This window comes from Uloborus diversus, chromosome 2, assembly GCF_026930045.1.
Source record: "Uloborus diversus isolate 005 chromosome 2, Udiv.v.3.1, whole genome shotgun sequence".
Classification (NCBI taxonomy): domain Eukaryota; kingdom Metazoa; phylum Arthropoda; class Arachnida; order Araneae; family Uloboridae; genus Uloborus; species Uloborus diversus.
The window spans coordinates 135,576,137-135,720,315 of NC_072732.1; the positions used below are offsets into that span (position 1 = coordinate 135,576,137).

A 144,179-nucleotide genomic window follows, 5' to 3' on the forward strand; every position below is an offset into this window, starting at 1 on the left:
AAAAAATAACTAATTTTGAATGAAACTTTAAAGTAAGAAATAAAATTACTAAAAACTTTTTGAATGTTTCCATAAATATACTTATCAACTAACAAAAATATCCGGCGTTGCATGGGTTAGTAATAATTATGGGAAACAATCGCTACTTACATTTGTTTTCTGTTTTAACTGATAAATATATTTATCAGTTGTGCTTGATGAAGCATATATAATTAATTTTTGCATAATAAAACTAAAAAAATATTTTATCTTGATACAAATTATTGAGCATAGTTCATATGTTTAATAGACAGTATGGTTTCGTCCATAAGATGTAATGTTTAATTTTATAATATTACACATAATTTCATTCAGAACCAAATTTCCAATATTTGTTTTTTAATAATTGGAAGCAGAAATTAACACCCCTCCCCCCCAAAAAAAAACCGAAAAAGACGTTAAATCCCGGATATGGGCCGTGGTAGCCCGATCGGTAGAGTGTCGGATTTGGGGCCGGAGGGTCCTGAGTTCGAACCTCGATGGTCGAAGATTCACCGTCGTCATTAAAGGGGACTGGGCGACGTTAAATATGCTCGTGGTCTCAATGTCCTCCAAGTGAAACGATACCTCTGGGGGTGCTAGCACCAGGTAGCTATTAGCTCCTGGTCTAGTTCTAAATTCTCATTAACTGTTCGATCCGGTGATGGTGCTGCCATCTATCGGTATAAAAATAATGGAGGCAAGGCACTTAGCATGCAGTCCTCGACATAAATACAGTTGTAGTTAGTTGTGACTCGGAATCGAATCGAAATCCCGGTCATCACAAATTTGCCATTTCAACTGCGCTTGCGCGCGGACTTAGCTTTTTGGGCTTTCTGTTTTAAGATTTTGTGTTGCTTGTTTATATTTAGATTGAGCTAGACTCCCAACAAATTGATGAACGCGATTAGAAGATTTTCACAGCGATTTCCTGATATATTATATGAAACTACGGATATGAATACCTGATAATCTTTATAATGTAAAGGGAAAAATGACACTTCAATACTTATTGGTTTGAAAATATTTACATAACGTAAACGTAAAACACGTTGTGTACTTCAAAAATGATTGGAATATGAGTAGAGATGTCCGTCTTTTGCAGATATTTTACGTTAGGCGTAAACAGCAGTATTACACATTTTTATTTAGGTTGATGGTTCGGCTTTGTATTAGAAGTGATGCTGAAATTCTAGTACGCTCTTCTGAGGTTGAAAATTTGACTCTGGAAACGGCCTTTGATAGAAAAATCAGAATCCGAATCCATTAATAATTAAGACTCAAAACGCAATTATTACCGAGACCTAAAAACTAAATCAGAGAAAGCTTTGTGATTTCTAGTTTTTAGCCTACTTTCCCAGTAAAAATCAGAGAAAGAAGAAAAAAGCATGAAAGAAGGCTTAATACATCTTAAAAATATCCCGAAAAACAAAAAAAAGTCAAAAATAAATAAAATAGTTAGATAAATATTGAAAAATTAAAAATTGGAAAGTAGGGTATTGAGATGGGGAAAAATGTCTGTCTGTCTGTCGGTCTGTCGGTCCCCCCCCCCTAATAACTTTTGAATGAATAGTCCGATTCGAACACATTTTTTTTTGTTAGAAAGATCTCGGCGAGGACATCTCATTCCCATAATTCATTTTTTGATTTGAACAATTTTTCGTTCAATTTTAAACAGTTCAAAAAAACTTAACATTAGCGCCTATGGGGAAATTCTAATCAAAAATAAATCTTGAACTTAGAAGCGAAGTGGCTTCAAACAAACTTTGTAGGGAAAAACTTTTGATAAAAAACATGTATCGAAAATATCTTTTTGATTTGAACAAGTTTTCGTTCAATTTTGAACAGTTCAAATCTCTTAAATTAGCGCCTAAGGGGAAACTGAAAGTCAATATAGATTCCGAACTTAAAGGCGGATTTACTTCAAACTAACTTTGTTGGAAATAGCTCTTGACGACCTACTCCTGACTCCGACTCCGAAAATTTATTGGCACCTGACACCGACTCTGACTCCTGTTCCCGACAATTAATCGGACTCCGACTCCCCGACTTCGACTCTGACTTCGTAGCTTTGGCAAACATTTATACACGGAGGACAAATGACTGACTCCGATTCTTGGATATTCGACTCCGACTCTTTTATCCCAAAATGAGATTGACTCCGACTCCGACTCCGCTGCTGTGGTTTTAACTGTGAAATAATTATTGTTGATATGATTTGTTTTTATTTTCACGCTAAAGTTTTAATTTAGGTATTTAGTTTTCGGTGAATAAACTCGAAAAATATGCGCAGACGATTTATTTTTTTTTTTTTGACAATGAAAATTATTTCTTTAAGTTGACATTTTATTGTTTTTTTTTAAATTTTGGTAAGTGCATTAATTCGTTTAAAAAATTATTTTTGGCAACAGGGGAAAAAGAAACGATTTTTTTTATATGATGTATTTATTTTAATGAACTTATTATTATTATTTTTTCGTTTTGAAAGCTGTTAAAAAATTTTTTTAATGGAAAGAAGTGTATTAGCTGCTTTGTTTAAAAAGTGCTGCTGTTTTTTTTGTTCGTTTTTTTGCAGAAAAGTAAGGAATATTTTATTCCTAGAAATCAGCTTAAAATATTAAGAAAAATATGATTGAAAAAATTTGCGATTTTAGCTATTTTGGAGAATATTGATCAGGTACTAGAAAGTAGTATGGGTATACGGGAAAGTAGGCTCGTCTAGTTCTAGAGGGAACTTCTTGTTATCTGTTGCCATCACATATTTATTACCAAATTTAAAATGTTTAATTAATTTTTGCAAGATTTTTCAAATCGGCTAAATCCGCGCGCAAGCGCAGTTGAAATGGCAAATTTGTGATAGCCGGGATTTAACGTCGAGTGTGAAAGAAACCCGATTTCTTCCAATACTTTACTTCAAAATATATCACGGAACCTTTGCAAGAAATTAAAAAAAAAAAAAAAAAAAAAGAGCTTCACTCTCTCTCTACGTTTTATCTGTTCTCGATTGACATAGCACAGTAGGAAATTTCATTAAAAAAGCAGCGCTGTCTTTCTTATTGTCCTTTGGCAACGGGTTAAATATTTATTTCATTCCTCGCTCAACAATAGGTTAAAATAAATATTAATCATTTGGGAGATAGAACCATCCAATGTTTAAATTAATTAATTCATTAACAAAAACGTTTCCGATTCTTTCCATCGCGCTTCGAAACCATGCTTGCCACAATTTAATTACACAGAAAAAATTTGATCAAAATCGATCCAGCCGTTTAAAAGCCTTATGGTGACAAACGTCCGCACAGAAGATTTTTATATATTAAGACTAGCTTTTACCCGCGGCTTCGCTCACATTGATGTAGGTTTTTTCAAATGATTCAAGTTAATGGTCATTACAGGCAGTGGTCAAATAGTTACCAAAAAATTGTTTGTCTCTAGTTTCGCCGACATTTCAAATTGCCTGCCCCCTTACATGTATCAAAAGGTATGATTAAAACTGAAAATTAGTGGGAAGGGGAGTAAATGAAATGTCGGCAAAACTGAGAAGACACGCAAAAATCACAAAAAATAAATCACGAAAACGTTCAGGAGTTGTAAAGAAATCAGTTTGGGTAATTCTCAAAAAATCCGATTCGAGTGAGGTCAACTATTCTTAAATAAAGTGAAACAGTTCCTTTATAATCCCGATTACCGTCAAATACATAATATCCAGCGCTACACCGGCAGTCTAAATTATTGTATAATGTATAACTTCTTACCGTAGAAATCGTCCTAAAATAGGGTCAACAATCACTACAAAAACTGATTCTAATAATGTCCCTTTAGAGTCAGAACATCAAACCTTTAAAATCCCCGCCAGAAGGAAATCAACTGTTTCTAAATAACGTAAACAGTCCTGATTACAATACGAAAAAGTTCAGAGTAAAAATACCATTAATATCAGAGAAAGCACAACAGTTTTTTTTTTTAAAGTTCCCATTTAAATAAGGATAATAGCACAAAAAAAATTTTATTTCGCAAAAAGAAAAATTTCCCAAAAGTCTCTATTAGAATGGTCTCTATCAGCGTTTTCAAATAACATTTCCCTCTCATGATATCCGTTATGATTATTTCCAAAAATCTTCATCAGTCCAGGTCTCATAGGATAAAAAACAAATAAAAAACAAAAACAAAATAAAAGAAAAAAAGAAAGTAAGAACAATCTTCTTCTTTGTCGCTATTATAATAGGGACATTAATCCCCAAAATCCTAATTAGCATCATTAACCCTTAAAAATACACACCCAAAAAAGAAAAAAAATTAAAAATTTCATAAAAGTTTTAAATAATTCGCCAATGCACTAAAGTAGTCACCTGGTAAGACTGCAGATAAAAAATGGATTTGGTGGATTAATTTACGTTTTAATAGTAGTTTTAATGTTATTTAAGAGTGTTGTTTCATTAATTTGGCGGATTAATTTTAACTTCAATACCTCATAGTACTTAATGATCTTTTAATGAAAAAAATTAATTTGGCGGAATTTTTACATTTTAATGCAACTTTGTCATGGCTGTAGCGCCAAAATTTTTGAACTCTCGTCCCGAACACGTTATCATAACTCTGCCGATCAAATAAGTTTTAAAATTTTCATTTTGTTTAGTTTCATTTTATATTTCTTGCAATTAAAAGCAACGTTAAAATGTAAAATAATAAATCCTAATCCATTATTTATCGCCAATGGACCACAGTACCATACATTCGGCAGAGACTTGCCAAGTTTATGAAACTGCGTAAAATGTATGGTTAATCTATATTCATAAGATATGATTTTTAATTCCGAATAGAAGATGCTATAAAGAAAATGTTTTGCATGTATTTGGCCGTTTCTGGCGAAAAATAGATCTTTCTTCGACGGTAACTGGGGGTAGGGGCAGACTATTTCATAACGTTATTTAGTTACCAGATAATTGTAAGTAGCAAAAATAACCGGCGTTGCCTCGGTCTATAATAATTATGAAAAACAATCGCTACTTTTATTCATTCTCTGATGTAACTGAAATAACTCAAAACACACCGCTTTGACGTGATTAAAAATAGAGTTTCTTCCTTACCCATAAAAGTAAAATCGTAATAAGTATGAAGAACAAAATAGTGCTCTTTTAGAAACGACAAAAAGATATTTAATCATATACAAATTTGAGGAATTTCCAAAATATAAAATTAAACTTCACTTGTTTAAAAAGATTTATCTTTTTTTTTTCCAACATAGTCTAAAACCTTTTCTATATTGCTATTGAAGTACAAACTTTTAAGAAGTGTAGCTGTCCGTAATCCCTTACTGCGATATAAAATGTTATTAAATTTGCATTAATCGTTTTGGGATACCTTAAATGAGGCTCCTCTTCACTACCTTGTAAAACTGTGTGTTACAAATTTTCATCGAAGAGATAGAGTCGCCAAATACAGATACACTTCTGGTGATTATAAAATGATGCTACCCGAAATGTTTCCGATAAACAGTAAAAATTTGGCAATTGTTTGAAATTGTGTGCAAAGACAAAGTAATGGAAGTTTTTGCGCTGTTTATGGATTTGCTTAATTTAGTTGGCGAATTATTTTACGTGTTAACAAATTTAAAGAAACAAATATTTAAAAAATGGCGATATTTGGTTACATGGTGAAAACCGAGAAACAGTATTGCGTAGTCTTTAGCTTCAAAAACAGCGGCAGTTGAAAACAAATGCCAAATGTCTTAGCTATTGAAATGATTCCACAAAGAAAGTTTGGCTAGATTCCAGCTGATCGATTAAATTTGCAGTCAATACAAATAAATTAAAAAAAAAACCCATTAATTGCCTCAAAGTTGCATTAAAATGGAAAATAAGCAGCCAAATCCATGGATTATTTGCCAATCTTGTGCAAAAATCCTACTTCAAGATTTGACTTGAGAAAAGCCTTGAACAGTCACGAAAAGCAAAGATAGTCAACAATACAACAATAGTCGCTATCGACAGAGAGTTGAGATGATACACTAAATATTGTAATGAGTTAAGGAAAGCCTTCGAACATGGAACTAAAAAGCTCATAACTCGTTTTTTATTCTACTTAGAAATTTCGAATAAGTGACATCTTCAGCAGAAAAATCAGAGCTTTCGATGGACATATAATGTTAATATGTGCAAGTATCTTTTCATCCCCATGTTAGAGAATTTATACGAAAATTGTGTTTTATTGCCCCCTAAGGGGGTTTTGTCCCCCCCATAACGGGACGAAAACTACCCTATGTGTTATTCTGATGCATAAGCTATATTATTGTAAAGTTTCATCAAAATCCATTCAGTAGTTTTTGCGTGAACGAGTAACAAACATCCATACATCCATACAGACAAACTTTCGCATATATAATAGTAGTAAGAAGATATATGGATGCCTCAGTTGCCAAATCGATTAACTCCACTTTTTAACCGACTTCAAAAAGGAGGCGGTTATCAGTTCATACCGTATGTATGTTTTTTTTTTTTTTGTTTGTCCACTCATAGCGTCTCACCTAGTGAACCGATTTTGATGATTCTTTTTTTCATGGATAGGGGATGGCTCAACTTAGGTCCCATTACTTTGTTTGACCATACTTGTTCTTTAGAAAAAAAGTTATGGGCAAAAAACAGTAAATTTTATGCAATTTCCAAATGATATTGTAGCAAAGTTCGCACTTTTCATCCGTGGATAACGGTGGCTCAGTGGTAGAATTCTCGCCTCCCACACGAGCGACCCGGGTTCAAATCCCGACTAGGACAAAGTGAATTTTACTAAAATTTCCTTTCTACTGTTTCCCCTATTTTCTCGAATGTTCTATTAATTTCTGCATCTTTCCGAGTCTGGAAAGTTACAGCACTTTCTCAAGTTGTATATAAGCAGATGTAACGTTCATTCGTGGTTCTGAATAAAGATCTCGAGTTGAGACTAACGAGTATTCGCTTCATTTGGCTTTCACATTGTCTTCGCTATCTTCATCTACGCGACACTATGAAACTCATTGTTATAAAAGTTTGGTGCCATATAACAGTAACATTAATAGTAATTGTAATGATAATTTTGAATAAAGGCTTTTCTAAAGCAATACAGTGATATAGAGCCGAACTTCTTACTAGGTAACTTCTTACTTTTACTGAAATATCTACATTTACACTAAAAAGAATGAAATAAAAAAATTTTGAAAAAAAAAAAATAGAACCGACTTCAAAATTGCTCTAAAAAGTGAAAAATAATTTTATTCTTTAAACACCATCGATAATACTTTTAAACATAATTTTTGAAGTTGGCGCAAAAACAAAAAGTAAAATCCATTGTAACCATGCTTCGTTCATATTTTTATCAAAAAATCAGAAGTTAGGAACGAAACATTTATATCGTTACTCAAATATGCTGTCATCAATGCGTAATGCATGTGGTAGTAAAGAAACTGGACCTGGTTAAATTTATACTTGTAGTTGAGTTATGGCTGTGAATGATTTTATCGATCGTTTTTGCGCCAACTTCAAAAATTATGTTTAAAAGTATTATCGATGGTGTTTAAAGAATAAAATTATTTTTCACTTTTTAGAGCAATTTGGAAGTCGGTTCTATTTTTTTTTTCAAATTTTTTTTTAAAATGAATACTCATTTCTGCTTTAATAGTGCTTAATCAATGCTTAGCATGTGAATTTATATTAAAGTTTTGGTTCAGTACATTTCTGATCCTGTGATGGCAGAAAATGAAACACGAGGGCCCATTCACTCCTATTAGATAACACTATCTTCTTCATCACTTTTCTCGACTTTTTGTGTTTTGGAGTTAATCGACTTGGCAAGTGAAGCATCCATATATCACGATATATATCCGATATTTATTTTGAAAGTGTCATGTATATCAATATTTTTGATATTTATTTTTTCGAAGTACATTCTAAAATTAAATATATTAATATTATTCTTTTATTTTTAAAATATCAAAAGTAATATGCTATATTTATATAACACATTAATGTATCATTAATACAATGTAAATGATATATTCCGTTTTTATTTTCTATTCATAAAAGTATTAGTAATGTAACACTTTTAATTGGCCCGAAGAAAAAAAAATGTCTTATGGATATCTACTGACTAATACATATTTTTTATTTCTGAAATATATAAAATTCGGAAAATTAGTTAACCAAAGAAAAATGAGTAGAGCAGTTAATGCTTAAGTTTTTCAATTAAAACTAATAGAAATGTATCAGTTATGCTATATTTTATTTCTAATAGTTTAAATTATTACATTTTACAAGTGATTGTAAATATCACTTATACTTAAATGCCCCCCGTTCAAAGTATATAAATTTTTATATAAAATGAAAATTTACGAAAGAAACATTAATTTTAAAATTGATGCATTATAATAGTAACATAACAAAAACAACAATAGTAATTTAAGGAAGCAGTTACTATTTAATGACTTAAGTTTGCACTGGTTGAAAATATCGGATATACAGTTGGCTCTCTGTTTGACGATTTTCAAGGGACCACAAAAATCGTCCTTAAATAGAAAGCGTCCTTAAGTAGAATGCTTTCAACACTGTAGTCGACCATCTGTGACCGTGAAAAGCCGTCGTTAAATAGAGAAAGTTATTAAATAAAGCGTCCTTAAATAGAATGCTTTTAACACTGTAGTGGACCATCTGGGATCGTGAAAAGCCGTCGTTAAATAGAGAAAGTCGTTAAATAGAGCGTCGTTAAACAGAGAGCCAACTGTATATATCAAAATATCCGATATATATATATATATATCAAAATATCGATATCATGATATTTTCGAACCCTGGTTTAGGGTCAATCCATTGGAGTTAGGGTTAAAATTTCAAACTCTCAAAATATCACAAACAGGCAATTGCTTCGTTCAAAGTAGAAGCAATTTTTTCCCGTCATACCTTGACAGGTGATTTTCTAGTATTATATAATTTCATAGAGGAGAGAAAAATGGATAAAATCTTTGAAAACAGTTTCCCCATATATTCTTTCATTTTGTCCCTCCAGATCCTCCAGCCTACGTAAACATTGAACCTTCAAGAGCTTTTACTGTGTACGAAGTAATGCAGCTTGCTGAAAGAACCTGGAATGATGCTGAGGATGACTGTTTGCAGAGATCTGGTCACTTGACCACCTTCCTGGGGCACGAGGAGGGGAAAATTCTCCTTGGTCTTCTGCCAAACAAAAGTGCTCAAGTATGGACTGGGGCAAAACTCGGAAGACAAGGCAAGTAGTCCTTAACAGACGTTTAGAGTAACTTTGATCGTCTGCGTTAAAGTGTCTCATTTCATAAGTTTTTGCTTATTTGACTTCAAAAGAAACTGCAGTACTGTCCAACTACGGAATTGGCAAACGTACAGTTAAAACAAGTCTATCTGAATGAGAGGGAAAAGTAAATATTTGATGCGCATGTTCCGTTCATTTTAATGAGACTCTGCTTAATTTAGGGGCAAACATACATCTGAAAAAGCAAACATCCCTAAAAACTAATAGATGCGTCCATTTCTGCCGATAAACCGGATGTTTGCCTTTTTATACAATCCGTGGTCAGACCGTAAGTCCAATTCTGCTCTCCGCAGGTAATGTTACACCCATCAATACAATCGTACCCATCGTACAATATTACAGCGTTCAACCTCCTATTTTACAAAGTAAACTGTACTGTATACAGCTCAGAAGGCTTCCATGCACAGAAAGCCTTATACAATTTCGCCCTGTACATAGCTTTGTACATAGCTCCCTGTACAATGTACATAGCTCCTGGAAGAGTCCATTAATTTTGTAATTACTGCTAGGAAGCTATTCTTGAATGTTGATTTGATGCTACTTAAATCTCTCGTCCCCTACATTGTAAAATTCTAGCAATATACTAAAATAGTAGGCTCCGTACCCTGCTCGTTGACACTCGCCAACCCCCGGAGCTGCTAACGCAGTCATTTCAAGATCGCTGCGCGATCTTAGCTCGTTGCTCTCGGTCACTTACCATTTTAAAACTTTCTCTCGGACTGTCTCAGGTTGTTGGCCTAAGCATTGCAATGAAAGAACTGAGAAGAAAACGCATTTGGCAAAAAAAATTGGAGTTGGAGCTATAGTCAACGGTCTATAGAACGACCTCATATAACTACGACCCTTCCGTTATAGTGACCCGTTCATAAAGTCCCATTCCCTATTCCGTAAATGCAATGCTATTTTAACGTCTATTAGAGCGTCCAAACTGAACCGTTCATTCCAATATAACGTCCAAAATTAAGTTTCAATTTTTTAAAAATATTCTCAGGACTAACTATTTGAAAATTAATATTAAAACGTTTTATGTTTTTAAAGGTAAAATATTCCTTTTGAAAGGATTTCTTCTTTGGTATATGGTTAAATAAGTGATGAAAACTACACACAAACGGTAAACATTTAGAATTAATTTTATTTTTGAAAAAGTTTCAAAAAGCGGAAAATTTCTACGATGTCTGCAAGAGGCGAAAATACACTTGGAAAAAAATTTCAAAAGAAAAGAAACATCTAAAAAGAGTAATATCTAATATTAAAAATAACCAGTTTCTCTCGGTTATTTTCAATGCATTTTTTCCACTAAGCGTATTATTTTAAAAGAAATGTGTAATTTATTGATAGCATTGAATTATAAAATTAAAAAACAAGAAGTTCTGTCTAGAACTAGACGAGCCTACTTTCCCATATACCCATACTACTTTCTAGTACCTGATCAATAATCTCAAAAATAGCTAAAATCGAAAATTTTTTCAAACATATTTTTAAAATACTCTAAGCTGATTTCTAGGAATAAAATATTCCTCATTCATCTAAAAAAAATTAGATGCATTAAAAAAAAAAAAAAAGAAAAAAAAAACGAACAAATAAAATCGCAGCAACTTTTAAACAAAGCAGCTAATACACTTTTTTCCATTTAAAAAAATCTTTAACAGCTTTCTAAACGAAAGAATAATAATTAAAATTAATAAGCTCATTAAAATGAATACATGATATCAAAAAAAAAAAAAAGTCGTTTCTTTTTCCCCTGTTGCCAGAAACATTATTTTAAATGAATTAATGCACTTACCAAAAAAAAAAAAAAAAAAAACATAAAATGCCAATTTAAAGAAATAATTTTCTTTGTCAAAAAAAAAAAAAAATTGTCTGCGCATATTTTCATGTAGAAACATAAATGACTTCGAGTTATTCGCCAAAAACTGAGTACCTAAATTGTAACTTTAGCGTAAAAATAAAAACAAGTCATATCAACAATAATTATTTCACAGTTAAAACCGTAGCAAACAAAAGTTATTAGGGGGGGGGGGGGGGGGCAGACAGACAGACAGATCGACAGACAGACCGACAGACATTTTTCCCCATCTCAATACCCTACTTTCCAATTTTTAATTTTTCAATATTTATCTAATTATTTTATTTATTTTTGACTTTTTTTTTGTTTTTCGGGATATTTTTAAGATGCATTAAGCTTTCTTTCATGCTTTTTTCTTCTTTCTCTGACTTTTAGTGGGAAAGTAGGCTAAAAAAGGAACAAAAAAATTTTGAAATTATTTTATTATTTCTCAAGTTTTTTAATTATTTTTTTAAAACGAAGCATAATTTGAGAAATCATTCTTGAATTTTAAAAAATGACTAAATATTCCACAATACGTTATAATAACCTCTCGTTATAGCGACCGATTTCGTTTGGACGACAGGGGGGTCTTGATAACTAGCGTCGACTGTATCTACTTTTGCAGCTAAATGCTCCAATTTATGTAGGAACTGAACTATTTTTTAACCTACTTTCCCAGTAAAAGTCAGAAAAAGAAGAAAAAAGCATGAAAGAAGGCTTAATGCATCTTAAAAATGTCGCGAAAAACAAAAACAAAAACAAAAAAAAAAAAAAAAAAAAAAAAAAAAAAAAAATCAAAAATAAATAAAATAATTAAATAAATATCGAAAAATTGGAAAGTAGGGTATTGAGACGGGGAAAATGTCTGTCGGTCTGTCTGTCCCCCCCCCCCCCAATAACTTTTTTGAATGAATAGTCCGATTCGAACAAACTTTTTTTTGTTCGAAAGATCTCGGCAAGGACACCTCATTCCCATATTTCACTTTTTGATTTAAACTATTTTTTGTTCAATTTTGAACAGTTCAAAAAAACTAACATTAGCGCCTACGGGAAATTCAAGGCAATTCCGAACTGTGAGGCGAATTTGCTTCAAACAAATTTTGTAGGAAAAAGCTTTTGATGAAAAACTTGTATATAAAATATCTTTTTGATTTGAACAATTTTCGTTCAATTTTGAACAGTTCAAATCCCTTAACATTATCGCCTACGGAGAAACTGAAAGTCATTGTAGATTCCGTACTTGAAGACGGATTTTTTCAAACAAATTTTGTTGGAAATAGCTCTTGACACCAAACTACAGACTTCGACTCCGAGAATTTAGGGGCACTTGACTCCGACTCCGACTCCTATGTCCGACAACTAATCGGACTCCGACTCCCCGACTTCGACTCAGACTTCAGAGCTTTGGCAAAAATTTATACACGGAGGACAAATGACTGACTCCGATTCTTAGATATTCGACTCCGACTCCTTTACTCCAAAATGAGATGAACTCCGACTCCGCAGCTATGGTTTTGACTGTGAAATAATTATTGTTGATTTGACTTGTTTTTATTTTTACGCTCAAGTTTTAATTTAGGTATTCAGTTTTCGGCATAGACTAATAATAAGAGTAGACCGAGCTATGGCAACCCTTTTGCTGCTCATAAACCAAACCATGTGACTGGTGGATATCCTAGCAACAGCGGGCGTTAATCGTAGCAGACGATCAATGCCAGCGCGAAATAAAATAAATAGAATTGATGGAACACGGTAGAATGATCTTTTATGGAGTCCGATTTGTAAATTTGTTATTCTAAGTTGTAAATATTTTGTTAATATAGTGAGTTTTTCGTTTAGATAGTATTGTGCATTTTCTTTAATCAATTTCAATAACTCTCTAAGCAATAAAAGATGCAAGCGACCAAGAAGAATCAGCAAACGGTAAGATTTTTACCTACAGTTTCAATTTACGATACCGATTAGTACATTTTTGCGTTAACGCAAAACGTTTACGCCATTTCGTTCACGCCAACGCTGACAGCTCCAAATGAAATAAAAGTTACCGAAAACTGATCAAAAACTGTTACTAATGTCAAAATAATGCATAACTAAAAGAAAAACAGTTCAATCTCTGCACCTGGAAGTTTTTTTTAATGAAAACACATTGTCTTAAAATACATGTCGAGTTCCAAACTATAGATAATGCTGCTATCTAGCAACCATGCTGCCAAAGTCTTCGCCAAGCCCTTCCACTAGTCACATGATACATCTATGAACCAATTTTCTTTATCAGCAAGAATGAGAAAGCTCGGTCTACTCTTATTATTAGTCTATGGTTTTCGGCGAATAAACTGGAAGTCATTTATGTTTCTACATAAAGATATGGGCAGACGATTTTTTTTTTTTTTTTTGACAATGAAAATTATTTTTTTAATTTGACATTTTATTGTTTTTATTTATTTTAGTACGTGCATTAATTCATTTAAAAAATTGTTTTTGGCAACAGGGGAAAATGAAACGATTTTTTTTTTTTTTTGATATGATGTATTTATTTTAATGAGCTTATTCGGAACTCCAGCGCTCGAATACGCTACCTTGCGGTGATTTACAAAACTGCAAATGAAACTAAAACATTGCCACGTTGCGTTCCACGTGTGTCTGTTGACGTAAACACAGGCAGTTTGTTCTGAGTATTTATTAACGCAATCGATGTGGCTTAGTTTGCTTTCAGCTACAGAAATTAATTCGTCCCTTAGTAGTATTCTCGAGCTTCTCAAAATAATGTTAGTTTTCATTATTTCCTTAATAATTGGTGAAAGCGAAAATTCTGGATTAACAAACTTGGATAACGTTATACAAGGTAAAAAATTTTATTGTTTTGTATGAATTTGTAAGAATATGGGGTTTTTTTTTAATCTTAAATTAATTAAACTTTCCATATTTTACAGCAGCATTTAGTTGGAATGGACAGTATGCAAAATATTTTCTTGAATATATTATCGTAGAACAAAATGAATAACCGAGAAAGAATTTACTTTATTCCTTTTATTCTCAGCTGAAAGGCTTCGCCAAATTTGTTTAGGGTTATAGTTTTAGTATAGTGCGAGCAAAGTAGCCTTGGCGAGATTTCGCGTTTTTAGTTAAACCATTTTTAATTTTTATTATGAGTGGAATAAAATGGTAGTAAGATTACAGAATTCGATAAGTGAAAAAAAATAATGGTCAATCAACTGAAAAGAAAACTACCACCATATATCCGTGAGAATTTTGTTGATGATCTGCATAACATGACACAATTAAATCGTAACTCAGAAATTAGAAAAATCGAAACAAAAAAATTTTTAAATTAACCGATTCGGGAATTCGAGAAAAATAACTCAGCTGCAAATGGAAAACAATAAGCGCTAGCCAAGCAAGGCAAAAAAGTATCTGCTTTCGATAACAATTTGTAATGTCATATTGAATTTTCTAGCATTAATTGTTATTCTTGTCAGGCCACAATTATTATTTAGTTTTATCAAGAATTGATAAATATCGAATTCAACATCGTGGAAATAGCTGCTTAGAACTACGAACTACGTAGTTTGCATTAATCTTTGACGTTTAGTAATGCTTCTTGAATTCTCATTTCTTTCTACGTGGGCCAGAATATCCACAAGACTTTGAAAATTAATTTAAAAAGAATAAAGCGAAAAAATCATACGTACGAACAAAAATCACAACAATTTTAGCATTTTCTTCATTACCATCTGCGTTTGTTTTAGTTTTTAAGTCCGCCATTAGACAGTGCCCAGTGAACTTCAGTGCCCCCTATAGTTCGTTGGAGTTGCGAATTAATTTTAATTAATATTTTTTCGTTTTGAAAGCTCTTAAAGATTTTTTTTAAGGAAAAAAAGTGTATTAGCTGCTTTGTTTAAAAGGTGCTGATTTTTTTTTTTACGCATCTAATTTTTTTAGATGTGTGAGGAATTCGCAACTCCAACGAACTATAGGGGGCACTGCAGTCACTGTGTAATGGCCGACTTAAAAACTAAAACAAACGCATGTGGTAACGAAGAAAATGCTAAAAGTGTTGTGATTTTTGTTCGTATGTATGATATTTTTCGCTTTATTCTTTTTAAATTAATTTTCCAAGTCTTGTGGATATTCTGGCCCATGTAGAAAGAAATGAGAATTCAAGAAGCATTACTAAACGTCAAATATGAAAGCAAACTACGTAGTTCGTAGTTCTAAGCAGCTATTTCCACGATGTTGAATTCGATATTTATCAATTCTTGATAAAACTAAATAATAATTGTGGCCTGACAAGAACAACAATTAATGCTAGAAAATTCAATATGACATTACAAATTATTATCGAAAGAAGATGATACTTCTTTGCCTTGCTTGGCTAGCGCTTTTTGTTTTGCATTTGTTGCTGAGTTATTTCTCTCGAATTCCCGAATCGGTTAATTTAAAATTCTTCTGTTTCGATTTTTCTAATTTCTGAGTTACGATTTAATTATGTCAAGTTATGCAAATCATCTACAGAATTCTTACGGATATATGGTGGTAGTTTTCTTTTCAGTTGATTGACCATTATTTCTTTTTACTTATCGAATTCTGTAATCTTACTACCATTTTATTCCACTCATGATAAAAATTAAAAATGGTTTAACTAAAAACGCGAAATCTCGCCAAGGCTACTTTGCTCGCACAATACTAAAACTATAACCCTAAACAAATTTGGCGAAACCTTTCAGCTGAGAATAAAAGGAATAAAGTAAATTCTTTCTCGGTGAAACATTTTTCATTTTGTTCTACGATAATATATTCAAGAAAATATTTTGCATACCGTCCATTTCAACTAAATGCTGCTGTAAAAGATGGTTAGTTAAATTAATTTAAGATTGAAAAAACTCATATTCATACAAATTCATACAAAACAATAAAACTTTTTTACCTTGCATAACGTTATCCAAGTTTGTTAATCCAGTTTTCGCTTTCACCATTTTCAATCAACTCATATTTTAGAAGGAAATAAGGAAAACTAACATTATTTTGAGAAGCTCGTGAATACTACTAAGGGACGAATTAATTTCTGTATCTAGAAGCAAACTAAGACTCATCGATTGCGTTAATAAATACTCAGAACAAACTGCCTGTGCAGGGGCGGCAAATAGGGGGTGCGAGAGGGGGCGGTTGCACCCCCAAATTTTTCACTAAGAATAGTAAAAAATGGGAAAATTCAATTTAGATAACTTAGAAAATCATTTGCCTGAATTTTCAGAACAGAAAAAACTGATGTAGGATAAGTGTTTGCCTTAACTAAAGAAGTAATCTCTTCATATGGGCTAAATATTTCAAAATTAAGTAATCTATGTAATGATGGTGCATCTTGCCCGAACAGTGTAGAGACTGCGCAATTTTTACGCGTAAATTCCATGTCATTTTACATAAATTTTTATGCTCATATTATAACTGAATGTTTAGATGGTAAGTGTTCATTGATGCCATGTTCTAGAAACACATTTTAGCAACTCGGTGTATCATATGCTTTAATGGACACTTTTTGTAAAGATATGTTATTTTTGAAAAACATCCCACATCAAAAAATACTTTAACATCAACAAATGCATCTTGAGGCTCTTTACTTGACAATCTCTGAGTGACACAAGATGGTCTTCAAGAGTTATAAAAGCCCCCTGGAAGAATTACTGGAAAGCAACCTTTTCATTGATAAAAATTTGATGTCATTTTAATATGTATGCCTTTGTTTGAATTTTTTGTTTATTTTATTTATACTGCGGAGCGTTTTTTTGATAAATGCTACACTCTATCATAAAAATTTTTATTCACTAATCTTAGTTCTTGGATTCACAATTGAAACTCTTAGCAATTTTCGCACTAATGCATACTTGAACCAGGTGTAGAACTTTGTGACAGAACTAATCATAACAGCTTTTACTGTATGCCAATGTAGAAGAGGTGACAAATCCCAGATGAAATTTTAGTCAAAATATTAAATCAATATTCTGAATAAACTGATCAATTCATTTTCTCAAGAAATTGAGACAGGATTTAATGAGATATATTTATTATTGGTCTTAAGTTCAATATTATGTAGGTCGGTTATAGAAAGCGAAAAAGAAAATATTACACTTATAAGTAATAGCATGAAGGAAGAGGAATTGTACTGTGAATTGTGACTATACTTTTTAATGACACAAAATAAATACTAGCCCATTTAACAAGCTTTCTTGGTTATTTTAAAGAGAGGAATCTAAAGGAAACGTGCTTCTTGACATAACTTTGTTGCTTCCATTGTTTTTTGACTGTTTCAATCAGGTCAGTCATTTGAAAGATGACTTTCGTGATTAAATTGAAAAACCAACGTAAATACAGTAAATTTACACAAAAATACAGCATATAGCTATTTCAAGGCTAAAATAATGAAGCCTCTTCATCGATGTAAAAAACTCCGCATACAACTAGAACGTTGTAGGAGAACTGAACGTCAACCAATTTTTACTTTTGTGCCTCAGGAGGTGAGAGAATTGCCTTGGAAGCTCAATGAGGCAAAGCAAGACCTTCCTCTTTAGCTGTATTGGCAATAAATTAAGTCATTGGGTATTAACTATAGTTACAAAATTTTTTGTGCTTCCTGACTCCAAAAATAGCAGATCAAAACTTTACTAAAAAATAAAAACTAGTACAGAGATATTTTGTGAGATAACTTATAACAAAATTAATTTAAAGCTTCGGTACCACATCTTTAATTGTTCTTTACAAACCTAATTATTCTTAACATTAAAACCATTTAATCATCAGTTCTTTTTAACCAATATGTATTTTATACCGTACTGAGGAAATTCATGTTCAAGAAACTCGACCCCCCAAACGAAATGCTGAAATGCCGCCCCTGTGCCTGTGTTTACGTCAATAGACACACGTGGAACGCAACGTGGCAATGTTTTAGTTTCATCGGCAGTTTTGTAAATCACCGCAAGGTAGTGTATTCGAGCGCTGGAGTTCCAAATACTTTATTCCTAGAAATTCGCAAAAATATGTTTGAAACAATTTGCGATTTTAGCTATTTTTGAGAATATCGATCAGGTACTGGAAAGTAGTATGGGTATATGGGAAAGTAGGCTCGTATAGTTCTAGACGGAACTTCTTGTTAAAAACCCTTTTCAATAAAAATTCATTTGAAGCACCACTTTTTTTTTTTTAAATTTTCTAGGGACCGGCTACTGGACAGATGGACAGAAAATAACAGATCTTCAAATGGCCAAGAACTCAGGGGTGACAGCTTCGTCGGAATCTTGTTGTCGCGCGCTGAATGAAGGCGGAAAGTTGAAACTTACTGGAGGAAACTGCAAAGATAAATATCCGTACATATGCAAATATCTATTTGATGGTATGAATATTTTTAAATGATTGATTTTAACTGAAGATTTTAAAGTACATTTCAACGTATTTATTTTGCTTTTTCTAGTTTCTAATTGTTATTGAGCACTTTGATTTCTTTTCAATATTCGGCTCTTTAAGTTGTCATGATTCGTACGCGAAATTGGAACTTTTAAGTAAATGCTAATTAGGGCTGCTTCAAAGCGTGAAATTTTTAACCGTAATAAAATAGAAAGTGTTAATTTAGTTCCAGTTCATATAAAAGTCTAGACTTAGATGAAACCTTTTACTATCAAAGTTCACAATCAAAACTTCAGAACCAATTTTTAATAATGAGCGGTAAGGATCAGATTGACAACCACTGACACGAAACAACAACAAAAGCGTAACATTTAACGTTTAACGACATCAGTAGTCTCTAAATAGTATAAAATGAAGTCTCCAAAAAGCATCTGCGCGTTTAAACGCGCAAAACCCGGGAACTACGCAGCCGATTTCGCTGAAAATTTCAATTTATTTCTTTAAGTTCGGAAAAGGTTTGCAGTCTGGTTCGAAAAAAAATAAAATCGACGAGTAGGGTAACACCCCCAGTAATTGGCACGGCACCAGTGATTGGCACTTCTAACAAAAATGTCCTAAAAAAAGACTCGTATCCAGTTTTTTTAAAATAGAAGGCTATATACCAACTGAATGTACATTAATTTTAAAGATTATAATTTCAATTCATGTTACTAAATGGCAGCAGTACGTAGGAAAGAGAAACAATTGTGGCTTGTGTCAAATCAGACATTTTTGTTGTAAAAGCTTCTTCTCTGGCTTATTGGAAGCATGCACATAAATCCATTAAAATCTGACTTAAAATATATTTTAAATTTTCGTTGTCAAAAGTTTTGTTTAGTTGAAAGGTGTTACTGTAATTGTGTAGAAGTTTATTTTCGTCCCTATTTGGAATTTTAAAATAATGATGGGTGCCATTTACTGGTGCTTCAATTTTGCTATTCCCCAGTAATTGGCATGTGTGCCAAGTACTGGGGAAATAGCGTCATTTCCGCGATAAAGCTGAGTGAGGTGTCATTATCTTCAGTTTTTTGCGTAGATTACGAATATGATAAAGCGGAAATTGAAATCGGTAGCTTTTGTACAGTAATAGTCAAAAAAAAAAAAAAAAAAAAAACATCAAAATAATCAATTTTTGAAGTTGCGACTTTTTGTCAATTGGAGTGACTTTCACCAGAAAAAAATCCAAATGAAAGTTAGTCAGTAATTAATTTTATACTGGGGGCTCCGTCCTCTGCTCGATTCGTTCGCTAACCCCGTTCGTCACCTACGGTATCTCAATGCCGCCTCCAGCGGGTGGTTTTTCAAGAGAAAGAAAACCGACTTGTTGCATTTGATAAATAAAAAAGAGGAAAACTTATGCAAAAAAGTATGCTATATGAGTTTTTAACCATACTTGAGGCAAACCTAATTTGGTAGCATTCGTAAAATCAAAACTGTAAACCGAAGGATGAAACAGCATTAATTTCAATATCTTTTCCATGGAACATTCCAAATTTATGTTTTTATTTCTCTAAAATACTTTTCCAACATGAAGAAGAGTGATTTAGCATTAATTTATATAAAACTAGTGGTACCCACACGGCTTTGCCCGTAATAGAAAAATTAAAAGGTCTTTTGGTTCGCCTGTGCGGCGAGTTTTCTCTCCAATTGGCTTGTACCCATGTTATGGTTCCACGTTATGATAATTTCGTATCTCGCCAATTGGCTTGTGCTCATGTTACGGTTCCACGTTATGATAATTTCGTAATTTAATCGTCCATCTTATGATAATTTTGTTCTTAAAATTGGAATAGAAAAAGAACTACATCGAATTTTCGAAAAATCGCTTCGAGGTGCACCTCCCCATGCTACAAACTAATTTTGTGCCAAATTTCATGAAAATCATATTAGCGGTCTAGGCGCTATGCGCGTCACAGAGATCCAGACAGAGATACTTTCAGCTTTATTATTAGTAAAAATAAAGATAAAGAAAACAAATTCTTCCCCATATTATCAAATTTATATGAAAAATGGATTTAAAGTTGGAATAGAAAAATAACAAAATCGAATTTTCGAAAAATCGCTTCGAGGTGCACACCCCATGCTAATCGGCCGAACGGTCTAGGCGCTATGCGCATCACAGAGATACTGACAGACAGACAGAGATCCAGACAGAGAGACTTTCAGCTTTATTATTAGTAAAGATAAAGATAAAGAAAACAAATTCTTCAATATATTATCAAATTTATATGAAAAATGGGCTTAAAATTGGAATAGAAAAAGAACAAAATCGAATTTTCGAAAAATCGCTTCGAGATGCACACCCCCATGCTACAAACTAATTCTGTGCCAAATTTCATGAAAATCGGCCGAACGGTCTAGGCGCTATGCGCATCACAGAGATACTGACAGACAGACAGAACTCCGGACAGAAAGAGATCCGGGCAGAGAGAGGTCCAGAGAGAAACTTCCAGGTTTATTATTAGTAAAGATAAAGAAGAAGAAAGATAAACACATTCTTCCCCATATTATCAAATTTATATGAAAAATGGGCTTAAAATTGGAATAGAAAAAGAACCTCATCGAATTTTTGAAAAATCGCTTCGAGGTGCACACCTCCATGCTACAAAATAACTTTGTGCCAAATTTCATGAAAATCGGCCTAACGGTCTAAGTGCTATGCGCGTCACAGAGATCCTGACAGAGATCCTGACAGACAGGGATCCCGACAGAGAGATTTTTTGCTTTATTATTAGTAAAGATTACCTACTTTACATTAACATTACTCCTGTTTCTTATAATGATAAAATTTGTGTGTAATTTAACAGTAAAACATGAAGTGATTTTCCAGTTCTATTAACATGTGCCAATTACTGGATCACAAGGTGTCATACACTGGGGTATCAGGTGCCAATTACGGGTGATTTTGGTAACTTTTTATATGCATATTTTTATAAAAGTATCGATTCAAATATTTTTAATTTTAGTGAACCAAATAGATGCACAGATGTGCACTCTTTGATGCAAAAATATTTGCAACAGAGTATTTTTTTTCTAAGTACTGAAAACAGAGGTAAGTTTAAGGACAAACTCTTAAAGTGCCAATTACCGGGGCCTTTACCCTAGTTATTTTTTTATTCCAATTTATTCAAAATTTTCACATAAATTCCCGAATATGGGAGTGAAAAATTACTTGCACATACTAATATTATGTATCGTTGGAAAGGGTAGAATTTTTCGCTTTCTACGTAATTTGTTTCAATGCTCTAGCTTGATTACGACTTGAGTTATTTGCGTTTTAACTCGATTTCTTTAGGCTTATCTGAAATTTAGGCACTACTTTCTTCATTAAATTTATCAATAAAAAGTGAAAGAATTGTTCCACAATTTTCTTTTTAACACCATTGGAAAAAGCGACATTTTTTTACTCCAGATCTATCTCGACTTATGGTCGAAAAACTAAACTTCTATCTCCAAAGGAAAAAAAAAGTTACAAGCTTTTTAAATCAAGTTCGAAAAATCTCATTTCCATTCAAGGTGTTAACTATTTTATTTTGCGTTTCCACCGTTACGCTTTTTAAATCCCTCGTAATAATATTTCCAGTATGCCTCTATAAACTACAGCAGAAAATGGCAAAAAAAAAAAAAAAAAAAAATCTGTTAAACAATTCTTATATCAAAGGATGTTACTTAAATTTATTCTTTAATTACAAGTGTAATGAATATTTATACAATACATGATTATAAATTATTTGTGCCTTTAATTTGAATTTTGCTTCTGAACCTTTTTTTGTGCAGTTTAACGTTGATTTCACTAGCTGTTTTGCCCGGCGTTGCAAAGTCAACTTCGAAAATAAAAGTTTTGTTAAGTGACTCAAGTGCAACAGTCAGGCTTAAATAAACGAAAAAAAAAAAAAAAAAGAACAGTAAAATTTCCCTTCAACGTGTATAGAAGAGCATGTTATGGCTCAAAATTTAATTCCAAACTGTTTGGATATTTGTAAAATTCAAAAAATTCAGTTATTGTTATTAGTTGGCGTTAACATTCCGTTTGGCGGATTTTCTGGCGGAGACCCCAGAAAGGGAGCGAACTATTTGAATTACTGAGATCAAATAACCTATTTGACTAAGTTGGCAATGACCCGACGTAAACTGTGGACTTGCAGTATTTGGGAAAAAAACACCTTTTTTTTTGTCCCATAGGGGGCGGGGTAGGAAAAAGCACCTCTTACATGAATTCCTGAGCATCAGACCTATGTACCAAATTTGTCAGAAATTAAACGTAAACTGTATATTTGTATAAGGAAAAAACACACACACACATCTATTTTTATGTATCGCACTCCATCAAGGAAAGTTACACAACTCAGAAAAAAAAAAAAAAAAAAATTTGAGAAAATCAAGGAGGTTTTATGCAAATTGCTGGGGCTGTTTTCGCAGAGCCTGTTGTTTCACAGAACTCGACAAATCTAACGATTAATATTTTTTCAAAAAAAAGCGATGACTATTTTTTCTTACAGAAAATGACTTTTCGTTTGTTTTCAGAGCTAATGATGATTCCCAGTGAGCTGAAAATAACATCTCAGTCATGGAATTCGATAGAAATCTCCTGGAAGAGACCCGATGAAAGCTGGCTCCCTACATTTTACAACGTTAGAGCATGCGCAAAGACAACTGTAGTGGAATGCATAGTGACTGAAGAAATTCAAAGTCGATGGGATTTCCAAATTCAAAACCTGAAAGAGTTTACGAATTATGAATTAACTGTCGAAGCTTTGCTGAAACCTGTTAATATCAAAACAACTGCACAGACTTTTGCAATGACTTGTAAGTTCATTCATTCCACAGTGTATATTTATTTCAACGTAAAAATAGTTACGGAGATGAAGAACATTAAATTCAGCTTTAAAATCATAAATGTGCAATGTAAATTAAATACACGAGCTTTAAGATTCAAGAATCATTGTTCTTTTTAGCAGCGGGATAAATGTTGTAGTGATTGAAAAGTAATGTCAAATTTAATCTGCCTAAGTTATCTTACTACTATCTTACTAATATTATATATGCGAAAGTTTGTCTGTATGGATGGATGTATGGATGTATGGATGGATGTATGGATGTTTGTTACTCTTTCACGCAAAAACTACTGAACGGATTTTGATGAAACTTTACAATAATATAGCTTATGCATCAGAATAACACATAGGGTAGTTTTCGTCCCGTTATTGGGGGCAAAACCCCCTTAGGGGGGCAATAAAACACAATTTTTGTATAAATTCTCTAATATTGGGATGAAAAAATACTTGCACATATTTACATTATATGTCCATCGAAAGCTCTGATTTTTCTGCTGAAGATGGCACCTGTTCGAAATTTCTAAGTAGAATAAAAAACGAGTTATGAGCTTTTTAGATCCATGTTCGAAGGCTTTCCTCAACTCAATACAGTATTTAGTGTATCATCTCAACTCCCTGTCGATAGCGACAATTGTTGTATTGTTGACTTTCTTTGCTTTTCGTGATTGTTCAAGGCTTTTCTCAAGTCAAATCTTGAAGTAAGATTTTTGCACCAAGATTGGCAAATAATACATGATTTGGCTGATGATTTTCCATTTAAACGGAACTTTAAAGTAATTAATGGTTTTTATTATTATTTATGCTAATTGAACACTTACTCATTATCCAAACAACCAGCAGATCGCCAAAATTTTTGCAGAAAGATTTCCGTAGCTGATGCATTTGGCAGTTTTTTCAACGTTGCTGTTTTTGAAGCCGAAGACTACGTCATAATGTTTCTCAGCTTTCACCATGTAAACAAAATATCGCCAATCAAAGAATTTTCAAAAGACTTTTTTTACTGTGTTAAATAATCCAGCAACTAAATTAGGCAAATCCATAAACAGCACAGAAACTTCCATTAATTTTCCTTTTTGCACAATTTCAAACAATCACCAAATTTTATTACTTATTTTGCTAACATTCGGATGAAAACTGTTTAGCGCCATTTTATGGTGACCAAAAATATCTCAGCATCTGGCGACGATATCTCTGTAACGAAAATTAATATCATATCGTTTTACAAAGTAAGGAAAGAATGGGGGAGCATCATCGAAGGTACCTCGAAACGACTTTCGCAAATTCGGTAAAATCGCACCAAGAGCCACAATGATTGAAATTTCCCGAAATAACTAAAGCAAGTATAAGGGGATTACGAGCGCAGCTACTTTTTTTTTAATCACTTCGTACTTCATTAGCCATACAGAGAAGGTTTTAGACTCCATGTTAAAAAAAAAGTATCAACAGATTAATCTTTTTAAACATGAGAAGATTAATTTCATGTTTCTTAAATTTGTATATGCTTAAATATAGTGCTTTCGTTTCTAAATCAATACTACTTTGTTTTTATACTTATTGCTATTTTAGTTTTATGGGTAAGGAAGAAACTCGATTTTTAATCACGTCAAAAAGATGTGTTTTAAATTCTTTTACTTAAAACAGAAAACAAAAGCAAGTAACGATTTTTTCTAATAATTATTACTGACCCAGGCAACGCCGGGTATTTTTGCTAGTTATATATGCGAAAGTTTATCTGTATGGATGTATGGATGTTTGTTTCTCTTTCACGCAAAAACTACTGAATGGATTTTGATGAAACTTTACAATAATATAGCTTATGCATCAGAATAACACATAGGGAAGTTTTCGTCCCATTATGGGGGGTAAAACCCCCTTAGGGGGGCAATAAAACACAATTTTCGTATAAATTCTCTAATATGGGAATGAAAAGATACTTGCACATATTAACGTTATATGTCCATCGAAAGCTCTGATTTTTCTGCTGAAGATGGCACCTGTTCGAAATTTCTAAGTAGTATAAAAAACGAGTTATGAGCTTTTTAGTTCCATGTTCGAAGGCTTTCCTTAACTCAATGCAATATTTAGTGTATCATCTCAACTCCCTGTCGATAACGACTATTGTTGCATTATTGACTATCTTTGTTTTTGGGCCGTGGTAGCCTGATCGGTAAGGCATTGGACTCGGGGCCGGAGGGCCTCGGGTTCGATCCTTGCTGGTCGAAGACCCACCGTCGTCATTAAAGGGGACTGGGCGACGTTAAATATGCTCGTGGTCTCAATGTCCTCCAAGTGAAACGATACCTCTGGGGGGTGCTAGTACCAGGGTAGCTATTAGCTCTTGGACTAGTTCTAAATTCTCATTAACTGCTCGATCCGGTGATGGTGCTGCCATCTATCGGTATAAAAAAAACAATGGACGCAAGGCACTTAGTATGCAGTCCTCGACATAAATGCAGTTGTAGTCAGTTGTGACTCTTGAATAGAATAGAATCTTTGCTTTTCGTGACTGTTCAAGGCTTTTCTCAAGTCAAATCTTGAAGTAAGATTTTTGCACAAGATTGACAAATAATACATGGATTTGGCTGATTTTTTTCCATTTTAATGCAACTTTGAGGCAATTAATGTTTTTTTTTTAAATTATTTGTATTGACTGGGTATTTAATCGATCAGCTGGAATCTAGCCAAACTTTTTTTTTGTGGAATCATTTCAATAGCTAAGGCATTTGGCATTTGTTTTCAACTGTCGCTGTTTTTGAAGCTAAAGACTACGCAATACTGTTTCTCGGGTTTCACCATGTAACCAAATATCGCCATTTCTTTAATATTTCTTTCTTTAAATTTGTTAACACGTAAAATAATTCGCCAACTAATTCGCAAATTCATAAACAGCGCAAAAACTTCCATTACTTTGTCTTTGCACACAATTTCAAACAATTGCCAAATTTTTACTGTTTATTGGAAACATTTCGGGTTGCATCATTGTTGACCCTATTTTGGGACGATATCTACGGTAAGAAGTTACACATTATACAATAATTTAGATTGCCGGTGTAGCGCTGGATATTATGTATTTGATGGAGATCGGGATTATAGGGGAACTGTTTCACTTTATTTAAGAATATTTGACCTCACTCGACTTGGATTTTTTGGGAATTACCCAAACTGACTTCTTTACAACTCCTGAACGTTTTCGTGATTATTTTTTTTGTGATTTTTGGGTTTCTTCTCAGTTTTGCCAACATTTCATTTACTCCCTTTCCCCCTAATTTTCAGTTTTAATCATACCTTTTGATATATTTAAGGGGGCAGGCAATTTGAAATGTCGGCGAAACTAGAGACAAACAATGTTTTGGTAACTATTTGACCTCTGCCTGTAATGACCATTAACTTGAATCAATTGAAAAAAAAACTACATCAACGTGAGCGAAGCCGCGAGCAAAAGCTAGTGGTAAATAAATTCTGTAAGATATTTTATACAAACTTTTAAAAAATGGAAAGAAGAATACATCTCGAAGTAACAAGTTCACATTAAAATAAAAATAAAGAAATTAAAAATACATATTATACACGCATACTTGCAAATACCTTTAGTCCATCCTCATGAAATTTAGAGACATACATTGATAAAAATAGATAATTTATTTACTAACTTCATTTTTTTACTTAAAAAGTTACTACACGTTTAAAAGGCATATATAATACTCAGTTTTTACTTCGTTTTACATAGTGAAGACAGTATTGTATACTGCAAAAAAAAAAAAAAAAAAAAAAAAAAAAAAACACTCTAATATCGGCCTTTTTCCATTTTCTCACCCCCCAACCCAATGTTGAGATGTTTTTTCGAGCCCATCGCATGCTCGAGTTAATTACTACGAGTTTTCTTGTAATGTTCCTTTGTGCATATGTGTCGCATAACTCAAAAACGGTGTGCCGTAAAAAAGTTGAAATTTGCTAAGTATAGACTCTTAGTGGGGTCTATTTGTGCAAATCCCCTTATGGTTGCATTCGTATGTTCCAAAAGGGGTCTTTTACACCTTTTTGGGAGAAAACCAATGTTAATTTCATTGCAAAGCTCAAGTTATGTTATAATTTGGCGAACTTTTGGTAATTTTTCACCAAGCTTTTGGTCGCCAAGTTAGCGACAAATTTGGTGAAAAAAAATTGTTTTTTCGAATTTGGTTTCAATTTGGCGTTTTTGGCGATAGTTAAAAATATATATGATAATTGAATCACGTTAAAATTGTCGATATTGGGAAACGTAATCTGTTTGCGACAAACTAGTTGATATTTGAAACGTTTTTTAATTTTTTAATGTGAGTGACTCGCTCGTTCGAAACAAGTTAGGTTATGGTGTTGGTATTTTTCTGAAAGTGTTGAGTCAAAATCATTAAATTGTAGAAAAAGGAAGCCATGTGGCGCACACATCAGCTCATTTTTTATTTATTTTTTTATCTTTAAAGATCCAAAACTGCCTGTCCAGTGTATGATCAGCAGCGACGGAGAGATGAAACTGAAAACTCCAATACTCGTGTCCATGAATAAAGGGACATCGGTTGTCAAAGCAGCGGCGGCTCAATCGGGCACAACTATGGTTGCAGCAACTGGTAACGTGGAAGAAGTCCTGCTTTTAGGATTTGTACCAGAAGAAAGTTACCAGATAACAATTGAGGAAGAAGGTGGAGAGTGGAGGCATGAAATATCACTTACCGCAAGTATGAACCGCATTTTCTTTTGAACTCCTGTAGCTAAAGTTACGATTTGTTAAGAGATTCATAAGCGGCTCGTAGGGGGGGGGGGGCAGGTGGCAATAGCCCCTCACTTTTAAAAGTGAAGGGGCTTAGTCCCTCCACTTTTCCAAGTTCAAAATTAACGATATGCATGTCTAAAAATTATGAAATTGATCGATTCACATGATTAAAAGAATGAAGAATTGACTTAATAAGTGGATTATATATATATTTTTCAAGTTATTATATCATAAAAAATGAAAAATAGTTTTAAATAGGAAAAAAGAAGTCTAGTGTGACACTCCATCCCAATTTTGAGGTCGCATTCCCAACTTTTTGTAGGTCATTTAATCAATAATAACGTTAAACTTTAATTAATAAAAAAGGCAACTGTTGGAGCAGCGCCCACCTAACCTCCCAATTCCCCTTGCACTTTCTTTGAGCCCGTTCTTTTTTAGTGCATCAGCCATCTATGAAGGGATCAGTGGCGCACACAGGAATTTTGTAAGGGGAGGGTCCAAGGTCAAAAGCCTCATTCTTTTATCATACCCCAATATACCGTCAAATATATTGGCATGATTTTTCGATTCCCGGGAATGAAAAACAGTAAGAAATAAACTCTTGAAATTGAATTAGCATTGTTAAATGAAATATATTTACATAAATAAGCAGGGAGCAAAATAATTTATGCTTTTACTTTTCTTATAATTAAAAAATGGATTCAAGTTCAGAGAATCTCATTTTATTCTGTAATTACAAAACTAAAAACATGGTTATGCAGTGTATTTATTTATAATCACCATTCTGCTTCTTACAAGCAATTCGTTATAGAAAAAGTGCACAACATTTAAAAAAATCTTTTAACATGAGGATTTTATTACTTCACTTATAACAACTGAAAGTATTGTTACTTATGTTTGAAATTATTGTACGTACGAAATAAATAGAATCATAATCAATCGGTAAAAAAGCAAAACCTATGGGAGGGGTCCGGACCCCATGGACCCCTCCTTGTGTGCGCCACTGGAAGGGATTATTATCTTTGCTATATTAAAGTTTTGTGACGTTGTGCTCTTTGTCTTTCTGGAGTGAACCGGAGTAGTTAGTTCCTGGTTTTCTTCTATGCGTTCAAAAAGTAAATAAACAAAGAGAATTGAACATTTAGGAGAAAAAATATAAGCTAAAGCTCTTACCATAACCATGACTTCGGAATCAAGTTTTTGTAGTAAAATTTGAAAATATTAATTACAAAAATTAATTGAGAGGCAGAGTTAAACAGTTAGTCGTTGGATTAACTTAATTGTGGGATAGGTTGACCCACACTGGTTAATCCATATTCTGCTAATGTAAAAATAGAAGAAATGGATAAACCTTCATCAACTATTATATTCAATTTCATACGGATGAAGGGGAAAAAAACCCTACTAATAATGATTAAATACCCTTCGAACACCATTCCTCTACGATGTCAGGTTATGAAAATGCAAAATATAATGGTTCAAAATTAATAGAATATTTTAAAACATGAAATATATTCAGTGTTTCTTTCGGGACGAAGTGAACAAACTATCCCCGTATAACATTTTTCAATGCACGAGAATCGGGGCGCTAATTGTCTTCTCTTATAATCTACGTTCACAAAGAATTAAAATTTTGTCTCTTAGTTCCGACTTGTATGAAGAATGACGTGTCCCAAGACGAAACTTGTCTTCGTATTAGTGAAGTCGCTGCCGGTTTTAAGGCATCACAATCAACTTGCTCCAAAGAAGAACAGCCCATGACAACCTGGAGCCCTAAGAAATTAAGCAGCATTGCCAGAATTGTCGAAACAAACGATATAACGTGGAATTTCTGGTTGGATCTGTCCCAGATGGTTGAACAAGAAACAGGTAAGTGGAACAAGTACAGTGGTGATAAAAAGCTTTTTAACTAACGACTTGAACCAAGAAAAGTCTTGAAAACCTGTATTATATGAAAAGTTTCAATGCCCAAAATCTTCAAACATAGGCTTGTTTATGTACTAGCCTTGAAATAAATTTGTTAACTTGATTAATAATTAATATTGTAATTTCTTATATTCAGTTCTGTTTTGGCAATGATCAAAAGCTTTCCCACCCACTCAAAATCATATAGTACTTAATGAGGTCGTTTCCAAAATTTTAAAAGTATTTTTTTCTGAAACAGCAAGCTTAAAAATATAGGATCTGATCATTTTTTAAATAATTTGTTTAAGTTTAATATTTTTAAAAAATACTTTAGTCGATGCGCTTTCATTGTTTACGCTTCTGCCAATGATATTACAAAAGATGAAATGCCATTCAGTGTTGCCATTCACAGAGCAAAATATTTAATTGGCATCTTTACTCACGTGTACTGGCAACGATATGGTTGATAGTAAGCGTAGAGCGCAATATTTAATTCGCTTCTTGATTATTATAACGTGGAAAATGCGGTAGAAAGATGCGCCAAAGTGCATCATTTGTGACGTCATAAAGACCACGCCTTGTTTGAAAAATTGAACATTTAAAGAAATTAAATAAAAAATAACTGTTGGGAAAATAAAAGTATTTCCTGGGTCCATGTTTTTTATTTCGCTTATTCTATCAATATCAGTGACTAAAAGTAGTATTTTTGACTGAAGGAAACAACCCCAGTCTTTACGCTATTCTATCCAAGTGCACGAGGGAGACAAAGCTATTTAAATTGAATTAAACTGATGTTAATATGTAAAAATCAAAAGTCAAAGCTTAAAATTCCGAAAATAAAGTACAGGTATATTCGCAAAAATGTGACACCTGAGAATTGAATTGAGCAATATATAACTTATTTTAAATCCCTGTAGAACTCAGTTCCGAGTGTTCGGGAGACCCAAATTGCTGCTACTATGATGTCTCCTTGTCATCCGTGTCATGTACTGCATGCTGTGAAAACGAACTGAGGACAATATGTTCGTATCAAGCGAAGGGTAAGAAAAACTATGTCTACTTTTGGTTCTGGACAGCGCGTTATTGAAATGTGCGAATAGTATGTTTGAAAGTACATATATGAAGTACCTAAAAGCAGAACGGTGTACGTGCCAAATTAAAAAATTTGGAGGAAGGCAGTACACAATTGACAGGAAAACTGGTGGTAAAAGATGGTATTAGTAGACCTGGTAGAAGCAGGCTCGGCTCCTGGGGTAGAAGACCTGTTCCAGCGCCGAAGGCGGTAGACTTTAGGGGCGGCAAATTTCATGATGGCAAAATGACAAGAGGCAAAAAAAAAAAAAAAAAAAGGGGGGGGGGTGGAATGAAAAACCTAAACTTGTACCTTGTTTTTTTTCTTTGCAGCTCAAGTTGTAGCAATACATGACAGTGTGCTCTATATGATTAAAAATATATGTGTGTTATTACGACCAGGGAGCGGCACTTGCCAACATCGCCTGGTGCGGCGAAACTACTGGAGCCGCCTCCTGCCTCACATGTATCGCGTTATGCATCCTGATTGGGAGACGAGTATGCACTTGCATCTCCAATCTCCGAACCTGCGAGAAAATACAGTAAAAGCCCAACTATCGGAACTCTTGCTGTTCGAATCGCTTTCAGAATTTCAGATTGAAAAAAAAAAAAAAAAGGTGGAACTGCAATTTGCAAAATAATGTTCCTCCGCGAAGCTAGTCCGACAGCTACAGATTACGTGATCTCTATCTTTTTAAATGGAGACGTTGGAAAGATAATTTTAGGTATTTTTTTGGTCAAAAAGTTCAAATTATCTTATGCAGACTAGCAACGACTTCAAACTTGCAATAGTTGTCAGCATAAATTTTCTTAATTGTTATGAACTAGTTCTAAATTTATAATCGTAAACCAAAACTAAAAATCATTTTTATCTTATGTTTTCTCAGAATAGTTGTGAGTTCAAAAAAACTAGGTGTGTGTGTGTTGGAGGGGGGGGGGGGGGGTATGACTTTGTCGGACCCCTAATTTTTTCAAACGAATGTATAAACAGAGGGAGGGAGTGAATTCGGTTTTTGGTTTGGGAGTCCTTACAAAATCTAAGAATTAACCATTTGAACGTAATCGTAAGTATAATATTCACTCAGAAATAGTTGCTCCGGGTTTCTCTCCCCAAATGTTTTTCAAAATTGTAGTGCTAAAACCGCAGTTTTAGGCTACTTTTAATGGTGCTAGGGGGAGGCAAGATTCAGGGACCCTATGCAGGAAGTTTTTCGAAATTGAAGTCATAAAAACTCAAGTGTAGGCAAGGCAACCTTAGGTAACGTTACGGGGCTGGCAATAAAGCTCCAAAACCGTAGTTTTCTAAAGACCTTCAATGATATTACTAGGGAACCATACGAATAGTGAAATAAAGAAAAATAAATAAATAAATAGCTTGCAGTCGAAAAAGTATATTGTGACATTTTTTTGACGCAAAAACTATTCACACTCGTCGCTGTTATCGATATATGAGGTCTTAAAGTCTACAGAAATTTCAAGGAACCAGCCAAATTAAAACACTTGGGGGAAAATTAAGTTATCATGCAATTTTATCGTCTGTATGAGTCAGGACATCCATCTGCAAAGTTTGTGAATGATACCTTCGATTACTCTCGGAAATTCTGTAAATTTGATGATTTTTCTCAAAACTTCGGCAGATTTTAAGACCTTATATTCCAGTAATTGGGATTGGAACAGGAGAGCAAATGATTTTTTTTAATGCATCCAAAAACATGTGTTACTGTGCTCTTTTTATTGCTACTTGTTTCGCATTTTTTCAATGTTACAGTATCGTATGGTGGTTTCCTGGTTAGGGGGACGAGATCTTGCAGACTCCCCTCCGGGAGTTTGTCAAAACTGAAGTGCTACTACGAAATTCAAAGGGATTTGGAACATTTTTTTGGGATGTTGGAAGGGGGGAGGGGGGGTTGGAGGAGCTCCACCAGAAAATTTTACGCGTTGTAAAATTTTAAACGCAATTTTAGACGATCTTTGGTAAGGTTTGTGGAAGGAGAGAGAGCAAATGAGACAAAGCTTTTCATCCTCAACTAGATTCACCTGAATTCAATAAACCATCCTAAACTTCGGCGAATGCTAGCTTTATTTTACCTCTTATACATGTTAGATCTTTATTCTGCGGATAAAATTTCCATGTTTTTTGACTGGCGTATTAGACTATTCCATCAGATTCGATTCAAATTTTCGTCCCAAAAGTTGCCTAATGTTCTAGTATATTCGACAGTATCCTTTTTCCTTATGAATTCGATTTTTTTTTCATAATATTATTACTGAAAAAGAAATGATTAAATTTGAAGGATTTTATTTTATTATTTTCATTTGGAAGTGGTATTTTGTGATAGTTTATAAAAGACAAAAAATTAAAGATTAATGCTATTCCAAATTATAACCCTTGTGTTAGAAAAATGTTTTTTCTGTATGTTAAATAAAACCTAAACAATTTAATTTTTTCCCCTAGTATCTGTATGTATTGCAAACTACTAGCAAAACTGTACAAAAAACCGCAATAAATACATAAAAGTTGCATGTATCAGTTTATCAAATTATCCGACCTCTTTATTACTGCTTATAATTTGAATGTGGCCTCCAGTCAGGTTCGTATTTTACGGTAGTCAAATGCCTTCTTGCCGTCGGGAAATCAATGTAGGGGAATGTGATGCAAAGTAAAATATTTAAGGTGACTTAGCTTTTTCAAAAACTAATTGGATTTTGTTTTGAAAGTCACAGTAGATAAAGAAAAAACAATCTATTTTGAACTAAAACCTTGCCCCAAGTTCCCCTTCTGCATGCAAAAAGGCGTGGTTTTTGCTGTTGTTTTTACATATAATGTAAAAAAAAAAATGGGCACATGCCCTTTGCCGCCCGCTCGCCCCCCCCCCCCCCCCCCCCCCCAACCTTCTGGAAATAATAAATGACTGGTTTGCCTAGTGGTAAAAAGGCTCCCCGCCTCTGTTAAAAGGGAATTCGTTGCTTCAAGTAGGAAAGAAGTAAGCGATGTTGTCTGAAGAATTAGTTTAGGTGCTGCCATCTATTACGCATATCTTAAAACAAGATCGGGCGAGTACTAAATTTTAATGTCTTGCATTCATAAATTTTACTTTTATATGCAGTACAAAGCTTTGTTTTTTTTTTTTTTGTTTAAATTTTTATTTTAAATAATGTTTTCAGTAAATTGATCAATGAAAATAAGATAAATGTAATACTATACCATGGTCGCCCCCCCCCCCCTAAGAGCAAGGACTCACTCCCTTAAATTACGCAAAGACCCCCCAATCAAGAGGCCCCCCCCCAAAATCAGGAAAAATATCCCTTAAATATCCTCCTCTAAAAATTTCAATGGCGCAGTCTACGCCATGACTCCCCTTTCAATGAAACTATGCATTTGTTTTTCTCACCCCGCCTTTTTGTTACGTTTACAAGTTTTGGAAGTTTTGGTTAATAAAAGTTTCTTATAATTGGAAAGGTAAGGTAACATGTCAATTCTTGATTTTTGTAACATTTTTCTTTTGAACAATTCAAGAGATTTAGCTGAGATTATTGTTTTCTATTTCAACTCCTTCAATTGTTTTTTCGACATGAATACACGTGGAAGAAAATTGAAGGAAAAAAAATTAAAAATGGGTACCTATATTTAATTAGTACTTACCGTGTATTAGGAAATTTTATTGAAAATTTTAATTTGTAGAACCACAAGTAGGCACAGAGGCGTAGGAACTTGGTGGAAGTAGGGGGAGCTGAGACACATTATGCCATAACCAGAAAATAATTTAGGGGGGGGGGGGACACTTAAATTTTTTCCCCATAAGATATTAGCTTCTCAAAGCTTTTCTCTCTCCGTCTCTCTCTCTCTTTCCCAGCAAAATTTTCAATCATATTTAATAAAGACATCGTATACGGAGATAATGAGGTGATAAAACTCTGGTTTTGAAAGGGGATCGGCCAGTACTCGAAGATGACCGCGTTAAGGGTAAATTTCAAAACTCTTGTTCTAAAAACGAGTTTTTAAGCGATTTTTGGAATGTTAAGAGGAAAAAAGGTTCGAATAAATTTCCCTGAAAAATTTTCGAAATTAATGTCTTAAAAGCGGATTATATACCATATTTGTTGACGTTAATGAAACTAGTAATATGACTCGAGGGATTGTCCTCGATCGAATTTTCAAATCGATTTGCATTTCCCTCTCAATATTTCGAATTTGAAGATCCAAAATTGCTATTGTAGACAATCTTCAATGATGTCAGGGGAAAAGGCTGTACTAGGGCTCTACTCTGGTAATTTTTCAAAGTTGTCCTAGGGAGCGTTCTTCAATGATGTTATCAGAAAAGGTTCAGAGGTTCCTTCTCCTTATTTTTTTCGAAATTATAATCTCTAAAAAACGCGACTGCGGATGATTTTGTCAGCGTTAGAGGCAGGTCCCGAATAACAAAATGTGAGGCCCTAGGCCTGCAATAATTTCGGGGCTCCCTGAAGACTCTATTAGCACTGTCGGAATGCATTTTCGGGGCCCAAAACTATATAAATTATTTATCATGTGCATCCACGAATCCCCTTCGGGGCACTCGAAATTGTGGCATGGTAAATTCGCTAGTGGCAGAATTAATAAAAATTCTCCTTTAAAGAAGTTCTTTTCTAAATAAAATGCCATTTTTTATCATTATTACTTTTAAAAATACATGGAATTTTTTCGTATAGTTGTAATGTTATGCATAATTATTTCAGTAATCAGCCCCTGGTTAGGCGCCGAGCAATTTTTTGAAATTGAATTCCCAAAAAGGGAATATTATTTCATTTCCCATGTTGTTGGAGAACAAGGTATTCAGGGACTCTCTTTCGGAAATTTTCAGTTAACCGAGTCCTGAAAACAAAATTTTAGGCGCTCGTCTGTAATAATTTTGAAGGAAAGGGAGGACTTCGGCAGCGTAGCATTTAGAAGACTCTCTTATTTTCTGAGAACTAGAAAAAGGGAAAAAGATGAAACAGGAGCGTGGAGAAACAGAACGTTGGAAATGTGTTAAAATGAAGTGTTCGTTATATATTTTATTGTTCAGATAAATTTTAGTAAAAGTTTTTGAGAGAAACTATAAAATATTGTAGGAGCTTTTTTAATAAATGAAAAATAATAAATGAAAAGTTACAATTTTGGCATGAAAATATATCTGTATGTGACAAAAAAATCGTAAATTAGGAAAGCAAAAAAATTGAATAACTCTTATTTCGTAAAGTATTAGGTTCAAAATTTTTCATTTCAATGAACTCGCATTTTTTAAAACTGATTATTACGTAGAAACAGTTTTATTAATCATTGAAAGATTTTAGGAATATTATAATAGTGAAGATTTCACCGATTTTGATTTATGTGAATTTTTGTTCCTGTAGTGTTCCTGTACCTTTAGTATTCTTTGAATGTTATTTATCTTTGCAGTTTTATACCTTCATGAAAAAAATCTATCCCTGACGGTTTAAAATGAAACAAAGTAACGGGCACATTTTTTTCTTTTAAATTTTTTAGTGGGGTAGTTCTAAAAATTGCGTTTTTTATCACAGCAATGATTTGCGCCTACAAAAGTAATTTCTGAGTACGCCACCGATTTATGTTGTTTCTTTTGATAATATTTCCCATCAAAAATAAATTAAAAATTTGAAGAATATCTATTTCGGGCGCTACAGGGTCTTTATCTGGCAACAGATTACTTTCGGTTTCGATAGATCATCGAACAATGAAATTTTTGCGATCTGATGGTACCTTGTGATCGAAACATAGAATTTAAACCCAAAATATATGTACGTTCATGATCCCTCGAGAATTAGTTTAGGACTGTTTCTTGTTTTGTAACTACATAAACTTTTGGGAAGTCTTTAAAGATTTTTCTTTGTTCTGGGCTTATCTTTTTATGAAGGAGTGAAAAATGATAAAAGATGGAAATAAACGAAGTAAAATAAATAAATAAACAAATTGATTTGTAAATGGGGATTCCTCCCTCCCCGAGTTCTTTTTTTTTTTTTTTTTTTTGATGTAGGTAATTGCAATGAATAAAGAACACGACCACTTGGTCTTTTAGTTTAACTTTCACGTTATATTTTGCAAGTTTATTTTAATCAACCAGTTTCAAAAGACTCCGCTAGAAATTCTTTACATTGTGCCTTAAGAAGCCAGATATCTTAAAATAAGATAAGTTTCTGGAAAGTTGAAATCATTTGATTTGAACAAGTTGCTTACCTTAGTAACCTTTTTTTATACTTATGTCTGTAACACCTTCCATATTATTCATATTTAAATGACAAACTGACTCACTATCCTTTTTGTGATAACGTGACAAAAAAAACGGCATGCGAGGCAAAACCAGAATGTGAACTAAACTGCGATGCCGCTCCCGAAACACGAACTCAAGGGGGGGGGAGCAAACCCCTATCAGTACTGGTACTGATTTTTGCTGGCCGCGGGGCAAAGACCACTTTTCCGCAGCCGGTAGGATAGCTTGTCTAAAATTCTTTTATTTTTCTTCCGGGAATCAAGAGGTGTGTAAACAGTGAGAAAAAGGGTTAAGGTGGACTCAAGTGCACTAACACTCCGTCTGTCCCCTGCTTTTGTTGCTTATTAGGTGGAAATTCTTTGAAAAGGCAAATCACATTTTTGAAATCAGATTTGAGGTAAACAATGTACGACAGAAAGCTGCTGTGCGAGAATTTTTCCGGGGGAGCGCAGCCGGTCAGAAATATTCCAGGGGGAGCTCAAGCTCCCCCAGCTCTCCCGGCTCCGACGCCTATGAGTAGGCATTTTTAACAATAATGTTCTTCTCTGAAAAAGTATTATTTATGTATATGTTACGGTTAATGTAATAAATTTGGTGATTTTGTACAATCTCCGGTGATTTTTCACAATCCCCACTGAAACTGGTAAATGCGATAAACTATTGAATATTGATCCATATTTATCACATTTACCGGTTAATTAATATAATCACCGACTCGTATTGGGGAATATGTTATTAATTTAAAAAAAGAAAAGCATATTTTGATATTATAGCTCTTGTGTTTTTTTTAGCAAATTTAGGCCAAGTTTCCGGTCTTCGTCCATCTTTTATCGGGAACACATCCGTCGAACTGCAGTGGGCTCCACCAACAGATATTTCGTGGGTAATTCGAAGATTTGAAGTGAAATGGTCGTCGTTGGAAAATCCGAAAGAACTTTCAGGAACAAGTATTGCGGAAGAAACAATGCAACTAATAGAAAATTTAGAATTTGGAACAGAGTATGAAATTTTTGTAACTCCAATGGGGTCAAAAATCTTGAGGGGGATTGAATCCAAAATTATAATTACAACTTTAGGTAAATATAAAGTTTATATATTTTAAGTATTATATTTTTCATAGTTATCTTCTAAAGAAATGAAATATTTTCTTACAATTTTATAATGATTTCATTCAGAAGTAACGTTTTTTACCTCCATAGCGTCAGAGCGTAGCATAAATTCCCCGCCTCTAAAATCTCAAGACACGCTCCTTTCTTTGCCAACGTTTCCACTATCTTTTAGAATGTCCTTAAAATTTTTAAATCATGAAATCCAGTTGAATTACAATTTAAAAAAAAAGAAAAGAAAAGAAAAAAGCAAAGAAAAATGTAAATAAGAGATGAGATATCACAAAACAAATTTGAGGAACGACTGCAGTCAATTAAAATTTCCAACTACTATGTGGTGCTTATTTCCTGATATTTTGGGAAGATCGACATTTAAACGAAATTGAAATTTCAAAACTAGCGCACCTTACTTTGCCAGAAAAAAATGACAACATTTTAATTGATATGTGTAATTATTTTTTTAAGGATTGGGAAAATTTTTACGATATTTATTCTCGAAATCATGTTGATCTCCATCATGTACCTTAAGTCTAAGATCGTCGTTCATTGAGGAAGTTTCTTTCAATTCGCTAACGTTTCTCAGTCATTTTTGACCAGCGAACGGTAAAAAATTGAAAAACTTTGCGAACTTCAACAAAAAAAAAAAAGGAAATTTGAATTTTTGGAGTGGCGTGTGTGTGTGTATTTTCGCCCTTTCGCGCGCGTTTGTATCACTGAACTCATTTGTATGTATGTACGCGATTGTGTGTTTGTATGTCCGTCCGTGTGGGTATGTAAGCGTTCGTGTGTCTGTAGGCGTTCGCGTGTGTGTGTATGTGTGTATGTACGCGCATGTGTGTAAGCGTTCATGCGAGCAGGCGTGCGTGTGTATGTAGGCGTGTGTGTATATGTAGGCGTGTGTGTGTATGTAGGCGTATGTGTGTATGTAGGCGTATGTGCGTATGTAGGCGTGTATGTACGTAAGCGTGTGTATGTATGTAGGGCAGCATCGAAGATGCCAGTCGACGGTGATGCTGCAGAGGAAGGTGGGGGGGGGGGGGAATCAAAAGATCATTCAACCGTCAAATGAAAGCAATAAGCAATTCGTGATTGCTCAAAAAAAAAAAAAAAAAAAAAAAAAAAAAAAAAAAAAACGAGCTCCCTTTGATTGGTAGATTTGCTCTAGGATCAAAAAACGAGAATTTTATGCTCCAAGAATAAATACGAGCTGGTATTTTAATTTAAGCATTGTGAGCAAAAATTAAAAATAAATAATTTGCATCGGCCGGGAATCGGACCCGGGCCGCCCGCGTGGCAGGCGAGCAATTTACCACTGAACCACCGAAGCTACAATAATAGAGAAAAAAAAATAAATATAAACAACGCAGTAATTTCCGCCGGTCAACACGTTCACAATGGAATCCGTCAGAGCGCCATCTAGTGAGGCCACGGTCGTAAACATTCATGTCTGCTGCAAAGGGAATGGGGAGAAATCATCTTTCTACCTGTTTCGTTTTCCCCCAGTCCTCCGCGTCGCATACTTTCTTCGCTGATCAAGTAGTATATGGCGTTGGTTTGATATTGACAGTTGTAACAAAACAGACGTTTGGTGCAAGAAAAAAAAAAAAAAAAAACTAATTTGAATTCCGAAATTTTGAATTCAAATTATGTTTTTCGCAGTCACGAGTTTCGGCAGGACCCTACGAGTTACTGTTTCTAGAAACGGCTTCTGTCCTTCAAGCCTGCCCCTCCTCCTGGGCGGTGGTTACGTGTATATAATTGGTGTGTATGTGTGTGTGCAGGCGTGCGTACGTGCATGTGTAGTTTAGGCTTGTGTGTATGCACGCAGGCGTGAGTGTATGTGTGTAAAGGCGGGTGTGTATGTGTGTGAAGGCACACGCGTGCGTGTGAGAGTGTGTATGAGCACGCATATTTATAGGACATACACGCCGCCAGATTCAGGAGGCGCGCCTGCAAAGGTACCTGGTTCAAGCTGAAAAAGAAACCACAACATCAAGGACGGTCAAATAAAAACAATTAGCAATCGTGATTGCTCAAAAAAAAAAAAAAAAAAAAGAAAACTACAGATTGAGAAAACATTTAAGTATTTTAACTGTGCAGATTTTGAGAAGATGGAAGAAATCTCGAAATGAACCGGGTTTTTAGAAAATGTTTGTGTATTTTTTCTCCGTGGAACTAATTGTTTCCGAATTTTTTTTCCCCTGCTCACTTAAAAATAAATAAAAATTCAAATTACAAAAAGGCTATTAACAGCAAAAGAAATACAAGATAAAAAATAACATTTGCTAAGGAAATAAGAAAGGATAGAAAAATGAACAGCTCCAAGAAAATAATATCTTAAAATTTAACCGCATGTCGATAGTTAAGATTACGAAAATTGCGAAAAATTTAAAAATCAAAAGTGGTTGCCGTCAATTTTTTTTAAGAAATAAAATAAGTTTTAATGCCTATGTTAGTTTAAATAAGTTTCAATGTTCGATTTTCCGCAGTAACTGTAAACATTCCAGAAGTTATTGCAATTTTCCTTTATTGAAGTCCCATATTTTTGAAGCAGTATGATAATATTCTGTTCTTTTATTTTTGAAATCCAAGCACTTAAAAAAAGGACTCTGTTCTCAAAAATTGCAAAATGCTACCTTTAATTAATTGTTCTGGAACCCCTCGTTAATCGCGCTTGTCGGGAGACAGCAAAAAAGCGCGATAAATCTGAAAGTGCGATTTAACCGAAGTCAAAAAGTAACGATTCAACTATCGAACAACTTGATAACATGTGCACTTGCAGAAAGATTATTTTATTTTCTCATTACGACTGTTTTCTTAATGAGAACAAAAGAAAATTAGCTTACCAATGGATGTTTTAAAACTGAAAAAAAGTAAGAATTTAAAATATTTCTGAGGTTTTATAGTTCTAGCTTAATTTGCAGCAAATTTGATGCATGGAAAACATACCAGTTTTTTTTTTTTTCATTAATTTTGAAACTAAACAAAAAAAAAAAAAACTTTGCATGTGAAATATTGCATTTGATTTTCTACGATGTCAAATGTAAAGCAACATTTTTTTTTGAAATAAAATTTCTCGGGAGACAAAGGAAAAGCGCGATATATCCGAATGAGTGATATAACGGGGCGCGCTATAACGAGGGGTTAATGTTATTTGAAAATTATGGATTCATAATTGCTCTTCATTAGACTTTAGTATTGAAATAATCGTGTGGCATAAAAGTCATACAGGAAATGTCATGTGCATAGTGTTTTTCTCTCCCTCCCCTATCAATTCTCAATTTCTATTCCTAATTTTTATACAAATTACCTTTACTAAAGGTATACATATACAGCCTGAGTTCGGACAATACCAGACCTACTGTCAGAGTTGTAAAGGTGGAATCGATCCCCTAGCTTTAAGAATATAATGTGCTCTAACAGCCAATAAACACGGCATGAAAATACATTCATGTGCATGTTTTTTCATGCTATATGTATTGAATACAGAAGTTTTATCCCACCCCCCTTCCACCTCCTCAGCAGAGCCAGCCTTAATCCGATTAGACTGATTGAACCTAATCGGCCCGCGCCGAAAAAGATTTTTTATTTTTTCATTTTAATTAGTGAGGAAAAAAAATTATTAAACAGAAAGTTGAAGTATAACTGGTGTTTAATTCAGAAATACGGAACTATAATATTGGATTAATTAAAAATTCTGTTGACTGAATGAATTATGAAAGTGATACGAATAATAATAATAATAATGATAGTAAATTCATAAATAAATTAATAAAATGAAACAGAAACATCAAACGTTCTAAGACAAACAGAATCATAAGGAACTTCTCACAGTTAAAAGCTTTGTTAATACATCTTTAAACTTCTTAAGTAAAAGCATAGAATAAAAGTGAATTATGTATAAATCATATGTCATCTTATGTATCATCGCCTTCATCTTATGAAATAAGTTATTTACTTTAATTATAAAGCTCATTTGTAAATTATTGAAATAGTAGTTATTAGTTAATTATATTTATTTGTTTTAAAACTAAATATTTTCACTCGTTATAGATCCGAGGACTCAACTTAGTGTGACTGTACAGTCAAATGGCATAGCCAAAATTTACAGCCCAGTTCTGATAGAAAAAGGGAGAGGGACAGATGAAGTTGAAGTTGTAGTCGAAAGAACGGATCCTTCAAATTTAGGCAACACAATTATTTCCTCGAAAGGTAAAGCTGAGAAAGTAGAAATTTCTGGACTGAAACTTGGAGCGAAGTACAAGGTGGAAATGGCTTCAGTGAGACAAGATTCAAAGCAATTTAAATACGAAACCAAATTTGAAGCATGTGAGATTTAATGTTTTCTTTTCTTGTTTCGAATTAGAAGTATATTAACTTTCTTTATAGTTTTAGCGTTGAGTTTTTTTATCTGTTCATGTTCTGTTTTTGGAAACTTTAGGATTAGAATAACTGTCACCCCTTCTGTTTCGGACCCTTAACCGTGGTTGGGGATGGGAAGTTTTTAAAAATATTACCAAAAAGCTGACCCGGCGTTGCTTGGGTGTTCATTAACACGGCATACCTTATAATTTAATTGAATGACGAATTCTATTCTCATGGTAGGTTTGCCAGACGTGCGGGTTGCATATAAGCTACCTTTACTCCTGTTCGGTCATAGGAAAATTTCAGGCCCTCTTATTGGCTTATTCGAGTGTCAATCAAAGCTTCAAAGCTGTGACGTACTGCAATGTTGCTAGTCTTCTCTCGCAGTGTTTCATGTTTGTAATCTGCTAAATACGAATAAGCATTTGCAAATGAGATCTTTAATTGAATGTTGCTGACAAAAGCAGCATTATTATTTACAATCAATTTCATCCTTTGCAAAACAAATGAAAGCTTTTATTGAGAAGCTATGCTTCGTAATAGAAATAGGTGGCGCCATCTTTAAGCAAAAAATGTATGTTTTACACATCGTTTTAATTTAAATTGAAGTTATTTTAAAAATAATTCTCATTGTAAATTATTTTGTTAATAGAAAAGCAAATTCCGCAATGTTTCATATTCTAAGTGATATTTAATGCAATTTAAACAACTCTTCTTAAAGAAATGATTACCATTTAAATTAATAACAAATACTTATTTTGAATAATTTTATACATGCTAATTTCTAATATAATTTGCTCTTGTGCCAATAAATAAATTGTTTATCGTATAACTTTTCTTTCTAGTTGCTATATCTATTGTTTCACATTGTATCTGGCTGATATATTATGTACATCTGTTTTACAATATTTACTTTATTTTTATGTGAGTTCAATATGACTAAATTATGATTAGTTCCCCCTGTTGGTTTTCAAGTACATGTGACTGGACTTGAAAGCCATAGTATTATTAAAGTAATAATTCTTCCACACCATATGAAGAGAAATTACATTTTCATAAAACAGTTGCAAAACGATTCAGAACCAAAGAAGTTTTGTAACACACACACACACACACACACATACACACACACAAACGCTTTTATCTATACATATAATAAAATAAGATGTTTGTGTGTGTGTGTGGCGCGCATCCCGGGAAAACGGTAAGGCCTAGAAAGATAAAATTTGGTATACAGGTGCAGTATTTGCTGAAGTTGTGCACCTCGGGCTTCGATTTTTGATATTTTAATTAGAAAAAAAGTTATTTAATGTTTTATGTGATTTTTAGCACTTTTTAGTACTTTTAACCTCACAGACCCCGAACCAATCGCGCCAGACAGATATTTTTGATACTATAGTGTCGGAAATTTAATTTTAAATATGATGAACAAAAAAATTTTTAAGATAGAGCAATTTTTGTATTTTTTATGAATTTTTGAAAAAACCTTTAATTTGCATGTTTTCTTGGGTTTTATTTTTTTCTAATATCATCCTGCGAGAAGTATCAAAGCCTCATTTCTGAAATTTAAGTTGGTAATAGTAAAACCATTTCGCCCTCTTCAGAAGAAAAAAGTTCTTAAAAATACGCAATAGTTTTTTTTTTACAATTTTTTTTAATGCTGAACACATCATGTCCTTTCACGCATCAGTCAAAAAAAGCGTTCTTCAATCTTTTATGCCTGTGACGTCACTACTTGATTTTCGATTCGATATTTACGATGGAATCTTAATCGCAAGCAATGTTAATCTTTTTTTTTTACTATATAGCTTACTTCATTTTCTGACGTGATTACCACGTGTTTTTTCGGCAGCGCTTGCTTTTTTTCTTTCCTTTTTTTTTGTTTTAAGGATTGCATTTATTTCTTTTTCCATCCCCCCCCCGCAAGCTGGACCTTTCGCTGTATCTATATTACGTTACATTTCATAGTTGTGCGCATTAATTCAATAAAAACAGCGATATTTTTTTTTATCTTTGTCAAACGCTACTTTTTGCACACTACGGGGAATTTGAGCTTTTTTTTTTTTTTGCTCTACTTAAATGAAAAAAAAGCGGTTTTTTGAGTGTTCTTTGTTTTATTAGGAAATGGGTGAGGAGGTCAAAATAAATAGAGATGTATAAGAAAATGTAGAGATAGATTGTAAAGGTAGATAGCAAAAGGGGGAGGAGATCAGATAGATAAGGGGGAAAGTACAACATTTTAGTTCGTCATTCATATACGTTACTCTCAAGGGAGTGGCAATTTTCCACTTTCTCTCCACGCATCCACGATTGTTAAACACAGAGTTTGTTACAAAGTTTGTTGTTTGAAATGCTTACGAGTGTATCTAATCAGTATAGCTTTTTTTTAATAAATAAAATATGTCTTCATTGTTTAGGTCTATAAAAGCTTGGGGGGTAAATATTAGTGGCCGCCCTCGGTGCTCCTTTTAGACGGCACCATTTCATGCTTCAGAAGGGGGCCTTTCCCCTCCCCTGTATCCATGCCTGATTACCAGTTCTGTCACAAACTTAGCAACCAAATGAAGCATGTGTGTTAAGAATAGATATTAATGAACAATGAACCAACACAATGCTCCCTAACATTCTATTTTTCTTAAACTATGCAATGCTATCGGGAAATCGACACATACTTTGACAATTGAACATTTAAAAATCAGCATATTTATTCTGCTTATTATAAGTTATCTTGTGAGAAATTCTTGAGGAATTTTACTTGATTATAAGAACTATATGATGCGGTCTGCGGCCGCCCCTTGCTTTGGCCGCCCTTGTGCGGCGCACACTCTGCACACCTGCTAGGATCGGCTCTGAAAGCAATAGCTCATTAATGGGAGAACAAACGTCCTATAGGTAATTTCAAGCGTATTACGACTACAGCCCCATTTGCAGCCCGCCAGGCGTTTCAATACGTTTAAACGTCTGCATACCTTTTCAACAGTCTTCTCAACGTGGGATTTCCAACTAAGCTTGCTGTCAAAAGTTACTCCCAAATAATCATATTCATCAGTATGGGTATCAGTAATTAAATATCAATGTATGATATTTAATTTATTTGAATGATTTTTTTTTTGAAATCGAAAACGCCTGTGGTGGGAAAAGTTGTGTATTGGCATCAAATGCTTGCATAAAATTTTTTTTGGAAATCAAAATATATTTAGATCCCCCGCCAGCCCCTTAAAGTTTGGCCAAATATGTAAAAATTGACATTTTTAAAATTAAAAAAAAAAAAAAAATCTTATGTATAATATTTTAATCGCCTGCAGTGGGAAAAGTTGTGTATTGACATTTAATGTTCATTAAAAAAATTTTTGGTAATTAAAATATATGTATACCTTCTGCCACATCCCTGAAGTTTCGCTAAATATGTAAAAATTGACTTTTTTTTAAAAACTTTTTTTTCATTTCTTATGTATTTTTTTGATTACCTGTGGTGTAAATAGTAAGTAGTAAGACCCTTTGTTTGTGAACAAAATAATTATCATATCATATTACATATACCACCCTTGCCGGGAATCTGAAATTGCGCGTTTTGCCTTTTTTCTTTGCTCCTGCTGCTTAGTTTTAATTGTCAAAGAGACAGATAGTGTGATTCCTCCGAATGTTTATTTTTCTTCTTCTCTGTGATATAATGAAATTATTTAAATCATCCCCCCCCCCAATCTGACAAATCAGCCTGTTCTTGGCACTTAGCTAAGCATATATGAACCAAATAAAAATCGTAACAAAAAACTCAAGAGCAGAAGAATTGGTACAGCGAATGAAGTGTTATCAAGCATATTAGACTATTTAAAAACAACCCAAGTATCTACTGTGAATTTAATTGCAGTAGGATCAGATGGAACAGCAGTCAATACTGGTGTGAAAGGTGGTGTAATAAGACTGAGCTGCATTTAAAAAGGCCGTTGCAGTGGTTCATATGTCAGTTGCAAGCCAATGAGCGACCTTTACGCTATCTGTTACGGCATCTTGATGGAAGCACTACAGGTCCTTTTCATATAATGGTCCTATAGGGAAGCTTCTTGGCACATGTGAGCAGCTTCCAATTGTCAACTTTAAAAAAAAATCGCTTTTGATTTGCCAACAGTTGATACAGACGGACTTAGCACTGACCAAAAATACTTGTATCAAATATGTCAAGCAATATGTTCAGGAAATTGTTCAACATCACTGTCCACCAAATCACCAGGAAAGCTATCTCATGCTAGGTGGCTTACAACAGCAAACAGAGTACTTCGTTTGTATGTTGGTACAAAAGAGCCATCGCTGGAAATAGGGACTATTGTAGAATACATTATAAAAGTGTATGCAAAAGTTTGGTTTTTCATCAAAACTGAACCCTCATGCACAGCCGGTGCACAGCATATTTGGGAAGTTATCCACTACTCAAGATATAATAGCGATGATCTGAAATCAGTAGTTGACCCTGTTATGCAAAGAAATGGTATTTTTGGTCATCCAGAAAACCTGCTGATAGCCATGATCAACGACACACGATCCTCAGTAAGGAAATTAGGCCACCGAACAATCCTAAAGACCCGAACTCTTACTATTGAAACAGTTCGTGATTTTGTCATTCCATCTCTAAATTTTCAAGCAAAAGACTATAGAGAATTGATAAATTGGCAAAATTGTGTCCTTACAGACCCTCCACTCACCAAACATATACCCAATGCGGAACTTCAGAAAGTAGCTGAAACGGGTGACGTTACTGAAAGTGAGTTGTGGAATTCACCATGTCATACACAAGCGGTAGAAAGAGCCGTTAGGTTGGTGACAGAAGCATCTTTGTCTGTTTGTGGAGCAACACGCCTTGATGGCTTTATACTTACAACATTGGCTTCTCGAAAATTAATGCCAAAATTTGAGAACAAAGCAATGTATAAGGTGTAAAACTTCTTTATTACAAAAAACTCTGAGATGAACTCTCAGTCATTTTCCCCTAATACTTCGGGAAAATGAGCGAAAAGCTGCTGTAAAACTGCGACGACGAACTTCTGGTACTTTAATCTTTTATACCTATGTTTTAATCCTAAAGAATTCTATAGTGCTATTATAGAAAAATAAAGCAAAACAAAAATGCTTAATTTTTTAATAAAAAAAGGGTTGGATAAAATTTTTGCAATAAAACGTCAAGATTTTAAAAATTACGAAAATATTGAAAATATCACCGGTTGAGCGGAGCTTGAATATTATTATTATTATAATAACTTATGAGTGAAGAATCTTACTAGGCAATCATTTTCACTACGGGTGATTAAAAAAATCAGCCATGAGAAATTTAAAAAATAACAAATAAATGTCAATTTTTCCATATTTGGTGAAATTTCAAGGGACTGGTGAGGGATCTAAATATATTTTGATTACCAAAAAAAAAAAAAAAAAAAAAAATTATATGAGCATTAGTTGTCAATACACAACTTTTCCCACCACAGGCGATTAAAAATATTATACATAAGATTTTTTTAAAAAAAATTTTTAAATGTCAATTTTTACATATTTGGCCAAACTTTAAGGGGCTGGCGGGGGATCTAAATATATTTTGATTTCCAAAAAATTTTTTATGCGAGCATTTGATGCCAATACACAACTCTTCCCACCACAGGCGTTTTCGATTTAAAAAAAAAAAAGTCAAAATCGATCCACCCTACTATTCATGAAACCACGAAGGTCGTATCAGAAGTACAGCAAAAAAAAAAAAAAAAAGGAAAACTTTTTTGCTAATTTTGCTGATAATATTTAGCAGCTGCTGATCTCTTCATGGGCCCAGTCTAAAATATTTAGTTGTATTTATTACAATACATTAAAAATCATATATTGATTTCAAAATTTTCAAAATTGTCTCAAAAATGGTTGAGTTTTCAAGTTTTAGAATTTTGTGAAACTCTTTTTTCCCCAAATGTTTTTAAGTTAAATAGTAAATGAAACTGCATGAAATTCTCTTGAATTGCCTTATCAACTGTGCGTGATAATTTTTTTTTTTAAATAATAAATGAATTTAAGGTGTCAAAGGGTGGGATTTCTGAAAGTTTGACTTGAAAGTGATTTGACTTGAAATAACATATATATAATTTTACATTAAGAAACATTGCTTTTTAATGTTGTTTTCAATTATTTCATTCAAGGGTTAAAATTACTTATTCCTTTTTACATAACTTTAAATATTATGAATAATATTAAAAGATAAAAAATTCGCTGCTTAATTTTAAAAACTTACATTGAGAATTAGTTGACATATGAGCTTAATTAAACTCCAATGGTACCTTCTTCAAAAGCGTCATTTTTTGCTTAAAGGTAATGCTATTTATTCGTTTAATTATGTATTTTACATGTTTTTTTAGAGCATTATTTTATTTTATGAGTTATGAAATTAATATGAGAAAAGAAGGATGTGTTCGCCAGACTCGCTCAATATTCAATTGAAAGTCTTATTCTCGGATGCTAACTCATATTCAATAGAAATTAGCTAGAAATAAATTGGCACAAGAGAAAATTATATTAGAAATTACTATGTATTAAATTATTCACTAGAAGTATTTAGTATTAACTTAAATGGTAATCATTTTTTTAAGAAGAGCTGTTTAAATTGCATTAAATATCATTAAGAATATGAAAAGTTGCGAAATTCGCTTTTCCATCAACAAAATAATTTACCGTGAGAACTGTTTAAAAAATAATCTCAATTTAAATTAAAACGATGTCGTAAAACATACATTTTTTACTTAAAGATGGCGCCACCTATTTTTATTACGAAGCATAGCTTCTCAATAAAAGCTTTCATTTGTTTTGCAAAGGATGAAATTGATTGGAAATAATAATGCTGCTTTTGTCAGCAACATTCAGTTAAAGATCTCATTTGCAAATGCTTATTCGTATTTAGCTGATTACAAACATGAAACACTGCGAGAGAGGACTAGCAACATTGCAGTACGTCACATCTTTGAAGCTTTGATTGACACTCGAATAAGCCAATGAGAGGGCCTGAAATTTTTTCGATGACCGAACAGGAGTAAAGGTAGCTTATATGCGTCCGGGTTTGACAGGAACAGTCCCGGTTTTCAGACGAAATACCGCTTTCCCGGCGGTTTACTTCATGTCCCGGAAAAAATAAATTTGATTACAAATGACCAAAAAATTGTAAAAATAAAAAACCGTGAAGGATTAGTTAGGATAGTAACTTTATCATTTGTAACATTAACTTGTAAAATTAATACCGGATTAACTAATGAGAATTTTTACAACAAGATTAATTCCCTCCCCCCAAAAAAAAGTCCTATGAAATGCAAAGTATATTTTAATTTTTTTCACTTTTTTTATTCATCATTCAAAGTGTTTTTTCTAATTAAAATATTTTTTTTTCCATCTAAGAAGTGAAAAGTTCAAATTTTATCTATTTATGTCATTTTTTATTACCCCTGTTTTAGGTTCATAATTAATTACCATTTATTAATAGCTTTGAGAATAAACTGCTCTATGAAACATTCGAAAAAACAGCCACAGGTGTGAACCCTTTTGAACACTAGCGACGCTGGGAGGAGGAGGGGGGGGGGGGCATTCCGGTGTCCGGTTGAACATTTCAGAAATCTGGCAAGCCTACTCATGAGCCTACCTCCTCCTAGGTACAAACCCTCAAAAGAACTTAAATAGCGCAGAAAAATCAAGCAAAAATACCCGGCGTTCCCTGCGACAGTCATAGTTATGAGAAACAATAGCTACTTTTCTTTGTTTTCTTTTTTGACTGACCGAACGCAAAAAACACCGCTTTGATGTGATTAAAAATCGAACATAATCCTTACCCATAAAACTAATATAGCAATAAATATAAATAACAAAACAATATTTATTTAGAAACGAAATCACGACATTTAAACATACAAATTTGAAGAATTTCCAAAATATGACATTTTTTCACTTGTTTAAAAAAAATTATCAGTTAATTTTTTTTTTCTACAGACACATGTTTCGGCGTTACAAGGAACGTCTTTTTCAATGCAAAAGAAATTAGCTTATGGATGAAAAGATATTCCACAAAAGCTTTTTCCAATGTCTTTTCATCCATAAACTCATTTCTTTTGTATTGAAAAAGGTGTAACGCCGAAACATGTGTCTGCAGTAATCTGCAATTTGCGCCATTTTACGCTGTTTATTCTTATTTTACGAAAGGGGAGTTTTTGAACATTTACAAATTTAATCTTGCTGCATTAAAGTCGCACCACTTTATCAAAACAATGTATTTTGCTTCCCATTTCTGACGTGACTCAAGGTTAAACTAAATGGTTGGAAAGCTCTGAACCAGGGTAATAATTCATTTTAATCCTCATATAAATAATAACCGATGATCGAGTAACCCGCGTGTTTTAACAATGAAACTCGCGCCACGACATGATAATTTGATAATATGTTCTGGTAATGTTTAACATGCAGGGAAAGGCTTTGTTGTGACAAGGCTGAACTCGATCCGGTCACTTAACTGTTTTACTGGTAAGACTGTCATTTCAGAGGAATGAAGAAACGAAAAAATGGTCAATAATGAACGCTATACCTACTGGTGTTTAGGGTTAATCCACTGGAGTTAGGGTTACAATTTCAAATGTCAAACAATCACCAAACAGGCAATGACTTCGTTTAAATGTAATAGAATAGAAGCAATTTTCACCCATCATACCTTGACTGTCGACTTTTTAGTTTATTTAGTAATATTCATTTCTCTTCAGACTCTACAATAGTTTAGGAATGTTCTTCTCGTTTCATACCAACAAACGCAATAAAACTATATTAACATATAAGTGCTGCAGTTTAAAATAAAGAAATTGCTGCTCAAAGTTACACTCCAACACTATACTGAAATTTAGTTTCACACTACCATAACTCGGCACCATGCTAATCTAACAAATGTAAAAATTGTTTTTTTTTTGATTATTTTTTTAAATTTTTTTTATTTCCCCTCCAAGAGAGGCCAAAAAAAAAAAAAAAAAAAAAAAAAAAATCCACCTAACAAGTTTATTTATTTTCAATGTTATAATTTTTATCGATAACTTTTAGTGTAAAACTATCAATAGTTTAGGAATGTTCTTCTCGTTTCATACCAACAAACGCAATAAAACTATATTAACATATACAGTGGCTCCCAAAAGTGTTCGTACACTTTGAAATTTAAACTTCATTTAAACTTCATTCATACCAATACTCATCTTGTTTTTTCGGCCAAACAAATCTGCTTATTCCAATTGTTCTTGACATACCTCAACTTGCAAATGGATTTTATACGGAAGATGTATAGAGAGAAGCTCTTAAAACATCTTACGTAAATGCTTCAAATTTTCAACTAATAAATACCCCTGCATTGCCAAAAGTTTAATTTCATGAAATTGGATGGTCCCTATCTTTACGAGCTCAGTTCAAGTTCACTTCAATGCAGAAGGAGTATTTATAAGAACAATTTACGATTGGTGAAAATACTGGGAAAAAACAACATTCCTGTCAAGTTGCACACTAGATGAGAAATGCAGTTCGTAACGGGGAAAAAACTGTTCGTTGCTTCAGAGTATTGTACTATGAAACAAATCCTATCCTTTTTTTTTCGATGGAAGAAACAAAAAAAAAAAAAAAAAAAAAAAAACGAATGCATTCTCAATACATCAAATGAGAATATTGAAGAAAGCGAACATTCAGAATCTGAAACTGAATTTGAGGATAACGTAGACCAAAACGAAGAAAACATTAAGAATCAAGTCAAACCAGTTTCAGAAAGACGATCATCTCTTATTGAAAACTGCTAATTTTGTAGCACTAAAGCATGGGAAAACATGGTATCCCAGAAAAAGAGTAGAAGTTGACCATTTGCAAGTTTATATCAAATGCATGTCAAGAACAATTGGAATAAATAAATTTGTTTGGCCGAAAAAAACAAGACGAGTATTGGTATAATAGTCTAGACATGTTATGCACAATAGATCCACCTGGAACCTATATCAAAACGGGCATTTTCTATTCAAGAAAAAGACTCTCTTGCTGCCCAAAGCTGTTTATGTTATAAGGTACACTTCTTTGTATTAAATTAAAAATAAATCTGTACAAAAAAAAATCTGGGTGTGAAAATATTAAATAAATAAATATATAAAAAAAAAGTCATAACGTACTAACTTGGAACGATTATATTTCCAAAAATAATAGGAGTGACACCGATTTTTTTTGTGCAAATGTTAGGCAAACATGTTGGTTATCAACCTAATGTAGTATCAGATATCTGCTATGAGGGCGACAGTTGTAATTAGATTCTAAATATTTGTGTTTTTGTGAAATTTATTGAATAAAAGTTCCAATATCTGCTGGCGCCCTTATAGTGACGCCGATTTTGATACATATTTTTGATGTATGTAAGTGTGGCTAAAAAATGATCTAAAAATGTTGGTGTCATCATGAAGGCGCTTTGAGAAAATTGGCCTTGAATACAGAAAAAAATTCATTTTCGGTCATTTTTAAACGGAGTTTGTGGGCGTCGCCCTCGTAGTGTCACCGATTTGACAGCTGTAACAGTATCTAACAAGACCATATAGTAATATGGAATTAAAAAATCCATGTCATTATAAGGGCGCTTCAAGCAACAAGCACATTAAAATCTGCAAATTTGAAAAACCGGCAAAAATGTGCCACGCCCCCTAAACAAAAAAAAAATTTTTTTCTCAAAAATGGTGAGTCAGACAAAGCTCAAATTTCGGATTTACATTACATTTATGATAAGGAACAACATATGTGAAAATAAAAAAAATTAAAAATGTCAACAATCACAAATGCTTTAAACTGCCTGATTCTTACAGACAATGGCTCTTAAAGTTAAAAAAGTTATGAAAAATACACATTTGAGTGCTGTAAAAGTTTCTGCAGAGTTAAATGAAACATTTTACATTTAATTTTCACCTAAAATTGTTCGTCCAGTTCTCTGATTAGCTGGATTAAATGGGACGTCTTCCCGCAGAATTTTTCTTGGTCGCGCGAAAAACAGAAAACTTACGCTTTTCGCCGCAAAATCAATGATAAATAGGCTAAAAACGTTTTAGAATCGCGTGTTACTTACAGATAAAAATAAATTCAACATTTTTGGTTAAATTATTGTATAACTGTAAGTAGAAGAAAAAAATTAGGAACTTAATCTTAAGAACTTATTTGGATCAGTTAATCAGGACGGTGGAGGTTTTCTAGTGTGAGGGTGCATATCAGCATCAGGACTTGGTAGTTTGGAATTTTTTGATGAAATAATGAATCATGCTGTTCCTTTAAATATTTTAAAACTCAATTTTGAACTCTTAGCCAGCAATTTGGTTATTGGAAACAACTTTGTTTTTTATTAAGAGAACGATAAGAAGAACACGGTTTTTAAATTTTGCGTCTAGTGCTTCGAAAATTGTCCTAAAGTTTAGAAAATACCCCTCAATCTCCAGATTTGATCTTAATGCAATGTATTTAGAGATATCTGGAGATTAGATTACGAAAATACGGCTTTAAAACGAAAATAGAGCTAGAAACAATAAGACTCAAAGTTTGGTTGAACACTTACTCAGAAATTACGCAAAAAAAAAAAAAAAAAAAAAATGAAATATATTCCCAGACGTTTAAAAGGTGTTATGAATACTGTATGATATTCTACTAATTAATAACTTAATCAAAAGCTAGATTATTCAATAATATATAGACATTTTATAAAGTGTACGAAGACTTTTGTGAGATAAAATTTCCGGCACTTTTTGGTTTTTAATTTTTAAAAAATTAAGTTTTAATGTTTTTAAAAAACTTTTCATGTAGTTTTGTTAAAAATTGATCATAGATCTTATAATTAAATACCCATTCCGAAATATTAATTCTAACCAATTAATTGGGGCCTATTTCGTTGAAAGTCGTAGGTGTACGAAGAATTTTGGGAGCCACTGTAAGTGCTGCAGTTTAAAATAAAGAAATTGCTGCTCAAAGTTACACTCCAACACTATACTGAAATTTAGTTTCACACTACCATAACTCGGCACCATGCTAATCTAACAAATGTAAAAATTGTTTTTTTTTTTTTTTTTTGATTATTTTTTTAAATTTTTTTTATTTCCCCTCCAAGAGAGGCCAAAAAAAAAAAAAAAAAAAAAAAAAAATCCACCTAACAAGTTTATTTATTTTCAATGTTATAATTTTTATCGATAACTTTTAGTGTAAAACTATCGTTTGAAGTATAGTTAAAATCAGTAGGTAGTTCTTTTTGAGTACTGCGGCAAACCATCGAATTTGAAAAACGCGATTCGCGATTTTCCCCATTTGTTAGTTTAGCATGGTGCCGACGCGATGATACGGTTTCACTAAAAAATACCGATTCATTATTTCAGATCCAACTTGCGCTGAAAACCAAATCCAAGAAGGGATGATATGCGTATGGGCCTCCGAAGAGCCCAAGACGTGGAAAGAAGCCTCAGAAGTGTGCAGAACCGAACAGGGCGAATTACTGGATTTCGAAACGCAAACGAAATTCTCTCCTCAAGTGAAATCTTTGCTGTCATCCTATGTGAAAGAGCAGTTTTGGGTGGATGTACCGAACTCAATCAAATCTGCAGCTTTCAGTAAGTTTTCAATTTAGAGAAATAACAAACAATGTTTGCAGTTGTTGTTGGTTGGTTAATTGTTAGGAAAGCTCTCAGAAACACCTTCTCTTAAGAACTCTAAAATTTGAATGGAACTCTTAAATAAACCCTAAAAGACTCTCTCGAAGAACACTACAAGAACTTTAAAATAAACCTTGGTCGAAACTACGGTTTGAGGCCAGGGTTTCTCAACCTTTTTTGACCTGTGGCCCCCATTTGAGCACCAAAATGCTAAGTGGCAGCTCTCATATATATATATATATGCTTTGTATATGAGCGTTATTCGTTCAATTTTTGAAGTTTGTTGTAAATGTCACGCATAGGAAATCCACCTTGGTATTGTTCTTGTAAATGTCAAAGCAAATCACCTGTGATGCGCCAAAACTATGATAACAGTAAAAGGGAAAAATAAAGGGAACTGATTGAGAATTTCAGCGATCGCCGACTGGAGTCAGAAATTAATGGTTGAGAATAGAATCTATAATACTGTGAAATAATCATTCTAATTCTGGAAGAACAATTGAACGTGCAGTTAAAAAAATACTTTGACTTTCATTTGCATTCTAAATCATTATGTGTATGGTGTGCTATTTTCATCATTCCGAGTGCGAAATTCTCCTTGAGTTTGTGCATTCGTCTTTGTGCAGATTCTTATAAATTTCATTCATACAGTTCACTAATAGATCGAATTTTATTTGGTGAACCTTGATTGAAGTTTGTTATTGTGAATTCTGTGCTTTTTTATCCATCTTACTCATCATTAGATATTGTCGTAGGTTAGTTGTCGTAGTTTTTGGCTCTTTTTTTAAATAATTTTTTTAAAAAGAATTTTTATCATACTTGAATTTTTATCTTAAAGTACAACTTAACGCTGAAAAATTAAAATTCTAAAATAAAATAATTATTTCAGTTAGGATGGAAAACAGCAAATTTCATGTAATTTACTATTAGATGATTAAATATAAAGCCCGTTGTAACAAATATTCGTTTCCTTACAACAGTCATATTAATAGCTAGTAATTATAGTGAAAATTTTGAATGAAGGCATCTCTGGAGCAAGTATGAAATGTATTCCTTATCATTGCTCTCATCTATGCCAATAATCGATAACGGGGCCATGTAAAGAGACATATTAGGATCTTCATCACAAGTAACTTGCATGTTTTGAAAAATAAATTAATTTGGGAAACCTTTAATATTTGAATGGTTTTAATAAAATTAACAAACAAATAAATCCTAGAGAGGAAAAAAGATTAAATTTTAGTGCAAAATGCTTTAAGTTTTAGACACGTATGCAGTAGGTTTTGTTTTTATTCCTTTTAGTACGGAGCATTTATGTTGAAAAATAAGTGTAGTTGCGTGATGGTAACATTAGTCTGTTTCTGAAATAGATTTACACTAAAAAGAAGAAAATAACAGATTTTTTTAAAAAATACTAAGCACTTTTCCTAATGCACTCAAAAGGACAAAATAACTTTTCTGGGTCAGAACTGACAGTTTAAGTATTCCTGTAGTTTTCAACAATTCCAAGAAAATAACACCACAAACGAAGAAAAGTGCGCTTCAAGTCATAAAATTTTTTTTTATTATTATCTAGCTTTCAATCATAACTTTTGAGTGTTAAACATGCATATTTTTCTTATTGGGAAAGTTCGGTTTGAAATGACTAAAACCGTGCTTTTCTTCGTTTGTGGTGTCATTTTCTATGAATTTTTGAAAACAACAGGAATATTTAAATTGTCCTTTCCGACCCAGAAAAGTTGTTTTGTACTTTTGAGTGCATTATGAAAATTGCTCTGTATTTTTAAAAAAATCTCTTTTTTTTAGTGTAAATGTATTTCAGAAATTTAACAACACAAAATTTTACCCCTTTTTTTCATATAAATGCTCCGTATTAAAAGGAAAAGAACGTATATACGTTTTTAAAACTTTAAGCAGTTGGCACTAAAAATTAATCCTTGTTCCTCTCTAGGATTTATTTGTTTGCTAATTTAATCAAAACCATTTAAATATTAAAGGTTTCCCAAACTAATTTATGGTTCAAAACATACAAGTTACTGGTGATAAAGGTCCTAATATGTCTCTTTATTTAGCCCCGTTATCGATTATTGGCATAGATGAGGATAAAAACCCTAAGAAAGAACGGGAATGTGAATAAATTTCATTCTTGCTCCAGAGAAGCCTTCTTCCAAAATTTTCGTTATGATTACGATTAACATTACTGTTGCAAGGCAACAAAATTTGTAACAATGGGTTTTATATTTAAGCATTTAATGGGGAAATTACACGAAATTTGCTGTTTTCCATCCTAACCGAAATAATAATTTTATTTTAAAATTTTAATTTTTCAACGTTAAGTTGTACCTTAAGATGAAGCAAATCATTTAGTGAAATCCCTAAATCTCTAAGTGGTCTAGTTGCTGAGAAATAAGAAAAAGCAGGCCTCAGATTTTTCCGTGAGAATCAGGCTGAGTATACAGGGTGCGGAGAAAGTTCCCACAATTTTGTTTAAAATGTTTTTTTAGCATTAAAATCATATGTTGGCGATTTATTTGGCACATATTGTTTATTGGCATTAAAAGTATTTGAGGTTTAATCATTTGTTCTTTGTTAGTTCATTGAGTTAGTGAGTTATGAATCGTGAAAATGTGCGTGTTACTCTCGTTGGATTACAAAAGAAGGGAATGAAAACAACCGATATTATTCGAACGACTGGATTCAAGAGTAAAAGTCTATGACGCTGTGAAACGCTACAAGCAGACTGGAGGGACTGCCGACCGTCCACGGAGTGGTCGTCCAACCACTGCAACGACTCCAGCGAATGTGCAGATGATCCGCTGTCGCATCCGTTGCAATCCAGAGCGCTCAATGCGAAAGATGGCCAAAGAACTGGAGATCAGCGATAAAAGCGTCCAAACTATTGTGAAAAATAAGTTGGGACTTCGTTCTTACAAGATCAATCACCTAAACTTCCAAAATGACACAATGAAGTAGAAAAGATTGATAAAAGCTAGACGGATGCTTCGCTTGACCGCTGGTGCTTGACTTTAGAAGGTTCTCTTTACCGATTGAGAAGATCTTCACCATCGAGCCCACACAATAACCGTCAAAATCATCGCCAACTGCTTAAGAAGGGCCATAAGAAGACCGCTGCTGCAAAAAATCATCGGACACAGACACTTTCCAGGCTCCGTAATGGTCTGGGCTGGAATTTGTGCCACTGGGAAGACGCCGCTTGTTTTCATTGACAGAAACGTCAAAATTAATGCTGCGAGCTATCAGTTTCGGGTTCTATGCGATGTACTGAGGTCGTGGGCAACAGAACACTTTGACCAAGATGGATTCACACTCGAACAAGACTGGGGCTCCTTACGCATTCGGCCCGATCGACGATTGCCATCTGAGAAGATCTGTTTCCAGGTTTTTGGGGCACGAATGTTTGGCCCCCTAACTCACCGGACCTCAATCCGATAGATTATTCGGTGTGGTCAATCGGAGGAAAAAATCTCGGGAAAACCGATACGCCACGGTCGACATGCTCAAAACGGCTCTGAGGCGTGCCTGGAATGAGATAACGGTGGATGATGTGCGCGAGCATCGTCGGCAATTTCAGACTGCGGACTCCGTAAATGTATTGAAGCCCAAGGAGCCAATTTTGAACAATTGTTATAATTTTTTTGTTTAATGTTATTAGTATTGTTTTAATAAAGAGTTTGTATTGCTTTAACTTGTTGATTTGTTGAATTATGTGTTAGTTACAGCCTATTGAAATAGCTGATAAAATTGTGGGAACTTTCTCCGCTCCCTGTAATAATAGTGCTTAGGAACAGAATTAGAAAAAAAAAAGATACTAAGCACTTTTCATAATGCACTCAAAAGGACAAAATAACTTTTCTGGGTCAGAAAGGACAATTTGAGTATTCCTGTAGCTTTCAAAAATTCCAAGAAAATGACACCACAAACAAAGAAAAGTGCGGCTCAAGTCATGGAGAGAACTTCTTATCACTATCTAGCTTTCAATCATAACGTTGAGTGTTGAAACATGCATATTTTCTTATTTGGAAAGTTTGGTTTGAAATGACTAGAACCGCCATATTCTTCGTTTTGTTTTGTCATTTTCTTGGAATTTTTGAAAACTACAAGAATACTTAAATTGTCCTTTCTGACCCAGAAAAGTTATTTTGTCCTTTTGAGTGCATTATGAAAAGTGCTTAGTATTTTTTTTTTTTAATTTTATTTTCATGGAGTTAATATTTTAAGCCTTTGATACAAAATAGTTATAACTTTTCAGTTGACAGCACTGCCGACCAATGTGCAAGCAGTCCAGAATCTGAAGTCATGTGCTGCACCTATGAAGCAACTGGCGAAAGAACTATGAACGATCTCAAGTGCACGTGTTGTAGTGAGCCACGACCTTTTGCTTGCAAGCGAATCGCAAAAAGTAAAGGTTTCCCTTTTCCTTCAGTCTGTTTTAGCCTACTTCCCCAGTAAAAGTCAGAGAAAGAAGGAAAAAAGCATGAAAGAAGGCTTAATGTATCTTAAATATATCGATTAAAAAAGAGTAAAAAATAAATTAAATAATTAAATAAATATCGAAAAATTAAAAATTGAAAAGTAGGGGATTGAGATGGGGAAAATATGTCTGTCGGTCAGTTCCCTACTCATAACTTTTGAGAGCATTGTCCGATTCGAATAAACTTTTTTTGGTTGAAAGATCTCAAAAAGGTCACCTTCACCTTATTCCCATATTTTATTTTTTGATTTGAACAATTTTTCGTTCAATTTTGAATAGTTTAAAAAAAACTTAAAATGAGCGTCTACGGGGAAATTTAAGGCGAATATAAATCCTGAACTTAGTGGCGAATTTGCTTGAAGCAAACTTTGTAGGAAAAAGCTTTTGATGAAGAACATGGATAGAAAGTATCTTTTTGATTTGAACGGTTTTCCTTCAGTTTTGAACAGTTCAAATACTTTAACATTAGCACTTACGAGGAAATAGATCCCGAACTTAAAGGCGGATTTACGAGGGTCAATCAAAAAGTTAGTTGGTTCACTGCTCAAAATAACAAAGCAGGAGAGAAATTTTACAATAACTTTATTGGTATCTTAAAGTTACATTCAAACTCTACTTTTCAACGTAACCAACTCTGATATTTAAGCATTTGTCGAGGCGTGCTACATGTTTTTCGACACCTTTTGCAAAGAAATTCCGTCCATTGTCTGATAACCATTGTTGGGTTGCAGCTTTCACGTCTTCAGCGGAATTGTATCGTCGCTTTGAAAGTTCTTGTTTCATTGGGCCGAAAACATGGAAGTCAGGAGATGAAAGGTCTGCAAATGCATTTTGATGTTCCTTTCATTTTCCAGCTCGCCATGACGACGAGAATAAGTCTAACATGTTGTTTTTAATATTTATTTAAAATGATCAATTTTCGTCGTCATGGTTACAAATCGTCTGCGATTTTTTGCTCATTCAAGGCTTTAATTCAAGCAAATTCGTTTTGAATACGAGGTTTTTTGTGAGAAATCGCGGTTTTTTTTTTCGCAAAAAACACTTATATAGATGAATTTACATAGCAAAACTTAATCAAAATGCAAAATTTCCAGATTACTAGTTCCCACCCTTTAAGATTGTTAAGAAATAAAAATGCCATAAAGTAAATATAATCTTAAGTGTACGAGTACAAATTGATCATAATAACTATATCTTTATTACCGCATCCTAATTACCAATTTTTTATTTATGGAAACGCCTCGTATTATCTAATCTAGAAAATCACCAGTCAACATGATGAATACGAATTTCTTTTCCATTTCCATTCCATTCCATTTGTATGAACAATAAAAACAACGAGTTGGGTCCTATTGCAAATCTTCAATGCAAAAAATATAATTTAAATTCAAGACGTCAAACCTCACATGAATGCCAGGTACTGGATGCTGTTTTTTTTTTTTTTTTTTTTGCCTGATGACGTTTATAATGTCTTGAAGTCAGCTCGACAAATGATTGCTTAAAATCTCACGATGTAGTTAAAAACATAATCAAAAATCGATATTTAGTTTCAAGTTTACTGTCGTGGTCAAATTGTTTACAGAACAAGAAATCCCAAAATGTTTGGAATTCAGTGATGGAATTTCATTTGAGAGGCGCATTTTCTTGAAGAGTAAATGCTCTTTTATCTCCAGACAAAAATCTTATACAAACCTTCTTCCAATTGTGTTCGTGTGTCTCTTTTATTATTTGTACTTGGTTTTAAAATCTCCTCTCAATCTGTCTCATAAAATTCTTGGGCAGCCGTTGCCTAGGCGACCGCATGCTCTTCTGGGGGGATAACATCTCTTTCTATTGTAGCAATTAATGGGTGTGCCTCAGAAATTTCAGTGGTGCTGTAATTGTCAGCTTCGCTTAGAATTCCGTTATCAATTAGAAGTTAAAATCGCGAACATTAATTTATTCTAAGCGATTGTTGAAAATTTACTACTTAAAAGCGTTGTTTTATTTTATATTTGTTTTAATTTTTAGTTGGAAGCACTATTTTAGTAGCTTAATTATTGAAGTAACTAAAATAACCTTGTACTAGAAACATTCGGTACAAAATCTTTAAAAAATATTTTTAATCGGCTCATAGATTTATTATCTATATATGAAGGGCCAGGAGTCGAGAATGTGATATGCCACACTTTTGAAAAAAAATGATTTTTTTGTTCTAAATGTTGCTTTGATAGTTGAAATAACCATGACAATTTACTATGTCCTTATTAGAAAAACGTATCTGGTTTTAATATTGCAGAATATAGAATCTATAATACGAGGGTTATTCGTAAAGTAAGGTCTGATTTCTTATAGAAAATAAACAAACACAGATTTTTTCCAAAACCTTTTTTTTTTATTTAATTCCCTACATGTTTCTCTATTTTTCTACATAGCCACCATATTTGTTTGAACATTTGTCATAACATTCTACAAGCTTTTGTATGCCTAAGTCATAGAAGTCTGCCCGCTGTGAGGATAACCAGTCTTGAACTGCTTCTTTCACCTAGTCATCTGTGGCGAAACGCTTGCCGCTGAGAAACTCCTTTAGGTAGCGGAACAAGTGAAAATCACTTGGCGCCAAGTCCGGACAGTACGGTGGCTGGTCGATCTGTTCCCAACCAAAAGATCTGATTAGATTTTGAGTGTGAATAGCAGAATGGGGTCTGTCATTGTCATGCAGTAACAAAACCCCAGACGACAGAAGCCCGCGTCAGTTATTCTATATTGCGCGTTTAAGTCAAAAACCGAATCACCGACCGTATTTCACACTTGGCGGGCCGATCAATTATTTTAAACATTTTAATCTGACACTGTACAAAGAACACTGCATCAATACCAATGCAAATGGCGTCGTTTGATGAACAAGGCCTGCCGGGAGTCGATACGCATGCGCGTTTCAATGTATCATGTCGACATTCAGTTGGATACGGCAGGTCGGACCTTACTTTACGAATAACCCTTGTATCTACAAAAAAATATTTGTAGAATTTTTCGAACGTTGGAAATTGACCTACTGGAAAAAAACTCTGTATCATGTCATTCTTGCCCCGAGTCCTTCATATGTATATTTTGCTTCAGCTAAGTGATTTGCTTGTATTTCTAAACTAAATGATTGTTTCTATATTTAAATTTTTGATGTTGTTAAACAAAATATTAAAGAAGATAGAACTATTTAGAAACTTTGCCAAATGTTTATAATTTTGTTAAAAGCTGGCATTAGATTTAAAACCTAATTTATAGCTATCGCCAAAAGGTCACCATTTGAAGGAATAATCGTCTAGTAACGTTTTTTTTTTTTTTTTTTTAATAGTAGAGGCTTGTTTTGTCTTCAGAAATTGTCTTTGATTGTGAAAAAGTGTTGCGTTTGAAATAATTTGTTGCGTAATCCAACTGAGGGAAAGAGATTTTTTTAGTGTTAAAACAAACATCGCGGAGCTGATAAACGGGAAAGTAGGCACTTTTAGTTCTGGATGGAAATTCTTGTGTCTAGCTATCTATTGTTTCGTAGTCACAAAATTATTTATCTGAAAAAAATTCTGAGTTTTATTTATTTTTTGACAGTTGACTTGGGAAATATTGGTGACATCTATGTGGAAGAAATTACTACAAAGTCCCTGAGCATCAGCTGGTCGATGTCGTCGGATTCAAAATGGTACAAACCATCATTTGTGGTGGCATGGCAATCTACCGATGAGCGACGAAGGAAACGTGAAACTAAGGACGAAGTCGTCATCGAAGACCCTTCTGTCAAAATACAAGGGTTGACTCCTGGAACAAAGTACAAGGTAGCGGTTGCTCCTTACGCGGAAGGCGAGAATACGGATGGCAATTCTAAGGAAATAGTGGTAGCTACAAGAGAAAGTAAGGCTGTATTTATTGTGTAAGGCTGCACCTAGGAGCAAAAATAACCAATCTCAGATTTTGGTCAAACACTACATCACCAAAGTTTCAAAAGTCCACATTTTACGGAATTCTTTAAAAACAAGCGATCAATAGTTTTGTAACCTTTTGTCACATACGAAGTATGCTTCAACTGTCATTTTACAATAAAAATTAAATCACCAAGCATTTAGGAAATCAGTAGCAAATTGAGGGAAATAAAAATGTTTTTTGATCATCTTTCAATGTAAATAGCTGGGAATAAATTGTAAATTTCAGCAACTAGTTAGCTTAATATGTACAATTATTTTACATACTTTCGAGGAAGTGTCACTAATGTTCTCGAAGATATAGTCATTTATTTCAAAATTACGAGTTTTATTTTAGTATTATTATTATTATTTTATTTTTTTGGCTCATAACACGCGAAGTTTTCCATCAAGCCTTAACAAACTTTCAGAAAACTTGACAGCGTACAGGAGAAGTATAAAACTAAAATTTGAAATTGAAATATTAAAAATTTGATGAAATATGAACGTTTCAATCAATTACTTTTTCACTGCGTACGTGCGAAAGATAGCAATTTATAACTTTCATAATTTATAGTCCAAGTAGATCCTCCAACTCATACTCGAATTCCAGTTCAATATCTCAAATATTCAAAAAGATATCACGATCTAATGAGCCGAATTTCAATAATTCTTGGATAGGCGACGAATTGTGAGGGATCGTTCGCAAATAATCCGTTTTTACTATGAACCAAACTGAACTATTACAGGTAAAAGTTGCAAATTTGTAAACAACTCCTGTCAATTCACCGCCTATTCTAGAACTATTGAAATTTGGCTCTTTATATCGTTGATGTTTTTATTGAACTTAGATTATGAGTTGGGGGATCTTTAAAATAATTTAAAATTATATGTGAATTTTTAAATTAGCATGAGACAACAATCCCTTGAAGTGAGAAATAACGAAAAGAATTTTTGAAGAAAAATAAAATAAAATATAACAATGTTAAATCGCACACAAATTTACAGAGAACCTTAAAAGGGTTCGGGGTTTCAAGGAACCCCTTTTAGCTTTTATTCGGATGACTTTACACCCAAAAGCTTACTTTTCTGCATTAAAAAAGGGTTCATTGAAACCCTGAAACCGTGTTTGCAGTATTCTGCAAGTTTGAGCAATGTAACGTAGCAATTTTCAGTTCCCTTTCGACTTTCTGGTTGTGTGTTGAGCTTTTTGCACTGATGAAGAGGTTCCATTGCAGCCTTGAAATAGCTATTTGCTGTGTCTTCTTGATAATTTGTGATTTATTTACGTTGGTTTTCCACTTAAATGACTTTAATCAATTTAACGTAGTTATATTTTCTTTTACTTCTCTTGAAGCGTTCGAAATTTTGCCGAGTCCTAGGCTCGGCAGATAGAACTAGAAAAAATTCAGAAACTTAATGATTTTTTTTTCTTGAAACTGATATTTTTGACATAGGTTGTTTTTACTACAGAGTACAGAGTTTCCGCCGAGATTCGCATTGTGGCAATCCATTTATTTGAATATTAGTAATATAGTTCATATTTTTCTTTTGGAAAATATTAGCTAAGATGAAAAGAAGGGGGGGGGGGGGATTAAGCCTTCTCGTAATCAGGAGAGGTAGTGCTAGGGATAAAAAGCTAATATCAGATGGATATCTACTGATTGTGTCAATCTATGAGATAGTGGGTCTATCGGTTTGTTTTTCTCAATAATCGATTTTGAGGCAGAACATAAACATTTTTTTTACTCTAAAGATTTCGCCGATGGCATCTCATTCCTTTATTTTATTAAGGTAACTAGCTATATTCTTAAAAATAATATGATATAATTTCAAAATCAGGAAATAAAAGGTGATAGTTTTGATGCAATTAGTGAAACTAATTTAACATGATACGAAAAAACTTCGTTTCTACGTTTTTTTAAATTGAAATTTATTAATAAATATAAATTATATTTGTTATCTAATTACTGAGATACACAAATGCTGCCACTTTGTGTAAAATTTCCATTTTTTTATTTTTCAGGTGAGATGATTGCAGGAATTACAGTGAGTTTTTTTTACTTTTACAGTTAATGTGTTGTTAAAATTATAATTTGGTAGTTAGGTTTGTATTTAGAGTAAATAGCGTTTTGTATGATGTGCTAATTAGCTACACTACGCAAAATTATAGGAAAAATAAATGATATATGTGAGTAAAAATGCTTTTAAGTAGAGACATTTTTCATGTTAAACTTTGAGTAAACCAGTCTTAGAGTGAACAGTAACGTTTAATACTTTTTATGAATTTTTAGCATTGGGTGCTTACATATATGTATGTATCTTTATATGTGTGTATGTATTAGTTTAAGATTATGTAATTTATTTATTCATTGGATGAGATAAAGCGATGTAACCCAATGAAATTATTCAATTAAATGACTTCACGAATTAGACCTAATGTCGAAGCTTGTCACGAAAATTGTTGAATTGATTTTACTTCATTTGCTATATACAGTTCGTTAAACAATTTGCTTTAGAATTTCATTTGATTTAGATTTATGGCCCGTTTAGCTATTTGTTACAGATCAAACTATCCAACCCTTCGGCATAAAAGTTTTATCACTTTGAATAGTTTTACTTTTCGCAATATATTTGCACAATACTTTTCTATAATGAACCATAAAATAATGCACCAGTAAAAAATATGTTTTTCTTGTTAAAATAGATATTCGTTAAAAATTTAAAAAAAAATAATGAAAAAAAATTGCTTGCATTTCTTAAAAATTAAAAATTTTCCCATAAAATTTTTATACTTGTTAGTGTACCAAAAACTGGATAGTTTATTCGTGTTCTAATAATTTTTTTCAAAATTATTTACAAAATGCTGCAGAGATTTTGCAGATTTCTGAAAGAATGTCTTCTGAAATTTGAAGATGTCTGCAAAAGATCTGCAGAATCTTTAGTGCCAATCGCTTAAAGTTTAAGGCGTGTTTATAGTTTTTTTTTTATTATTTTTATTTTTTTTATGGAGCAGTTTTAGAAAAACAAAATAAGGTGAAGTTTCGTGACGGGGTAACTTCTCTTACTATTTCTGAAATACACTTACACTAAAAGGGATGAAAAAAAAAAAATTTGAAAAAAATAGTACCGACTTCAAAATGCTCTAAAAAGTGAAAAATAATTTTATTCTTTAAACATCATAGATAATACTTTCAAACATAATTTTTGAAGTTGGCCCAAAAAACGATAGATAAAATCATGCATAGCCAATTACAACTATAAATTTAACCAGGCCCAGTTTCTTCATTACCACATACATTATGCATTGATGACAGCATATCTGAGTAACGATATAAATGGTTCATTCCTAACTTTGGATGATTTTCTGAAAAAAATATGAACGAAGCATGGTTATACTGGATTCTATCGTTTTTGCGCCAACTTCAAAAATTATGTTTGAAAGTATTATCTATGGTGTTTAAAAAAAAAATTATTTTTCACTTTTTAGAGCAATTTTGAAGTCGGTTCTATTTTTTTTCAAAAAAATTTTTTTTTGGCACTAATAGAAGAATTATCACGTTCGTAATTTTTTTTTTCTTCATAAGTACATAGAAAGGTAATAAGAAATATTTTCGACAATCGTAATTTGTTCCTCATCGTTTTTGTCTTAATTAAATTGCTACACTCATTAAAATATTTGAAATTAAATTCTCGACGTTTTTTAATTTCATATTACTTTTTTCAAAAACGTTTTAAGGCGATTGATTTTTTGTTTAGTTTAGAGTTAGGCTATGCAAATTTTTGAATAAAATGAGTTTAAATGCTTACAGGGAGTCTTAAAAATAAATATAAATAACAACATATAAAAGTCTTGTAATTACTCTAGTGGAATAAATTAATTTAAAAAATGTAGTTAAATAGCAGTAAAATATCGCATGGAATGCCAGAAATAACCGAGAAACATTGCTGTGAGAGTTCTGTAAACTAGGCGTGAAACAAACTGCCTCTGTTGTAGTTAATAATTTTACTTAATATGGAGCATTTATTCTCAAGTAACGAAAGACTAAAAGCACAGATTAATTGCTTTTAATTCGTTGAAAATTTGTCTTAGAAAGCATACATTTTTAGCGAACCATCAACTTCTCGTTTTTGGATTTCCATTTTTTTTTTTGCCCTATACTTTTAAGATACTATGATTATTGTACTCTACTATTTTACTGCTAAAAAGCAGAAAATATTTAGTCATGTACACTAGGGTGTCCCAAGATATAATGGCGAGAAAAAAAAATTTTAGAAATCGAATACGCATACTCTCCATATTCTTTCCTTTTCACCTCACAAACATCAGAAAATTTTTTTATTGCAATTAAATAACGGGAATCCGTGCCGACTTGCGGTCAAAGTTAGACCTGAAATCCTGTATGGCTACTACAGTGGGAAGATTGCTAATTGTATAATTCCCTACTACACACGACATCAATTTCTTTAAAGCATATATTTACAACAATATTACATTACAAGAAACATCACTGCACATATTTTCGTTTCAATGTTTGCATTTTGCAATCAAAACAAATCTTCCGGTTCTCTCGAACGCAATGTAACACGAATTGTTTTAGCTCCTCATCAGCTGATAGCAAACCATGAAAGTCCTGCATCATTTTTACCGCTCTTTCAGCTACATCGTTTACTGCTCTAAGCATTGAGACCTTCTTTTTCGCTTTAAGGAATGAAGTATTATTGACCCATAAAGAGGGACTCTCGTTGAGAAAACTATCATCAGTTTTTAAATCAAGTGAACAATGACTGGCTTTTTGCTGATATTAAATCATCAACTGTTATCTCTGCAAAATAATAAAATAACCGGTAACAAATGCACGACATAAATGAATAATTGAACAACTAGATGGAATCAGTGTGCAAAGCTTACCATACAATGAACCAGGGGCGGCATTTCAGCATTTCGTTTGGGGGGTTGAGTTTCTGGAACATGAATTTCCTCAGAACGGTATAAAATACATATTGTTTAACAAGAACTGATAATTAAATGGTTTTAATGTTAAGAATAATTAGGTTTGTAAAGAACAATTAAAATTTTTTCGACCGAAGCTTTAAATTTATTTTGTTATAAGTTATCTCACAAAATATCTCGGTACTAGTTTTATTTTTTAGTAAAGTTTTAATCTGCCATTTTTGGAGTCAGGAAGAACAGAAAATTTTGTAACTATAGTTAATCAATATCCAATGACTTAATTTATTGCCAGTATAGCTAAAGAGGAAGGTCTTGCTTTGCCTCATTGCGCTTCGAAGGCAATTCTCTAACCTCCTGAGACACGAAAGTCAAAATTGGTTGACGTTCAGTTCTCCTGCAACTTTCTGGTTGTGTGCGTAGTTTTTTACACCGATGAAGAGGCTCCATTATGGTAGCCTTAAAATAGCTATATGCTGTATTTTCGCGTAAATTTGTGCTTTATTTACATCGGTTTTTCAATTTAATCAAGGAAGTCATCTTTCAAATGACTGACCTGATTGAAACAGTCAAAAAACAATGGAAGCAAGAAAGTTATGTCAAAAAAGCACATTTTATTTAGATTCCTCTCTTTAAAATAACCAAGAACGCTTTTTAAATAGGCTAGTATTTATTTTGTGTCATTAAAAAGTATAATCACAATTCACAAAACAATTCCTCTTCCCTCATGCTATTACTTATAAGTGTAATATTTTCTTTTTCGCTTTCTATAACCAACCTACATAATATTGAAGTTAAGACCAATAATAAATATATCTCATTAAATCCTGTCTCAATTTCTTGAGAAACTGAATTGATCAGTTTATTCAAAATATTGATTTAATATTTTGACTAAAACTTCATCTGGGTTTTGTCACCTCTTCCACATTGGCATACATTAAAAACTGTTACGAAAAGTTCTGTCACAAAGTTCCACACCTGGTTCAAGTATGCATTAATGCGAGAATTACTAGGATTTTGAATTGTCAATCCAAGAATTAAGATTAGCGAATTAAAATTTTTATGATAGAGTGTAGCATTTATCAAAAAAAAAAAAAAAAACGCTCCGCAGTATAAATAAAGTAAACAAAAAATTCAGACAAAGGCATACATATTAAAATGACATCAAATTTTTTATCAATGAAAAGGTCGCTTTCCAGTAATTCTTCCAGGGGGCTTTTATAACTCTTGAAGACCATGTTGTGTCACTCAGAGATTGTCAAGTAAAGAGCCTCAAGATACATTTGTTGATGTGAAAGTATTTTTTGATGTGAGATGTTTTTCAAAAATAGCATATCTTTACAAAAAGTTCCCATGAAAGCTAATGATACACCGAGTTGCTAAAATGTGTTTCTAGCACATGGCGTCAATGAACACTTACTAGCTGAACATTAAGTTATAATATGAGCATAAAACTTTATGTAAAATGACATGGAATTTACGCGTAAAAATTGCACAGACTTTACACTGTACGGGTATCTCATACAAGATGCTCCGTCATAACATAGATTACTCAATTTTGAAATATTTAACCCATATGAAGAGATTACTTCTTTAGTTAAGGCAAACACTTATCCTCCATCAGTTTTTTCTGTTCTGAAAATTCAGGCAAATGATTTTCTAAGTTATCTAAATTGAATTTTACCATTTTATATTATTCTTAGTGAAAAATTTGGGGGTGCAATCGCCCCCCTCTCGCACCCCCTATTTGCCGCCCCTGCAATGAACCACGAAGATCTAGCTTCGATGGAATGTATTTTTTCTCATGGGTCGGGAAGACTTTTCTACATAAATTTGTCACCTTTTTATTTTATTTCTTCTTCTGCTTCATCATCAAAAGGAGCTTAGACGGCTATTTCGTCTGATAAATACCATAAATGTAGGATGATTTTTTGTGGAGCAGCTTTTGAGATAATTGGGTCCATATTTTCGTACGCTTTCAAAGATTTCAGAAAGCACAAATCTTTGTTGAGTGCTTTGACTTCCAAAATGCATTGAAAAGCCATGGTTTCACGTATATCGTCACTACAAATAAGCCGACATCTGACAATGCTTCATTTTCCTTCGTATCTAATTTTAGTCGTGAACTAAATAGTAATAGTTTTAGGGAGTAAATCGCTTGAGCCATCCATCGAGCTTAATGCATGGCTCCCGGTAGCATATAAGCTACCTTTACTCCTGTTCGGTCATAGGAAAATTTCATGCCCTCTCATTGGCTTATTCGAGTGTCAATCAAAGTTTCAAAGCTGTGACGTACTGCAATGTTGGTAGTCGTCTCTCGCAGTGTTTCCTGTTTGTAAGCTGCTAAATACAAATAAGCATTTGCAAATGAGATCTTTAATTGAATGTTACTGACAAAAACAGCATTATTATTTCCAATCAATTTCATCCTTTGCAAAACAAATCAAAGCTGCCTTTGAGAAACTGTGCCTCGAAATAAAAATAGGTGGCGCCATCTTTAAGCAAAAAATGCATGTTTTACGACATCGTTTTAATTTAAATCGAAGTTTATTTTTAAAATAATTCTCACGGTAAATAATTTTGTTGATGGAAAAGCAAATTCCGCAATTTTTCATATTCTACATGATATTTAATGCAATTTACACAGTTCTTCTTAAAGAAATGATTACCATTTAAGTTAATAACAAATACTTATTTTGAATAATTTTATACATGCTAATTTCTAATATAATTTGCTCTTGTGCAAGTAAATAAATTGTTTATCGTATAGCTTTTCTTTCTCGTTGCTATATCTATTGTTTCACATTGTATCTGACTGATATATTATGTACATCTGTTTTACAATATTTACTTTATTTTTATGTGAGTTCAATATGAATAAATTATGATTAGTTCCCAGTTGGTTTTCAAGTACATGTGACTGGACTAGAAAGCCATAGTATTATTAAAGTAGTAATTCTTCCACATTATATGAAGAGAAATTAAATTTTCATAAAACAGTTTCAAAACGATTCCGAACCAAATAAGTTTTGTAACACACACACACTTTTACTGATAAAATATGTACATCAAGGAAAATAATGGAAATTATGAAAGTATGCTCACCCTAATTTTCAACTTCTCAAGCTCTACGAGAAACACAGAGTTGTAAAGTAGCTTGTTTCAAAGACAACTTAAGTTTGGACACTTTTCAAAAAAAGAAATATTTTCACAAGATTTTAAATTTAATTTTTTTTAATACTTTAAAAAATTTTTCAATCAATGTATGATATTTAATGTAATTGAATGATTACATTCAAATGGTTTCAGAACTATTCATGAAACCACGAAGGTCGTATCAGCAGTACAGCAAAAAAAGGAAATTTTTTTTGCTAATTTTGCTGAAAATATTTAGCAGCTGCTGATCTCTTCATGGGCCCAGTCTAAAATATTTAGTTGTATTTATTACAATACATTAAAAGTCATAATATTGATTTCAAAATTTTCTCAATAATGGTTGAGTTTTCAAATTTTAGAATTTTGTGAAACTTTTTTTTCCCCAAATGTTTATAAGTTAAATAGTAAATAAAACTGCATGTAATTCTCTTGAATTGCCTTATCAATTGTGCGTGATAAATTTTTTTCAAAATAAAAAATGAATTTAAGGTGTCAAAGGGTGCGATTTCTGAAAGTTTGACTTGAAAGTGATTTGACTTGAAATAACATATATATAATTTTACATTAAGAAACATTGCTTTTTAATGTTATTTTCAATTATTTCATTCAAGGGTTTAAATTATCTATTCCTTTTTACATAACTTTAAATATTATGAAGAATATTAAAAGATAAAGAATTCGCTGCTTAATTAAAAAAACTTACATTGAGAATTAGTTGACAAATGAGCTTAATTAAACTCCAATAGTACCTTCTTCAAAAGAGTCATTTTGTGCTTAAAGATAATGCTATTTATTCGTTTAATTATGTATTTTACATGTTTTTTTTTTAAAGCAGAGCATTATTTTATTTTATTAGTTATGAAATTAATATGAGAAAAGAAGGATGTGTTCGCCAGACTCGCTCAATATTCAATTGGAAGTCTTATTCTCGGATGCTAACTCATATTCAGTAGAAATTAGCTAGAAATAAACTGGCACAAGAGCAAATTATATTAGAAATTAGCATGTATAAAATTATTCAAAATAAGTATTTGTTATTAATTTAAATGGTAATCATTTCTTTAAGAAGAGTTGTTTAAATTGCATTAAATATCACTTAGAATATGAAAAATTGCGGAACTTGCTTTTCCATTAACAAAATAATTTACAATGAGAATTATTTTTAAAATAACTTCAATTTAAATTAAAACGATGTCGTAAAGCATACATTTTTTGCTTAAAGATGGCGCCACCTATTTTTATTTCGAAGCATAGCTTCTCAATAAAAGCTTTCATTTGTTTTGCAAAGGATGAAATTGATTGGAAATAATAATACTGCTTTTGTCAGCAACATTCAATTAAAGATCTCATTTATAAATGCTTATTCGTATTTAGCAGATTACAAACCTGAAACACTGCGAGAGAGGACTAGCAACATTGCAGTACGTCACAGCTTCGATGCTTTGATTGACACTCGAATGAGCCAATGAGAGGGCCTGAAATTTTCCTATGACCGAACAGGAGTAAAGGTAGCTTATATGCCTCCCGGTAGTCTTATTTTAAACTTATTTTCTGTATCTCCACCTAAAAACGTGATAGACAGTTCTATCAAATCTCGATAGCCATCCTTGACCGTTACATTTGTAAGTTTAGCACGGTAAAAGACAAGTAAATTTTCAAGTTCGGGTACAGTTCTAAACAACCCCGCAGCTCCTCTATAGCACTGTATTTTACTAGGATCGATGTTTTTCCAAGACTCTCTGAGATTTTTGAAGAGTGGAATATCAGGGCTTTTTTTGACTTGCTTGATTTTCGCTTCGAATACTGCCTTTAATACCAGTTTATATATATGATGGCGGCAAGCAAAGGAAAGCATTTCTCTATCACATTTTTGCGCAAGAAGGGCGCTAGTACCATTATAATGACTTATATTGGGAGCTGTAGTATCACAATAGAGAATATGAACTTTCTCTTCGAGATTCCAATCTAAAACTGCCTTCCAAACAGCCTGTGCCTGTTCTTTTCCTGTATAATTATCCAGCTTATGCACAGCAATGAGTTGTTCCTTACATCCATATGAATATAGGTTAGCGAATACTATAGGTTAGCAATTTTTGAGCACTCAAAGCTTTTATTCTTTCCTCGCGCTCCTTCTGCTCGTCGTCGGTTTGAATTCTTTGAATTGAAAAGATTTACTTATCGGAAATTTATCAATGCTACACCCAAGTGCGTCAGATTTACTTATCGGAAATTTATCAATGTTACACCCAAGTGCGTCGATAGTAGCTTCAAGAATAAGCACATAATTTCATATACTTAACTGACACTTGTCCAATGCAGCAACTATTTTTGGAGTAATAAAACAGCTCCTTATTACATATTTACTTGTTCCAGGTTCTGATATACTTGTTCCAGGTTCTGGTATACTTGTTCCAGGTTCTGGTACTCTTCTTTCAGGTTCTGATATGCTTGTTTCACTTGCAAGAAAATCCTTTCTTCCTCCATTTTGATTAACTGAAGTGCATCAACATGTGCAATATCAAATAAATTTTTTAAATTACTCACAAATTCTAGTTGGCGCTGCTTGGATTCTTCTTTGCATTTTTTTGTAAGTCTCTCCTAATTTGATATAGGTTTTTAAGTTTATTCACACAATTTGGCAACAATTTGGTGGAAATGCGTGTCTTTTCCCAAAAAATGATTCATTCCTGAATAGCGAGATTTGCACTTCCACTGATGGTTACTTGGATGGACAGAACTTGTTCGTTGGAGGGAAGTTTTGAGCCCGTAATTTGATGTTTTGCGACTCCTATTAAAAATTTCTTTTTTATTGAACTGCGCAATTCCACTGCCATGTTTCGCTCACTGTGGAAGAACTATACTGCGCTCACTGATCACAGTATTCGTACTGACCCGTTTAACGTTTTGCACATTGCCACGGATAAGTCCCCAGCATCTGTTTTTCTGCTTTGATTTGTTTTCTGTGCACTATTTACAACTGTTTTGAGCTTCGCAAAGTTGAAGGAGTCACCCAGTTTAAATACTTGAGTGCACTTATTACCAGTAAGAATGAGTTTAAAGTTGAAATCGGAAATCGAATTTTGATGGCAAATAGATGCTACTTTGGCTTAAAGAGCCAATTAAAATCTAAGCTCCTTTCCATTAATACAAAAATAAACCTATACAAAACCCTCATAAGACCGATCATTTTATACGGTAGTGAGACATGGGCAATTAATAAAACAGAGGAAAATAGACTTCTCATTTTTGAAAGAAAGATCCTTCGGGCAATTTTTGGAGCAGTAAAAGAAAATGACACTTGGAGAAGTTTATATAACTTTGAAGTATACCGTAAATACCGACAACCCAACATCTTAAGAGTAATTAAAGCCAATAGAATCAGATGGCTGGGGCATGTATTTAGGCGTGCAGATCTGGACCCGGTTAAAAAGCTAACTTTTTCAAGGATTGAGGGTACAAGGAGAAGGGGAAGACCAGCAACAAGGTGGCTGGATAGTGTTGAGAAGGACCTTAAAATTTTGGGAGTGAACAGGTGGAGAAAACTGGCAACGTGTCGTACCGCCTGGAGGAAGCAGACGGAGAAAGCCTTGGCCTGCACCAGGCTGTTGTGCTGATGAAGAAGAAGAAGAATTTGATGTTTTGCGACTACTATTAAAAATTTCTTTTTTATTGAACTGCGCAATTCCACTGCCATGTTTCGCTCACTGTGGAAGAACTATACTGCGCTCACTGATCAGAGTATTCGTACTGACCCGTTTAACGTTTTGCACATTGCCACGGATAAGTCCCCAGCATCTGTTTTTCTGCTTTGATTTGTTTTCTGTGCACCATTTACAACTGTTTTGAGCTTCGCAAAGTATCGCGTCGCCTGCGTTCGCTTGCTTAGGAATACTACACGTTTAGGAGCAAGTCGGCACGGGTTACTGTGCTTCAAATTGCATGAAACTTTTCTAGCAACGATTTTGATATAAAAGGAAAAAAATAAAAGGGTATGCGTTAAAAAAAACGGCTTTAATTTTTTTTGGGACACCCTAATGTACATTGGGACAAAATATTGCTTGCTTTAAAAGTTTTATTTTCCTTTGTTCTAAGAAGATTCTGTTCTGTGTTATTCAGGATTCCTGGTGTACTATGACAATACTGAAAATTTCTTGCTCAATTACTGTGATATTAGGTAGCTGTTTTACTGTGTTTGTATTTATCGCAACCAGGTATGTGCTCTTAAATATATAATTCAGTGTAATTAGCTGGTATTATAGTACCTCATTCAAGATCAATAGCTAAACTTTCTACTTATAGAGGAAAAATTTTGCAACTTCGCTTTATGTTCTGTATCCTACTCTTAGGCTAAATAGAATTCAGTTTCTGATTTTGAAGGTTTTCTTTTTAAATTCAAACATGACCTTACAAATAAGTAGGAGGGGGGGGGGGGGGATCTTGTTCGGTATGCGGGTAATCTTCGGTGGAAAATGGGAAGAAGTCTGGGATATTCCCCCAAAATTTTACCTGAAATGAAGTACTCGAGAGTCAGTTTCAGATTATGTTTGATTTCTTTAAGAGTAGCTCATGATCCCTTTACTTGGATCCGTGGTTGCGCCTCAGAAAGACAACTATAGTCGCGGCAAACCTAACTTGACAGCGTCGTAATGCTGTGATTAGGATCTGCGTAGCTTTCCCAATGCTGCCGGGTTAGGCTTGTCCCAGCTATAGATATACATGATTTTTGAAGGGCTGTTATTAACTTCAGAACGTTATTCATTTTAAATTGAGAAGTTAATAAAGCATGCATTGTGTGTGTTTGCGTTTTCCCCACATTTTATATATCTATTTAGGCTTATTTTCCTTTAACTGATATAAATCAGGTTCCCAATGAGCCCCGGCCACACGGGATTGTACGAGGTGAAGATACAAGGCCCTACTCGCGACTCCCCTGGTCGTGCAGATCAGTCCTGTTTCAGCAACCGTCCAAGATGGAGGTTCTCCTTGTTGATCCCGCCAAGTGCGAGATTCATTCGGTACTTCGCTTTTTGCCGGCCAAAGTACTCCACCCGTGGAGATTCATCGTCAGTTGACAGAGGTGCATTTCGTCCGAGTTTAACCCTACTCACCTTGCAGTCCGGACCTCGAGCCTAGTGATTATCACCTGTTCCCTTCGTTAAAGGAGCACTTGGGAACCCAATGTTTCCGGAGCAACGACGAAGTCAAGGAAGAGGTGAAACACTTCCTCAACGGGTTAGCGGTGGAGTTCTACGGCATTGATAGACAGAAATTGGAGCAACGTTTACAAAAATGCGTAGAAAAGTAGGCAGTTATGCATAAAAATAGAGCAAAGTATCTTCTTTCCAACGATATGAATTTTGAGGAGAATATACAATGTTTTCTACTAGTAAAATTGAAGGGAACTTTATTTTATGATCAATCTTCGTACTGTTATGTTATTTTACTACATTTCAAATTTTGAGTTTTGTGATTCTTGTCTAAAAACATACTCGAAAGAAGTTAACTATGACATGACCCCAAAGCCAACTCAATTGTTTGTCATATGATATTTTTATACCTTTCACGCGGAGTACATAAATATCACATAATAATATTTTTGTGATAATCTCCCCCCCCCCCCTCCCGCACAAAAAATGCCACTTCCATATTTTTGAACTTGAAAATTTAATGCAAGCCAACTTTTATGATTATATATTTAAGAAAACTCGCGATTTGCGCCTTAGTAATAACATTAATTGTTTTAAACTTCTAAGCAGAAAACTAAAAGTGTAACCTAAATAAGTATGGCAATGAATCAGTTACTGCATTGAAAGCAAACATATAAATTAACTATGAAAGTTTATGATTACTGACATTGACATGACTTGATCTTAATATTTATTTAGGGTCCTGTTCTTGGATAGCCTAGCTCAAATATTCGCAGAACTTGGGACAATTGGAGCTTATTTATGCATACTTGTTTCCACAGTTCAATCTTATAGCATTGATGATGTAAGTGTATTTTTAAAAATCTTCTTTGTGAAAAAAAAAAGAAAAGAAAATATTGACGATTAGAGTTTAGTAGTGAAATATAGAAAACATAACGCATGTAATCATATTGGAACTCCTTTTGAATATGCATTTATTTCAGCTGTAGACGATTCTAACAGTAATTTGTGTCAGACCACTCATACGTTTTGATCGGTGTAATTGTCTGTGCTCATTTGTGGAAAAAAAATCACCCGAATGACTGTTAATAAATACCAAACATTGGATTTAACTATGAGAAAATTTATTTCCATGAAAGAAATGTAAAATATGGAACATTTTACAATCAATATAGTTCTGGACCTATTTGATTTAAAGACATTAGTCAGAAATTGCTGACTTTGCAAAAAAAAAAAAAAAAAAAAACAAGGTCGTTTTAAATTATTATTTATTATTTAGAATTCATTCTAAAGAATGAATAGCCGTTCCATCTCTGAACATAGTGAACTGAAACAGTATTCCATTCAAAAAAATTAAGCACTCAAGGGGTAAAAAGCCGCCCTAGTACATAAGATTAAAATTAAAAATAGTGAGAGATGTAACAAATCATTTGTCAATCACGAACTTTAATGCAAACCCAACTCCCTGCAAATTGAATAATTTCTCCTCTTGAATAATTCCAGCTAAATTGAATAATTACGACATGTTCTTCTCGTGAAGAAGTAAACTCTTTTAAGGGCAGATCTTTTCTTATCAGGGATAGACTAGGACGATCATAATAATGTTTATGTGTACTATTTCTTTTGACTGTAATCTGTATTTTCATCACCATTTGCAATCGCTTTTGCTCTTCTTTCAGCAATGCAGAACTGCGAGTCCTAAACTATGTGTGGCAGTTGCTGTGCTCATCCAGTTCTTCTTCCAGTCCGTTTTCCTGTTTATGTTATTAGAAAGTACAGTTATGGCGTACGCGCTGAAAGATTATATACCGTTCTGTTGCGTTGTTCGCTCTCCGATAAGTTTGATGATTACCGGTTTCGGTAAGTTTGATTTAACAAAATATACATATCCAACCCAAACTACTGTCTGTTTTCCTTAGTCGAAACCCCAGGCGAATTTGCGCAAGAGTCAGGTCTGCTCTGATGTTATCAAAATAGGGGAGAAAACCCAGACGAAAAAGGATGCAAAATAACGTGTTCAGCAGTTCCTCTAAAGTAGCGTGGAAAAGGATCGCCCCCTTTTTAACCGACTTCAAAAAAAAAAGGTTATGATTTCTTCTTGCGACTTTTCATGTATGTTTTCGTATTGCTCCAGGAATACTGGATCAATTTGAAAAATTATTATTATTATTATTATTTTGTTTGGAAGGGTATACTTTCCAGATGGTCCCATGTTAATTTTCTCTGGATCTAATGAGGGGTCCTGGAGAAATCAAAGAAACCTAAATTTCATAAGGTGTGGCTACGTAGACCAGCTTTCGTCAGCTGCGCGATACGTCACTCACAGGTCACGTGGTTTTAGCTTGAACGGTGCATTTTTTTTCGACGGAGGAATCTTGTCTTGAACAGTATTTAACTCTCACGCATCGGGATGTTTGATTTTCACGGAGCCGCCTGATAAGTTTAACTATAGTCTTACTAATGTGTTTATTACTCATGTAGCAAATCAGTAAATTAGGTGTATTTTGCTACGAAAATAGTTGAATTAATTTAATATAAAAATTCTTTTTGCTAATAAATAACTTCATTTAATCATTAAAGTTTGTTTTTTTTATTTCAGTTTTTAAATATATTTAGTGTTTAGTTCAAGGGGAATTGAAGACAAAAGTTCTCCCCCCCCCGCCCCCTCCGACGATTAAATTTATATTCCTTATTAAATATATCGTAAGTGGTGTCCAATTTCTGAAGTTTGACAAGTATTCTAGATTTAATATTTCATGACGCCGTTAGTTTAATTTACAGTTATGGCAATACTAATTAACAGACTCTGTTGGAACTTTTTGTGTATTATGCTCCCCGATTACTAAAAGACGCCTGGACCGATTAGGAAAATTCTTTTTCTATTTGAAACGGTATACTTCCACTGGTCGTCTAATGATCTTCGAGTTCGGGTATGAAGGATCCTGGAGAAATCGTGGGATCTCTTCAAATTTTATACTCGCGCCTTGTTGTTTGTAAATTCATAGCGTCTCACTTAGTGAAACGATTTTTATGGTTTTTGGTTTAATGGATAGAAGTGATCTAACTTAGGTTCCGAACCTTTGCTTCACCATATTTGTTCGTTAAAAAAATGTTATGAGCAAAAAACAATAAATTTCATTTAATTTCAAAATTAAACGATTAAATATAATATCCATTGTTAAAGAACAAAATTATTTTTTTTTACTCAGTGTTAAAGAAAGAACCATAAAACATTACTATTAATCAGTGGAGCCCCTTAAGGGCAAGGGGGTGTTTTGAGGGGTATTTTTCCGTTTTAGGGGGCTCTTGCTTTGGGGGAATACTATCCTAAATATCTCCCCTGTATCAATCATTAGTAGTCATATCGCAAAATTTTTAATAAAGACTCTTCTGAAGCAAACAGGAAATTCATTTAGTATCTTTGCTTTAGTAGTATTTTGATCTTTATATATACAATATCACAGTAGATACTCTGTTTCTAGTGTGGTGTTATCTATAACGTGGCCAAGTGAAGAGAAATGCGACTTTTTTCACGAGTTACGTGACACAAATTACGTGAAAATAATTTATTTTCAAATAAAAAAAGAACCGACTTCAAAAAACAAAGAGGGAATAAAAAGTAAAAAATAATTGGTCATACTAACATACGATTTTCTACCCAATCGTATAAATCAAATTAATTTTACTATTCCTGTACAAAAATCAACTAAACTAAACACCCAATTATAAAATAAACATTGATTTTAATTACTATACGATGAATTATTTCAATACCTAGCTAATTATGTACGATCTCTTAATTTTTAATAACCATTTGAAGTCTGGTCTCCTATAAACTACTACCTAACGTAACTGAGTAGGTTTAGTTTTAAAGACTTTCGCGATTTGTTAAATTAGTGTTTAACTCAGGATTTGGAGGGTTGTCAGTTACGTTAGGTAGTATAAGAGGCTACTACTTCAAGTGACTATTAATCGTATATAATTAGTTAGGTATTGAAATAATTCATCGTATAGTAATTAAAATCATTCTTTATTTTATAATTGGGTGTTTAGTTTAGTTGATTTTTGGACAGGAATTGTAAAATAAATTTGATTTATACGATTGAGTAGAAAATCGTATGTTAGTACAGTAAAACCTGTAAAGTTGACCACCTGTCAAAGTTGACCTTTACTTTCAGGCACAAAATTAGATCTATATCATATAATTCATCCTCTATAAATTGACCACCTGTTTAAGTTGACCACTAAAGTAGTGCACGGCAAGTGGTCTACTTACACAGGTTTCATTCTATGACCAGTTATTTTTTATTTTTTATTCCCTCTTTGTTTTTTAAAGTCGGTTCTTTTTTTTATTTGAAAATAATTTATTAAAATGGAATCGATCCCGAGTGCAAGTACTAGTTTTGGCTTTCGAGAACGGACAGTACCGACTTTTTAGTCTACGGTCTTATATGTGAAGAATAAAATATGACAACTTTGAAAAGGAAGAGTATTTTTGCTTATATGGTAATAAACATGTCGGTAGTATTCTTATTATTTTTCCTGGTAAATGCAAGCCATTGAAGCCTTGTATAGTCAAGGACGGATCCAGAAATGTTTCAAGGAGGGTGCGGTTGATTTTCTAACTTATCTTTTACTACGTATCCGATCACACAAGCTTGAGGGGGGGGGGGGGGCTGCCGCAGCATTTTTATCTAAAACAACTAAAATATAGTGATTTAGTCAAGGGGGTCCCCAAACCTATTCCGTTGAAAGAGGTGCTCTAAAGTTCCGTTTTAGAACTACAATTTCGTAATAATTCCGGAAGAGTGTATCGAAACTCGAAAATTCAATTTCCTTAATTTTCTTAACGTCATCAAAATTGACCAACACTTGCGTTTTAGAACTTCAATTTGGAAAAATTTCCGGTGCAAGGTCCCTCAAGGGACGGGTGATCGTCCCCATCGCCCCTCCCTTGTATCCTTCTTTGTGTTTAGTATAGTTATGATCAGGTAAAAAATCTTTGAGCTTGGACGAGCTTATTTTTGTTTGCTTGAAATATTCTTAGATTGACAGAGTGTCAACAATCGTTATCGACAACTCCTTTTCTCTATTTTAACAAATGGCATCGTTTAAGCCTGAACTGGTCGGATGTCAACTTGTTTGAGCCAGAGTGTACTAAGCCCGCTGTTTTTCTGCAACATATTTACAGGAACAAGTCTTCCGTATCGAAGTTGAGATGTAGTATATACGTAAAACTGTCAAGCAATAGAACAGCAACTTCTCTGAGATTTCGTGAATTTACTTACGTGTGCTAATTCTTTCAAATCCGTGACATTTATTTTTCGCTACGCCATTTGTATTTAATCTCTTTTAGAACATTTTCAAATGAAAAATAATAAAAATTTTATGGAATTTGAATTTGAAGAGGCATTTTTATCCACCCATCAGTTACAGAAATATTTGCTGTGTGTTGCATAAATGTTGACAGAATATGAACATCAATTAAAGGACCAGTACAGTACTACAGTAGACCGAACACTTCTCATTGTTCGACAGAGCAATGACCAATTACTTATTACATCATTGATTAGGAACTTTAGTACATTTTTGTACACACATATAGTCAACCGAATTTACTGCCATAAGCAGATTCAGCAATTTCTTGGTAGGACGTATTTGTCTATTCTCTAACTTTCATTCTTGGATATAAAAGGCAAAAACGCATTAAAATACTTTCCCCAAGAAGTTCTAAGGTATGCTTAATCTAAAAACAGCCTCCCCCCGCTCCGTATTTTTTTTACTACCAATTTTTCCTACGTAGGATAAAAAGGAAGATCAGATTCTTTTTATGACGAATTGAGATGGCGTTTGCCAACGTAAGATTCCACTCTGTCTGAACATGGAGGCTTTTAAAGAAAAAAATTCATGAGGAATATTTAGTTCGTACTTCTTCAAAACAACATGATATTTTTATAGTTGGATTCATAAATTTTATTCGTTTTTTTTTTTCACTAATTTAACCCGAAAAACCTGTTCTAGTCTACCGACGTTATTTCAGAGAATTGTACTTCAAATTTTCCCAATTGTTGCGAAATTACTCTCTATAGAACGATATCGATATATTTAGTAAATGATATTCATAACAAAAGCTGAATAAATGCCTTTGTGCCAGAAAAGTAACAAAGAAATAACAAGGTCGCATTCCAAACTGCTAAAACCCGGCAAAAAAGCGACAGTTATTTTGAAACGGACATGAAAAAGGAACCAACTCAATAGATTTTCCAATTCAATCTTCTTAAAATCTGGTTATTTGTCATTTAACGCATGACTTTTTATGCATATAATGTAAAAGCAAGATTAATATATTTTAAATAATGAAGGGTATTTTCTTTTTTTTAAAAAAAAGGTATAAGAATGAGTTAATTATAATAAAACATGTCGCAACATTTAAATAAATCATAAAACATGTTGTGACAGTTTTCTTCAATTTGAAGAAGAATAAATGGCAGCTTTAAAAAGGAAGCTTAATCCTCTCTGCTAATTTGTTTATAAACGTGTCTGCCGTACCCTTATTCTCACTTTCGGTAAATATAAACCATCGAAGTCCTATGACCGGTCGAATAGCTCTCAAAAGTACCTCTTATGTCAATAAATTTAAGTATTTGAAAATGAATGTTTGAGTGCAGTTTCTGAAAAGATATCATGATGTAGTATTAGGTTTCTTTTATTCTTTAGGAATATTCAGTCAAAGGTTTAATTCAATGGATTGAAAGAGAAAAAAAAACTTTATTCCAAAATCATAGTGAACGAGACATCTTTTTTGTGCTGAAACTACTGAAGCTACTTTTATTCAGAATATTCCAAATGGCACATATTTTAAGATTCTAAAAATTGAGACCTTCTCAAAGACTAGGGATGAAATGATAACAAAGAGAATCGTCGCCACTTCGGATCAAGAGGATGGCGGGACGCCCCATCTGCTCTTGTCAGAGAGTTATTCAGCAACACCAGAAAGCAGCTTTTAAAATTGATCAGCCACGGAAGCGGTGAAGATTTACCATTTGCGCCCAACATCTTTACCCTCGTTTAAGTTCTTCATATTACAAGAAATTAATGGAGACTATGTTGTAATTTCACACTTTTCTAAACACTTAAAATTACATTTTACACTTAACGTATGAGCAATTTTAATGAGACACCTCTTCAATAATGATAAACGGCTGCTATTTAAAATCCATTGAAACCATCTTTCAAAATTTATTTTCTGTGAATGGCCAACTTAATTGATTGCCTTCAACCAAATATATGTATCTGCTACAATGAATGCTATGCCGTATTGTTCAATATTGAACTTCAGTGATTCATCTCCTCTAACGGTCCATTCATTGAACTGCAAGCTTTTATTGGCGCATAAAGAGAATATGACACGCACTTTGATTAACAGATAAGTAACCTTTATCCTTCAAGATTTCGCTATTCATCCCTATTCTTGCCTATCATCAAAAGATATTGTTCTACTGTTTTAATCATTCATTGCATTTTACGAATTCCGTATCTATCTTTTAGAAATTTAAGGAGACCATTTGAGTTCAGGAAAGCTGGAGGTTGACCCATTAAGGCGTAGTGTTTTTGTTTTCAGCTAAACTTCAATAATTTCTTGGACTTGCAGTGATTCATTGTTTCAAGAAATTGCTAAGTTAAAGATCATAATAACTATAAGGCCATTTTCATAGTTATGGAAACTTAGAACAAGGACTTCTTTTCGGTTGGAATAAAAACTGCAAAGATTTAAATGCAATGGGTATGGCCATTATATTTCGGAAAAAAAAAAAGTAACATAAGTAAAAAAAAAGGTAAACGTTGAAAGTAAGATGTTTATTATGTATAGTTTTTTCTTTTTTATTGTAGGATTTCATAATAAAAAGAAAAGGCTATTTTCTAATTTCAAAAAAAGAATAAATTGAAAAGCAAGTGCAGAAATTTGATTTCTGAAAACACTATTAAAAACTCTTCAATGGACAGGAAGCATCGTGATTATACCATAGATATGATATGTATAACTAAATACACAACAAGAGATGGGTACCATCCATGCCGCCGGTACCGGCTATGGGCTATGTCCGAAATCAGTGGTTTCATTCTCGTAGGCTACGTCTTTGCCCGGACAAGTTCAACGTACGGGCGAAGGCGAGTACGTTTACTTCACGAGTTCAATGGCAGCCAGTTGCTGCTGCTACGGAGTTGTGCTTCTAGACCTATGGGCTAAACCATGAAACAAATTATTTGGAGATAGATCGCGATTCCTTATTTCTCTTGTAAATGGATGAGATAGGCTACGTACGTTATCTTCCAAGTGAACAGTTGCTTGATGAATGCATATGATGGATTATATGATGAAGTGATCAAAAAAAAAAAAAATCCTACATAGTTTTTGTTACAGCAACTACAGCTACTTTTTTTACACACGTAGTTTACTACAACTACGACTATAGCGACTACAAACTACTTTCAAATTGTATTAGCTACTTAACAATTTTTAGGAAATGAATTCGACTGGAGTAGTCAATTTATGCTCAGGTTCCGAAAAAAGAGTTAAAAAAAAAGTAGTAAAAAAGAAGAAAAAAGGTAGAGGGTTGAAAGAAAAGGTTCGCAAAAAAAAGGGTTTAAACTGGAAGAGTTTTTCAAGAATTATCCATTCATGATCTTTAGAGTCAATTTCACTCAAAGCTATTTTTACATTTTTTTTTCTTTTAACTCTCAAGTTTTTAACCCTTTCTTATCTGCTGATACTAAATTCATTAATTTCCAATGCAGAATATTTCTCCAAATATAACTTAGGGAACCTAGGGTCCGCATATTAAGTTAGATTTCGACATTCTTCACTAATTTTCTTTTTCGCTTCAACTTTCAATATCATTACTCTTCACCTTATTTTGAGCATTTCTGCAATTTAAGTATGCATCTAGGACCAACGGTTGCGAAAATAGATATCTTCCACGTAAACGAGGATACACAGTATAAAGAAATAACTGCATCAAAAAAGGGTACTTAGCGCAAAAAAGAAAATCAAATTCAGAAGTTAAACTTAAGTTGCTTTTTTTTTGAAAAAGCAGTAGCGGAATCGCATTCCGGCACCAATGCTACACACACCCTGGCACGTATTCAGCCGACAAGAAAGGATTTTAAGAGCCATTATTTTGAAGTTCAGACAAGGTGTGGCAGTGACCATTTTTGATTTTTATAATCTTTTTATATGTCTAAGTAGGTCATGAGAAGTAAACATTCTGAAATTTTTAGATTTCCAAAAAATTTTTTTCGCTCGTTAAAAATTCCCCAAGTTTGACGTTTTGCAACGCTTTTTAGAAAAATTCTAAAAGTCGCATTTCAGTGCGCTTTAGCTCTTTACAGAAACACGACCCCACGGTTATGTTTATATTTATTGGTTGTTCTGTATCTAGTGATGATGACTTCATAGTTATTTTGGTTGGGGGTTGTTGCTTTCTTCAGATAAGGGGTCGCAAAGTATGGATTTTATCCGTTTTCGCGCAAGTTGAACCTGCGTTATTTCCCCCAAAAAGCCACCCCGCGAAAAAATTGTAACATATACTGAAAGTTTATACTATGAAGAGAGTAAATAGCACAAAATTTGTTTGAGGTTTAATTTTTTTTAGGAGAAAAATACCCTGATATTTTTCAAATTATCAAAAATTGTGCTTTTTTGATCGCAATTAACTCAAAACAGCATCACTAGGAAAAAAAAACCTATCATATTTTATGGTACATGGCTATTTGTAAAACATTATGAAAAAGAAAGCAGCATGGGATCTCTTCCTGTTTTCCAGAAAATAATTTTTTTTGTAGCTCATTTTATGCGTTTTCTGGTACGTAAAACGTGTGTCCAGTGTGCAGATTAGATTTTCTAAAACTTTAAGGATGTGGATATGTATATATGAGAATGTATATATGTGTGTATAGAGAAAGAAAAAGACTAGTAATACTTTATTTTTCTGATTTTTACAAATTGATGGTATTTTAATTGCAGGTAATTCAGAAAACGATAAATCGATATCATATATATATATATATATATATATATATATATATATATATATATATGGATATATGTATATATATATATATATATATATATATATATATATATATATATATATATATATATATATATATATATATATATATATATATATATATATATATATATTTAGTTCCCAGTTTAAAGATTAACTGAGCGTATTTATTAAGTGTATCGACTTTAGGCCAACTGCGTTCCTTTACCTTTGCCTAAAAGCTCCCAGAAGGAGTAAATAAGGCTCTGGATTCCGGAACTCCGCAGAAATCGTAGGCGCGTTAGAATTGTGGTATTTGCTTGCAAGTCTGTCTTACATTTCGCCATGCTTTTAGCATTATAGTTGGCACTTTCTCTGAAGAAATTCACCGTATTCACTGCCCTTTTTTTTCCAGGACATTACTTAATTGTTTTTAGTTTTGAGTAAAATCAAAAAAATCATGGAAGCCACGCAAACAAAGAACAAAACATTCATCAATCTCGGGCATAATGAAAAATTAAAGCCAAGACATTGGGACCAAAACGTTATCCAAAACAAAACTGTGCTTCCAAAACAAAGTGAATGTTGTTTTTGCATTTGTTTTCGTTAAACATTCCCGAACAGACGGGAATATTTGCAGACCGTTATTTGTCGAGTGTTTAGTACATATCACGATGTATTTCACGAATTGTAATTATTGGTAGCACACAATCATTGGGAGTTGCATTTTCTAATGCAGGTTTTGCATAACGAGAAACAGTATTCGTCAACTGTTTAAGATGATTTTGATAATATCCAACACAATCATCATTTCTTCGGGGAAACTATATAAATTTTATGCTTGAAGATGTACTCCATAGAATTAAACAAACACACCGATGTTCAAATCAAAATTTTACACCAAAGATGTATGATGCAGCTTTAGTGTTGATTGAAGATTTATGCATTTCAATCTCAAAGCTGTTGTTTAGTCATTATGGTGTGATATCACCTGATCGATTGGTCACCGGCTTAGTTAACACTGATTTACAACGAGAGAAAAGAGTGCAATGACGCTGTCTTAGCTACAATTATTGTAAATAATGAGCCATTATTGACAGCTGGAAAAAACATCATAATCAGATTATGCTGACCGTTGATGCTGAACAAGGCTATACAGTTGTCGATAAAAATAAAGTCGTAAACATTCCAACTGAATTTTTAAATTCTCTGGATATACCAGGAATGCCACTAGACGATTTCCGGTTGAAAATTGGTTCACCAATTATTCTTTTTCACAGTTTAAATCCATCTAGATTATGCAACGGTACACGTTTCTTCATAAAACGTCAACAATTTTGACGGTAAAGTTTAAAAGAGAAATGTTTGTGTTGCCACGTAATCCATTAACAGCGTCATAATTTTGAAACACATTTGGAAGACTTTAATATCCGATTCGTTTAGCTTTTGCAAAGACCATAAATATTTCTCAAGACCAAACAATGTGTACTTTCGGTTTGGACTTGAAACATACATGTTTCTGTTATGGGCAATCATATATATCGTCTACTCACAAGTGGGAGAGCTATCATACCTTTCGTATTAGCAAAAGACAGGTTAAGCAATAATAACATTGTGCACAACTTAGTGCTTAGCTAATTTTCAGTTTTCAAACAATAGAAACAATAATTTGAAGAGTCAATGTTATCTACCTCATTGATAAAATTATAAAATTGAATTTTTATATGTTTTTAATTTAATTAGTGTATTTTGTTAAAGAAGTTATTGATTACAAACCATAGAGAAAGCTGAGATGAATAAAATGTAGTGTAGAATCAAAAAGTGTATAGTGGTTTACGCTTAGTTTCTACATTCCGATATTTTACAATCAGTTTCGATATTTACAATCACTTCCAAGTTATTTTGCTTTTTTTTTTTTGCCGAAGTTATACTTGCAAAATTTACTAAGCGTAAGTATAGTGCTTTTGTCATACAAAATTTTGTTAGTACTTACTGAATTCAATAAGTACTTGCTTCAGCCTGCACTGTAAAAAAAAAATTCGAAACTGAGTACTGAGTACCATTACTGAGTAAAAATTCTCGAGAATTGCTTGCAATTCTGGCTAAGCTTTGGCTATGTTTGCATTACTGCTTATGGAACTTCCTTAATAAATCAGAAAGGTGCCAAGCTTTTTTTTTTATAACTACCTAAGTTTAAACTAAAGTTCCAGGAACGCGACTAATTTCAAGCGGGAAGATCTTTGAATTTTTCAGGAGGCTTCTGAGTTAATTTAGGAAGGTTACTGAGTTTTATCGGAAAACGTTAATGGTTAGACAGGATAATGGCAGAAATTGGCCACAGCAGTTGCCCATTATTTTCCAGGAACATTTATGAATTGTTTTTACATTGAAACAGGCTCATTATCAATCTCCTCTGTTTTAAAGTCGACTATACTATTTTAAGCTCTATTAAAAATATTAATTTCATTCTATCAAAATAATGAGTAAAAGATTATTTTAATCTATTTATTTCGCCACAGCAACGCGTGGCTGGGTCAGCTAGTATATACAGTGGGTCCCAAAAGTGTTCGTACACTTTGAAATTTTTTAGTAAAACAAAAGTTACTCGAAACTGAATTCGAATATGAAGTCCAATATTTTTTCACATCATTCCTATGTCATTCTAAATACAAACCATTGGTTTCTTCAAAATATTGACGGATCTCCTTTTTGAAATGGGTCAGAAAACTAAGAGACAGAGAAATAACATGCCACAAAAGTCATCGTACACTCAAATATTTTCGAATAAATTCATGATTAAAATTATCATATGTCGTTTTTTTATTATTTTTGCATTGTGTTGACCCTTAACTGTCATTTGGCTTTACTTTTTCGTTTATTTATTCCTTAATATTGGGCTTATTACTTAAAAATGGCTGGTATTCGTAAAAAACCACAAACACCATTCGAAAGTTGAATTTTTTCCTCACAGTAGCGGTAAATTGGTTTGAAATGTCTCTAAACTAGTTAATTTATTTCATTCTATAGTAAAATTCTTGATGAAATGATTTAAAGAAAGGAATCGGATCGAAAACAAGGCAAGAAAAGGTCAACAGGCAAAGTTAACAAAGCGTGATCGGAGATTTACAGTTAAAAAAATTATGAAAAGTGTTCATTTGAGTGATGTAAAAGTTTCTGCAGAGTTGAATGAAAATTTTTTAATTTAATTTTCACCTAAAATTGTTCGCCAAGTTCTCTGAATAGCTGGATTACACGGGACCTCTTCCTGCAGAAATTTTCTTGGCCGTGCGAAAAGCAAAAAGCTTACGCTTTTCGCCGCAAAATCAATGATAAATAAGCTCAAAACGTTTTATAATTACGCCTTACTTACAGATAAAAATTAATTCAACATTTTTGTTTAAATTGTTGTATAATTGTAAGTAGAGGAAAAAATTAGGAACTTAATCTTAAGAACTTAGTTGGATCAGTTAATTAAGATGGTGGAGGTGTTCTAGTGTGAGGGTGCATATCAGCATTAGGACTTGGTAGTTTGGAATTTTTTGATGAAATAGTGAATCATGCTGTTCCTTTAAATATTTTAAAAACCAATTTCAATTATCAGCCAAAAATTTGTTTATTGGAAACAACTTTGTTTTCTTTCAAGGTAACGATAAGAAGCACACGGTATCCAACGTATGCGTCTAGTGCCTCGAAAATTGTCCTAAAGTTTAGAAAATACCCCCTCAATCTCCAGATTTGAATTGAATGTAAATGTATTTAGAGATATATGGAGACTAGATTACGAAAATAGGGCTTTAAAACGAAAATAGAGCTAGAAAGAATAAGACTCGAAGTGTGGTTTAACACTTACTCAGAAATTACGCAAAAAAAAAGAAAGAAAAAGAATAAAATTTATTCCTAGACGTTTAAAAGGTGTTATGAATGCTGCATGATGTTCTGCTAATTAATAACTTAATCAAAAGTTAGATTATTCAATAATATATAGACATTTTGTAAAGTGTACGAAGACTTTTGTGAGATAAAATTTCCGGCACTTTTTGGTTTTCAATTTTTTAAAAATTAAGTTTTAATATTTTTTTTAAACTTTTCATGCAGTTTTGTTAAAAAATGATCATAGATCTTATAATTAAATACCTATTCCGAAATATTAATTCTAACGAATGGATTGAGGCCTATTTCGTTGAAAGTCGTAGGTGTACGAAGACTTTTGGGAGCCACTGTATATATATATATATATATATATATATATATATATATATATATATATATATATATATATATATATATATATATATATATATATATATATATATTACCTGCTATTAAAATACCATCAATTTGTAAAAATCAGAAAAATAAAGTATTGCTAGTCTTTTTCTCTTTCTCTATACACACATATATAAATTCTTACTATATCCTTTAAGTTTTAGCAGATCTAATATGCATATTGGACACACGTTTTACGTACGAGAAAACGCATAAAATGAGCTACAAAAGAATTATTTTCTGGAAAACAAGAAAAGATCCCATGCTGTTTTCTTTTTCATGATGTTTTACACATACCCAGGTACCATAATATATAAAAGGTTTTTTTCCCTAGTGATGCTGTTTTGAGTTAATTGCGATCAAAAAAGCACAATTTTTGAAAATTTGAAAAATATCAGGGTATTTTTCTCCTAAAAAAGGATTAAGCCTCAAATAAATTTTGAGCCATTTACTCTCTTCATAGTATAAACTTTCAGTATATGTTGCATTTTTTTTCGGGGGGTGGCTTTTTGGGGGAAATAACGCAGGTTCAACGTGCGCGAAAACTGATAAAATCCATACTTTGCGTCCCCTTATCTGAAGAAAGCAACAACCCCCACCAAAATAACTATAAAGTCATCATCACTAGATACAGTACAACCAATTAATATAAACATAACTGTGAGGTGGTGTTTCTGTAAAGAGCTAAAGCGCACTGAAATGCGACTTTTAGAATTTTTCTAAAAACGCGATGCAAAACGTGAAACTTAGGAAATTTTTAACGAGCGAAAAATTTTTTTTGGAAAGCTAAAAATTTCAGAATGTTTACTTCTTATGGCCTACTTTGACATATAAAAAAATTAGGAAAATCAAAAATGGTCACTGCCAAAATTTCCGTTTTTTGTCTGAATTTCAAAATAATGGCTCTTAATACTTTGTAATCAAGCATTTTTGTTAATCAACTCTGTTACTGTTGTGCACTATTACTGTAAGGTAAGAGTCATTGTATTAAATTTTACTATCGTTAATCATTGTAGGCATTCCTGCTATCATGACAATTGTATTAGCTGCAATTGCTAGCGACGGATTTTCGGACAAAAGTGATAAGTAAGTAAAAATTTTTAAACTAATAAAATGTAAAAAATGTCCTTTGAACTTAAGATATTAAGTTTTGATTTGAACATCATTTTGGCCTTTGGTACCAAAATGTAGAGTGACGTTTTTTAAAGTCTGAGCGTCGACATTTTAGTACTCGGGCACGTCGTTTTAGCGGTTTCGATCTCTGAACTTATCCTATTGAATAATACTATTCACTAAATAAGTGAATGTTATTCACTAAAGTGAATGCTATTCACTAAAGCAATACGCAATAAAGCAACACAATAAATTGAAATCAAGGCCTCTATTTTGTTAAAATATTTTTAAAAAGTTATACTGCGATTTACCATGTTCAAAAAAATGTCTTTTTTTCTGATTTTAACATCAACAGTACTGTTGCTTAATATCCTGCAATGAGCTTAGACAACATAGTAATGGAACTTTGAGTCAGAACTCTGCTGAAGAAAATTACTCATTAAAACGGTAATTTTCGGCCCACTTTGAATTCGGGTTCGAACTCAAGATCATTGCATTATTAAAGCGACGCAATGACCAATCGTGCAGTGTCCCCGTTTTAAGCTGCTATGCATTGAAGCAATAAGTAATAAAAAGCTGACTAAATCGGGAGGGGGGGGGGATCGACAAAGCATCCAAACTGTGCATTGTCTCTTTTCCGAAAACAGTGAAAAAAACTTTAAAACGGTACCTTACTTATGAAGTTTGATCAAGTATTAAGGGAGTTATGGCGTTGTCACACACACACACACACACAAAAAAGCATATACAGTGGACTCTGAACTCTCCCTAATGTGAAGAATCCGATATTCTGAACACATTTTGATGGTCCCGGCGAAAGTCAATTGGCTGACATCTCTGTATTCTGAACATCCTATAATAATGAACACCCCAGTATTATGAACACAACTTTAAGCCCTGTTTAATTAGTACCTCTCTACATACTGGACAATCAACATGTTCACAATTTGCACTCTGGAATTCCTACGAATCAAATTGGAAAGCCTGAAATAGGTCCTGGATTTTATCGCAATGATTGAATGGCATTATTGCTTCACATAAAATCATTCAGATGAGCAATATGAGCCTGAAGTTTCTGCCACTGAACTAGATTTCAAGAATCCAACCATTGTATCGAGTTGTATTCAAGACCTTTAAAGTTGATTACCTTCAAGAAAAATGCAACTGAGAATCACCCGGAAACATTTTCATTTGGATGATAACAAGTATCTTGCATGAGAATACACAGTGCAAAAACAGATTAAAAATAACTTTCTTTTTCTCAAGTATTGTACCGATAGCTGTATTGTAATATTTTATTGGTGAATGCTGAATGCTATGTAAATTTTTTTAATTAAAAAAATAAATAATTAAATGCAAGTGTTTACTGTTTAGGTCCTACTTAGTTGAATTAGACAACGCATTTAATCCAAAATTCAGCTTCTCTACCTCAGTAACTGGTACAGCTCGCTAGGAGAAGTACTGAACACAGTCCATTAAAGCAATAGAATACATCTACATGCAGTATCCGGTCTCTCTCTATAATGAACATTGATTACCTTCAAGAAAAATGCGGCTGAGAATCACCTGGGATCATGAACAACTTCATGAACACCCCCATAATCTGAGCCCTTTTGTTCAGTCCCTTGAGTGTTCAGAAGAGAGAGAGTCCACTGTACATGATTCTGCGACGATGAAGGTAAATAAAACTAAGAGAACATTTTTCAGTCCAATATGTCGAAGAAGAGACATCTCTCATATGCGCTAATCATCTACAAAGAGAGAGAGAGAGAAACCTTAATTAGCTCATTCCACAATGCTCAAAATAAACAACAAGCTCCTTCAGAACTAAACTAGCCTACTTTCTCACTATATGCGGTTAATTATTTCCCCACTTCATAACTATACTTTTCCTTTTTAATACTGATTTAAGTCATTTCTGACTTTTCTTAAAGTTTGGAAAAGGTTGAAAAGTACAATGACTCAGCAGTTCCCACAGATTTTAAACTTAAAGACTATTTTAAGATTCATAGAATGTGAAAAAGAATTTTGGAACAATTGAAAGGGATAAGAGGGACTTTATGATCATGATGCAGAAATACCCAATAATGTAAAGTTTTGAGAAGACGGCTTATTAACATGTACTAATATGAAGATTGTTAAACAAAGTTCATACTTAATTTCCAAAATAAGATTTAGAATTCCACTGTCTTTAATTTTATCACTGTTAATTAATCACTGTTTTTATTTCTATTAGTTGTTGGCTTGACATCAGTGGGACTGCGATGTTGCCTTCAGTGATACCAGTGATTATTTTTGTAGTATTTGACCTCTTCCTTTTACTGTCATTGTTTGATGCAGACGATCCAAAAAAGGAATTATCGCCGGATGAACTTATGAGAGCAAAGTAAGTACGTTTAAAAGGGAAAGTTTTAAATTGTTTTACCATGGTTTGGAAATCGACTACTACCTGAAAATTATATTACATCCATAGAGAAGTTTTTAATTAAAAACGCATGTTTTAAAAATTCTGCCATAATGTTTGATCTTCCATTATGTTAATGAAATGTTTTTTTTTCTTAGAGTTTACCTCAAAACTCGATGGGGCAGCTTTGCCATTTTAGTTCTTACCACCGTCGGTTATGGGACCGGTATGATTGGGGCCAACAAAAGAGATTCTACTCTGAATTCTGTTTTCGTTGGATTTAGTACTGCGCTTGGGATTCTAATGCCAGCCATTCGGATACGTTGTGATGACCAAGTAAGAAATTGTCCATATTTATATAGTATTCTATTTCTTTTTTAAGGTAAAATTTCGACTGATTATCTTTCTTTTTTGAGGGGAGGGGGAGGTTCTGGGGGGGGGATTCTGTAATATTTAGGAGGAGGAGAGCTATCGCACTGTTGCTCTTCGGAAGGAAAGTGGAGGGCACTCTTGTTAAAGATACAAAATTTTCACTTTTTGTTGGCTGTTAATGCTTCTTTGTAATACTTTTAATTTCATCTAAAACTGATTCTTCAATTGCAGGTGAGAGAAGAATTAAAACATGGCCTATTCAACAGTCTCCGCGATGACCTTGGTGCTATTCGGGTGACGCCAGCACCAGACAGTTTTGAACCAAATTTATCGATCAAGATGTCAGAACTCAGTGCAAGGAGACACAAGCACAAACATTTCAGTGAACTTGCTTTGAAGAACAAACAGTCGTATACAGATACAGAAATCGCTTGGCATCAGTGATTATAAATCTTAGAAGTAAACAATGGCACATTTTTTAAATGGTGACTCGCGACCTGATAACTTTGACGTAATATATTTTTTAAAGAAAATAACAAATATATTTGAAGAACTTGTTTCCAAAAGGTGTTAAGTCAAAATTTTCAAAAATTGACTTTTTAATGGAAAAGATAGTAGCACATGTCTGACAATGCATTTGCAAGAAGTAGATTTTCCTAACAAAGTTTATTCGTATTGAAAATATATGGTTAAGCTCAGATTTTTTTCTCTCCGACAAAAACACAGACACAAGTAGTAAGTTTTGAGTCAAAAGGGTTTAACTTAAATTCAACCAGTTGCAGCGTACCATGAAATCACGGGGTTCATCTCAAGTGGAACAAAAGCTAAAAGACTTCTTCCTTGCGTCCCTTTTGAAATAATATCTAAAAACAAAGGGATAACAGTTTAAAAAAAAACAGATGTTTCGAAATTATTTGAAGTTTTGGGAACTAGCAAATTACACGATTGTTTTTACGTTGCAAACAATCTTGTAACCATACACCGAGTGCTAACAAAAGTGATAATACGATATTGTTTATTTAACAGCAAAATTATCTTAATACTTATTTAGAAGCAAAAAACTATGAAAATCGCTTTATTTCAGAATAATGAAGATTAAGGAACATAATTTTAAATGAAGATTTGAGATAACTATTTCTCAACACTGTGCATCTAAAAAGTATGCTGTATTTAGATTTGGAAAAATACTTGAATTACATAATATCGTTACTTTTTTGATCCAAAACGGTCAAGTTATATAGTTTTGTTCCAAAACGGGTTAAATCATTTTTTTTTAAATTTCTAAATCATTATACAACTGTTAGAATTTTTTTAACTATTCAATTATAATGTTGTTATCATCTACAGATTACTGGAAAAATTATATTTTAATTAAATTCAAAAATAAATCTTACAGAACAAAACCGCGATTCTCCAAAAATGGAAAAAATGACTTAACGCCATTTAGAGACAAGGTCTTCGTTGCATCCAGATTTTTTTTCTTTTTAATAATATTTTTGGAGTGAATTTAAAAATGGAGTTCCAAAGAAGAACGGCACTAAGGGCGTTCCCAATTTAGAGCAGTCTTGCTCGTTTGTGGAACTATTGACATGTTTCAAAAATAAATATGTAAATAAATTAAAATAAATTACCAAATGCAAAATTATATGAATGTATTCATAAGAATGTTTATTACATATATTTTTCTTAATAAAATAACAATAGCAATAACAGTAATAATTATTAAAAATAAAAAAGCAAAGAGCCTAAGGGATCCTAAATTTTCACGTTAGTTATATGCATCTGTTCCGAGTATTAACCAACTCTTAATTAAATAATTTTCAAATAATAAATGTGAAATAAAAAAAAAGTACTTTAAAAAATGTCGCGAACTACGATACGTTATAAAAAATCATAACCTAATGTACTACAGTATACTCCCGATTATCCGCGTGCGCCATCATTTTGGAATCACACTTTTCTAAAGCTTCGATGATGTAGCGATAATATCGATAACATCATTGAGGAAGTTAAAGAAATCGAAGGTTTCGAATCAGTTGACGCTGAAAATGTCGAAGAGTGGTTTAAAAGCGACGAATGTGAATCAGGATTTCAATGCCTAACTGAAGAAAATGTCATTGAACTTGTTACTGAATCAAACGCAAGTGACAATACCGAAAACGAAGATGAAGAACATTGAGAAAATACAATTTCACATTCTACTACTTTGCAATCTGTGGAACATTTATTGGATTACATGAGTGAAAGAGGTTACGATTACGGAGAAATAATTGCAGCAAGAAAAATTCGTACGGACATACGCAACAATTTAAACAAACAAAGAAAACAAAAATGTATCACCGATTTTTTTTAAGCAATAAATTTCGAAGAAAAGTTCCTGGTTTGTGTGAGTATTTATACATATATTATTTAGTTTTTTCTAATTTCCCATTAAATAGTTACCCTGCATATTCCTTAAATGATTTTTTGGATTATCCGTGCTACGCCGCCCGGTGATTAGCACGGTTAATCGGGAGTATACTGTATTAAAAATATTTAATTTTGACTCAAATTATGTTTGTCTAGTTAGCCTACTTTCCCAGTAAAAGTCAGAAAAAGAAGAAAAAAGCATGAAAGAAGGCTTAATGCATCTTAAAAATATCGCAAAAAACAAAAAAAAAAGTCAAAAATAAATAAAATAATTAAATAAATATTGAAAAATTAAAAATTGGAAAGTAGGGTATTGAGATGGGGAAAAATGTCTGTCGGTCTGTCTGTCCCCCCCCCCTAATAACTTTTGAATGAATAGTCCGATTAGAACAAACTTTTTTTTGTTCGAAAGATCTCGGCGAGGACACCTCATTCCCATATTTCACTTTTTGATTTGAACCATTTTTTGTTCAATTTTGAACAGTTCAAAAAAACTTAACATTTGCGCCTACGGGGAAATTCAAGTCAATTCGGAACTGTGAGGCGAATTTGCTTCAAACTTTGTAGGAAAAAGCTTTTGATGAAAAACTTGTATATAAAATATCTTTTTGATTTGAACAATTTTCCGTTCAATTTTGAACAGTTCAAGTCCCTTAAATTAGCGTCTACGGGGAAACTGAAAGTCAATGTAGATTCCGTAGTTGAAGGCGGATTTACTTCAAACGAATTTTGTTAGAAATAGCTCTTGACTACAAACTACCGACTCCGACTCCGAGAATTTAGGGGAACCTGACTCCAACTCCAACTCCTGTGCCCAACAATTAGTCGGACTCCGACTCTCCGACTTCGACTCTGACTTCGTAGCTTTGGCAAAAATTTATACACGACGAAAAAATGACTGACTTCGACTCCTTTATCCCAAAATGAGATTGACTCCGACTCCACAGCCATGTTTTTAAACTTGTTTTTATTTTCACTTTAAAGTTTAAATTTAAGTATTCAGTTTTCGGCGGATAAACTCGAATTCATTTATGTTTCTACATAAAGATATGCGCGACGATTTTCTTTCTTTCTTTTTTTTTTTGACAATGAAAATTATTTCTTTAAGTTGACGTTTTATTGTTTTTATTTATTTTGGTAAGTGCATTAATTCATTTAAAAAATTGTTTTTAGCAACAGGGGAAAAAGAAACGATTTTTTTTTTGATATGATGTATTTATTTTAATGAGCTTATTATTTTTAATTACTATTTTTTCGTTTTGAAAGCTGTTAAAGATTTTTTTAATGGAAAAAAGTGTATTAGCTGCTTTGTTTAAAAGTTGCTGCTTATCTTTTTTTTTATTTTATTTTTTTTACGCATCTAATTTTTTGGATGACTGAAGAATATTTTATCCCTAGAAATCAGCTTAAAGTATTTTAAAAATATGTTTGGAAAAATTTCCGATTTTAGCTATTTTTGAGAATATTGATCAGGTACTATAAAGTAGTATGGGTATACGGGAAAGTAGGCTTGTCTAGTTCTAGACAGAACTTCTTGTTTTTAACCTCAAATATACTCGATGGAGATTTGGATATAAAGATAATTTAACAATTAAAAGTGGGACATTTCTGTATCTCAGAGTCAGAGGAACGTTAGCCACAGAATGATATTTTTACACTAGAGAGGAAAAACTTTTTTCTGGCGCATGCAAAGGATGGGACGCGCGCCCTTTTACCCTGCTAAAAAATTGAAAAAGATTTTTTTAAAAGAATTATGTTCATATGGGTCGATGTGGGATAGGCTTCTACATACAATGCACTAATAAACAGCAAATTGCAATTTTTAGACTTGCGTCCTTCTGACTCTGAGGTACAGATTTGTTTTGTCCACATTTGCACCAAAACACACTTCTCGAAGAACCGTCAAACTTGTGCTAACTATTCTATGACTTTATTTAACTGACAGATTTAAATAAATATTGTATTATCTTATTGTTACTTGTAAATTTACTTTTTGTTACATCAATTAACTGGTTTTAAGCGCTTTTTAGGCGAAGAAAGAGACGAAAATTGGAGACAAAAATACGTCTTGTAATCCAATGTTCCCCATTAGGCATTTTTCCGAGAAATATCACTTTTAAGGGTTACGGAAAATGTGCTTTCTCGGGCCGCTAACTTTTTTGAGTGAGTAAGGTGAAATTGCTTCTATTTTAAGCATTTAAAGCGATGCTACTTATTTCTTACTTGACGGTAATCATTATTTCAGCCTTCATTGGCTACGATCATATTCAGAACTAAAATTAATATCAGGATTCAAGATCCGACTACGACTTTTGAGGACACTGGGTTCGAGCTTTATTTGGTGCTTGCTCCCCCTCCCCTCTTCCACCATGTTGTATAGCGAAGTAATAGCATATTTTCATACTTGCATATCGCCGCAATCGTAAACTACGGCGAGAAGTAAATATCAAAAAATATCACTTTCAAATGTAATAATAGAGTAAAGTAAATATATTGCTAAGATTGAAGTAGCTTTGGGTTTTGTAAAACAGATAAACTGCAACTTTCCTGAAAACAAGAGTTGAAAAGGAATTCCTTATCACTTTTTGTGGAAAACCATAGCCGGATTGGCCAAAAAATACGATGTGATGTCGCTAACCACGTCGAGGCGGCGGTGCGAGCGGTTGCAACCAGGTCGACCGCCAGAGAGTGACAGCAGCATTTCCGAACGCAGGTAGGTAACGTCACCGGTTCTACCGCAAGCGTTTTCGAACCCTTGTGGTGGCACCGCGGCGCCCGATTATTGTTTCCGAACGAACTCTGTATGTCCGGAAGCAAGGCGCTTTGTACAAAGTTTTCAATGGGTGCATTCGGAAACGCGGATCGGTCGCCTCGATGTACAAGCGTTCGGAAACGCTTGTGGTGGAACCGGTGACGTCACTTAACCGCGTTCGGAAACACTGCGGTTGTTTTCTGGCGGTCGACTTGGTAGCAACCTGTGGCACCGCTGTCTGGAAGCGGTTAGCGAGATCACAAACGTCACAAAGTCTGTGTTGGCCAATCCGGTCGTGTTTCATGTTTTGATCGTAACGCACGTGACTTGCCTACTATGAAAGTTACGCGTTGATTGGAGTGTCGTTTGCTGCTGAATTAGAACTACCGCGGTTTAACCACGAGCGTTCGGAAACACAGCTGTTCTACCGGAATTCCTAGAGAAATTCCAAACACGTCATAACCACACCGGACTAACCACGCGGTGTAACCGGTGGATCGTTTCCGAACGCAGCCATTGTGTGTGAAGCATTAGCTACTGTGTGTGTGTATAAATAAATAAGTATAGTAGGTGAAGGAAGAGGTTTCAATGGGATGATGGTTTCCCTGTACGTTTTAAAACTATCGGAAATCGGCATCGCATTAATTTACTTTTTTTTTATCAGTAGCCGTTTGAAACACATCATGCCAATTCAGCTACTTTGAGCCATGGAAATGAGGTAAGTGTTTGTTATTATTGTTAATGTAGTTTTTCGCAAGTTTCGATGCTTTTAGATGCAACTAAAAGCGTGAATAGTTTCTGTGGCAAGTTTTTCCCTCTTACCCTTTCAAATGCTTCCATTAGATTTTCAGTTGCTTCAGTAGAATTACAGCGTACAACTTAACTGAAATAACCAAAAATGGGACAAAAGTGTCCACATACCGTTGGGAAATGCTTCCTATTCCAATTATGTTTAGAAATGAGTTTTGAATAAATAACATTATAGCAATCAATCATCAGTTTAACAATTAAAAAATCTTTTTTTTTAATTTTGAATTGTTTTGTAACTATTTCAATTGCATTTTTTCCCCAAGAAACTTCTGTATGGAATTCATTTTGTTCGGTATTATTTTTCCCCGCCTTTACATAGATGGAAGGGTAATTCAAAACTGATGACACGGATATATCGCATCAACGAAAAGCATGATTTTAGAATTCTTAGGGTGCATTCGGAAACGCAGATCGGTCGCCTCGGTGCAACCGCAAGCGTTCGGAAACGCTTGCGGTGGAACCGGTGACGTCACTTAACCGCGTTCGGAAACACTGCGGTTGTTTTCTGGCGGTCGACTTGGTAGCAACCTGTGGCACCGCTGTCTGGAAGCGGTTAGCGAGATCACAAACGTCACAAAGTCTGTGTTGGCCAATCCGGTCGTGTTTCATGTTTTGATCGTAACGCACGTGACTTGCCTACTATGAAAGTTACGCGTTGATTGGAGTGTCGTTTGCTGCTGAACTAGAACTACCGCGGTTTAACCACGAGCGTTCGGAAACACAGCTGTTCTACCGGAATTCCTAGAAAAATTCCAAATACGTCATAACCTCACCGGACTAACCACGCGGTGTAACCGGTGGATCGTTTCCGAACGCAGCCTTAGATTGATTTTGCTCAGGCTTAGGGGACATTCTTTAATTACGTAAGGATGATTTTGGCAATTTTGACCCCCCCCCCCCTACTTTCATGTAAGAGGATGCGTAAGATTTTTCAAACCTCTCTATTCTTACGTAAGATTCTATTTCGTTTTTGAAAATAATAAAACAATGAATTTCACATCACTGGAATCGCTATTATTAAATTATGTTAAGTTCACTATTATTAAATTATGTTAAAAACCTTTTTGTGTAAAGAAATATTTACTATTAGTGCTATTTAATCGTTATATTTTATTCCATGTAAAACAAGTAAAAAACAGTTCATCCTAATACGTTTTTCCCCCCTTCCAGACACAAATGAAACATGATACCTGCCAAACCTCTTGATCTAATATAAAATATCTACTTGGAAAATATTACTTAAGAAATGGGCTTGACCCCCCCCCTCCTTCTCCAAAGTAAGTGTATGTAGATATTTTCCCAACCCCCCTCCCCTTGGGCCCTTACGTAATTAATGAATAGCCCCTTAGGCTATTCCTTTATTCTTACTAAAGAGTTATTTAGAAAATAATTTCTAGCATCGTACCATAAATTAACTACTATTTCTACGCCGCCGTAGACAGGTAAGTGGAAGTAACTGCAAATGTTTCATTTTTCTTTCTTTTTTTTTTACTTTTCTTTTTGCACTTTGTTATCTGTTGTACGTTAGCTTTCTGCTCAAGCTTGCTTATTGTTAGTGTGGAATCCAAAACGCTTTTTTTCAAATAGATCAAAAACTCATTTCTGCTGATAGTGCCATTTACCCGCTCACGACAGTATAGTAGTTTTAATATTGTTAAACATGAAGATTTTGTTGTTTAACAATCTTCTGGTTAGGTTTAAGACACAAAAATTCCAATCTGATAAGCTATATGTCAAGAAATTTTTGCATTCAATCTGAATATCTTTTGATTTGAAGTTTTTAAAAATTTATTTAGGAGAAAACTTTCCAAAATGTAAATATTTTGACATCAAAAACCGACCAGTAAACATGTAAAGGGTTGGCTTTTATTGTAGTATTTGAGAATGAATCGGTTAAAAGTAACACTAAGCAAAACCTTGATTATTTATATATGTATATATAAATTTAAAACAATTTTTATTTTGAAATTCAGTCCAGCACCATTTTTTGAATCTATAGTAGTAAATATAATACTGCCGTGGGCAGTAACTGCTAATATTTCATTTTTCCCGTTTTGCATTTTTGTCATTTGTTGTACGTTAGCTTTATTGTACAAGCTTGTTTTTGGTTTCGGCTGAAAAAAAGGCGAGAGAGAAAACGTCTAATTCGAACATTTCCCTACTGTTAGTATTGTATCCAACACACATTTCCTCCAATATCTCGAAAGCTCATTTCTGCGGATACTGCTGCTTACCTGCCCTCGGCAGAATATTCCCTGCTACTTGTCAGCAAATACTCTTCCTTGAAAATGCGCTTTCAAGTTTATTATTGATTGATATCTGCGTCATAAACTAATATCATCTTTAATTAAATATGCATTCACAATTTTTTAAAGTTACGCTGAATATTTGAAAAGTTTCAAGGTACGAGAACGAATGCAATTACATCTCAGTTACGCAAGATTGGTAGAATTTTTAAGTTTGTTAATATTGTGAAATTCTATTTTAATCCCTATTCTAGATTACAATCTCAGATATGAGGTATACTAGCTCATCAGTAACAGCAATAAATATCGTATGAACTAGTTTAATGAAAAATATTCAGGAACGATATCTTTCAATTGTGATACATTGAAATTTCTGAATGAGCATATGATCATTAAATATTGACGATGCGGCTTTGCTCTGTGAAGGTGGAGCAAAAATTGATCAATAAATGACATTCATTTCTTGAGCCGGAGTCATATTAACCTCTTTCGCTACTTCAACAGTCTTAACCAATATATATTGCGTAAATACACATACGAATACGTCAATACAATAAAAGAGAAAATGGATCATTACTGAAATATATACTTTTTATAGCACGAACAATTTTAAAACTGAAGTTTATTAAGTGCCATGTTGGTATCTTTGACTTCGGAATCAAGTTTTACAGAATTTCATTTACCATTTCATTCAAAATGAGCAATTTCAAGAAATCGTTTATTAGGGTCTGGTGGGGTAAAGTGGTCATAAAATCGTAGGTTTTCAACTTGGGTGAATAATAAATACAATAAATGCTTTAAGCACTTCAACTTTTTTTGTTGTTATTTTACATTGCATTATTAAAGAACACGGTACATTGAATTTCAGGGAAAAAAATATTGATTTAAGTAGTTTTATAATACTTTCATTTCCTTATGTATTTATGACCACTTTACCCCATGGGGTGGGGGAAAGTGGTCATAGCATGGGGTAAAATGGTCATAGTTTAAAATACATGCAAAACCGTTACAAATAAACGAAATATACAAATATTACGGTTTGTTTTATAGTTACAAGTATATGCACGAGTATATGCGGGTATACACGAGTATATATGCGCCATGTAAACATGAGTATACACGTTCATATGTAAGTAGATACATGTATACATCAGATACATGCATTCACGGGCCTACTCAAGTATATACGTGTACAGACGTTTATATAAGCATGTAAGCATGTATACGTGATTACCTACAGTACACGTGTCTACACGAGTATATACGTGTCACGTGTATGTATGAGTATATACACGTATAAACGAATATCATATGTGTGTATGCACTTGTATCTCCAGTATATACATGCATACCTGAGTATATACGTGTATAGAAGATGTATATATGCATATAAAAGAGTATAGACATGCATACTATACGGGTATACACGAGTTATTTCGTGAATATATCCAGTTCGTATTTGTACATGCCTACTCACGTACATACATATGGAAGCAACGAGTATATACATATGTTTACGTGTAAACACGATTATATACCAGTATAAACGTATATATGTACATTTAGTGTATATCTGTACATATGTGTACACGAGTAAATATCCTCTAATATACATTCATGCTTACAGAGTGAATTCAAGCTCTGGAGCAAAAATCAAAAGGGTGTGCGAGGGGAGGATAACAAGTAAAGAATCATAATAACTTATGGTCGCCGACGCGCTACATGCACACTAAGCCAGAAACTGATGGATGCAAAACAGGTTACAAATTTGTTACACAAAGATGATTTTACCCAACATTTTAGTTTTTAAGAAATAATTAAAGCAGATGTTGAAAGTTACAGCCTGTTGTAGCTCTAATACACGCATCACAACAAAGGCACAACGACTGATGAAACTTTTCAAAAGTCTCATTATTGCAACAGAGAGTGCTTTGTGATAGCGACGCATGTATTACAGCAGCCGGCAACAAGTTTCATCAATCACTTTAAAACTTTTTTAAGACCTAAAATGTTGTGTAAAATTGTCTTTGTGTAATAAATTTGTGATCTGTTTTGCATCCCCCAGTTTCTGTCTTTGCGTGCATGTAGCGTGACAACGTTGTGTTTGTGACCATATGTTTCTTATGATTCTTACTTCTTCTCCACCCCTCTTACACCTTTTAAGAATTTGCCTAAGAGTTTGAACTCACCCTGTATACATGTACTAGCAAAAATACCCGGCGTTGCCTGGGTCAGTAATAATTATTAGAAAAAATCGTTACTTGCTTTTGTTTTCTGCTTCAAGTGAAAGAATTTAAAACACATCTTTTTGACGTGATTAAAAATCTAGTTTCTTCCTTACCCATAAAACTAAAATAGCAATAAGTATAAAGAACAAAATAGTATTGATTTAGAAACGAAAGCACTATATTTAAGCATATACAAATTAAAAAACATGAAATTAATCTTCTCATGTTCAAAAAGATTAATCTGTTGATACTTTTTTTTTAACATGGAGTCTAAAACCTTCTCTGTATGGCTAATGAAGTACGAAGTGATTAAAAAAAGTAGCTGCGCTCGTAATCCCCTTATACTTGCTTTAGTTATTTCGGGAAATTTCAATCATTGTGGCTCTTGGTGCGATTTTACCGAATTTGCGAAAGTCGTTTCGGGTACCTTCGATGATGCTCCCCCATTCTTTCCTTACTTTGTAAAACGATATGATATTAATTTTCGTTACAGAGATATCGTCGCCAGATGCTGAGATATTTTTGGTCACCATAAAATAGCGCTAAACAGTTTCATCCGAAATGTTACCAAAATAAGTAATAAAATTTGGTGATTGTTTGAAATTGTGCAAAAAGGAAAATTAATGGAAGTTTTTGTGCTGTTTATGGATTTGCCTAATTTAGTTGGTGGATTATTGAACACAGTAAAAAAAGTCTTTTGAAAATTCTTTGATTGGCGATATTTTGTTTACATGATGAAAGCTGAGAAACATTATGACGTAGTCTTCGGCTTCAAAAACAGCAACGTTGAAAAAACTGCCAAATGCATCAGCTACGGAAATCTTTCTGCAAAAATTTTGGCGATCTGCTGGTTGTTTGGATAATGAGTAAGTGTTCAATCAGCACAAATAATAATAAAAACCATTAATTACATTAAAGTTCCGTTTAAATGGAAAATCATCAGCCAAATCATTTGCCAATTTTGTGCAAAAATCTTACTTCAAGATTTGACTTGAGAAAAGCCTTGAACAATCACGAAAATTAAAGAAAGTCAACAATACAACAATTGTCGCTATCGACAGGGAGTTGAGATGATACACTAAATACTGTATTGAGTTGAGGAAAGCCTTCGAACACGGATCTAAAAAACTCATAACTCGTTTTTTATTCTACTTAGAAATTTCGAACAGGTGCCATCTTCAGCAGAAAAATCAGAGCTTTTGATGGACATATAATGTAAATATGTGCAAGTATTTTTTCATCCCAATATTATATAATTTATACAAAAATTGTGTTTTATTGCCCCCCTAAGGGGATTTTGCCCCCCATAACGGGACGAAAACTGCCCTATGTGTTATTCTCATGCATAAGCTATATTATTGTAAAGTTTCATCGAAATCCGTTCAGTAGTTTTTGCGTGAAAGAGTAACAAACATCCATACATCCATACAGACAAACTTTCGCATATATAATATTAGTAAGATACCATATGCTTGTGTGTAAGTGTCTACTCGAGTTTCGAGCACGCACGCGTATATACGTGTCTACTTGAGTATATAATTGTTCGTATATATACGAGTACAAGCGGGTATATACATTTTATAGTTGAATGTATATCTTTATGGATAAAAAATAATTGCAGATACCCATATATTACGCGTTTTTTGGGACATTTATGTGAATACGTATATATACGTGCCTACACGAGTATATGTGTATGCATACGCATATACTCGTATATTTAACCCTGTTTACTGTAAAAACAACACAGATTAAGTTAAATTAATATATCATTTATGTTTGTCTCATGATTAAATATTAAGTGAGTTTAGAAGGACAATAATCGTTTAAGCCTAATATTATGACCACTTTACCCCATCTTACTTAAATTGTTCTAAAAAATTATCCAAAATAGATTCAGATAACTGCTAATGAGTAAGAGTTTTTGAGACATGTAGTAAGCTTCCTGTACAGTTAAACTGTTCATAATTCTAACAAACAAAATTTCCCTGGGAAGTTAAAAGAGGCGTTCAGATTTTAAAATTTTTCATATTCACACAAAATATTTTCTTTTACCAAATAAAATTTTGCCAATTGGGAAATTTTGTATTCAAAATATAGTTTATAACTGCCCTATTCTAAAATAAAATTTTCACATTCATTCGAACATTTATTTTCAAGTTATACCCATTTATTTGATGCATGACCACTTTACCCCATTGACCACTTTCCCCCACCAGACCCTACTTCTTAAAAGCAATGATAAATTTAAAGTGGGTTTAGGCTATTATTGCTCAAACGTACTGGAATCAAATTTTGCCTAAGTCGTTATAATACTAAACTGGAGAGAGGGGGCACAATGGGACAATTTTTTATTGTTTTGTTATAATTTCTTTCGTTTAAGTTTTAAAGAAATTTTTATTGTAGAATAATTATAAAACTTTTGGGCTTTCATCGTAATTTTTTTCATAGTTTTTCCTCTTTATGTTCCTTCTAAAAAATTGAGCTTTTTAAGGCTCTCAAATGCCATGGGGGTGCAATGGGACATTGAAAAAGGCACATGAAAATCTGCTGCATTATGACTGCTATATTAATATTACTAGCTTACTTCCCGGCGTTGCCCGGGTGCTTTTCAATGCAACATATCTTTTGGATAGTCAAATGAATGAATTCTATCTAAATGAGCGTAAAAAATTACATTCACACCGCTTTCTAGGCTCAAATCTTCAAAATACTTTAAATAACACATAAAATCAAGCATTTTCCGAAAATGTAACATCAATTTAAAGCAAAAAAGTATGAGGAAAATTGTTTGGGCTCTGTAGTGTCCACTGATACGTTGTCTGGGGTTAAATGAGACGGACGGTACATAAATTGTCTTAATGCAAAGACAAATGATTGTGTTTTGCACATCTTGTTGCACAATCTTTTACGTGACGCTTCGAAAAAAAAGCGTTGTGCCGCCTTTCTAGGTTTTGCTTTCCCCAAGACTTAAAAAAATGCAACAGTACTTTTCACGTACATTCTACTTGGAAATAAATGATTGAATGTTTCCTTAGAAAGAGTCGTGAGCTTACCAAAGAAAAAAGAGTCAATCCCTATTATCAGGCACAAATATATACAAAATAGCTTTCTTGGACACGGTTACAATATTTTCAGATTAATTTAAAATCATCCTCAATGTCCAAAAGCTAAACAGTTAACCCCCCGTTCAAAAAATAAAGTATTCAGTCTGTGTTGTTAATAAACGATAACACTCCGTTTTACGGATTTTTTGGCGGTGGTTTTCGAATGAAGGTATCAAGTGATAGGTTATTTTGTATGTTTTCAGGCAAGCACATTTCGCAGAAAAAGTTTGTTTACTATATTTTTTTTTGAGCAATCACGATTGCTTATTGCTTTCATTTGACTGTTTTGATGTGCTATCATTTTATTTTCCCGCCCGCACCCTCTGCAGCATCACCGTCGACCGGCTCCTCACGATGCTGCTCCTCTAGCGAAAGCCGTCTCGAGGTTACGTCCATATCCTACACTTACGCGCATACATACATGTACGTATACAAACACATGCACACACACCTACACATACACACATACACCTACACACAACTACCCACACACTTATGCCTGCACACAGACACAAACACATATGCCTACACACATACACATACCCCCTCCCCCACACACATTCATACACACAACTACCCACACACTTATGCCTGCACACAGACACAAACACACATGCCTACACACACATTTAATACCCCCTACACAAAAACACACATACCCTCCCTTCCACGCGCAAACACACACGCCTACATGCACACACTCGTGATTGCGAAAAACATAATTTGAATTCAAGATGTCAAAATTCAAATTATTATTTTTTTTTTCAAAATGTTTTTGCTCGCTCTTTCCATGGTGATTTAGTGCCATGCCATAGAATAAAATTGGATAAAATTGGTGTAAATTGCCTAAAAAGACGCACGTCAGCTACATTTTATTTTCATATATTGATGTCAAATTTCTATTTTCTAAGTAAAAATGATAGTTAGACAGTAATATTAAGGTCTTGTAATGATTTGAAATTTGTCAAGATTTAACTTCTAGTTCAAATTTTTAAAACTTAATACTTGCCGTAAATGTTATACATGATATCTCATACTGATGCAGGTAGAGAGAGCACGTATTTAAGTTTTGTTGCTTTAGACAGAGTATTCCTTAGAGAACACCAAAATTTTAATTTATAGACAGACAGTGGTCGTGAGAGATGGGAATGGGTCCACTGACTATATTACAGTTATTATTTTAAGTTATGTAAAACAATAAAAATGAAAGTAGGTGGACGTGAATTTATTGAACAAACTATTTAAAAATCGTTAATTAAACTGCATTATAGAGAAAGAAGTAGGCGTACGAATTTTGGTCACTATCTGTGTTAGATTTTTTTAAAAGTTATTTGCAGGCCATGAAACTAAAAAAAAAAAGTCTTGTTTGCAGTAAACATGAACAAATCTTTTGTTTATAGTTTACAGATGCTTGTTGCATATTTTGTTTCCCTTCTCCACAGCTTAAAAGCAAACGAAATGTATTTCCCGTTTTGAAACGAAATCTAAAAATTTAAAACTTAAATTATTCAAATTTTTCTGATCCATAAATTTAGCTCAAAACTTTCTCCTAAATACTGTTCTTAGTCCCCCTCCCAGCAGCAAGAAGTATTGCATTTGTGAGTGAAACCAACCGAGCAAGTAACATAAAACTCGATATTGAAAATATAGTTACTTGTCAAATGCATTTACAGCACTTAATCGACTGCTCGTATGACTTGTTGTTCGTGATAGAAAACGGAAGTCTCACTGAAGATTCGGCGCGGCCGTTTCAGCGCCAGATTTTTGCATTCTGAACTTTATGAATTTCAGGAATTTTAGTTCAAACAAGGAAAAAGATTTCTGGAGAAGAATGAATTTAGCGCTCTGGAAGCTAGTTAAAATTTATTTTAAAATTTACAGTGGGGGAAAAGAGGGGGCATATGTGATCCACGTATGTTTTACTGCGATAACATAAAAGAAAATATTTTGAAAAATTAGCAAATAATGCCAGTACCAGTCCTACCTCTTTGTCGATTTTTTTTTTTTTTTTGTATTAATACTGAGCCGTTTTGTGTTTCTGTGGTGATTGCTTCTTTGTTGTAGCAGCTATTGGAAATAATTTCATAAGTCTTCTTCACGTGAAAACATGTTTCAAACTAACCAAAAAGCTGGACTTAACTATTACAAACCCATGTACGGACATCAAGGTAAATTTAGGATAATGTTTGATTTTTTTTATTGACCAAAAAAATCATTTATTTTTTAAAGTCAGTTCTAAACACTATTATTTTTCTGTAATCAATTTATAAATTTTTTGTAAATTACTTTTTTTTAAAAAAGTTTTATTACAATCTCTTGAAGTTTAAAAAAGGTTCATTGTGGTTACACATGAGGATACGAAGTGTTTCTTTTTATCCCTATACTGTTAAAGAGAATTTAAGCTATTACAGTGATAATTTTCTATTCATATCTCACAGCTTCTTCAGTGATGGTTGAAATGCTTAGTGGTAGCTACAAACTTCCAATATTTTTCGATTGTTTACAATAGCAGTTATCGAACTGAATTTTGTAATTGGGAATGTAGCTTTGTTCAGCTTATTTCACGATGAAGAAAAAACTTCATATTGTGGCGCAATATTTCATCATGCCTTTTTCAATAGTAATCTATGTGTCAAAAATTGCATCATACCCGATAACAGATTTTAAATTATTGCTAGTCGGCGAAGATGCTTCATCAGGTGTATTATTACTCGAGCGTTAAGGTAATATAAAATTTCAAATTAAGAAATTTGTTTATATAAAAAACGTAGCAATTTTTTGCAGTTGTAAATTAATATTTATTTGCATTTTTCCAAACTTAAAAGTCCAAGCCTCTCAAACTGTATAAATTCCGCCGAATTATATTTCCGTGGAGTTTTGCGGATAAAAAACGTGCTCAAACTTTATTTTTAGCATACATTGGCACTCCTAGTATGGTAGTTTATGTGCATGTGAGAAACGTCATGACCATCCCCCCTCCCCCCTTGAAAAACAAATTCCAGGTACGCTACTACGCACAAATATGATTATTTTGCAATTTATTTGAGGAATTAGTATTTTTTACCCCTGTTCTTTGTTAGCCTTCAGCGATTAAACTTAGTTGAACCGAATTATGTAAAGATCCGACGTAAGTCATGAAATAGTACAAAGAAAATATGCATATTGGTTTTAAGGACCATCCAACACTAAATCGTTGAAACTTGTATATGGATAATGAATGAATTATTGATACCGAACTAATTTTGGTACTTTCTGCGCTGTTTATGTGGAAAATACTGATCTATAATTTCGTTTTATCATTACTGCTATGGAAATACAAAAGCAAGCGTCGAAAACCACAATGCATTCCTGCTTTGCAGGATGCTATTCAAGAAACGCTTTACCGCACCATTTCTTTTCCATTCGGCTTTCTTGCCAAACATGCTTTATGCTTGTCGCTAATCGACTTAACGACCGCTGTTGAGTATACTTTTTGTGTTGATTGCATTTAAAATATCTCCTGGTAGTTATATGTTGCTTAGCATTTTCATTTGCTTTGAACCAAGGTTCACAAACTTAACGATTACAGTTAATCTTTGAAGAGACTTCATTTAGCTTATCTTTTACAGGCTTTTCATTCAGAGCAAACTCATAACAATATGAAAATTCGTTATGTCGAAAACAGCCCTTTTATGATTAAAAATATAAACTTTAACCTCTTTGGATCTTTTTTGAATTCCAAAAACCAGCCTATATGAATTCCTGAGCAATAATTTACCTCTGTGCCAAATTTGGAAGATATCTGACTAAAACTGGATTTGTATAAGGACATACCCACATACCCACACATCCACAAACATATATCCATTTTTATATACATAGATAGAAATAGATACATGTATAAGGAAAGCCTTGACCACATCCCTCCCCTTTGAAAGATAAATTCCGAATGCGCTATTATGAAATACTATGATTATTTTGCAATTTGTTTGCTTTATTAGTACCTTTACCCCTGCTCTGGTTTGATAAGGATCATAGAACATTAAATTAAATCTCTGTTGCAAGGATGAAATAGATGTGGTTTTAATAAAAGTAGTCTAATGCTGAAACAGTCGAAGATTGTGCGTCAATACTGAATGTAATATTATTACCTTAATCATGTTTGTATTTTCTCCGCTATTAACGGGAAAAGCACTGATCAAAAATTATACGAAACCTTACTGTTGTGGATTTTATAATTAAACAATATTTAAAAATTATAATTAAACGGTAGAATTCAAATTAAGTTGCACCATGAGTAGCATCACTGGACCCCTGGGGCTTCGTAGGTCGCAGTTTAAGAAATGATGTACAGCATCATTTCTTATATCTACGGCTTTCTCGCCAAACATGCTTTAACGCTCAGCGCTAAACGGCATTGACGGTCATCCTTCCGGATACGTTTTGTGTTGATTGCATTTAAAATAGCTCCTGGTGGTTAGATGCTGATAACCGTTTTCATTTGCTTTGAACAAAGGTTCACAAATTTAACGATAAAAGTTAATCTTTGAAGAAACTTCATCTAGGGCAGTTTTTTACGGGCTTTTCATTTAGACTGAATTCATAACTATACAAAAATTCGTTCGTGCAGAAAAGAGCAATTTTATGACTCAAAATATGAAATTAGACCTCTTTGGGTCTTTTTAAAATTCCAAACACCCACCTATATGATTTCCTGTGCAACAATTTACCTTCGTGCCAAATTTGGAAGAAATCCGACAAAAACTGTGGATTTGTATAAGGAGCATACACACATACCCACAAACATACATCCATTTATATATATATATAGATATAGAAGAAAGTATTGGATTCGTGCAAATTTTCGAATTTTGACGGATTCGAACGTTTTGAGGTGTGCTGAGTCCATTTCGACTATTTTTGGAAAATGTCTGTCTGTCTGTGTGTATGTGTGTGACCAGTTTTTTGTGGCCGCTCTACAGCAAAAACTACCGCATGAAATCGAACAAAATTTGGTACACATATGTGCCCTTATGTGAACTTGTGCCCATTGGCTTTTGGCGCGAATTCCTCCAAGGGGGTGGAGCAATGGGACGTTCTTTGAGTTACGCGTGCTTGCTATTCCTCAGGAAGTAACTAGCGGAATCAAGCAAAATTTGGTCCATATGTTGCCATTAATAGGAACAGGTGCTGATTCAATTTTGGTGTCAATAACTCAAACGGGGGTTGAGCTATGGAACGTTTTTTGTCGTCAATTGTGACTGCTGTATCTCAAGAAATAATGAACGGAATGAAAGAAAAATTTATCGGCAAGTAGCCCTTAGTAGGTATAAGAGCTGATTTTATTTTGGTGTCAACAGCTAAAAAGGGGGTAGCGCAATCGCCCGTTCTTTTTTTCCATTGTGAGTGCCCTATCTCAAGAAGTAATGCTACGTTCTGGTTGAAATTTGGAATATATGTGAATCCATATTTAAACAGGCTTTGGAATCGCTCCAAGAGGCGTTGATTTTTTTTTTTTTTTGCGAATAAAAATAGCTTTATTATTACAACAATAAGAAAGATAAATCGTAATAGATTGTCGTCTGCGTATTTCTCGTGATTTTAATTGTATGGAAATGATCGGAAATATTGTCTCAATGATTTAAAATTTTTAACTGTTGCCTTCTTATGTTTATTAACAAATAAAATATTTGTAATTAATTCAAGCAAGGCTTTTAAAATAACTTTCAATTTTTGCTCTTTGCTTTGCTTTTGCAATAATTCAGACATTGGAATGGTCGTCAAGTTTTTGCTTGAAAGAATTATCTTAACCGACAATAAAATAACTACTTTAATAATTTGAAAATTCAGCAATAACTGATGTTACAAAATTGATGTTTATGTATGAAAAAAATCGTTTATTTTTGGATAAACTTTGTGATTTTTATTTTATTCATTTTTTTTTGGGAGGGGGGGACAGCCCCGACGAGAGGTCATGTCAGCCTAGTCGAAAACTAGGGACCCGGCCTTGGGGGGGGGCGGCAACACTAACGTAATTGAAAGAAAGAAAAAGAAGGAAAAAAAGAAAGGAAGAAAAAAGAAAGAAAGGAAGAAAGAAAAAACGGACGGGGGGGGGGGGGGGAGGAATTCCGAATAAGAGAAAACATAAAGATTTAAGTTAAATTTACTATTTTGGTATTTACTGTTGTGGCACTTAAAATATTTTTTTCTTCCTCCTCCCCCCTCCCCAGTTTTTCTTCCTCCTCCCCCCTCCCCAGTTTTTCTTCTTTCATCCCTCTTCTTTTTTAGGGGGCGGGAGGAGCACGTTGACATCACTGACAAGGGGTCCGTCTTGGCTCTCTGCGGCCCTGGGGGTGGATGTACTTTTTTTTTCTTTCAAAGGCTCAGTATTGATATTTGATACAAATAACCTTACCTTTTCTCAAACCTCCGATGATCTTTCTTTTTTGGTCTGTTAAAAATTGATATCCATTGGGAAAATAACCCATAAGATTCAATGGAAAATCTTTTATTTTGAATCATTCAAAACACCCACCTTCGGCACCGAGTTCGTAAGTGCATTTCCTTATGCTGTGTAACCAGGAAGTTTTCGATGCATTGTGGGGGAAAAATATTCAATTGCTCAGGATAAAAATACATTCAGTTTTTTTTTTTTTTTTTTTTTTCTTCTGCCAAACTTTCTGAGGTTTCCGATCAAGTAGTCGTGTAGGAGTAAACCCGTCTCTGAGACACTGTATCAACATCTCCTTGAAAATAGCGAAACAAAATGGGAAAAGTGATACTTTTTTGGATAGCTTTTAAACGTAGGGAAAGGTTATTAACATCGAAAGACTTTCTTTTGCTAAACAATGTTATTCGAGAAGGTATTTAACAGTTAAATATTTTATTTAAAAGACTGCTGTTTTTTAAACGTTTTTTATTGTACTTGCTCTGTCGTTGGTCAAGCATATGGAAAACGTTTCAATTGTTATCAAAAAAAAAAAGAGCTGGAAAAAAAAAAACACATGACTTCCTTTTACTCCAATTTAATGAAAAAGTGCCTCAGAGTAAACAAAGAAAAAATTTAAATTTTTTCACCCCAAGTTTGTTGCGAACCGAAGCAAGAAAACGTTTTATACAGATTAATTTTCCCAACATTGGCAATTTTATTATTGAATGGTGAACTCTCTAAATATAGCCAAATTGAAACCAAATTTAAAGAAAAAGAAAAAAAGAACGTCGCATTTGTCGCGAAATTGGTGACAAAACTTGGCGACCATAAGCTTGGTGATATATCGCCAAGTGTTTGCCAAATTATAACACCACTTGAGTTTACATTGAATTTAACAATGATTCCCCACCCCCAAAAAAGGTATAAAAGACCGCCTTAGGAACATCCGAATGCAACCAACAGGGAAGGTGCACAAGTAGACCCCACTAGGAGTCTACGTACCAAATTTCAACTTTCTAAGACATACCGTTTTTGAGTTAAGCAAGATACATACGCACATACATACGTACATACAGACGTCACGAGAAAACTCGCTGTAATGAACTCGGAGATTGTCAAAATAGATATTTCTGGTGTCTATACGTTGTTAGGCATATATCCACGTGTGGTCAGGTTGGAAAAAAAAAAAAAAACTATATTCATTCGGGAGAGAGCAAAATGGAAATGGCCGATTTTTGAGTGAAATTTTTTTTCGCGAACACAATACTTCCTTTACTATGTAAAAAGAAGTAAAAAAATTAATGATTACTATAAAATTATTTTTCTTAATGGGTATGTTCAAATGGAACAAATAGTAGACTCGTGCACACCTAACCAGGAGCGTTCTAATAGATTACAGATTAGGCTATTGCTTATAAAAACATTCTCTGGATACTCACCGTAGTAACCACTTACGTCATCACACGATATGAAATCAACCGTACGGGTAACCGGTAGCTCTATTCAAACATACTCAATTAAGTTAATAAATGCGGTACCCCACATAGACTAATAATAAGAGTAGACCGAGCTATGGCAACCCTTTTGCTGCTCATAAACCAAACCATGTGACTGGTGGATATCCTAGCAACAGCGGGCGTTAATCGTAGCAGACGATCAACGCCAGCGCGAAATAAAATAAATAGAATTGATGGAATACGGAAGAATGATCTTTTATGGAGTCCGATTTGTAAATTTGTTATTCTAAGTTGTAAATATTTTGTTAATATAGTGAGTTTTTCGTTTAGATAGTATTGTGCATTTTCTTTATTCAATTTCAATAACTCTCTAAGCAATAAAAGATGCAAGCGACCAAGAGGAATCAGCAAATGGTAAGATTTTTACCTACAGTTTCAATTAAAGATACCGATTAGTACATTTTTGCGTTAACGCAAAACGTTTTCGCCATTTCGTTCACGCCAACGCTGACAGCTCCAAATGAAATAAAAGTTACCGAAAACTGATCAAAAACTATTATCAATGTCAAAATAATGCATAACTAAAAGAAAAACAGTTCAATCTCTGCACCTGGAAGTTTTTTTTAATGAAAACACATTGTCTTAAAATACATGTCGAGTGCCAAACTATAGATAATGCTGCCATCTAGAAACCATGCTGCCAAAGTCTTCGCCAAGCCCTTCCACTAGTCACATGATACATCTATGAACCAATTTTCTTTATCAGCAAGAATGAGAAAGCTCGGTCTACTCTTATTATTAGTCTATGGTACCCCATCCTTGCGGCACCCCAGAGTGCTACGCACCCAGACAACAGTTATTTTACTGCAAAAGTAAGAAATATGGGCCGTGGTAGCCCGATCGGTAGGGTGTCGGATTCGGGGTCGGAGGGTCCTGGGTTCGAACCTCGATGGTCAAAGACCCACCGTCGTCATTAAAGGGGACTGGGCGACGTTAAATATGCTCGTGGTCTCAATGTCCTCCAAGTGAAACGATACCTCTGGGGGTGCTAGTACTAGGTAGCTATTAGCTCCTGGACTAGTTCTAAATTCTCATTAACTGTTCGATCCGGTGATGGTGCTGCCATCTATCGGTATATAAAATAATGGAGGCAAGGCACTTCGTATGCAGTCCTCGACATAAATACAGTTGTAGTCAGTTGTGACTCTGAATAGGAATAGGAAGTAAGAAATATGGCACTCAAACGTTCTTTACCTGGTTCTTTGTAATTACGGTAGAATCTATGTCAATTCAACCAGGGGATTTCCTTGATGGTATCAGAGATTTTTTTTTGAATTTAATATATGTTAAAACTCATAAAGAAGTAAGAAATACGTGTTTTTTTGGTTTTGCTCAAAAAAATTCCTGGGCCGAGATACAGGTAGTGATGTTTCGGATACCCGTATCCGCGGATATCCGAGGAAAAATAAAGATCAGTATCCGCATCCGTATCCGTTACTTTTTTGACGGATCTTAAACGGATCTTTTCGATTCTAAAAATTTTTAAATCTTTATACATAAAGGGCTAATCTCTGTCCGGATGTCCGGGGTAAACTTCAAAACTACTGGAGGGATTTTAACAATTTTTTCACCATAGACTTTAACTTAGGCTATAATTTATCGCTCAAAAAGCTTAGTCTAAGAACGTCGTGATCGAAAACGGTAAATGTCATGTAATTTCCACATCAAATGATTAAAGATTAAACCCATTGTTTCGGAAATTCGTTGCCTAACAACAGCAATATTAAAAGTAATCATAATGTAAATTTTGAATTAAGGCCTCTCTGGGGCAAGCATGACATTGCTTTCTTAGGAATTGCACCCTCATCTTTATACATAACGGGCTAATCTCTGTCCGGATGTCCGGGGTAAACTTCAAAACTACTGGGGGGATTTTAACCATTTTTTCACCATAGATAGCTACATAATCGGGGAACAACTTAGGCTATAATTTATTGCTAAAAAACTTAGTTTGAAAAATTCGTGATCGAAAGCTGTAAATGATGTCATATCACTTACACATCAAATGATTAAAGATTAAACCCATTGTTTCGAAAATTCGTTGCCTAAAAACAGCAACATTAAAAGTAACTAAATATAAATTTTGAATCAAGGCCTTTCTGGAGCAAGCATGATATTTTTTGCTTTCTTAGGAATTGCATCCTCATCTTTATACATAAAGGGCTAATCTCTGTCCGGATGTCCGGGGTAAACTTCAAAACTACTGCACCGATTTTAACCATTTTTTCTCCATTGATAGTTACATTATCAGGGAACAACTTAGGCTATAATTTATTCCTTAAAAACTTAGTTTCAAAAAGTAGGGGTGGAAAACAGGAAATTTCATGTAATTTCCCCATATTATGAATAAATATAAAAGACATTGTTTCGAAAATTCGTTGCCTTACAACAGCAATATTAAAAGTAATCATAATGAAAATTTTGAATCAAGTCTTCTCTGGGGCAATCATGACATTTACTGCTTTCTTAGGAATTGTATCCTCATCTTTATACATAAATGGCTACTTCTGTATGTATGTATGTATTTATGTCCGGAATAAGCTTCAAAATTATTGGGCGGATTTTAACCATTTTTTCCCCATAAATAGCTACATTATCAGGAAGCAACTTAGGCTATAATTTATTCCTAAAAAACTTTGTTTAAAAAAGTTATGATCGAAAACAGTAAATTTCATGTACTTTCTCCATTAAATGATTAAATTTAAAAGCCATTGTTACTAAAATTCGTTAGCAACAACAGCAATATTAAAAGTAATCGTAATGAAAAATTTGAATCAAAAGTCTTTTCCGGAGCAAACATGAGTTTAAAATCATTTAAAAATTTGGAAACTCTACTTTTTGCACACTTAGAGAAACATGGAAGAGAGATTTTTCTTTTTGTGTGCGTGTACTATTTAATTAAATAAACGCACGATTTTTTTAGAGATCTTTGTTTTTATTAGTTCATATTTTGGAAATTCTTCAAATTTTTGTATGCTTCAATTCGTGCTTTCGTTTCTAAATGAATATTCGTTGGTTCTTTATACTTATTGCTGTTTTACTTTTATGGGTAAGGAAGAAGCTCGATTTTTAATCACGTCAAAGCGGTGTGTTTTGAGTTCTTTCAGTTAAAACAGAAAACGAAAGAAAGTAGCGATTGTTTCTTACAATTATTATTGACCCAGGCAACGCCGGGTATTTTTGCTAGTATTTTAATAAAAGACTCTTAAGTTCCCTTTGTATTAGGTTTTATTCTCTATTTATAGAAGCCAACGGCCCTCTGAGAGAGGTTTTATTTTTAGTTTAATATTAGTTTTTGTTATTGCTTTGGGGATTCTGTTATTCTTCATTTTGGTTTTTTCGGCATCCTTTAAAAAAAAGTGAGACAAAATTATCTATTTATTGTTTGTAAAAGTGTTCCCGGCTTTGTTATTCCATCGGTCAGAGTAATTTGGGTGGAATGGGTCAGCGCTGCATTTATGCTGAAATAAAATGCGAAAAATTATTTCTATAGCCTATCCAGTAGCGGCTTTACACTCTTGTATCCTACATCTACTGAGCAAGATAGAAATAATTTTTCACATTCTGTTTAAGCATTAATGCAGTGCTGACCCGTTCCTTCCAACTCTCCCGCAATTTTAACGGAGATTTCTTTAAAGAGTAAATTATAGTCTGTATTATATTTTCGCCGTAGGTGACATTTTTTGAAGAAACAGTGTTATTATCATGACGGGAATACCTTCCGTAATAAATTTTACACTTGGATAGTTGAATTGGGAAAAAAATTTTTTGAGATCCATATCCGCGGATCTTGACACTTATGATCCGTATCCGCGGATCTACTTTTTTGACTATCCGGCATATCACTAAATACAGGTCGCCAAAGATGGCGTCCAAGTCATACTTTCTCACTTGCGATTTTTAACAAAATCTTTAAAGTTCTTTACCTCAAGAACATATTTTGTTGCGGTTTGTTTTATTTGAAAGGTTAACTTTTCTTGTAAAAAAAAATTGACAACATTTTAAAATGTGTGTTTAAGTTTTCTTTCCACAGTCTTTAAAAAAATTAAATCTTTTTTAAAATTTTTCTAAAAAATGCCAATTTTAAAATTTTTAATTTTTTTATTGTTTTTTGTACCACTGAGCACTACATTCCCTGTAAAGGAGGCCTTTAAATTTTGTTAAGCAGGTTTTAGAGGCATTTGAAAAAGAGGGTTTTTAAGGAACGCTTTACATAAAGGTAGGCCTGAAAATTAAAAATTTTATATAGCAGCAAGTGACCAGAAAAGACGTAATTTAGTTGCATAGCGAAATTTTCATTTTCAGTCTCTACTTCATCCAGGAATTTTATTTTTTGCGAAAACAAGAATGCAGTGTCCAGCCGATTCGCTCGCTCCATTTCCCCTCGCAACCTTTCAGCGTAGCGTCAAAAGAATCGTTTAGAGCAGAGCCCTCTTTACTTGTTCTCACTAAATTCAATATCCAGAATAAAATGGCGACTGAAAACAAAAATATCACTATATAAATAAATTAAAAGAGTTTTCTAGTCACTTGCTGCTAAATAAAATTTTGAATTTTCAGGCCCAATATTTTCAGTGGTACTAATAAACAGTAAAGAAATTAAAATGTTAGACATTAGCATTTTTGAAAAATAAATAAATAAATAAATGAATAAATAAAAAATGATACAAATTTTAATTTTGTTTTTCAAAAGTCTGTGAAAAGAAAACGTAAAAACATATTTCAAAATGTTGCATGTTCTTTTAAACAAGAAAAAAAAAACCTTTTAAATAAAACAAACCGCAACAAAATGTGTTGAACTTTTCCTGAGACAATGTAGGGGAATATGGGGTAAAGTGAACTAGCGAGGCAAAATGAAATGATGAAATAATTACTCTGCTTTTAGCGCTACCTATCTGGTAATATTTTAGTAGCACAAGTAATCTGTTCCAGTCAGTAAAAAATACCACTGAAGATTAAACCATATGATTTTCAAAAATTGATTAAAAATTCAATTTTTCAAAAATTGATACTCATATTGTAATATTTTGTTGGAAGTCAAAAATTATTTTTGTTATTATAAAATGATAAAGGTCTGGTTATTAACATTTTAAGTATTTATTGAGAACTTCTAATACTCTATGAAATATTTATTTAGTTAATATTAAGCTTATTTGTATTTTAAATATTTTCTACAATCAATTAAGTACATGCGGGGCAAAGTGCATGGGGCAAAGGAAAATAGTTTATTTTGTTTACTCGCTAAATCATTTACTAAAACATTTACGAATACATTTATTGATTCATTCACTTACATTTCTCCATTTAGTAATCCGCTGATTTATTTATTCATTTACCTATTTTCTTATTTCTTCACTCTTGTACTTGTTCCTTTTTTTTTCGTATATTAATGAATTAACTAATTCATTTTTCAGTTTTTTGTCTCGATATCTTTTCATTTACTCATTAAACCTTTTATTTACTGATTCATTTGATCAAAAATATAGTCTATAATTGAATGGAAAATATTTCATTAAAAAAATATTTCATTTTTCACTTTGCCCCATGTAAAAAAAATTAAAAATGTCCACTTTTTTTTTTTTTTTTTTTTTTGAAGGCGCAAATTCACTAGCTAAAATAAAAAATATTGTTTCAATGTTAATTTTATTAGAAAATAGAATGTTCTTTTTGTATGTACTGTATTTTTCAAAATAAATTTCCAATTTGTTCATTTTCAAAAACTTCAGTCATCTTAACCATTTCACTTTGCCCCACACTCCCCTACTTCAAAGATTTTGTCGAAAATCGCAAAAGAGAAATAATGACAGGGCCGCCATCTTTGGCGGCCTGAATCTCGGCCCATGAATTTTTTTGCGCAAGAACAAAAACATGTCTTTCTTGCTTTTTTATGAATTTTAACGTTGGTTAAATTCAAAAAAATCTGAGAAATGTTTTATCTATTAAATACTTGAACTGGCTTGTCTAGTTATTTCATAAAATACCTGGTTATTTAATGAAATAACTGAATTTTTACTTTAAGGGTAAAATAAATCTGAACAGTTTTCTCAATATTATTCTTTTCGCACTGTTTAATGGATTTAACAATGATGCTGCAGTAAAAGAAATATTTGAAATTATTTTCATTCCGAACAACTGTAAAAACGTATATTTATGGATAAGTAAAAAATTAAATACTTTAAATGGATGAATTATTTCTGTAATTAATTAAAAGCATTTTTAATAAATTATGAATTAACAAATAAATGTATAAATAATATCTTAAGAAAGTATGAAAATAAAGCTTTTTAACTAGTCCCTTCATTGTCCTAAGAGTTTGTCCATACTTATCGTATTTTTCTTACATCATATAACATTTTTTTCTTTTAATTTTTTTTTGTTTGAAGTTTCAGTCATTAAATCATCTTAATCAGCCTGAAATCCGGAATGTATAAAATCCTAACTTTTCAACTTTTTGTATTGCAGGGAAGAACGCTATTCAGCGTTCTTTTTTTGTCTACTTATACAGTCAAACACTTCAATGTTTGAAGAGAAAAGGGAGCAACATTTTTTATTTGTTTGACCATTTTTCTTCAATGAGTAGCAATTACAGTGCTTTAAATCTTGAAAACATTAAAATACAGTGCATTCTTTATGAAAATTGAGCAACGAAACTGATTGTTTTAAATAAAATATTTTAGATTCAGCTCGTGTTTTACAGCCGCAATTTGACCCGGATGGTATAACAATCAACCACTGGTACGGGGCTAAAATTTATTCAGCTTTTTCCCCCGAGTTTACTTGTTTATGAATTTTCTAATAGGTTGGTACCTAATCTTACTTTTAAACTGAAAACCTGAATAGTTAATTAAATTTATTTATATTTGCGTGCATCAATCAATTATACAAATGCTGCAACAATTTGTTTAAAAGTTTTAGCTTTCAGAACTATGTTTGAAAACCGTAGAGAAAAACTAATCTTCCTTTTCTTTCGAAGTAGTATCTACTCGTAGCAAATGACAAAATCTTATTTCCGAATAGTAATTTTTCAAACTCTATTTTTTTGTTCTCTGATGTCTATAAGTCTACAGTCTACATTCTTGTAATATATATATATATATATATATATATATATATATATATATATATATATATATATATGTGTGTGTATTTTTTTTTTTTCTAATCGTTTAAATGCACATGACAGGTTCTAAAAACTGTGATGAATGAATTAATAATCATTTTTAATTCTGTAATACTAAAATAACAAATTGTTCAAAAATGTGTTTTATAATCAGTGACATTTACTTATAGAAAGGAGATAGAAAGTTGAATCGAAAAAGATCTAGATGTCCTCGAAAGAATTAATTAGAAAGGAATTATTTAGACGAAAAAACATCCATAAACAAAGGAAAGTCTCACTTGCGAACGAAAATCGATTCATTAAATCCCACGAGGGTTTCTCTTAAACCTTGTCAGGAGTTGAAAACTACGTACGAGGCATGTTAAATTATGTAAATACCTTTACTTTCTGCAGTGCGAGTATTGGGACTTTTGTGTTAGCAGGCATACAGCATGTGATGCTATTTAATTTTAAGCTTAAGTTTAAATTTTTCGTACACATCCAAGGTGGTATAAAAGTAACTTCCCCTACATAAGAAGCCCTAGCGGCGTATTGGTTAAACCAATCAAATCAAAATTTTAGTTATGGTTTTTAGCACTAGAACTACTGTAGGTGTCATTTTGGCCCCAAAATCACTTTTTTTGCTAACTGCTCCTCTGTATTTTCATATAAAAAGCTTAATCCTTCCTTGAATTTCCTAAATCATCGTGCTATTTAATATAAAGCTTTCAAGAATGTTGAATTTTTTTATAAACCAAACTAAAGGGGTATGTCTAGAAGTGTGAGCAAGTATCATTTTGACCCTTTTGAGGAAGAAAAAATGCAACCACATTTACTGATGCTGAAACATATGAGAATTTGAAAAGTGTCTCTTGGAACATATCGTCGCTAAAAAGACGAATGGGCGTATCTCAAAAAAAAATTGAAAAATGAGTTATGACCCCACAAAAATGTTCGAAGTTGATTTCATAATATGACCAATGGGCGTATCTCTACAATAAATAGTAAAAATGTTCCTCACACTGGTGGTGGTTCTCAAGCGAAACAGTAAACTGGAAATCTTTAAATCGGTTTTTTGTAAAAAGCTTGAAAGTAAGATGCCCATTCGTCTTTTTAGTGACGATATCATTGCAAGAACTTGCATTATTTATAATGTTTTGTACGTAAAAAACGTAAAAAAGAGCATTAGTCGCTAGTTTCTGAAATGCAAATGAAACAGCGGGGGGGGGGGGGGGGGGGTATTTTAAGGGTTTTAAAATTTTTTCAATGTTTCAATATACATCCTTAAAATCTCCGCATCGTTTAAATGAACTGCATTTATTCTAATTAAGTTTATCTTAATATATAAAAATCTTCTGTGCGGACGTTTGTCACCATAAGGCTTTTAAACGGCTGGACCGAATTTGATCAAATTTTTTGTGTGTAATTAAGATGTGGCAAGCATGGTTTCGAAGCGCGATGGATCGAGCCGGAATTGTTTTTGTTAATTAATTAATTAATTTAAACATTGGATGGTTATGTCTTCCAAATTATTAATATTTATTTTAACCTATTGTTGAGCGAGAACTGAAATAAATATTTAACCCGTTGCCGAAGGACAATAAGAAAGTCAGCTCTGCTTTTTGTAATGAAATTTCCTACTGTGATATGTCAATTGAGAAGAAATAAAACGTAGAGAGAGAGTGAAGCTTTCATTTCTTGAAAGCAACGATTTTAGGTCCCGAGATATATTTTAAAGTAAAGTTCACGCAAAGCGTGTGTTCTGTCGTTGTAGTTGAAAAATATGACCGGATCGGTGCTTTAGGTTTTCCTAACCAAATGATCAGAAAGTACCGTACCAAGTAAAATTTGTTTCTCGGCTGAAATCCATCTGAGTTTTGGTATCAATGTCAAGAATACTTTAAGGATTATCTAACTAATCAGTACATTATTAAAAGAAAAGATGACGGAATTTAAAGACGAAACAAATTTTATTTTCGTCCAGATAAATTACAACAGGGTAGTTCTGTACACAAAAGATCAGTGCAGTCGTGGAAGATCCTAATCTTTGGTGGAAAGAATAAACTAGGCAATTTATGAAGTTTTAAAAGTTTTCGTTCAAAAGATCGGACCGCTAATCGGTCGGAATTGGCTTCGTTCACTGATCGGCTAGGTTACAGTAACGTGGTGGCTTGGCGACTTCGGCTATAAACAATAGAGTTGCGTGATCATTTGTTTACATTTTAAAGCTACTGTTAATGTAATTTACTGTATTTTTTGTTTATTTGGCGAAATATTTCAAATTTCAAAGAATTGTTTTTCATTTTTAAAGAGTGTTTAGTCATTTTAGTTGAAGAATGTGTTTATTTTACATCGGGAGGGGGAGATAGGGATGAGTAATTTTCGCTTATTCAGAGAACTGTTTTTACCCTGATCATTTTTCTAACGATATCCTTTCGATTGCTTTATTCTTTTTCATATGGGGAATGTTGCAGCGGGATTTCCAGTTTGTTCTAGATCGGTAGTTAGATTTTTACACTTAATATCTGAGGATGCTTTTTGTCCTTTAGTATGGGTGAAGAAACAAAGCATCAAGTACGAGAGAAAACATAGTTAACAAAACAATTGCTCAGTGGGCATTAGATAAATCAAGTTGTAATAAATATGCGCATTCTGGCACCATAGCAGCTTAAAACATTTTTTTACTTATTTTTTTTCAACAGAACGGTTCACACACTCGATAGTTTATTGAATTTTTTAAACTTTTCAATTTACAAAGTTTGAACAGAACGACGTCTGTCGGGTCCTCTAGTTTCAAACTAAATTTTACAAATATACAACATTCGTTAACTATACAGATATCTCCTCAGGGGCCAAAATGACCCCCTCCATATTCTAGGCATAAGAAGGCTGCCGTAATTCTAGTGTTAGAAGTATGCGCTCGAATAAATCTAATAATAATCTTCAGCGCTCGCGGTTTCGGTTGCAGTGAACAAGCGTTTGAAGATTGAACTCCTGAAGTGGACTTTACATCTTCTTTGGCTCAAGGAATGCAGAAAACCAATGTTACTATTTTGGCGCTTCAAACTTCAGCATAAATATTAAAGCTTCGTCTAAAGGTTATTTTTACGGTTTTTGAACAGTACCGGATTCGGATCAATATGGCCATTTCGTTGAGTGTAAAGAACAATTTGGAGCAAGAAAATGAATTTTTATTAGCTATTTTGTTAATAGCTATCCTACATAAACGTTTTCAGGTCTAAGTGGGATCTTTGTAAAATTTCGTATTTTTTAATTCTTTATTCGATTCTCACAACTTCCCGCCCGTTCTCCAGAAATTAAAATTTAAGCTGTTAAATAAAGAGGTGAGCGAGCCTCCTTTTAGAATTTAGAAACTATTTTGAACGACATTATGCTTGCTCTAATTGTTCCATGGGCCGTGGAAAATATTCATCTTACACGGCGTTTTTTAAAGGTTTGAATACGCAGCAATAATAAGAAACTTACGACATTTCTTCAATTATATGTTCTCAAACTTATGATTTTTTTTTTAAAACCGGTTGAGAACCGGTTGAGTATATCAACCTAATTAGGAAATAAATGGGATGGTTTCATCTACGTTATACTTTCTGGGGTAAAAGAAAACATGCTGGAGTAAAAGCGAACATTATTTCATACACTAACAAACATTCACAAAATCAAATTTATCATACCCAGTTTATCTCAGAGAGTGTAGTCATGGACATTATGCACAAAATTTCATCCCTTCAATTGATCCAGAATAAAGAGAAGGATCCTTGTTAAAATATTGAAGTTATGTTTTCTTTTACCTTAACTGATCCTACTGTTACTGAATTAAATACACTGAATCCTGCTACAACGAATCCAAAACAACGATATATTTCTTTCGGCGAACTAAATTTTTAGTTCCGATTTAATTCACATTGAATTACTCAAATTCTATTACAACGAAATCTCCGTCGCAACGAACAAAATTTCTGTCCCCTGAAGTTCATTGTAACGGAATTTCGCTGTGCATTTACTTCCATACAAAATGATATATTCGAGATTGTATTGTGCGAAACAACGTTTTCTATAAGCATACAAAGTTACAAACACAAATTTCAAAGAGTTATAAGTTTTCGCCATCACTGTATAACATCAAGTATAAAAAAAAATCGTTCATTAAAGTTGTTGAAACTTGTTCTATAAAATTAAATTTTGCTCATCTTTAACTATCTTTACTAATAATAAAGCTGAAAGTCTGTGGGTCTGGATCTCTGTCTCTCTGGGTCTCTGTTACGCGCATAGCGGATGGACCGCTCGGACAATTTTCATGAAATAAGATAAGATAAGATAAGATAAAATTTATTAACAAACAAAATACACATACATAACAGTAAGCAAAATTAAAAAAAGGAAAGTACAAATTATAAAACATAAATTACAAACTTCATAACAAAACATTAAGAAAATCTTGACTATAGTTCAACACGAGTTAGTATTAAATTTAACACTAAAGAGCGCCAAAGGCACTGACCGCAGTGTTTTTTAATTGATTTAGTATGGAGAACAAACACAAATATGTATTAACAGAAATATTTACAAATTAATTTTACACAAGTAGTAAAAATTTTACACAGAACAATTATTGGACTGTTTGACTCCAGAGAAAAAAAAAACACTAACTCGCATTGAAACATTCAATAGTATAAAAATTACAATACAAAATCCCCCCCGGTTGGCAAGTCAGTATATTTTATCAGCTAAAAGTTAATTGTTGATACAATGTCATTATTTTGTATATATTCATTGACCCCTTTTTTATATTTTTTAAAGTTCTTCTCATTCCTAACATCTTCCGTTAGTTCATTAAACAGCCGCGGTGCCAAGTAAAAGAATTGTTTTTTAATAATCGTTTTATTTGGTTTTATAACTTTATATTGTTTACCTGAAAATCGAGTATTATATTGTTTTTCATTAATTTCAAACCAGTTATTGTTGTCATGCAAAAAATACAATATTCTCTGTGCATATATTTCTCTGATATTATAGATTTTCTCTGACTTTTGTAAAATAGTATCGTTTTTATTAAGTTCTTGTTTAGCTCCATAAATTATTTTCAAAATTTTTGCATAAGTTCTATTTAAATTGGTAAGATTTGTTTCATAATCGCCTCCCCATGCACAAATACCATACGTAATTATTGAGTTAATCCAAGCGTAAAATAAACATCTAAGAAACTTTTTCCCAACTATATTTCTCAATAGATAGAGCCAATGTATTCTACCTCTTAACTTATTCACAAGTTTATCAGTATGGCATTTCCATTTTAAATTTTCACTAAAAGTTATACCTAAATAATTTATATTTTCGACTCTTTGTATGGTAGGGCAGTTACAGTTATTTGTGCTGTCACATGTTGGTTCGTGATATTTTATGCGTAAATCAGTTTTATTAATTCCATTCTTTTTTAAATCAAACTTTATGTATTTTGTTTTATTTATATTAAGAGATAACATATTGTCAGTTAACCATTTATTTATAGCAGTTAAATCAAGTTCCATTTGGTTTTTTATATCATTAATACTCTTTGCAGAATATGTTAATGCTGTATCATCTGCATATAGAGTAATTGTACCGTATAATTTAATGTATGACATGTCATTAATATATATTAAAAAAAGTAATGGACCTAAAATTGATCCCTGAGGGACTCCGGTTTTTGTTGTTTTATATTTGCTTATACAGTTATTTAGTTTTGTTGCTTGTTTTCTGTCCGTGAGATAGGATAATATCCATTTGTAAGGTATTCCTCTTATTCCAACATTGTATAACTTTTTTATCAAAATCTTTATGCTTACACTGTCAAATGCTTTACGTAAATCCAAGAATACTGCTGAAGTTTCATAGTTTTCGTTAATGTTCGCATAAATTTCACCTGCTAATTTTAATACAGCTTTTTCAGTATTTCTGTTTTGCCTAAATCCGTATTGTGCGTTATGGAAAAAGTCATATTTTTCTAAGAAATTCATCAACTGAGAGCTATAACATTTTTCCAATAATTTAGAGAATATTGGTAGAACTGAGATAGGTCTGAAATTATTACAGTCATCTTTAGCACCTGATTTGTGTATCGGTGTAATTATTGCTTTTTTTAGATCTTCTATGAATTCCCCCCTTTGTAGACTAATATTGATGATTTTTGTCACAATTTCTATATGATACTTAGCAATTATCTTAAGTGCATTACTTGTAATTCCGTCATGTCCCGGTGTTTTGTCATTTTGCATATTATCAATAATATTTTTAACCTTACTTATTTCCATTGGGTAAATATACATAGAATTTGTTTGGTGTGTTATGTTATTATCATAGTTTGATGCTTTATCGCCGTTTATTTCCACACAACAATTTATAAAAAAGTCATTAAATTTTTCAACTAGTTCATTGCTATTATCTACATCGATGGAATTCTTATTCTTAATCCCTGTAATATCTTTAATAATATTCCATTGTTTTCTTCCATCTTTTCCAGCATGGACAAATTTTTTATGAAAAAAATCCTCTTTTTCTTTTTTAATCAACTTTTTTAATTGTTTATTGTATTCTTTATAATTATTTTTATATTCCTTATTATAAGGAAATTGTTTTGTTTTATTATATAATTTTTCTTTTTTATTGATCATATTTACCAACTCTTGTGTAATCCATTGTTTTTTTAATTTATTAGCTTTTTTTATCTTCTTGTTTTTTTCCATGAGTTCCTTAATTTTACTGATAAAAGTGTTATAAATCTCATTTATCTCCATGTTTTCATCTATTAAGCTAGAGAAATTAATTTCTTTAATATCCTGTTCAAAAGTTCTATAATCGATGCATGTTTTAATTATTTGCTCGCTACTCCGATTACGTTTCAAATGTTTTTCTAATAATTTTTTGTTATCAATTTTTACTAGTAATGCATAGTGATCGGTTATTGTTGTTTTATGTACTGCAGCTGTTACTGCTCTATCTATTCTGTAATTACATTTATAAAAGACATGATCAATACAGGATGAGCTTAGGTTATTACACCTAGTTGGTATATCAACATATTGCTTGAAACCCATAGTGTACATAGTATTAATATAATCATTTGTTGTTGGGTTATTCTGTAAAGTATCAATGTTTATGTCACCAATATACAAAATGTTTTTACATACAATTCCTTTAACCTTTTGTTCAAGTTCTAATATATAATCATTTATACTACATTCAATAGCCCTGTAAATAAAAACTATAAAAAAATCAAGTTCCTTATTATACAAGTATAATGCCTCAGCAGTATTCATTAAAATACTCTGATCAGAAAAGTAGTATTTCTCTTTAATATAAGCTATGACTCCCCCTGATCTATTTCTTTCTCTTGTATTATAAAGTTTGTTATACCCCTTAAGATTATAATTATCAATTTCACATTCCTTAATCCATATTTCACTTAATAACAAAATATCTATATCCATATTTTCAATTGTTATCAAGAGTTCATCTAAATTTTGCCTTATGCTCCTTATGTTCAGATGATAAATGTTTAATACCGCTGTATTGTCTTTTATAAGAAATGTCTCTGCTTCGTCCACGTTATTTAGTTCAGTGATTTTTTCAATTGAATCATAATCCATGAACACCCGTTCACCTCTCTTAATATCGTGGTCTTCCATCGCACAAAAACTGGTTTGAATTATTTCTCAATTTATCCAAGTCCTCTTTCCTCCTTACCTGTATTACTCTATCATTCTCACTTTTTCGAAGAAAGACCTTTCCTCCTTTCATCCAAACAAATTTATAATCATTTTCACTCTTGAATTTTCTGGCTATAAAATGTAATTCCTTAACCTTTCTTGTAACATGTTCATTGATAAAAATCTTTTGTTCTTCAAATTTATTGTTAATCATGGTCGTGGTTAAATTTTTATTATCTTTGGTAGCTCTGAGCCATGTATTACGTGTGAGAATATCCTTAAATCTCACTATAATTGGTTTTATTCTATTTTTACTTTGCGTTGGAACTCGGTGCATGTTAATTATTTCACCTTTTTCTTCTAGATGCAACTCAGTAGCCATCTTTCCAATTATATCATTCAGATTCTCTCCTTTTTCCTCAGGATAGTTGTTAATTTCAATGTTGTTATTAATTGTTCAATGTTGTTATTAATGTTGTTATTAATTTGTTAATTTCAATGTTGTTAAATTAGGCACAAAATTAGTTCACAGCATAGGGGAGAGCACCCCGTAGCGATTTTTTGAAAATTCGATTTTGTTCTTTTTCTATTCCAATTTTAAAAACATTTTGCCGAGCAAATTATCATAACATGGACGAACAAATTACCATAACTTGGACTAGCAAATTACCATTACATGATCGAGCAAATGAACATAGCGAATTCGCGAGAAATTCATTATCCATTATTTGCAAATATACAGGCGAACCAAATGACCTTTTAATTTTCTATTATGGACAAAGCCGTGTGGGTACCACACACACACTAGTTTTAAAATAAAATGAAAACTTGATTTATCTATTTCTTTTTAAAATGGAGTGCGTCTACACTTAGGATAAGGCAGATACGTTTTTTGTGAAAGAAAACAACGAATTTATGAAATATTAACACATCTTTTGAACATTTCAGAAATTTATAAGCAGAATAAGTTTAAAAAGAAAAGAAATAATTTTATCAGTACTTAATAAATATGTTGATCAACGTGCTTCACGCTTGTATAACATATAGGAACAAATTCCGTTGACAGCTGTCTTAATATTTGAAAGCTTGTAGTGATAAATGAATGACGTTTCCTAAATATGCTAACTTAAACTTGCAAACAACTTTTTTGACATGGTTATATTATGATTTTGCAATATATTATAATTTAAGAACAAGCCTTCAAAATATTTCAATACCTGCTTTCAGTTGTGCCAAACTTAAATCGAATTTGTGTCCCCCCCCCCTCCCCGGTTTTTTAAAATATTCTTTGTAATCAAGGAGTTCAACGAAAACTCCAACAAAAATTTTTCGGTATTGGTTTTTTGGCATTAAGTTAGTAATTACTTTGTTTGATCTGTTATTGGCGGAAAGAGATGTGACGTCAAAACAAAGGCGGTACAAAATAAACTGAGATCCGCGGAAAAGATTCTCTCCCTCTCACTCGGAGTTATTTCTCATTAAATCTTTATTCAGGAAAGTGCATTAAAGTTTCAGCTAGTTCTAAGTAATCGAATGCTTCGCCGTGTCTGCGTTTCAAATTTAGTAATATTTTGAAACTTTAAAGGAAAAAATACGGTATGATACTTTTTTCTTTTATGAAAATATTTATCTCAATATTCATGTTGGAGATTTATTACATACTACTATAAACTAAGTATAATTAATTTTCTATTCTTTCGTGCGATGTAAGTAATTATACTATTTTTCTTCATTTTAACAGTAAAATAAAGCATTACTATATTAAAATTTCTTGACAGACGTTTTTTTAAAAGAGGAGTTTGCCAATATAGTTCACAAATTTTGAAACTTACAGTAACAGATTTTTAGAAAATAGTAAATATTTGTTGATTTTTTATTAATATTTATGAAAGTAAATTTATACACATTATCTATAAAATTGCTGTAAATTATTGTAAACAACTATTTGCACCAAAGAATAGTAGAACCTCGTTTATCCAACTCTTGGTTATTCGGATCTCTGGATTATCCGGACTAATTTTCTGGCTTACAAAACATGTTTACATTATACAATTTTAAGTTAGGATGGCAAGAACAGAACTATAAATATACTGAACAGTCGCTAACAAACACCATTGCAGCTGAACTAGAATAATAAAGCTTTGGATTGACCTTGCTTTGTTCAAACGACAGACAAATTTGAACTTGAACACAGTAAACCAACTCTTTGTTAAGAAATTAGGTTAAAAATTGTTTTCATGTCTCTTAATGTCTTTTAAACAGTTATCTTATCTTATATAATTAAAAACTGAGCGTATGTATCTATTTATGTACAGTAGGGTGGAGTGAAAAAAATGAATTTTTGATTTTCGGAAACGGGTACTTTTCAATTACTGTGTATGAGGCTCAGTAACAAATCTGCAAAATATTTCATTTTTACGACGTCATCTTGAGTCTGCGCATTTAACTTAAAATTTTGAAAATTTTGATTTTTTTTTGGAATTTTTAAAAAAAACTTTTCAAGTATTATAAATGGAAAAAAAATGATGACAGGTAGTTGTTAAATGGCAGAACAAGGCCTAAAATATAGCAATAATTTTTTTAAACCATTTTAGATTGTGGTTTCAATTTGCGCATTACACCCAAAATTTATAAAAACTCTCGAAATGTCCGATATTTTCAACATATTGAACCGACATGCCGACAACAAGCAGACAAGCGTGGAGTTCTGTAATATACAAACTCTATAGATTGATGGAAGACTTGACGACACCCTTCCTTTAAACAGGACAGAAGATGGCAAAATGCACAGAACAACTATTAAAGAAGACCACATTTCTGTAATAGAGAGGCCTGAATTACGGTTTATTGACCACACAGTACCGTTGTCTGAGAAAGCCATAGACAATGAAAATTCTATAATAGTGTACTTTTTAGAGAACAACCTTACAATGTTTAAAATTGTTTGGAATGGTTCTGATGGATGCAATACAAACACGGGAAAATATAAAGGTGCAATTAGGAAACTGGAAGAAAAACTTGGTACACTTCTGCAGTGAGTCATTTACCAAATTGCATTCAAATAAACTTCCTTCGCAGCATTTGTGGAAAAGCTAGATGGATCTACTGCTGGATCTGAAGGATTTGTGTGGTCCTGTTGGTCGAAGCTTAACAGCATGCCATACTTTGAAATCAGTTCAGTTTAAGCCCACAGAGTTTGTCATTGATCAGTTCGATCGTGGCAATAAAACTGATTTGAGTACTGACCAACAGTATCTTTATGATATGTGTTAGGCAGTTTCGACTGAGAAAACGCCTTAAGAATTAGAATTCAGAAGTCCAGGAAAGTTTTCCCACTCCAGATGGTTGATTACAGCAAACAGAATCTTAAGACTGTATGTAGCTACTACTACTCCAACTGAAACTTTAAAAGAGTTCGCTACTTTCATTGTAAACGTATGTACTCATGATGGTTGGTTCAGGGTTAACTGCAATCTAAAAGTTACTAATGGAGCTACGAACTTGTAGGAGACAGTACAGAATTGCACTTAACTGCCTGTGAGGAAAATCAGAAAATTGTATTCAAACCAATCCAAAACAATGCACATTATGCTCACCTTGAAAAAATGCTGTTATCCATGTTAGTTGATAAGAGAGATCAGGTAAAGAAACTGACTTTAAGACGTATTATCAACGTTTGATCTAGAAAACAAACCAATAAGCAAGTGAGAATGTTTCAGCTCCCAAAAATTGATTTTGGAGCATCGAATACATAGATATGATTTCTTGGCATGACGTGAAATTTATAGAGCCACCTTTTACGCGTCATTTGACAACATAGGATTTACAGAGATTACTGGAAGCTGAGAATTTAAATATGATTTCAAATGTGCACTCTTTTCACTCTTTTTGAGCTTACATCACTCACTCAAGCGGTTAAAAAATCAGTCAAGGGGGTCACTTCCTCTTCCAAATAGCTCTGTGAACACAAGAAAAGTTTAAGCTTAGTAAAAACAAGGCTCTTTGATAGGAATATCCGTCCAATCAACGACATAAAGAAATAATAACTATTGAATACTAATCTATTAAATGTAAATATGAGCTCTTATCGGTTGCGAGCAAGGGACGGCACGGGTGGGACTCGAAATGCAACCTCCTTCTCGTGGTGAGTCCTGAGTAGTTCCACATGAGCTACCAAAGAGTTACATGTTGTGAGTTAATATCAAAAGGAATAAGAAAAATTTGTATGCAATTTAAGTAAATATGTAAATATTGAAAGGAAATATATTAAATTATGAAAATGTTAAAAATTTCGGACATTTGGGAAATTTGATAAACTTTGGACGAAATGATATGACTGAAACCATAATGTAAAATAGTTTTAAAAAAATCTTTGTAAATTTTAGGCCCCCTGATCTGCCATTTAATAGCCATCCGACATCATTTTTTTCCATTTCTAATACTTGAAAAAAAAGAAAAATTTCAAATTTTAAAGTTAAATGCGTAGACTCAAAATGAGGTCGCAAAAATGAAATATTTCACAGATTTGTTATTAAGCCTCATTCACAGTAATTGAAAGGTACCCGTTTCCGAAAATCAAAAATTCATTTTTTTCACTCCACCCTAATGTACAGGCCCTCCCCAAGCTTGATCGGCGCCGTCGTGCAATTGTCTTTCGAGCACCTTTATGCAGTGGCGTTCGACGAAAATCATGAAGACATTTGTTATTTGTGCTTGTTTCTGTTTTTTAAAGAAGTGTCAGTGCCTTCGATTGGCACTTTTTTGGTTGAGCTCAAAATGTTTAGGAGAAAAAAAAAAGTTTCTTTAAAACTTATCCAAAATTTTTAAGAAACTGAGTTCAATAGTAAAAATTAGATATATACCATTGGTGAACTTTTACTATTTGAGGCAGTGAGAAGCAAAGGAATACAAGTGACAAAATTAAAAATTTGGAGATAACTAGTACAAATGATAGGGGAACCTCTCCTCTACTTTGGGAGAAAAAATAGTACTAGAAGCCCTAGTAGGTGCTGCTGTGCAGCATGATTTAGAAAAAACTTTTACTGAAAGCCTACCTAGGATACGAACTTTAAACGCAATTTACTCGATACTTTAAATAGTCCACTTACATCCCTTTGCTTCTCACTGCTTCTTTTGTGTTATAAGTTCGAGTACAATTGTTGATAATCATGTAATGTTTTTATTCTACCAAAAAGTTGAGGGGGGGGGGGCAACAAAACTTACTATTTTTCTAAATACAAATTTCAATTATGACTAACTGGGTGCGAGAACATTATAAGAGGGCAAGCTTAAAATATTTTTTGACGGAGAGAAAAAAAAGAATGTGCATCAAATTTGGCGCTTTGTTTACAACTTTGAGTCAAACGAAAACTCTCCACCCCAACCCTAGCTTCCTCAATTTTTTTTCTAGCTATCTTGATTTATTTTTGTGTTTTCTTTACAACGATATTACTACATTTTTAAGATGTGTATATTAGGTAAAATTCTCTTCTCCCTGCCTCAAATGATAAGGAAGATGTGCTTAAAAATCATCCAAAGTGGCACAAAGATTTTGCACTTGACGGTGGTTTGTAAATGTAAAAAATTCTCGCAGCGGAACTCCTATCTTTTCGCACAACTTAGTCGTAAATTTTATGAATACAGTCGATTTGTTATACAGCTTCTAGTATTTCTCCAATCTCCAAAGATTATCAGTGTTATCCAATATATGTTTCTCAGCAAGGAAAAAGAGAAAAAAAAACATTCATTCCCTTCATTTATGTAAAAGTTATTATTTTCTTTTACTAGGGTATGCACTTAGCAGCGTTTTTACTCAAAATTGAGGGAATTCATAAAGAATCAACTCGTTTTTTTCTCACAATGCAATCGTGAAATTAATGAATGCAGTTTTAATTTGCTAAGTAGCTTTTTAAAATTTAATAAGACTAACAATGTTATCGCGTACATATTTCCAACTTAAAAAAAAAAAAAATCAAAATCATGCTTTTCATTTATTACTACATACTTCTCATTGGTGCAAAAGTTTATACAGTGTTTTAATTACAATAAACAAAATATTCAATACTTTGCATAAAGTAAGAAATTCATGTAGCGATACACATAATATTGAGGATTGGGGTAGTTTGGATATAGAAATGATCAGTTTGATCTCTCTCGTCCTGAAAAAATTTTACTTTTCTTTTTTCCCCCTTTTTTGGTTTCAATTTGTTAATAGTTTTCTACAAATTTCATGTTAATAGATTCATTTGCATTTAAATGGCAAACATAAGTTTACTGGACGCAAATTACCCCATGGATGAGGGAATGTGGGTATAGCAATGCTTAGAGAGCAAAGCATGATCTTACGCAATGTTTTCAAACTTAGGTTATATATAAGAACAATAGAAATAATGGCATAGTATGAAAACTAATTTTTACAAATATAGTGTCTTAGATTGAAAATGCTGCAAAAATAGCACAAAATGACAAACTTTTTTTTTAATGGTAAGTTTTATTTTGTTTCAGAACATTTAAGCAAATTTAAACACTATTTCAACTCGTTTTCAGCATATATAACCTTTGGTAATGAGGATGCACATAAATGCCTATTTTTGTAATCTATTAATATTATTATTATTTGTCGTTCTGAATAGTCAAATGTAATGTATATTCAAATTACCCGTTGATTTGAAATCATTAATTAAATAAAAACTAGTTGTAATAAATGTTTCAATTCAATGACAAATTAAAGTAAACACATGTAATGTCTACATACCTAAATTTGGAAAACATAAAGCAGTAGATTAATTAGCAACACTATTTGGAAGTAGTTGGATTGCCTTGTATTATCATCTCCAGAAAGTTGAACTTATTTCTTATCAATTTCAATTATAGTGTTGGAAAATATTTTTCAGCATGTACTCATAGGTAAGGATGATGTTCATATCTGTGAATTTCTGTAGGCATACCAAATGAGTACTTTCCGAATTATTCAATAAAATGTAACTTACACCCAAATTGCCCCAACCCCCTCCCCCTAGTAACTTTTGTCATTTGATCGAGATTTGCGTGCGACGTTACAGAGCAAGTGTCGCTTGACTTAAGCATTTGTACTCTGTTGCACTCAGGGTTCGAAAATATCATGATGTTTTCAAAAATATCCGATATTTTGATGTGTAACGTATATTTTGATATATCTTCTTTACTAATAATAAAGCTGAAAGTCTCTCTGTCTGGATGTCCGGGGGATGTCTGGATCTCTGTGGACGCGCATAGCGCCTAGACCGTTCGGCCTATTTTCATGAAATTTGACACAAAGTTAGTTTGTAGCATGGGGGTGTGCATCTCGAAGCGATTTTTCGAAAATTAGATGTGATTCTTTTTCTATTCCAATTTTAAGAACAAAACTATCATAAGATGGACGAGTAAATTACGAAATTATCATAACGTGGAACCGTAACATGGGCACAAGCCAATTGGCGAGACATGAAATTATCATAACGTGGAACCGTAACATGGGTACAAGCCAATTGGCGAGAAAAATCACCATACATTATTTGTAAATATACAGGCGAACCAAAAGACCTTTTAATTTTTATATTACGGGCAAAGCCGTGCAGGTACCACTAGTACATAATATTTTCAATTAGCAAACTAGCATCTTTTAAATGGATACTGCATCCTCAAACCACTCTTCACTTTCTTATGTTATTGCACTATGCAGACTTAAAATAAAGGTTCTTTCCATGATTTATATCTTAATATTTCATTTAACATTTTAATCAATTTTAATGGAATCAATTTAGTATTAGCTGCTTTACTCATTTTCCTTCTATTAGCTACTTTTACAGTTATATGATTCAGAAATAAAAAAATATGCAATGTCAGTGCACATTCATAAGACATTTTCTTTTTTTGTGACCAACGTTTAATATTTAATTAGGCACTTTTAATTTCAATTAAAATTGTTGCATTACTACTACTAACTACTACTAAAAATTTTCTGAATATAAAATAAAACGAACTGATGTGTGTATCACATGACTTCCTTTTACTCCAATTTAATGTCATTTTCGCATTACTGGCAATTTTAATGTGATTCAATTCAATTCTCTAAATATCACCAACAGTGGCCAAATTGAAACCAGATAATAAAAAATCGCCAAATTTGTCACCAAGTTGGCGACAAAACTTGGCGACCAAAAGATTGGCGATATATCGCCATCCACCAAATTGTAACACCACTTGAGTTTACATCGAAATTAACAATGATTCCCCCCCCCCCCAAAAAAGGGGCAAAAGACCCCTTTAGAAACGCCCAAATGCAACCAAAAGAAGAAATGCGCAACTGGATCCCACTAGGAGTCTACGTACCAAATTTCAACTTTCTAGGACGTACCGTTCTTGAGTTATGCGACATACATACGCACATACGTACATACAGACGTCATGAGAAAACTCGTCGTAATTAACTCGGGAATCGTCAAAATGGAAATTTCGCGTATATATACGTTCTTAGACACTTATCCATGGTGGGTCGAGTCGAAGAAAAAAAACTCAACTTTCATTTGGGGGTGAGCAAAATGGAAATTAAGGTCGATTTTTGAGTGAAAATTTTTTGCGAATACAAGACTTCCTTTTTTGTAAGAGGAAGTAAAAAGGAATATTATGCTACTTAGAAATATTAATGATGCATTAATACATCATAAAAATATAGTACATAACTTTTTTGTTATTTTTAGTAATAAATGAACAATATTACTATGATCAAAATAATTTTTTATTGAAAATATCGTAGTTGAAAAAATAAGTATCGAAAATATCAAAATATCATATTTTCAAAATAAATATCGGATATATATCCTTTATAACCTCGGTTGTACGCATGAGTATTCTACGCATATGAATGATTTAAATACAATCATTTCGTGTGTATCTTAAAAATTAAACTTTCATGAAAAATAAACCAGTCCTTACATCATCCCTTCTTTGAAATTTAATGTGTGATTCAAATCATCACATTAAGAAAAAGAAAACGAAAGGCATTCAGTTTTAAATTGCTTGTTACGTCTGAAATTTACTTCCGTTCTGTCAATAGCAGGAACACTTTTTCTGATTGAACATTTTTTACATTTTTTTTTTACTTCTTTGTTTGATTGGATGTCTTTAACCATCAATAAACCAATAAATCGATGACTTGAATCGTTTTCCCAGATTTTCAAAAAGTGAATTGTAAAATCCTTCTCTCTTGCATGTAATGGAAAGTATCGGATGTTCAAACTTACGAGCTGTTACGAGTGTTAATGAAATCAGTTCATTAATACGATTGAAAGGAAAAAAAACTGCAGCAAAGAAAGGGACAGTTATGTATGAAATGAATGACAAGTTTGTACGTCAGTACCTATGTTTTAATACGAATGCTAAAACTAAAGAAAACGAAAATTATTTTCAAATGAAAAGCAACAGTACTATTTGAGAGTTTCCAACGGGTGCTCCGTAAGAGTACAAAAATGTCATTATTGCCCAAATTTGATCTTGATTCATCGCTGAGGACGATCTGGAACTATTCAGTTGTTGTGCTATCCTGTCGAACCTCGACGCTACTTCAAGTGAAGGCGACAGCATGAATACCCCAATAAAGTCTGCTTTTCAGCGGCAGATATTTATTGTTCTATTAATTTTTAACATTACTTTTTGTTAAAAAAAAACTCATCAGAGCTCTGAATTTTTTCGCATGTTTTTAACGGCCCCAGAGTTATTATTATTAATACTATTTATTTTATGAATTTTTAAGAAAACGATAAAGATTTCACTGGTCCGCAAAGTTTTTCATTTGCTTTTTACCGCGCCCGTGGATCAAAAGAGGTTGAGAAACAAACACTGAGTTAGAGCACGATCAGATGAATTAAAGCAATGAGCACTTCTTAACTATGTTGAAAACTCTGAAATATGATCAAATGCTGTAATTACATGTTTTAATCATTTCCAGTGTGATCAATGTGAAAAATGTCCAAAACGTAGAATATCATGAATTAAAACAAAACTATTAAGAAAAAAGAATTACACAACTGTATTCAAAAACGCACACAATACGGGGGGAGGGGGGAGGAGGATCTATAGTAAGGGTGCCATTTCTCTCTCCGAAGGTTCCTTTTTTTTCACTCCGGCTGTCTATTTTTTAAAAGGTGCCTGCTTTTCATCCTATTTAGAGGTGCCATTTCGGCTCCGTATTGAGTGCTGCTGGTGAACAAGCGTTTCTCCCCTGAAAGGTGCCGAATGCATCCTCCTGCAGTTTTAACAGTGTACCTATTAACAGTAGTCTAAGATACGACTAGGCTTGACCTACCATCATCGAGTTTCCAGAAATTGTTTAAAAAGTTATAAATAAAACGCAAAAAGCAAGAATTTCTACTTCTTTCAGGTGAACTAATCAGGGCTTCAAGGGGTTGAAAGGTGCCAAAAAACAAGTAATTTACCCTCATCGAGTTTCCGAAAATCGTAATCATAAATGAAGAGTAAAAGATGAAATTAAAACGCTTAAGTAATTTTGCCTACATTTTTCAGGTCGCTAATCAGGATCGTCAGGGGATAAAAGGTTTTCAATGAGAGAGATAATTTAACCATCATCGAGTTTCTGAAAATTGTTGTTATAAATGAAGAGCCAGAGGCGGCGAGTGGGGCTTATAGTGCCGGGGCAAAATTTGTTTAGGAAGTTGAACACTATTTTAGGCTATCTTGAGTGACTAGGGGGGGAAGGACTTCTGCTGTACTCTTGCGAAAATGTTTTGAAATTGTAGTTTTAAAAACGCCATTTTTAGTAGAGTTATGTCAACGTTTGGGGAATGGAGAGAATATTCCAGGGTTGTCCCCCGTAATTTTTTTAAAATAAAGTCTAATACTCATAAAAATAATAGCCAATGATCGAATAACGAGTAACGCTCCTGACGTCATCAACAATGATACTTGCGCCACGGCATAATAATTTCATAACATGTTTTTGGTAAAGTTTAACATGCAGGGAAAGGCTTTAATGTGACAGGGCTGAACTGGATCCGGTAACTTAACTGTTTTACTATTAAGACTGTCATTTCAGGGGAATGAAGAAACGAATAAGTGTTTAAAAAATGAAAGCTATCTACTGGAGTTGAGGGGTTAATCAACTGAAGTGAGGGTTAAAATTTCAACTATCAAAATAAAATCGAACAAGCAATTGCTTCGTTCAAATGTAGAAGCAATTTTAACCCCGTCATATCTTGGCGGGCAATTTTCTAGTTAGTATGAAAACGAAGAAGTTTGGACTGTGTTTGGTAATGTATGGGTGAGGAAGACCCTTCCTGGAAAAAAACCTCAAACAGATGTCTTAAAGACGCAAATTAAAGCCATCTTTAGCAAATTTAGAGAGAGGGGTTTGGGTTTTCTCCCAGAAATTTTGGGAAGTTTAAAACATTTTTAAGCGACTTTTAAAACGTTCTTTCAGACCTCTTTTATTGACTTAGAAGGAACGAAAAGGTTTGGAGGTTCTCCCAGTATTTTAATATTATTTTTATTGAACTGATGAAATCCTAAGAACTCAGTCTGGAACTTCCTTTTGTCACTTCAGAAAAAGATCTCCGGATTTTTTTTTTTTTTTTTCTAAATTGGAGCCTTAAAAATATCTAGGGGGATTCTCATCCTGATCCCCCCCCCCCCCTCAAACTGGAGTCTTTATGACTTAAATTTAGGTCATCTTTGAATTTAAAGGAAGGAGAAAGTACGTTCGGGGACTTTCTGCTGGAAAATTTTCAAAATTTAAGTTTTAAAACTGATATTTTAAGCAATATTTGGTGGTTTAATGTTTGGGTAATATCCCCCAAAACCTTTTGAAATTGAAATCTTAACGTTGAGGCAATATTTGATGATGAAAAAAGTACAGGGGGCAGTCGCCTCGCTCGCCCCCCCCCCCCCCCGAATCGCCGCCACTGGTAAGAGCTGTAAATAAAACGCTAAAGCAAGATTGCCTACCTTTTTTCGGTCCCTAAGCAGGATTGCCAAAGGCCAAAAAGTGCCCAAAAATGAGTAATTTACCCTCTTTGAGTTTCCAAAAATTGTTGTCATAAATGAAGAGTAAAATCTGTAAAGAAAAACGTTAAAGTGAGGTTGCCTACCTTTTTTTCGGTCCCTAACCATGATTGTCAAGGGCTAAAAGATGCTCAAAAAAAAAAAAAAAAGAGTAATTTACCCGCATCGAGTTTCCGCATAAGTTATATAAACGAGCTGATGTGTGCCTCACATGACTTCCTTTTAGTCCAATTTAATGTCATTTTCCTATTGTTGGTAATTTTAATGTGATTCAATAGTTTACTTTCTAAATATCACCAACAGTGGCCAAATTGAAACCAGATTTAAAAAAAAAAAAAAATCGTCAAATTTGTCGCCAAAACTTGGCGACCAAAAGACTGGAAATATATATTACCAAGTGTCCTCCAAATTGTAACACCACTTGAGTTTGCATCGAAATTAACAATA

At 33.1% G+C, this 144,179-nt stretch overlaps 1 protein-coding gene and 1 non-coding gene across 2 annotated transcripts; one reads left to right on the forward strand and one right to left on the reverse strand.

The window, feature by feature from the left end:
* Window positions 1-18,403: 18,403 nt before the first annotated feature.
* LOC129216555 (uncharacterized) lies at window positions 18,404-96,738 on the forward strand. The gene is made up of 16 exons (XM_054850770.1): window positions 18,404-18,536; window positions 23,111-23,392; window positions 27,882-28,133; window positions 29,813-30,037; window positions 38,184-38,468; window positions 42,552-42,827; window positions 55,265-55,495; window positions 59,808-59,957; window positions 63,612-63,919; window positions 76,158-76,276; window positions 77,951-78,056; window positions 78,892-79,072; window positions 92,544-92,613; window positions 94,877-95,026; window positions 95,203-95,380; window positions 95,648-96,738. Exons 1-16 carry the CDS (start codon window positions 18,404-18,406, stop codon window positions 95,858-95,860), a joined length of 3,159 nt encoding a protein of 1,052 aa, XP_054706745.1. The 3' UTR covers window positions 95,861-96,738.
* Trnag-gcc (transfer RNA glycine (anticodon GCC)) lies at window positions 39,755-39,825 on the reverse strand. The gene has a single exon. It is a non-coding gene; the product is annotated as a tRNA-Gly (tRNA).
* Window positions 96,739-144,179: the final 47,441 nt, after the last annotated feature.

Excerpts from the sequence above, each read along its gene's own strand:
- LOC129216555 (XM_054850770.1), top strand. The coding sequence starts at position 18,404 with ATGGCCAAGAACTCAGGGGTGACAGCTTCGTCGGAATCTTGTTGTCGC. Across the intron at positions 55,496-59,807 it reads AATCAAATCTGCAGCTTTCA|TTGACAGCACTGCCGACCAA; the intron begins GTAAGTTTTCAA and ends ATAACTTTTCAG. Across the intron at positions 79,073-92,543 it reads TTTGATGATTACCGGTTTCG|GCATTCCTGCTATCATGACA; the intron begins GTAAGTTTGATT and ends TAATCATTGTAG.